This window comes from Meles meles, chromosome 1 (assembly GCF_922984935.1).
Source record: "Meles meles chromosome 1, mMelMel3.1 paternal haplotype, whole genome shotgun sequence".
NCBI classification, from domain to species: Eukaryota; Metazoa; Chordata; class Mammalia; order Carnivora; family Mustelidae; genus Meles; species Meles meles.
This window is the reverse complement of record NC_060066.1, coordinates 22,826,587-22,970,765: the sequence shown is the minus strand read 5'-3', so window position 1 is coordinate 22,970,765 and position 144,179 is coordinate 22,826,587. Positions and strand designations below refer to the sequence as shown.

At 38.7% G+C, this 144,179-nt stretch overlaps 1 protein-coding gene across 2 annotated transcripts; it reads right to left on the bottom strand.

Moving 5' to 3' along the window:
• Nucleotides 1-29,864: 29,864 nt before the first annotated feature.
• On the bottom strand, nucleotides 29,865-136,881 carry EIF3H (eukaryotic translation initiation factor 3 subunit H). Of its 2 annotated transcripts, none has more exons than XM_045978336.1 (8): nucleotides 136,723-136,881; nucleotides 108,448-108,604; nucleotides 45,305-45,472; nucleotides 43,625-43,724; nucleotides 42,218-42,367; nucleotides 33,896-34,016; nucleotides 31,549-31,722; nucleotides 29,865-30,095 (listed from the first exon to the last, which is right to left on the bottom strand). In XM_045978336.1, exons 1-8 carry the CDS (start codon nucleotides 136,852-136,854, stop codon nucleotides 30,042-30,044), a joined length of 1,056 nt encoding a protein of 351 aa, XP_045834292.1. In that variant the 5' UTR covers nucleotides 136,855-136,881; the 3' UTR covers nucleotides 29,865-30,041. The 2 variants fall into 2 exon arrangements, with proteins under 2 accessions (XP_045834292.1, XP_045834282.1); XM_045978326.1 differs by having other exon boundaries at nucleotides 31,549-31,681.
• Between the last annotated feature and the right edge of the window lie 7,298 nt (nucleotides 136,882-144,179).

Here is a 144,179-nt window from a genome sequence, read left to right as displayed (position 1 = left end):
AGTTCATGGCTGATTGGCTCTCCTCCCTAATAGAATGAAACCCCAGGAGGGCAGGAGCCATACCTGTCTTCATTGTTCCATCCCCAGGGTCTAGAACAGTACCTGGGGTATAGTGGAATCTTAATAAATATTGTTAGATAAATGCATAAATTATTCTACAAATGTTCTCAGTAATTGTCACTTTATTATTAAGATACAAGTACAAGATATTAAGTACAAGATAGAAATGTAAACAGCTCTGGGTGGAGTAAAATCTGAGAGTACACAGGGCTCCAAATTGCCTACCTTTGGTTACCACACCGAATACACATTTGCAACACAAAGAGCTCTCGCCTACTAGATTTCACGAAGAGGTAAGTATTCATAAGCAGAGACACGTTAGTAGGCATCCTCTAGAGAAACTGAGCTCAGATCTAAGGCTACTCTAGAGGGCTATTTGAGGCTGTCAGAGTTAGGATATGGGTGTATTAGCTCCCTCTCATGGCTGTAACAAATTACCACACATTTAGTGCCTTGAAACCACACAAATTTGTTACCTTACAGTTCTGGAGGTCAAAAGTTTGAAAATCAAGATGGCAACAGGGCTGCATTCTTTTTGGAGTCTCCAGGGAGAATGAACTTCCTTGCCTTGTGTCTATTCCTCCTTCTTCAAAGAACACCACTCTGATCTGTTTCCATCATCGCATTTCTTCTCTCTGAGTTTGACCCTCTAGCTTCCCTCTAATAAAAACCCTTATGACTGCCTTGGGCCCTCACAGAAAATCCAGGATAATCTCTCCATCTCAGTATCCTTAATCACACAAAGTCCTTTTTGCAATGTAATGCTACCTCTCTATCATCTTTAAAAAAAAAAAAGTTAGGGATTCCAAAAACCTACTATTTATATGAATTATATCTATCTATTGATATCTATGTATTAGAACTTAAAAATTCTTTGAAACATTTTATTAATTTATTTAAACCAACAGAACACATGACATGTTAAACAAAATAACATATTTCATGAAAAATAACTATATTTTTCAAAACAAAAAAAAACAAAAGGAGTGAAAAGAGTAACATTGTTTTTACATGTTCATAAATCTCTTACCTGTCTATCTGCTTCTGCATTTAATGTGTAGTAAGATCACACTTAATATAGCATTTGGAAAACTCTGTGGTAAAACCATGAGAGAATGAGACCTCCCGACCCTCTTGAAAAGATCTTGGGAACCCCCCGTGGCCATAGGACCACGCTTGGAGAGTTATTGTTCAAGCAGCACAAATTGCCCATAATTTACTCCACACACAATGCTGCTGTTCACAAGGCTGGGAGTTCCCTTCCCACCCCATCCTTTACTAGTGAACTTTGGCTTTTCTGGTAAGATTTAGATATTGCTCCTTCCAGGCTGAGTAGCTGCTCTTTCTCTGGTTGCTGGGGCCGCTTGTTTTCCTCTCCCTGGCTCTTGCTCTCATTATGCTCACACTGCCCCATCACACTGGATTTAATTCTGTCTAGGAGACCATCAACCTACCACATTGTGAGCTACCTGAAGATGAAAACCGTGCTCTATTCGTCTCTGTGGTCCCATATAAGTGGTATGCTATAAATGTTTATTGAAGGTAAAGTAAATGAATGTCTCCTTCTGGCAACGTGAGCACCAGCATGAGAGAACAGAAAACAGGGACTTAGGTAGGCAGCACCTGCTGTTACAGACTTTGCTTCTTGCCACCTGGACCAGTCCCAAAGACCCTTACCAATCTGTAGGGCACACACACGCTCAACCTTTAGGATTTCTGGTTCTGGAGAGCGCTGAGTAGTCACTAAGCAGACGAAATGCTTGTTGTCCCTTTGAACTTGAGCCTCCAGGTCTTTCCAGGTGTCTGCAGTGCTCTCTGGATTACATATGAGGGTCAAGAGTTCTCAGTACACAACACATATTTATGTCCCACTCTGTCGGCCTTGCAGCCCTGGCTTAAAGGAGCAAGCAGAGAAACATATGGAAATCCAATGATGAAAAATTAGCCACATGTCTATAGTTGGAACTTGCGTAAGGCCTCAATACAATTTTCTAAAAAATGTCAGTGAGCTTAACCAGCAATCCCGTTGATGTGGTCCCGGACAAACGTGGAAAAGAAAGAAACGTGGAAGAGAAAGTAATTGCTTTGCTCCCATGGTTTACATTTAGGGCTCTGTTTATCAGGTTCAGAGACTGGACCTCTCTCCATCAAAAGGCAGCTCAACCGCTTCAACTGCATGTGAAAATTTCTTAAGTCATAAGAAATGGAAGACTCAGTCACGTCAGTTCCCACACAAAGAATGTACCTATCTGCGCTTGTCCATAAAGACACTTAATTGGCTGCACACAAATGTGTATTATATTACAGGTATAAAAGTGTGGGCAGAGGAGGAGTTGCGGGATAGCAGGCATGAGACTAAGACCACTAATACAGAAACTGTAACTCTGAAACCCATCGCTGCATCTGGGCTAAGGCTACACTTCTCATGGGCTACTCCCATGTCAAGGACATAAAAGTCAACATACTTCTGAAGGCTAACTGTCAAAGACTCACCAACGGCCTTGCTAGAGACTCCTTAGGTCGCTCAGCATCCACGACATTTTGACCCAACCTTTCCTTCCTTTCTCCTTCACTTGGAGTCAGACTTGCATCATGGTCTGCCAACTCTCCCAAGCTTTTCCAGCTCCCTCCCCATTTTCTCTAACAGGCATTTCTCCTAGGAAAATTCTAGCACATTTAATCCTGTCTTAGCATCCACTTCTTAGGGAATCTGGACTAAACTACCAGGCAACATCAGGCACCAGGTTCAAGAAATAACACCAAACTGGCAAGTAGGAGACCCGGATCTTGTTCCAGCCCTTTCTCTTCCTAGCTGTGTCATTTCCGCATCTGCCAAAAGAATTCTCTGGATTAGATAGCTCTAAATTTTCTCCTGACTTCAACATCTTGGATTCCATAGCTCCCGTCCAGCCATTTACGACCACAGTGTTTCTGGCATCCGAGGAGACAGTGTCTCCCAGCATGGTGACATCTCAGATGAGCAGTCACATTTCCACACACTGCCTTGACCAAGAGAAAACCAAAGGTGACCAAGCCCTCAGCAGGTAGTGTTGGGCTGCGCCATCCTAGAGAACCAAGTGCAATACACATTTTGTAGAACTAAGTTATTGTGTGCCTAGGAGTTCATCTTGCAACCGGAGCCTTCCTAGGTACCCAGCTTAAAGAGATGTTTCTGAGCTTGCAGAGATTCTATCCACCTCAGGGAGAGGTGAGATGTGCCCCCTTCTCAGTCCCAGAACCCCACATCAGACTCTCTCCAAATGCTTAGCACATGGACCCCACAAATACCCTAGGGTAGGCCAACTGTAGGTTAAAATCATTGGGGGGCCAGTGAGAGGTGATATCATTTAGGACTAGTTTGGCCACCTATGAGAAGAGAGCCCAATTAACAGCGGCTTCAACACTCTAGATTTTGTTCTCTCGCCAAAAAAAGTAGGACTGATGGGGAGGTCCAGGTCCTAGAGTCCAGGGAATCTAAGCAGCAGGAGGAAAACATGAGGGTACCACGTCCTGAAAGAAGCAGGGAAGAATTTGAGGGGAGAAAAGGTAACAGGAAGATGCAGGGCACTGCGGAGATCCCTTGCCCTCCTTCACTATTGGCTCAAGAGTACTTGAGAAGGCAGAGCCCTTCCATCCACATGGTCGTACCAACACATGAACGCACCGATGAGCGTCTCCCCCAGACTGATGTAGAGGGATGCAGATCTTCTGCCTCTTGCCCGGTCAGCTTAGCTCTATTCCCTTCGAAGTGACACTTGTTAATAAGTTGGCATCCATCTTACTCTTGTGAGTTTATTTTATCACAGACTCAGTGAGGAAAAAAAAAACATCGCAACTTACCACAGTAAAGTAAATATCACAAGATAAATGACAATGTTGGAATGGAAACCACTTAGGGCCTCAGAACGGTCAGTCACAAACAGCTTCTCGACTATTAGCTGTTAAAGGTTATGGCTTATGTCACCCAAAAGGGTTTTCCTCTAGATTTATAGCATGGTCTCAAGGAAGATTTATTGCCAACTTAATTTTTTCCCCCATTTTAGCTTTGTGAACCATCAGCCTGGAATTCCTCCTAAGTTATTTAAGAATGAGGAGTTGCTGGGTTTCAAGAAATGCTTGTGGTACATTTTCTATGATGTGAGTATCCTTCTTATGAACCAGATTATGATGCCCTTGAGTAGGGACCAAACCATCCTCCTTTTCCCCCTCCAGTTTCACTCTATGACATTTTCCATCCTACTCCCTATTCCAAGAAACTGACCTGAAAATACACAGAAGCAGTTGTCTTGACCTTGGCTTCCAGGTGGATACGGACCCTGGGAGAAGTGGCCAGATGCTGAAAGTTGGGAAGATCTGGGATTGAGGCATTTATTCCCCCAAATCCCTCCTCCGTGCTCTATGGCTGGCTGTACCCCAGATGCAAGTTGGTGGGTCCTGCCAGGCAGCCCCTGTCTCACGGCTCTGCCTCTGGGTTCCTGGAACTACTCCCTCTCTTTTGTATCATTTGTTCACAGATTCCCATTTTCTCTCTCCAGGCAGATTATAACCCCCCAACCCACCAATTTCGGACTTGGCCCTTGGACTTGCTTTGGCCGATGGAACACAGGCAGGTGGACTGCTCTCTTCTGAGAGCTCTTCCACACTTGGGTTCTGCCCCTCTTCTTCTGCCCTCCGTCATGAGAACAGCATGTCTCCATAAGAAACAGGAGTGGGCGGCATCAGGGAAATACGAATCAAAACCACAATGAGATATCACTTCACACCAGTCAGAATGGCTAAAATTAACAAGTCAGGAAATGACAGATGCTGGCGAGGATGCGGAGAAAGGGGAACCCTCCTACACTGTTGGTGGGAATGCAAGCTGGTGCAACCACTATGGAAAACAGCATGGAGGTTCCTCAAAATGTTGAAACTAGAACTACCCTATGACCCAGCAATTGCACTCCTGGGTATTTACCCTAAAGATACAAACGTAGTGATCCGAAGGGGCACGCGCACCCAAATGTTTATAGCAGCAATGTCCACAATAGCCAAACTATGGAAAGAACCTAGATGTCCATCAACAGATGAATGGATAAAGAAGAAGTGGTATATATACACAATGGAATACTATGCAGCCATCAAAAGAAATGAAATCTTGCCATTTGCAAAGACGTGGATGGAACTAGAGCGTATCATGCTTAGTGAAATAAGTCAATCGGAGAAAGACAACTCTCATATGATCTCCCTGATATGAGGACGTGGAGATGCAACACGGGGGGTTAGGGGGGTAGGAAAAGAATAAATGAAACAAGATGGGATTGGGAGGGAGACAAACCATAAATGACTCTTAATCTCACAAAACAAACTGAGGGTTGCTGGGGGAGGGGGGTTGGGGGAGGGGGGTTATGGACATTGGGGAGGGTATGTGCTATGGTGAGTGCTGTGAAGTGTGTAAACCTGGCGATTCACAGACCTGTACCCCTGGGGATAAAAATACATTGTATGTTTATTAAAAAATAAAAAATAAATAATTTTTTTAAAAAGGCAAAAAGGCAAAAAAAAAAAAAAAAAGCAACAGGAGTGGGCCTGGGTTCTCCAATGAGAAGGTATGTGCCAGCGTACCTGGCTAAGCCCACTTGAGCCCAACTGAACCAGCTGAGCCCAGCAGAGTCAAGCAGAAACACAGGACGAGTAAGCACAGGAAATGCATGTCCGTTGCCATAAGCCACTGAGATATTGCAATTGTCTATTATCACGGCAAAAATCAACCGATATGCCCTCATCACCCCTTCAGATCTAGGGGCATTACTGGCATCTGCTTCCTCTAGGTTCTTAAGGCTTTATTCATAGCTCCTTTATTAGAGATGCCTCGATAATGCCATCTGTTTCTTGCTGAGACCCCGATTGATAGATGTCCTGTTTAGAGCTGAGAGGAAACCACAAAGAGGCTTGATACAAAGGTAATGTCTACCAAACTCCACGAATAAATAATACTAAGGAGAAAAAGAACAGGAGGAGGGAAAGGAGAAGAGGAGGCAGAGAAATAATGGAGGGGGGGAGGGGAAGGGCAAGGAGGAAGAGGGAGAAGCAGCAGTTCCCTGGGGTCCCCTCTGTGCCAGACACCGGGCTGAGAACTCGGAGATGGTCTCATTTCATCCTCGCGACAACCCTGCTACTATTAATGATGCTCTTTTTGTAAAGAAAGAAGATAAAGAGAGTAAACAGCTTCTTCAAGGTTACCCTCCGCAAGGTCCAGATAAAATGTTCCACAGGCTCGAGAGAGAAAACATCTGGTAACAGGTGGTGGGAAGGCCTCGTGGTGACAGCATCCGAGGGCCTTCAAGGATGGTGGCGTGATGCCGGGTACTCACGGCTCTTGGACAATGCATGCCAGAAAGCTGTGCTGGTGCCGGGAAGTACGTCAACTATGGTTTGCAAAATACCAGCAAAGCAAGTCAGGCTCTTGCTTCTCATGAAGTTTGAGTCTGCGCAGATCCAGAATTCACAGCTTCTGTGAAGGAAACTCCACGGAACTGCCAGATGGATACGTGCCCAGGATGAGGGGCTTGTGACGCCGGGACACCCCGCTGCCATGCAAACTAAAGTGAACCCTGGTGCTCTCCTCTGAGTTAGGAATTCACAGACCAGCTCCCCCTGTCCCTTGCGGCTTTATTTCTGCTTCAAGGTTGTCCTCGCAAAAGTGACAGTTCAAAAGAGGCCTCCACTGTCAACCCCCAGTCCCATGCTGTCCATTCGCCAGTCCTGCATGCATGTCTGTCCCTGCAAGTATGGGCAGGTGCGCCATCGTTCTGTTCTAAGGAGCCTGTTGGAGGAAGCCCTGCACCATCAGCGTGACCACTGACAAACACCTAGGGTGCCGCGGACTCCCCCGCTGGAAGGACGTGAATCCTTGATCTCTTTCCGCTTTGCATCCTTGCCTGTCCAGGCTTCCAGTCGCTGGCACATCTGCCACACGCCCGCAGCTCCCAAGTGCCGCCCCAGCCTCGCCGGAGAAGTCCTTACTGAGCACTGAACGGTGGCTGAGCATAAACATTTTCTTTTTTTTTTTTTTTTTTTTTTTAGCATAAACATTTTCTTGCTCAAGCTCCTGGGTTGAACCCCAGCCCTGCAACTGACCTGCTGTGTGGCCAGGGGCAGGTCACTGCCCTACCCTTTGGCTCGGTTTCTTCATCTGTCTAATTCTTTGTAAATATTGATGACCAAGCCAAAGAGCGTTAAAGCCCGCTGGACCCAGCAGAGCAATAATGCCCACCTCACAGCATCATTGTAAGAAATGAAGGTCCCTCTATGTGCGGAGCTCCGAACAGGGCCGGGCACATGCTGAGTGCCACAGAAATGCGTGCTGGGATCTGCATTTATCTCAGCTCCTAAAAACTGTGCTCCTTTGGTCTGTCTTTCTAGGGAGACTTCAGGGAGGGATTCTGTGTGTCTTACTCATCTCCATATCCCGAGCTCCTTGCCTGGTGTGTGGTAGGTTTGGGGGAGGTAGTTCATGACCGCTGGTTATTTTGAGCCTCGTGCAGCCTCTCCCCCTGCCCCGCACTTGGGCTGGCCCCACCGGCCTCCTGGGGAAACAGACCGCGTCGGGTCCCTTTGAGGTAGGACAGGCCACGCTGATGTGATGACAGCTGACCCACCCGAGCAGTCTTCCCTTTTCGAGACAAATCATCACCCCGCTACCCTAGCTGCTCCTGGATGGACCACGTGTGCTGTGTCTCCAACTCAGAGGCCTGCCGGGGCCTGGAAGGAAACGGGCCGCCGCGCACCAGGACGGGTGAGGACGACGACAGCAAGCAGGCGAGTGCGTGCCCGCCCGGAGAAGGCAGCTCCCGCTCACCTCCCGCTCATCACTGCCAGAAAAGTCTCCCGGTCCGATGGTGGTGTATCCTGCTGCTTCAAGAGAAGCCACGTTTACGGCCCAACTCCTGATGTTTACATATGTGTGACGGGGTCAGAAAGTTTAAACGTATTTTGGGGATCAAATAACACACATCTGGAAAAAAAAATAAATCTGTGAAATGATAGATGGGTTACTTAACTAGAGGGAGGGAATCCTTTTATAATATATATGTATATCAAATCACCACAACGTATGCTTTAAATAGCTTACAACTTTGTCAATTATACCTCAGTAAAGCTGGGGGGAAAATTTAGCATACATCGGTACTGGTTAGCAACTTGTGATTGAGTAGCGGTCCTCTGTCCTGGGGCATACAGCCCTTCCCAGCAAACGCCAGTGATTTTATCTGCCTTTGTTCACAGGCCCATTTTCCTCTCACTCTCAATTTTACTCAGTATTTACTGAGCAACTACTGCATGCTGGATTTTAGAAACTAGGAATGTGGCCGTGTACAGAGATCTCTGCCCTCAGAGAGCTGGGAGTTTCAAATATTAGGCATCTGTGTCTTGTTCCTGATTTTTAAATATTGATAACTAAGTAAAAAAGGATGAAAAGCCTTCTATGAACCAAATGTATTTTTAAAATCTACAATCTCCAAAATATTTCCTGAAATCCTAATACATGAACATGGTAGAAAGATAGATTTTTTTCCATGGAAAATATATTTACAAACATCCTGGAAATTCTCAGTATAGGTTAGCATAAAAAGCCCATGAAAAGGGTGAGAGAAAAGAAATCGGTTTTGCTTTATCTAATCCAGCAATTTACTTGTCCAGGGAACTGTTCTTCCCTTGAATGCCAGTTAACTTTTGATGCATAACAAAGCATCCCTGAAGTGAGATTTTTGAACAATGACTATTGATTTGGTGGGTGAACCCGCGCATTAATAATTTGGGCTGGGCTCGCATGAACGGTTCCTGTCTCAGCTCAGCTTGTTCATGAGTCTGGGTTACCTGCCAGGTGGGCAGGTGGTTGGCTGATCTAGGATGACCTTGGTGGGAACAACTTCCCTTTGTTCCATGGGGTCTCTCACCTCCTGGCAAGCTAGTGCCGGTGGTTGGGCAAGGTTCCGTAGAGCAAGTGGAAGTGTGCAAGACCTACTCTTGAGACCTAATTCAGGAGTGGGACAGTATCCCTTCTCCATTCTTAGGGACCAAAGCAAAGCAGACGACTGGTGCAAGATGTCAAAGGAGGAAAAATGCATCTCATCTCTTGATGGGAGACGCTGCCAAGTCACATTGCAAAGGACATGATATAGGGAGGAGTAAAGAACGACGGCCATGTTTACCCCCCACGGTGTCACGCCATACCTATAAATGGGCCTTGGAATTACCTTATGTGGAACCCATGTAGGGAAACCCTCATCTAATTCATTTTCAAAGGAAGTTTTTTTTTTAAATATTTTATTTATTTGACAGAGAGAAATCACAAGTAGGCAGAGAGGCAGGCAGAGAGAGAGGAGGAAGCAGGCTCTCCGCGGAGCAGAGAGCCCGATGCGGGGCTCGATCCCAGGACCCTGGGACCATGACCCGAGCCGAAGGCAGAGGCTTTAACCCACTGAGCCACCCAGGCGCCCCAAAGCAAGTTTTGATATATAATTTTGCTGCTTGGGACCAGTGGTTTTTCAACCACATCCCAGTAACAGCTTAAACATTCTCCCACCATGTCTGCTCCAAAATACAAATGAAATAACCCTGTGCACAAAGGAACTATAAAATCCTCAATTCTTTTCTGCTGAAAAACACTTGGGCCCAGCTGACAGCATTCCAAATAAGCAGACATATAACTAAGGAAAGATGCAATGGAGAAACATGAGTTTATTTTCACCTTGTGTGTTTTTTTTCTTTAAAGATTTATTTATGTATTTGAGAGACCGTGAGAGAGAGAGAGAGCGGGAGGACGGGTAGAGGGAGAAGAAGAGGGACAGAATGTCCAGCAGATGCCCTGCGGAGCATGGAGCCCGGTGTGGAATGGATCCCACGACCCTAAGACTGTGACCCCAGCTGAAACCAAGAGTTGGACACTGAACTGACGGACGGCACCCAGGCACCCTACCTTGTGGTTATTTTTTTAAAGTTTTGTTTTGTTTTGTTTTTAATGGAACAGAGCTCCAGTTCATAACCAAATCATCTCTCTTAACAGTTTTATCCAAATAGAATATATGTTCTGAAAATTGAGAAAAGTGGAGCTCTGATTCAGGAGGAGGGGAAGCAACACACCATTTATTGACTGTTGTGTGTGTAACATCTCCCTTGATCCTCAACAACCCGGGGAGGAAGATATTATTGATGTGTGACATTTCCAAGCAGAAAAGCCAGCTTAGAGTTCACCGTACAAGCAACACAACTTTCAAGGTCAAGGCTGTTCCATCAGCCTGGGTCATGGAGTGATGTCGTCCACAAGGGACACGAAGCATGACTGTAAGATAAGCCACTGGCTCACGGGTCACTGTGACTGGGTCATTCGTCACTGGAGCATGACCTAGACTATTCAGGGCTCCGAAACCCCAACAGGCAGATCCATGGCCTGACTTTGGTCAGTCATCTTTCTAATTTCTGATAAACACTAGAGGGGCCCAGGGTCTACAGCAGGTTTAGCTGGGTCTGAACCCTGACCTTGCCATCCTTGCCCTGCACCATCTTGGCCAGCTGTGCAGCCCTTCTTAGCCTTCATTTTCTTGTATATAAAAAGGAGAGTAATAATGCTGACCGCATACACATTGGAGGTGAAGTCTAATAGAGTTAACAAAGGGAGAGGCCCTTGCTCTGTCTCTGGAAATATCCCCTCAACCTTTCTCCATCCCTAAGTGCCACCCCAACACACAAACCTATCTGCACACATGCACACATGCATACCTTCTCCCAGTTCTCACAGCCTCTCCCTTTCCCTGTGAGCCCTTTCTTGCCTGTCCTGTCCTGTCCTAATGACCAGGGCTCAGGCCATCCCTGTCTGCCTCTACAGTTGTGCGCCTTCCCTCCTGTTGCCTCTCTCTTCCCCAGCACTCCACTGTCCCCTGCCAGCACATCCAGACACTCATCTTCCTTCTGATGCCTTCCCTTCCTCCCTCCTCCGGCAACAACTGTCTGACTTGAGAGCCTCGACCTCCTTCCCTGCATCTGTAATCATCAGTGAAATGCTGAGCACAGCTGGATTTTCAAAGCCAATGGTTAATTGCAGGGAGCTGAGGGTGACCCAGTGGCAGTTTCAAGTATTTGGAGTGTGAAATAATGAAGACGCTGGTGAGCAGACAGCCTAAAAATCAGCGTATAAGCCCCCTGAACAGCTTCCAAGGGTTCTGATGAAAGCCGCCTCTCCCCAGCTGCTGAGGCTTGTGCTCGAGCTGGGAGGCAGGCAAGAGCCAGAGACCACCCCAGGGAGATGCGCGGCAGGAAAGCGCGTCCTCAGACCTGCAGAAGGCTTCTGGTAACTTCCCAGTTACCATGGCAGCTGGGCTCGGTAAGGACTACACAGGAACTAAGCAACAAATTCTTTAATGAGGTGGTGACCGTGAGGACCTAGGTCTCCCCTAACCACAACAGTGATCTCTTGATCCCATCATCGTTAATGAGTGACCCTCACCAAGACCCTCCACGCAAAGGACAGGCCCTCAGGCGTCACGGATGAAGAGGGAGCCTGATCAATCACGTCATTACCTGGACTCTGTCCTCACAAAACCAGGAGGGCAGTCAGTCTATGCCCACCATCACATCTTTCTTTGCCCAGTCCATAATCCAGATTGGCAGTAGGCAGACAAATACCCCCCAAAAAAACCACTCTATAGGCCATCATGTGGTCCCATGAGTTTATACAGAGAGATGGAATTTCCTGGGGAGTCTTCAACTTCTAAGATACAGCATTTTGTTAAATTATTTATTCTGCACTGGGGACAAAACAATGAAAACCTCTAGGTCCCTGCTATCAAGGAGTTTATAGTCAATGGGGGAGAAACACAAACAATTAAGACATTTGAATAATGAGGTAAGCCCTGGGTGTTGAGTGTGGGGAGAGGCAAAATTGCTGATCATGTACATGCTCAGTAAATGGAGTCAACGTACGAAGCACCTCCTACCACGGAATATTTATACCAGCTATTCCTTTGTCTGGAACGTTCTCCCCCATTACCTGGGTATGGGCTTCCTATTGTCGCTTTACCAGCCCCTAGCGGCCGTCTATACTCCTTGACTCCTGGCTGGTCCTCATATCACTTCAACTTCTTACTTTGGTCATACCTCCTACCTCTGACTCTGACTCTTTTTGTTTTCCTCTCATAAGCACCCTTGTGATGACACAGGGTCCATCAAAGAAAATCCAAAATAATCTGCCCACCTCAAATCTTTCCTTTAATCACATCTGCAAAGTCCCTGTATGATGTAAGGTAATAGTCACAGGTTGTGGAGATTGGGATGTGGACACATTTGGGGGGCCAGTATTCGGTGTATAGCAACCCTCATGACTCCTGTCCTTAAAATCTCTGCCTAGACACTACTTACTTCTGAGGACTTTGGGCCAAACTAGCATAAAATATAGACACACCACCCATTCCCCTGGCACTCCCTGCCTGCCCCACCTTGATTTATTTTTCTGCACTTTTTTACATCCCTACCTACAGTACTATTATTTGCTCATTTATTTATTTTTGACCCTCTCTCCCCAGCTAGAATGTAAATTCCGTGCAAGTATTACTTGGTTGGCTCTATGTCATCAGAGCCTAGAACAGTGCTTGGCAGTTAAAATGAGAGAAACTAACCTACAGATATGATGGCATTGACGAGAACTCTGCCAGGCGAAAGGATAGTAAAGAGGAAAAGGGGGTAGGAGGGGCGCAGGCAAAGAGAAAACATGAACATTCAAGAAACATGGTTAGTTCCAGAGACAGAAAGAGATTTAGCATCACTCTGAGGTGGACACTTTTGGTTGCCCAACCACCGTCCGTTTCCCCACCCCCCTTCTAGCAGAAGGCCAATTGGGAACGTGAACACATTCATGTACACAAGTACCCAACGCAACTCAACCCAACAATGACCCCGTGCTTTATCTTTATCACAGATCCTGACCTCTGGAGGCTCCATTTCCCAGCATCCTGTGTCAACCAGTGGTTTGACCCATGGGAGGTCCTGGTAGGAGACAGGAAGTGTTATGGACTGGAGTGTTCCCCTCAAAATTCAGATGTTGGAGCCCTAACCCCCAGTGTGGTTGTATCTGGAGATAGGGCCCTAAGATAGAGCAGTGAGGCCTTAATCTGAAAGGACTGGCGTTCTTGCAGGAGTTAGAGACACAAGAGCATTCATTCTCTCTCTGTATCTCTCTGTGCCCGCACAGGGGAAAGACCATGTGGTCTTGGACATACAACCTCTAGACTGTGAGAAAATAAACGTGTGTGTGAGCCACCCTGTCTGTGGTATTCTGTTATGGCAACCTGAGTTAATCGACACAGGAAGGAAGAAAGAAAAAGCCAGAATCAATCTCTCTCTCTCTCTTTCTCTCCCCCCTTCCCTGACTTAGGCAGCTCTATCCCATCAGTGACTTCAGCTGGACAGGCTTACGTGGTCCCGACCTCTGCCAGGTGACCAAAGCCCCATCTGTGACCTTTTGTCCCTTTCTGTTTGCGAATCTCTTGAGAGCCATGCCATCCCCTGTTGGCGTCTCAGCCCTCCTTTACCTGACTAATTCCCCGCATTCAATGCCTTGTGTTGGAAGAACTCACGGAGCTCTGATTCCGCTGGGTGGACCCCGCTTGACACCTCATGTGGCACAGGTGTGTGGGGAGGGCTGCGGCACCAGAGGATGGTGAACGGCACTGCAGGGGGGCAGTTCACCGTGTTCCCTGCATCTCAAATTGCGGGGGCAATGTCAGAGCTCAAAGTGGGGCAGCAACGGGGAGACAACACAGAACGTCTTCAGCAGCAGGAGAACCATTTTGAAGGCTCCGTCTCAGAAAGGTCATGTCATAAAAGGCATCTACCTATACCATCTGGAGAATTATTCTGTGGGGCTTAGGTTTTCCATGGCTTCTCTAATGCTGTATAGACACCACCTGAGACTTCTCTCCCAGAAGGAATGGTAGTGGGAGGGAGAAAAGAGACGACAAAGTGAGCAGAGGTGAGAGCTGGTCCTCCCACCCTCTCTGGATCTAGACTGTGTCTAAACCACCGTTTCCATGGCAGGGCATGCCACAGAAACCCAGGGGTCCCCATGCCCGCCCTCTGCCCCCTTTCAAACCCCAGATTCTTGTGCTTCGAAACCAAGCAGGGACTGAGAAAATGCAAGCCAGAAACACCGCAGTCAGCACTTTAAATACAGAATTTCTCTGTTCCAAATACGGGTGTCATATGGGTGATGCAGCGAGTGCCAGCTGGCAGCTTGTAACTCAGAAGGCCGGCATCCTGGTCTGTACGATCCATCACACGCAGCAGGCAGAGGCCGACTTGTTCTCTGTCATTCTTCCGCAAAACTTCTCTCTCCCTCTCTCTTACTTGTTTTGCTTTTCTCCCTTTCTTTCCGCTTCCCTTTCATTCTTTTTTTCTTTTTTAAAATATTCTTGGAAACACTCTCCTGCCAATCACTGTCAGCGGCTCCTCAGGCCTGAGTAAAGCAACAGCAGATGCACCAAGAGGCGCGCAGACTTGGAAACGCGCTCTGGAGGCTGCGTGGGAGGGAGTGGTCCTCTCTCACCAGCGAGAGCGGTAACGCACTAGACGCTAGCACAGCCTGAGACGGGTTCTGATCCAGTAAGGACCATTCTTCAGGTGCACGGGCGGGCAGAAAACCGAACCGAATGCTTCGTCACACAGAGCTTATGTCTTTTAAGTGATATGAAAAATGTTATTCTCCTACAAGAGAAGACTGCTGAGATTTATACATATTGCTAATATATTTAAGACAGGATAGGAAAAGACAACAGTCCCCCACAGGGGCACAGAAACTGAATGGGAACAGTGTGAGAACTCAAGGTAGGACCTCCTGTCCCGAAGGGCCGGGAATCATCTGGGACTCTCTAAGGACGGGAGTCCTTGACATCCAGGTCAGAGGGTCTGGGTGGGGTGTTTAGGTGAAGGGAAACAGGTTTTAAGAGTGCCAGCCTATTTTAGAAATCAATTAAGCTTTCTAGGGCTTAAGAAAAGCCATGGCTTTCAGAGAAGGGCTCACAGGAAAGTCGAGAGATCTCTTGTCTCTCCTGGCCCCTCTCACGAACAGTCGCCTGCCTGAATTGGGTTGGTGCCCACGAGCCACCCTCTGTCATCTCCGTGACCTGTGCAGAGCTGCCCACACGCAGAGGACCCGACAGAGCCTATGGCTGGGAGGCCACGTGGGGTCGGGTGAACAGGCCATCATCAACCTCATGCTTAGACTCTTGCTGTCCGTCGTCAAATGTTAAAATGACATATTGTGTCCTTGAGACACACTCACAGGACTCAGGACTCAGGACTCAGATTTATAACCTATTTCTGCACTTCATCATTTTTCAGTACAGGGGAGAGGACTGGGGCCTCTCCTCAACATCGAGAGCTCCCTGGTATCAGCGGCCTGGTAAATTCTTCATCAGTAAGGCCAGCATGTCCCAGTCCCCCAAGAAGTGGATAAACCCAGACTTCTTAGATATTGTATGTATATAACAACGTCTGCTTGGCGGGGAAGGAGACTGTTCCTTTCCCCAGGAAAAAATGCCACCATTAAATCCCAAAGGAAAGAATATTAGGAAAGCATAGAAATGATCCTTTCTAAGCCCCCAGAATTTCTAGGACAATGTGTCAAGCATCAATTCTATTGTCTTTTCCCAGAATGCCTCTTACTCTCTCTGGAATCTGTCTCCAGCCCCTCTTCATCTGGCCAACTTCTGCTTGTCTTTCTTTCTTTCTTTTTTTTTTTTTTTTTGTTACACTTCCTAACAGAGTTATTGCTTTTATTTTTATTTTTTTTAAATTTTTTATTTCTTTTTTTTTTTTTATAAACATATAATGTATTTTTATCCCCAGGGGTACAGGTCTGTGAATCGCCAGGTTCACACACTTCACAGCACTCACCGTAGCACACACCCTCCCCAATGTCCATAACCCACTCCCCCTCTCCCAACCCCACCTCCTCCCAGCAACCCCGAGTTTGTTTTGTAAGATTAAGAGTCACTTATGGTTTGTCTCCCTCCCAATCCCATCTTGTTTCATTTATTCTTCTCCTACCCCCCTAACCCCCATGTTGCATCTCCATGTCCTCATATCGGGGAGATCATATGAGAGTTGTCTTTCTCCGATTGACTTATTTCACTAAGCATGATACCCTCTAGTTCCATCCACGTCTCTGCTTGTCTTTCTAACCTCAGCCCCAGGACACCCCTTCCTCCAGGAAGTCTTCCCAACCTTTCATAAGACCAGGCTCTCTGTGAAACCATCTCATGGTCTCCTGCACTTCTCTTCCATGGCTCTAATCACAATTGCAAATCATGCATTGTTTCTGCGATTATTTAAGGCTTGTCTCCCCCTCCAAACTGTAAAGTCCATGAAGACAGTGGGGCAGCCCTAAAAATGGGTCCCTTGGGTCTCCCACGGCCCTGCTGCTGTGCTTCAAATTGGGCAAAGTGGTGTCCCGTGGCCTCCCTTCCCGCAGGCTACCCCCAGCCACTGACTTAGCAGGCACGGCAGGCAGGTCGTTCCTGCCCCATGTGGGACTCCACCGCCAGGCCAAAACGGTCTCAGAACCGGGCAGCCGTCTGGGCCTCTTCTACCCATGTTCCTTCTTGCTCTCTCTCCTTCACAGAGCTCTCTGCAGGCTCTCTGCATCCCGCCCGCTCCAGCCCGTTTCTCTCAAAGGCCATCCGCTTCCCTGAGCACCCAGAGGACTCACAGTGATGCAGGCAGTAATTCCCACTTACACCCCAGTTTTTCCTGGGCCCCTCACAAGGCCTGGTGTGGAAGAGGTCCTCAGTTCAGATGGATAAAGTGAATATATGCTTACAGACATGGTGAAGCCTGGTTAAAAGAGTGTGGATTAATGAGAGCAAATCTAACTCGTCCCCTGGGAAATCAATGCCCTATGGAATCGAAACAAAATGCCCCATTCTTTAGAGCTTTCGCAAGTGACCATACCAATGGCTGAGGGAAAAAACTGTTTTTGACACTGTAACACGGATTCAGCACAGTATCAACATGGCTACCTTTTATTGAGCCCCCTGTACACAGAAGGCACTGCCTACACAATTTGTAAACATTAGTTTATTGAAGTCTCACAACAGCCATATGAGGTTCCTCTTACACCCATTTTGCAGATGAGAAAACTGAGGATTAGTAAATCAGAACAGTTTAAGTTTTGCTGTCATGACAACAAACCCCAAGTCTTGGTGGCTTAAAACTGTTGTATGTAAATAGGAGTCTTCCACCTCCTGCTAACCTTTCAAAGAAGTCAAAAAAACTTTTGAACAGCGCTAGGTGCTAAGTGTGACCTCTACATCCCGAGCTGGTAAGGCCCTGCTTCACTTGGACCTCCGTCACCCAGGACCATCTCTAACTTCCTTGCTGGGGTTAAGTTTCGGAGGCCTGAGGTCCTAGCAACGGATCTGCTCTGACACTCCCCGCTCTCACCAGGTCCGGCCAATCCAGAGCAGCGGGCTTTCCACACACAATGCAAAGCCCACTCACTAACCACTCTTGTCACTGCTGAAAGCTGGCACAGCCCTTTCAAAGACATGGCATTTCATCATTTTTAGTCTCCACGTTATTGCTGTGACTGTGTCCATGATCCCCAGTTCTGGACTGTTGGTTCAACCAGGCAACTAGAAAAGAGTCTATTTTTACTTCAGTCTTCTTTTTTTTCCCCCTCTTAATAAACATTAAAATATCCCAATCTCCCAACGATTTTTAGAATGGCTGGTTATCCCAGGTGGCCAAGAAAATCTGAAGGAGCTTCACTTGGGGTAGTTCACTGGTAAATGCCAAGTGGGCAAATCACGAACCAACAGATTCTTTTTATAATGCCCAAAGTACGAAATTAAACTATACAGTTACACAAGCTTGTTTAAACTACACCGTATACTCCCAACTCCCCCGGCCCCCGGGGCCCCTTTGGGACGTTCTGACATGCCCTCCTGGTGGATGACCACCGCCACAAAGTGGGGTCAAAGGGTGGGATATTTTGCTCCACCTCAGGACGGGCTTAGTGAGGCTGAGTGTGACAAATGGTATCACAGCCATCTAGGCAGGAATCTACTTTGGTTTCAGGATGTGTCTCCACCGAGAGGCAACCTCGATATGGGCCACTCAAGGGCCATTAGAAACCAGCTAGGCGAAGGAGGAAGAGAGACCAAGTTTCTGCACGTCCACTCGTCCCTGACAGATGCAGTCCAGGGCTCACGGCGCTGATGGTGCCGGGGCTCTTGCGGCCTGAAGCAACATCTGGTTTCCTGATTCAAGCCTCTCTTTGTCAAAACAGGTTCTCTCCCGGCAGGGTCTCTAGTCCCTCTAATATTTCTTAAGCCTAATTGGAGGCGGGGGTCTGAGAAGCCTCAGCCATTCTTGAGAGTCCGGGAGTCCCAGGGAGGGAGACCTTGGTCCCATTCCTAGGACCTGCCAGTTGTGTTGGCCAGAGTCCTACATCCAGCGAGTTGTGATCTGAGCCAATCCCATAACCAATTTCAGTACCTCAGTTTCCCTACCCATAAAACTTAGCTCTGGGACTTGGGAGCCTTAATGAGCACTGGGCTTTCCTGGATAAATTAACCAGGTGCCGGAAACATCTGTGGCTAGAGGCAGAGTCTGCTGTATAAACAGAATATAGTATTCTCACACACAAGACTGCAGCTAGGGCTCAAATACCAACTAAGCCTGACTTCATCCTAAGTCCCATTCAGTCAGTATCTTGGGAACAGTCAGTCCCTTCTCTAGACTAACGCTAGTATTTGAAGAACTCACCTTCTCATTTACCGTGCTCTGTTCTTCTCAGGACAAAGGATTTTCTGTAAAAAGTGAAGAGTCAATACTTCTTACAGCACCGTTTTCCATTTAAATCATAACTACACTCCAGAAATGAATAGCCCAAGAGAACACATGCTCTGTATGGAGAAGGGCAATATCTTATTTGCAAACATCTCCACAAAGCACTGATCCAGAGAGGGTGCTAAAAAAGAACTAATGGACGAGTGATTAAGTGAATCCATAATAGCCCTAGAAAACTACTATCTGTCTGCACAGGTTTTAGACTGCCTTTCTGGCCTCTCCTCCCATGCTCTCCTTGGTTTATGACTTCATTAGGGAAGAAAATACAAAGTCACTTGACAAACCAGGTAAGGCTCAAAGAAGTCAACCTGACAGGCAGTAGCAGATCTGGAAACAAAACCTCAGTCTCCAAGCACCCAATTCAGTCTTATCTTTACAACTCACTGTTTTCCTTTGCCTAAAGTCAGGGTCAGAAAACTGTAGATTGGGGGCCAAATACAGACCATCGCCTGATTTTTATAAATAAAGTTTTACTGGAACACAGCCACACCCATCTTCTTACATACGGCTGTTTTCCCACTACAACAGCAGGACGGAGCCGTTGCCATAGAGACCTTCTGGCCCACAAAGCCTAAAATATTTACTACGAGGCTCTTTCTAGAAAGCCTGGTGACCCCAGCTCTCTAGAAACCCTCCCTGGAATCCACAGCCATCCTTGGAGCTAGAGACAAGGGCTGCCTGGAAACACTGTTTGGCCCCAGAGTCCTCACAACACCAGTCCACCAACGCTTGCTGCTGTGAGCATGAAGAGCTTTACACCCCTCACCGTGTGTCATTCTCCCAACCCTGTAAGCTGGGCATCACAACACACATACATAGGGGGCTAACAGAACTGGGCTGAATCAGGTGAAACTGCCATTTTTTGTTGGTCGGATCCTAGCAATTTGCATTTTGAAGACAGGAAAACATGGGCACAGTTAAGTGAAAGCACTTAGATGCTAACCGGCTCTGTGCCTCGGGCAGCCACGAGCTATACCGCTGCTTCTTGAAACTTTACACTTCACTTTTTGTATTAAAAGTTGTGCAAATCCTGAAGAACCCAATCTAATGTTACTTAAGCAAGCTTTTCCCAAGTTAACGTAACCGGCAAAGTTCTCAGGATTTCCGCCCCAGGTAGCACCTATAAATATCCCACAAAACTAATCTTCCATGGGACACATTAGGGAAACACCTCCAGTCCCTCCATCCCCATCTAAGAGGCTGCAACATTTCACAAGCACTGTGGTCCCCATCCCCCCGAACGCCAACACCACCGTCTCCTGCCCCCTTCAGAACGTCCACACAACTGCTCTGGGCATGCCCGATTTGAGACACACTGCACCTTGCTCCACGGGAAATGGAACTCTATTTTCACTAAAATAACCTGAACAGTCCATTCTGTTGCTGCAGGCTAATTCCATTTACAGGAATAATGAAACTCCATCCTGGTGTGGCTTTGGATGCTCATTTAATACACTTTACCATCCCATACCTCCCATTTGTAATGCAAATAAACTGCATCTTCCATCAGAACTGCTCACTCTCCCTCTAAGTCCAAGTTCTCAGGATTTATGTGCCGGATCAGTCGCAGGCTTTTTTCCAAAGGTAGTATCCAAAATCCGAGGCTGCCTTTTAGTCCAGGTCAATTAAACAATGTGCTTGGCTGTTTCCCCCCACTTTTTAAAAGAGAGTAATTGCTAGTATATGTGAAGTTTACAGGCAGGGCCTCATTTATTACAAATTTTGTCCAGGAATAATATTTAAGTCCATAACTTATCATAAGCATCCTCCCCTACCCCCCTCCTAAAATATTAACTTGGTAGGGAGGTTGGAAATCTATCATAACCAATGACAGACATCCATGCACAAAAATAGCAAGTCTCAAGTTTAATATTTTATTGCCATATTTTGAAACAACTGGTTAGGCAGCTGCTACCGTTATCTTCCAATTATTTCTCATTTTTCCAGAGTTTTAAATGCAAGCTGTAACAAATTAAATCTAAATTTCTATATGCTCCTTAAGGAAAAAAAAAAAAGACAGTTTCAGAAAACACTACAAAAAAAAAGTTGAAGGGGAGAGGAAGAAAGGAGAAAGGGATATCGGCAGCAAGAGGGAGAACTCTAGTTTTAATGTCTCCAGTGATTGGTTTCCATTGCCTCCAGGTATGTGGCTACGCCTTCCCCGAGGTGGTCCACGGTCTCCATTCCGAATAGGCTCTTGGGCTGAGACTTTGCAGTTTGCTAAAAACGCACTTCCCCGGCCATTTCTGTAAAAGTGTTTAAGAAATCCTTTCACCGAATGCTGAATATTTTGCATGCTCTGGTGTAACACTACCAGTGCTCAAATACCCAAGAAGTTTCTCCCAAGATTAAATGGGTCATGTTTTGGCGATATCAGGTCAAACAGAATTGCATGTGATTTTGACTGAACACAAACGCAGAGAACAGCGTGATTATTTTTTCTTCCAACATCAACATGCTTTCATCATAAATTCTGGGATTTGGGTCTAACAATTACATTTTTTATAAAAAATAATAATAATAGTAATTCATACCTATTTGAATTTTGTTTTGTTTCTTTATGAAAAAATCTGGCTCTTTGATCCTAATTGGGGGACACCGAGGGTGAACATAAGAGGCAGACTGTCACAGTGCCTCTCCCTCCCGCTGCCAAGATTCAACACAGATTTCATGTCACTGCAGCTTTGCTGGGCACAGGGCTGTGGAGGGGCACACACTTGCTGTCCTTCTCGCTGTAGCACATGACACAGCCGCTTGCAGGTGGCCCCTGGGATCACCGTTGGGTAAACGAAGCCCTGCTGTTGTATCAGGATCCTTGTACACGTGGTTTCCAATGCTGGCGACTCTCAGAGAAGGTCCCCAGGCACAGCTCGCAAGTCTCTGGACCTGTGACTCCTTCCAGCCTTTGTCTCCTCCCCCTCAGGCCTGAGTTCTTTCTGCCTGGCATCCCCTTCCTTCTCCATGACCTGGCCTATTACCCTTCAATTCCAATAGAAGAGGCTACTCTCCACTTTATTGCAACATCTTTCCCAATCAGAAAAATAAACAAACAGATTTTCAGGCCTCATTTCAGGACCTGGCTTTTTAAAAAACCCTCCGGGCATTTATGACACGAAGTCAGATTCAGGAACCACTGTTCCAGAGCAAACTCCAGCAAGCACCGGGATGACCCAGGGTGGCTGTGAAAGTGCAGGTTTGAGGCATGAGAAGGTGCATTTCGGACAAGCTCTGGATGATGCTCCTCCAGGGGACACACTTAGAGAACCACTTGCCCTTGGGTAATACCCCCGAGGGTCAGGACGCATAGGACCCTATCATTCCCAGCGCTGTATGAGCCAGAATCTGGCTCATTTGTCTGAATGAATGCCGGAAGCTGCTCTAACGTTAATACAGAACACAGGAAAACCCAGGGAGATCACCATTTTTTAAGTGTCAAGTCGATTCTACTTTCATCCCACAACGATGCTCCACTTGCAGAGCTAAAACCCAGCTGCCAATTTAGACATAAACAGAGACTCCAAAGTGCTAAATGGACAGGGTAAGCAACACTCGATTCTCTTTAAGGAGAAATGCCACTCTTATTGGCTGGCTGGTAGGTTGGTTGACTTTTCTTCTGAGAGGTAATGAGAGGCAAGCATCTAGTACATGAGATCATCAGGAGAAAATTATCGTTCTGTCCAAGTGTGCTTTAAATCGGAAGCAATGATTTACTGCTAACACTGAATTTATTCAGAATCTATGGATTCAGGACGTGCATGGCCAGCCTCTAGTCACTTTCAGCAGAGAGCCCCATGACTGCCACAGTCCGTTGAAACAAGATGAGAGATTGTCATCTGAGATTTGCCAGATCAGGGTCTCCTGGAAATACAAAATCAACACCTTCCCTTTCTCCCTCTCCTACCCCAGATGATTTCTGAATTTCTGTACATTTGTGAATTCACAGAAGCATGAACAGAATGACATGAACATCACAAATGCAAATTTCTTTGTTCCTAACAAATTGCTCTATCTTCCCTCCTTCCCTAAGTTTTGGAATGGGAGGGAATGGACTCCACACAGCATCTCATCTTAAGTTCAGAAGGCAAAGGCAAAGGTGAGTTATACTTTCCCAACTGTTTTGTTAGGAGTAGTAGCTCTTATACACACACAAACACACGCACACACATGCACACACACATCCTCAACTATTTTTAATGCAATGCAGCTTTGTACTTTGGTAAAACTGACATCTGCATCTCTAAAGAAATCCCTTACTGTCAAAAGAATCTAGCTTAGTTTCACTTGCTTGAAATGTTTTCATCTCAGACCAAATTTAGAATACCCTACCACCTGTTTACACCACCAACCTCCAGCAAAGAAGCAAAAATTCACCTCTTCCATCCACTTCCCAGATGAGACAGTCAAGATGACCCAGATATCCAAGAGGTTTTTAATCAGCCCCTAACTCCTTCTGCAGAATATGCAACCTTTGTGCTCCAAACATTGCAGAAACACACATCAACACCTCACTGCATCAGAGAGCATTTCCCTAACGGAAAGATTCAGTGTCTACTGTGCAGCATTTGAGCTCTTTATGAAATGCCGATAGTGGGTGCAGGTGAGCAAAATGGGCACAAGGGGTCAAAAGGTACAAACTTCCAGTTATAAAATAAGTCACGGGGGTATCCCGTACTGCACGGAGGCGATAGTTCATACTATATTGCATATTTCAAAGATGTGGAGAGAATAGATCTTAAAAGTTCTCACCACAAGAGAAGAATTTTCTAACTATGTATGGTGACAAATGTTAACTAGACTTACTCATTTTGATCATCTGGCCATACATACAAACATCAAATCAATAAAAAGAAAAAAAAATACCGAGACACAGAATACTACTAAAAAAGAGCGAACAATCTAGGCTATTTTGGAAACCATATTTAACACTCTTGGTACCTGTTTCCACATCTGTGAATGGGAGGTTTGTAGTGGCCAAGAGAGCCAGCTAGGTCCCCTCCTGCTCTAAAATTCTATTAAAGTATTTGCAACGTAACCTTTCTTCTCCTATTACCTCTTAAGGTTGCACCTTCTCAAATCTGTTAGGCCTCATAGAAAATAAGCCTTGGAATATGCACGAGTTGGGTTAGGTATTTTTAAGGTTGAAAGCAACAGAAACCGACTCAAGGGTGCTGAAGGGGGAAAAAAAAGTGTTATTAAGAAGACTCAAATATGCTTTTATGAGACCCAAAGGCAGCAAGACAAATGGACAGAGAGGGACTAGAAACGGAAACTCCAAGTGTAAAGAACCTGGATACATGCTTTCATTTTCTCTGCTTCTTCCCCTGCTCTCCACTGCACTACTCAGCCCTGTTATCGCAAATGGTTATGAGGTTCGATATTCATTCTCTACTCAAGAAATGAGCCTGAATGGACACAAGTACTCCTGAATCTCACTTCTTGTGCATCATGATAGGGCCCCATGATACAGACCCTGGGAGCTCACCCCTGGAGCCTATGAATTTAGAGGCTGCAGACAATCACTGCAATGAAGAGATTGAAGTGGTTCCCTGAAACTGGTGAGGGACAGGAGAGAGTGGCTCACCACAGAGGAGAAGACAAAAGATGAATGGGAATCAGTGTGGTGCATTTTTTGTTTTTTTGTTTTTTAGGATTTTACTTATTTATTTGACAGAGAGAAAGAAATCACAAGTAGGCAGAGAGGCACGCAGAGCGGGGAGAAAGCAGGCTCCCCACCAAGCAGAGAGCCTGATGCGGGGCCCAATCCATGGACCCTGAGATCATGACCTGAGCCGAAGGCAGAGGCTTAACCCATTGAGCCACCCAGGCCCCCAAATCTATGTTTAAATAAGAACTATTTTCCTCGAGCTGTGTTGTGAAGGGAAGTTGTGCCAAGTCCTGGTAAGAGGACTCAAGACTTGAGCTCCAGTCCACGTCCAGCCACCTAGGAATATGTTTGCTTTAACCAATCACCTTTTGAAGTCTGGTTTCATCATCTTTGAGCAGGAATTACACGTTTCTCACTCCCTTAGTATTCTTAGTACCAAGCACACTGGCTTCATAATGTATTTGTCCTCCTCCTAAATGAGAAAATATACGAGCAAGGATTTGTAAAATAATATATTAATGTAGGAGATCATTCTTAAAAGCGGATTCAAGTGCATTATAAGTAGTCTATTCACTTGTTTCAAGTATCTGGGTCTTTCGCCTCCATAATAAAGATGCCCCTCAGCAGGTATGGAATACCAGACTATAAGCCAAAACAATACCACCCGGCCATTAAGACCAGACTAGATATTTTACGTAGGCAGCACATGCATTTTGTATTTCTTTGGCCCATTGCCTCTTCAGAGTGCATTTCTGTTATAGTACAGTGGGCTAGAAGTGGAAATCATCAGCTGCAATTCCTCTCTGTATCTCATTAGAGGTCTAGTTTCCCCTTAATGCACATGAAGACCTTTCATTAGCAATAATGGGAGCTGCACGCATCAAAGAGAAAACAGACCCTCACCATTGTGATCTAGGAGAAGAGGTTACTGGGACACTTACCTGCCTGATTGGAGAATTATGACATTCAGAGATGCATGATCAGATCAAGGAAAAATTCAAATCTTTGTGACTATTTAAAAAAATAAAATCCAACTTAAAAACCTCAAACTGGAGAAGGGCAACAATCAAAACTAAAAAAAAAATCACAGGCAGATTGAATCTAGGAATGAGTTAAGCAAGTGAAAGCCAAATGACAAGATAAACAAAGGTGGGGAAAGATTACTCGGGGGATCTGACAAAATAAAAGCTGTTTCCAATACACACAAAGTAAAACATTGGCAAGAGAGACTATGGTCCAAGAAGAAAAGGCAAGGACCATTTACCGTCAGGAGCGGTAAACACTGCTGAAAAGTTAAACAAATCCTTTGCCTCCATGTCCACAAAGGAAGATGGAAGATGCCAGAAATGGCTGTGCCCTGGAGAAAGGTCAATGAAAAAGAATATTACTGAAGGAAACAGAAGTGACACCTCAGTTTATGGCCTGAGGTTGACACAAATGCCAGAAGCGCTATTTTCCCACTGCAATCAAATAACCTGAAATAAGGAGAAATGGGCTGCCCTGTACTGTTACAGGTCTGATGGAGAAGCGGTAGAGTCTTTCACTTTTGTCCAAATGCAAAAACAGTAACTTGGGGATTAAAAGAAGAGAAAGTCATTTTTACTTTTCTTTAAAGTATAACAACAGTGGATTAGGAAATTTTTTATAGTTTTTTTTTTTTTCTGAAGGGAAGATACATATAGAAAGACTAAAGATGTATCTGCAACCTATTGAAAAAGGCTTCCAGCAAGTCCTACCGTAAGCATGGATTCAGTCAGTACCCTGTCCCCTATCCCCTCACCTCATGAAGGCTCCAGGGAATACTTGAGTGAATACGACTCTGAGGCGACATCCAATCTTTTCAATTAAAGAACTGAAAATGGGTTGCCTACCTCACAGTTTTAAGAAAATGCAACTGAGGTCAACATCAATCCTATGGCATCAAACTGTGACTCTAATAAACCGATCATATGATGACTGATATGAGGGCCTAGCAACCTCTGAGAACAATACAGGTAATCAAAGAATTGTCTGGGACAGACCAAAGCCCCATGGATTGGCCCAAACTTCCCAAGCGGGGGATGGTGGCTCCTGAAAACCATTTCTGCATCTATGGATTTTATCCCTAAAATCACGATTGAGGCTTCGGTATAGCCATTGTGGATTCTACTCTAGGGCCAACCAGGTTTAAGGTACATTAGAGTCTTTTTTCTACATAAAAAGAAAGCTCAAGGCAATGGGTATTAGGTCACAGCTGTTTGCTCCAGCAAACAATAAATTCCCAGTAGCTCTGGCTCCCCAGCCCCTCCCTCCCTGTCTCAAGTAATCTGGCGCCAGATCAATCCCTGTTCCAAACCATGCAAAGAGGTTCAGACTAGTTTGGGAGTCACCACACGGGAAGCCAGCTCTAAGTCCTCTGCTGCAGTCTTGGCTATGCGATGCAGAAACCACACACTGCTTTTCTCTCATCTTTGTAAACACTTAAGCAACTCAGGATCTTCATCCCTCCCCTCATTATTTATCTACTAACTACTGTCACAACAGAAGGAATCCTCTGTTAGGACAGACCAAAGCACCGTCCAAGGCACGGGGGACTTGATCAGGCTCTCTACAGATGGGCACTTGAATCATTTGCTGAAAGAGAACCCAAAGGCCTTTGATCTGACCCCAGTTTAGTATTACTTCTTTAAATACCCTTGGCCCATTTCTATGACTGGACCATCACAGAAAAAGTTGCCAATGAGATTAAGGGGAAAAATTAATAAATGTCATATACTTAACATGAATGAGAAATGTTTACTATAAAAATGGAGTTTAAAACTCAAATAATTCTTTCCTAACACACCAGAGTTCAATGCCTACAAGGTTTGAAAGTGAAGGATTCACTTGGGGTTTTCAAAGACTGTTACAAAAATACAGTGTGAACAATGTAACAACATTTTAGAAGACACTAAAATTGGAAATTTCAAAGTAAGTATAACCACATCTCAATTTCCAAGCTTCTAAAAATGGAGAAAAAGTTCTTTTAGTTTACCTCAGTATTTAAAAATCAGGTTATCTGGAGCAGCCTACAGATTCTCTCAGGTATTTTCAATTAAGAATAATGCTATGTCTTCCAGAACCTTATAAAGCATTACCAATGATTATAGGGTCAATTTCAAGTATGTTTTACTGTTCCGGTTTGTCACATTTAATTTTCCATTAGATTAACATGCTAGCTTTTTCTGTGTTTTTGTTCTTGGATAAGTGAATGATTTATTAGACCCGGTACTCAGCTTATGAGCTTTTCTCATTTCAACTTGAAGAAACTGCAAATATTTATAGAAGATGAACCATACGTATTTGTTCCTGAAAAATGTCAGAATAAAGCACTCAAATCAAATGCCGAACAGAAGCTATTCCCTAACACTACATACTGTGCATTTAATTTCCACTGACATGTTTCCCTAAACAGTTTTTCCCACTACAGTAATTCCTGACCCAAAAACTCCTGAAATCTTCCATTAAGTGTGCACTCGCATATTACTCTGAATTACGGGTCCCTCAACAGTCATATGGAACTTAATAAGTAACCACAACTTTAAAAAATATAATTGAATCCTGTTATATTCATCTTACACACCATGAAGAAATAGCAATTATGTTTGAACTGATTTTCCTTCTCTTTTGCTTCAATGGTGTTCTGTTTAACTCACAACAGAATTCCAAATCTAGGCAATTAGAATGCAAGGAAATAAACCAACAGAGTATACGATCCACAGGGACAGAGACCAAGACCGGTTCTGTCTATCAATACATCTCATCTATGTAACACAGTCACACTCAAATTTGTGTTGATTCAAATAAGGAAGCACTATGGGTGGGAGTACACATCAGTGTAACCTTCTTGAAGGCAATTGAGCAATAATGGTAAAAAGCCTTAGAATTTTATATACTCTGACTACTCAGTCTATTTCTAGGAATTCATCCTAGAAAAATTAATTCATGTGAGCGAGTATCTGAATTCTAGAATGGTCAAAGGTCACAGCTTTTTAAAAGCAAACCCTGCTAACAACCCAATATCATGAATAAGAACTCAAGAGTGTAGTTCTCACTGTAGTACGTACTGGGCATCTCTTACTTAGCAACCACTGTTCTAGTGCTTTACCCCAATCTTCAATAAACTGCAACACTCATACCCACCCTACAGGATAATACACTTGTCCCCTTTTCTCATCTCATTTGGATGAGGGGAGTGAAGCACAGGGAGGTTAAGAACTAGTTTAAGGATACCCTAGGGGGAAAAGAGTCAGGTTTCAATCCAGCTGCCTGATCCCAGAGCCCCCATACTACTTCCAAAACAAGGTGTGTTGTGGGGGGGGGGGATTTCTCAGCTGCCCTTACCCCTTATCCATTCCTTCTGATCTTCCTATGGGCCATGTCTTTAAGGTAAAAATCACAAAATAAAAGTCTCACAGGCACAATCCACAGCTACAGATCTCATTGATTTTGGTGTCACAAATAGCAGGATTTTTGATTAACTTTTTAAAGATTTTATTTATTTGAGACAGAGACCGAGAGAGAACACAAGGGGCGGGGGAAGAAGCAGACTCCGCACTAAGCAGGCAGACATACACAGGGCTCGATCCCAGAACCCTGGGATCAAGACCTGAGCTAAAGGCAGATGCTCAAACAACTGAGCCACCCAGGAGCTCCTTGACTGCCTTTCAAATACTAAAAATTAAAAAGGTCTTTCTCCCTTCAGTGTAGTACTGTTCTTAAACTGTTCTTTCCCTAGTTACAAACTTGATGTCAGAACTGTATTTCACTGTATGGAAAAGATAAACTAGAAGTTCTAACTTAAAATACACATACACACACACACACACACACACACAGAATTTCATTTTCAAATAAAATAAGGCTTTTTTTGATGAAATTTTCTTTTTTAAAAATTCTAGTGCCTGATTAATGACCTATGAGCTTAGGGACTGGCTGACCTTCACTGTGGAAACGAAAAGGCAGAACGACAAGGAGCACGTTACGCGATTCCAGGCCTGGGATGAGGGTTGCCTGGGCAAGCACATGAAGCCTGGGCTTCCATGGGCACTAATCTGGGAGCAATGAAGTGAAGAATTCCCCGTAGGTGCCAGGGCCACTCGGTCCGGGGTTAGGACAAGCAGGACTGTATGCTGAAAAACGGGCGCCTCACAGGGAGCAGCAAAGGTGATGGAGCCTGGAGGTCTGACGTTGATGTAGCTTCTGGTCAAATCTGTTTAATCTTTTGTAGGTAAACAGTATAAGCAAAACAAAAATAAAAAGCTAGATACAATATATGTAAAATCAAATGAGCAAGCAGTCAAGGTTGTTTTATTTTTATTTCATTATTAGCTAGAAAGACTTTTCAATTGGCAAGTGTAATTTCTTCCAAGAATTGCCCCAATGTGATCTCAAAAGTCCATGTTAACTCCTTTTCTGGAAACTTCCTTTTCTCAGTTGTTGTATTCCTGAAGAGCCTGGGCCATGAAGAGTTTGCCTAAGTTTTGGGCAGTGAACTCCTTGATGTTCTGGCAGTAAGTGTTAATCTGGCCTGTGCATTTGGGAAAGTGAGAAAGAGAGTCACAATGTTCCACAAATTATAAAATGACCTAGAACACTAGGCAAGCAAGAAAATCAGCATAACACACATTCACGAGAATTTTATGTTCTTTTGTTTTGAATCAAGAGTTTACAGGAGTCAATTCTGTTTATCCATACCCTTATAATAAAGAATGCAAATTCGTTGGAAAATAAGCTATCTTCCGCTCTTGGACACATGGAGACAGAAGAAAAAGACAGCAGTTAATGACATACTGGCTATCAATCAAAAGGTACTGGCCGCGGAGCTCGGACGCACGCTGTACTAAGTGAGAAGCAGTGCTGGCTCTCTTCAGCCAGGTACAAAGGAGATACCGAATCACAGAGCTGCAAACAAAATGACCCACTTGACCCTGATGTGCACAGTCCAGTAGTTTTCAGGCTGTGCTCTGGAGATATGAAAGGTTCCTTTGCTGACCCAAGACAGAGCAGAGGCAGAGAGGCCCCATGAAAAATGGCGTCCATCACTGCTTTTTAAGTCTTAAAACTAATGATCTAATCTGATGCAACACTTATGCAAGGTATTTTGTATATAGAATTCCGCTTGAACTGGACCTCAAGTAAGGAATGTGCCTCGGTTACCCAAATATAATTGGTATGTGTTCTAGAATTTGTGTTAAGAATTTGGAATCTGACCCCCTCCCCGCCCATATACACACACACGCATGCACACACACACACACACAATGAAAATGTGTAAATAGAATTGAGAAATGATGGAATATTAGCTTTTCTTTGAGTGGGATTTTCATTCTAAAAAATCTCTCACAGGCAACCGGCTGATTTAATCAAACAGTATTTAACATTTATACAGAAATAAGGTTATCACAGTTAAATAAGAGCAAAATCAAGTCCTAGCATAAGAAACAAGACTCCACCACTGAAGGCAGTGTTAAATGGCAGATCCTTCCAGAAAAAGTATATCCAGAACTGCATCCCTATTGCTACAATATAAGTCAAAGTAAGGGAAATCCTTTTCCTCCAGTCAGAAAACCCAATTCAATTCCAACACCCACATACAGACGTGGGCTCAGTGCTGGGTTGGAACATGAAAAATAAGCAGCTTGAGTTGAATGATCTTCTGCATTATGGAGCGTAAATATTTCTCCCGGGCTTCTCTGAAAGATGACTCGAATAAAACCTTTCCACTTTAGAAAGTTTATGATGCCATCTCAAAAATGTTTAGATAAACACAGAGTAAAGAAGCACTGAAAGGACCTTAGAAATAACAAAGACTGACAAATTCTTAAATTTCAGAAATTATAGGTGCTAGATTCAAATTCATCATTCAACCATTTTAAATACACTAGCTTTTATGATGTATTTTTCTGTTTATAAATCTCTCCTTGTCTTCTGCTTCCTAAGGAATAGAGGAAACTAGCCACATTCGCACTGGCCAACAATACCTGCAATGAGCAGAGAATCCATCCTGGCAGGAGGCTGAGGGGGTTTGAAAAGTTTGGACAGATCCTCCTCAGGCAGCGGGGGTTCCCCTCGACTCTGGCGCTGCATATTCTCCTGCTGGCGACGCTGCTGATACTAAAATTCAGAGAAGAAATGATTTGCTTATTTTTCCCTACCTGAGGAGAAAAAACAAGACCTCCATCAATTCTGCAATCAGCAAAACGCCACTGCCCTGAATTCCAACCTCAGTTTTATAAATGGTAACCCACGTAACTCCTCCTTCTAAGAAGTTAATAAATACGGCCACAAAGACAATTTCTTTGTCGGAAACTCCAGTGTCACTCTGAGCTCTAAGAGTCTACAATGATACGGAAAAAGCAAACTGGTTACGTGGGAAACTGGGGGCTTAAAAGGCAAAGATTAGTGAGTGAAGGGGAGCGATCTTACCATTTATGACAGGGCAGATGGGCAGATGACAGATAGGGCAGATGACAATATTACAAGCACGACTCACCTTAACTGTAGTAATGAAGTAATTAACCACCACACCGGTGAATTTTTTCAACTTCATCCCTACTGACCAAAATGACAATAATGCCGGCGATGTTGATACTGTAACATCATCACCACCATCACTGTCATTATTAAAGTAGTACCCACTTCGAATCAGCACTGCTACTAGCTCTATAGCTAAGAATGAAGATTAGCTTAGATAATGCTTCAAAAACTGTCAAACTGTGGCTTCCTAGGATTCTCCGAAGAGAAGGTGGGGATATATCCATAGGTATGGATCAACTACAAACTTATTGAGCAAATTACAATCAAGAGGTAACACGTACAGGTCGCTTACAATGGCAGAGGGAAAATGCCACACACAGAGCCTTAAAAGGTCAGGTAATGAGATGCCAAAGTAGGCTAGTAAAACATTTAAGTCCTTGGGTTCCTGAAGAAGGGGATTACCTTGCTTTTGCAAAGATGTCTATGCGCATTATCGGGTTTGAGGGTAGAAGCTGGACATAGCTAAAAAGGGTCATCAATGGTGTTGGTACATATAAACATCAAATGCAGAATTTAAGACATGTAACACTAGTTTCCAGAATCAACTGTCTCACAGGTGACAGATTTTCAATTTGCTACTCCAGGCTGCATCCTTTCCCTATGGGAAGAAGCAGTAGGAAAATGGAATCAAGCAAGGTCTTTCTGTCCTTTCCCCTACTACCCTTTGTAAGTTTTTCACTATTGCCATCTTCACCACCCATGCTCTTTTCAGTTAAAAAGTATATACACTTTATAGATCTATATGTGTTTTTTAAATCCTAAGTATGGTAAAAACGAAGTACTCTAAATTTCACTATAGATGAACATTGATATTTTAAAAAATTTTAGATATAAGAGTCTCAGAGCCGGTTAAATTGTAGTTACACTGAGAACTGTAGAGTTAACAACACCTACTTTAAAGTACATTTTCATGAACACACAGTAGTCATATACAAATGCTTTCACAGATAAACATTCTGGAATCAACCTATCTATGAATCAAATGCTGTAAGAACACTTCAGAGCAATACAGTCCAAAAACAATATTCCAGGAACTGTGAAAATCATTTGGCCTTCAAGAAATATGAATAAAGGAAAGGTTAAATGGCCACAGCTGTATATATGTGCCTATGAGAATATTCAGGTAGTTCTAGGGTTTTTATCTGTATTATACTATCTATTTCACAGCAGTTGGTCTATTATTTCCTATCAAAATTGCTTGCTCTTAATCACAATTGCTCAGTTCTTCAAATGAACTGAAGATTGCTAACTACGCTGCAATGAGCCACTACCAAACCAATTATAGTTAGTAAAGAAATGAGCTGTGACACTCCAGAATCTCTTTTGCCCGATTTTCTCAATAAATGTATCTCTTATTTGCATAACACTGCCATCGCAATCTGAGCTTAATATACCGGCTCTCTTTAAAAAAGGTGTTTTTAGGGCGCCTGGGTGGCTCAGTGGGTTAAAGCCTCTGCCTTCGGCTCAGGTCATGATCCCAGGGTCCTGGGATCGAGCCCCGCATCGGGCTCTCTGCTCAGTGGAGAGCCTGCTTCCTCCTCTCTCTCTCTGCCTGCCTCTCTGCCTACTTGTGATCTCTGTCAAATAAAATAAATAAAATCTTTAAAAAAAAAAAAGGTGTTTTTAAGTACAACTTGGAAAGAATATGTGGTAATAAATTAAATATGATAGAGTTACTAGTTAACAGTCAATGCTTTATCAAACAGGACTTTGATCATGTTGAAGAAAACTCTAGAAGCACCATACTTAGAAATGAATTCTCTGTCTTACAGATTTTCCGGTAACACCAACCTGATGTTTCTGCTGCTGCTGTTTACTCGTGTTCCTCATATATGTGTTATATTTAACTATATCTTGGCTCATTTCATCCACTCTGTCCATCAGCAACTGTAGATTCTTCCCCAAATGGTTGCTGAAATGTAAAGTAAACATGCTGACACGTCAGACTTTAAAGCTACAGGTCTGCCACCGCTCTGAACACTTCTGAGATACTAAACTGATTTGCCATTTGCTACAAGAATGAGAGCACACATCCACATAAATGCAAAGGGACAGGAAAGAATGTGAGTCAGCTTGTTATCAAACTTTTCATTCTGAACCCACCCCTGTAGCCACCAGAGTATCCAAAATAGCTGAGCTTCTTATTATCAGAGCACACATATATCAGAGTAGAAGCTGTTAAACATATCTAGCAGGTTTTCTATAATGTGTATTTTCTCAACAACGAAGTTTAACCTAAGCTCAGTACTCCTGCACCCTTTTCCTTAGCACCACACTCTCCCCAGCTGTGCTCCAGAGTATTTAAATCAGGAGCCATGGAAAGACACTAAGACTTCTGGTACCTGATTCCTCTATCCAGCAGTTTCTAAAAGAATAATAATAGCATTTTTTCTGCAAAGTCAAATGAAGAAAAAAAGAAAATAAAAAAACCTCCTTTCCTCTTGCCCTTCCTAGAATCTACAGTATAGTCATTCACACTTCTTTTCCTCTCCAGAAAGTTCTCTTGCAACTCATTTACCAAAATCATTTTATAAAGGGATATTCACGGTAGTGCAATGACCACCGTATTCATTAATTTCTGCCTACAACTATCTCCTACCATGGTCAAACCTGCTACTACAAATCTGTACTCTAAAAAGAACTAGTAAACAAACAGTATTCACTCATTCATTTCAAGTAAGTATTAAGCACCTCTTATGTTCTGACTTTAGTGTTAGCAAACAGAGAAACAATAATGAATGAGACATTCATGGCCTCTATCTTCACTGAGCTTACAAATGATTGGGAGTGGGGTGCCTGGGTGGCTCAGTGGGTTAAGCCCCTGCCTTCGGCTCAGGTCATGATCTCAGGGTCCTGGGATCGAGCCCCACATCGGGCTCTCTGCTCAGCAGGGAGCCTGCTTCCCCCCCCCCCACGCCTGCCTCTCTGCCTACTTGGGATCTCTCTCTCTGTGTCAAATAAATAAGTAAATAAAATCTTAAAACAAAAACAAAAACAAATGATTGGGAGTGGGGAGGAGAAAAAAGGTAGAAAAACTTTAGTAGTACGGCTGCCCTATCTCTTTCCCTTATGGAGAGGACAGGCTGAATGCAAATAATTAGAAGGAATCAGCCAAGCAAAAAAGTATTCTAGGCAGAAGACAGCATCAGCACTGAATGCCTGAGATGGGCAAGAACCAGGCAGATAAAATAACGTCTGGTATGGCTGGAGCACAGCGACAGGTTACAGAAGTCAGACAAACACAGATGGGAAGCCATTAGCTGCACCACAAAACACCCCAATAACAGTGTGAATGAGATCCCTTGACTCCAACATAAATGGTGTCTTTGAGTTGTATGTGTTTATGATATATTTTGTCTTAAATTTTAAAAATGACCACTCTGGCTGCTACGCACAGAACAGACCGGAGAATAGAAACCAGGGGATTAGTTAAGAGTCTATTGTGAAATTAGCAAGACAGGAAACAACATGTGTTGGAGAGGATGTGGAGAAAGGGGAACCCTCTTACACTGTTGGTGGGAATGCAAGTTAGTGCAGCCACTTTGGAGAACAGTGTGGAGATTCCTGAAGAAATTAAAAATAGAGCTTCCCTATGACCCTGCAATTGCACTGCTGGGTATTTACCCCAAAGATACAGATGTAGTGAAAAGAAGGGCCATTTGTACCCCAATGTTTATTGTAGCAATGGCTACGGTCGCCAAACTGTGGAAAGAACCAAGATGCCCTTCAACGGATGAATGGATAAGGAAGATGTGGTCCATATACACAATGGAGTATTATGCCTCCATCAGAAAGGACGAATACCCAACTTGTGTAGCAACATGGACGGGACTGGAAGAAATTATGCTGAGCGAAATAAGTCAAGCAGAGAGAGTCAAGTATCATACGGTCTCACTTATTTGTGGAGCGTAACAAATAACATGGAGGACATGGGGAGATGGAGAGGAGAGGGAGTTGAGGGAAACTGGAAGGGGAGATGAACCATGAGAGACTATGGACTCTGAAAAACAACCAGAGGGTTATGAAGGGGCGGCAGGGGGGTGGGGGGGTGGGAGGTTGAGGAACCAGGTGGTGGGTAATAGGGAGGGCACGTACTGCATGGAGCACTGGGTGTGATGCCAAAACAATGAACACTGTTATGCTGTAAATAAACAAATAAAAATAAATATTAAAAAAAAAAAAAGTCTATTGTGAGTGCTGGCAAGGATGTGGAGAAACCGAACACCCATACGCTGTGGTGGGAATGTAAAATAATGGTTAAGATGGTAGACTTTATGTTATGTAAATTTTAGCTCTACTTTAAAAACTACATGCATACACACACATTCACAAGCACACAGAATCTACTGTGGTATTACAGAGAGAACAGTGGTGGCTTGGATGAGGATGGTGGCAGTAAGCATGGGAAAGCATGAGAAAAATGGGCAGAAAGGAAAGAGAAATCAAGGCTGACTCCCAGGTTCCTGGCTTGAGCATGCCAAATGTTGGTTATGGCATTTACAGAGAAGGGACAGGCTGAGGAAGGAACAGACTGGGACCGCTGGGAATAATGAAAGTAAATCCAGTTACAGTATGATCCTAAACGGACAGTATCTGTAACCTGGAGAAAATTAGCAAGTTTTGGCTCTTTCTTAAATAGCAGAAAGATACAGAAATGGGTGTGTGTGTGTGTGTGTAAATAAATGTACCCCCTAATCTCAGGTCTGGCACTATCTTTATAACCTTGGCCTAATGACTTAATCTTTTCTTCAAATGTTTGACTTCTTTTATTTTTATTTATTTATTTATTTATTTATTTATTTTTTAAAAGATTTTATTTAGTTATTTGACAGAGAGAGAGATCACAAGTAGGCAGAGAGATAGGGGGAAGCAGGCTCCCTGCTGAGCAGAGAGCCAGATGCGGAGCTGGATCCCAGGACCCTGAGATAATGACCTGAGCCGAAGGCAGAGGCTTATTAACCCACTGAGTCACCTAGGTGCCTCAAATGTTTGACTTTTTTAAAAAAGTGTGGTTTGTTTGTTTTTCAAATTCAGTTTTCATATTTTTCTTATTCCATTTTAATTTTGTGAATCATTTTTTAACTTTAAAATATTCCTTTTTCTTTGGAAACAAGATTAAGTATTGTTTCTGTTTTTTTCTAATTTCTTTTTTTTCTCCCCTTCTAATTTCTTAACAGCTTGATTTTAACTCACCTCTAATTAAGTGTCTGGGCCGATGGTAAAGGTAAGCAAATAAAATGATTTTTTTTCTACCAAGTAGCTAGTCAAATGTCCAGATCCACTGATTATATAGTGACACTGTGTTCTAAACACCTTGTGGTCTAAATGCACTCTTTCAATACACTCTATTGAGGACATACGTACTTTGCTAGTCACTCTGTGTCTGACACTAAGGATTAAACTATGTGAGACATTGCTGCACTCCACCCGTCCTAGTGAGAAGACAGGAATGCACACAGATCAACACCACACAATGGTGTCATTGCTCTAATAGAATGGAATCATGAAATATAATCTGGCAGAGCCAGATGAGAGTTTCCAGATTATCTGCTGGATTTAGAGTTTTTGAAGAGAAGCTAGAGACAAGGAAGGTAGGAGGGACATTGCCAGACACTGGGTAAAGGCAGTGTGTTTGGACACTTTGGCATGAAAAGCATAATGCCTTTGAAGAATTGCACAGAAGGGCAGGACTGGGAAAAAAAAAGAGCAGTGAAACTAAGAGGCAGACAACAGTCATAGCACAGAGAATCCTGGAAGCCAGGACTAGAAGTTTGAATTCTATTCTAAGGCCAATGGGGAACCGGCCCAAAAGTTAAGCAAAGGAGTAATATGATCATACAATTTGCATTTAGCAAGATCACTACAACAAAAGAGGAAAAGGTTAAAAGCAGGAAGTTAGGAGACTGTGAAAGTAATCAGGAATAGAAATAACGAGGCCCTTGCCCTATGGTACCAAAAGACACAGATATAAGATGAAATCACCCCAGAAATGTACACACGAGAAGACAGACACTGAGGAACACTGATCTTCAGGGATGAGCAAAGAGGAACCTAACAGAGTTGCAGCTGCACAGACTCCAAAACAAGATATTTCAGAAAAAGAGTCATCAACATATCAAATGTGTAAGTGTCTACAACACCCAGTAACACAGTGATAAAGTCATCCTTTGTGACTTCAGTGAGAGCTCTGACAACACAGAGTAGATGGAACACTAGGAAGCCTGACTATAAAAACAGATGAATGCAAGGTGCCTACATGGCTCAGTCGGTTAACCACCCAACTCTTGATTTCTTCTCAGGTCATGGATCTCAGGGTTGTGAGACCAACTGGGTCCTGCATCATGAGCTCTACCCTCAGTGGAGTCTGCTTAAGACTCTCTCTCCTTCTTCCTCTGCTCCATAACACCACCCCCACACTCACTCGCATGCACTCTCTCTCTCTCTCAAATAAATAAATGAATCTTTAAAAAAAAAAAAGTGAGTATGAACGAAAAAGGTGAGAGGAAATGGATAAAACTGGTATGAGGTCAAAAAGTGCTTTTTTTGGTAACTTTGTTTTTTAAGATGAGGGAGACTTATATTTAAACATCCTTATTCTTGAGAGAAGTGTGTTCAAATATTTAGGGTTTAAAAGTCACATCAGGAATTTACTTTCAAATGCTTCAGAAAAGAAAAAAAAAGTGACGCACTTATGTGCATAGGCAGAGAGCAAGTACAAATGTGGCAAGATAGACCACGGGTGACTCCAGGCAAAAGGTTTATGTGTGTTCATCAGATTGTTCTCTTTCAATCTTTGTGCGAAGTTGAACATTTTCAATTTTTTTTAACAGGAGAAACAAGTCCAAAAACCTCAAAGAAAAGAGCCAGTATAAGGAGAGCAACTGAAGGTATCTTAGGAAGGAGAGTGGAGAAGAAGCCAGCTGTATCCTGAGATGGCCTGATGGACAGGAAAGGGACAGTCTTAAGGAGGGGCACCAACCCTTTCCTTTCTATCAATGGAAGAACTGAGGCCCAGAGAGCTAGCAAGAAATGCTATCATTACTATGCAATTACTTGTTAAATAAGTCACTGACATGCTGAAGTGCAGAAGGAATTCAGAGAAGAGAAAGAGGACCACAAACCCTACAAATGCGTGATTGGGTGGGGGAGCGGGGAAAGTAGTAATGCTGGAGAAAATCACACAGGAGCGTTAATGCAAAGAGAGAGAGATCTATTACTTGTTCCCACACCTTAACTCCTGGAGACTGACTACTCTGATGACAGCAATGAGAAAGGTCTACTAGAATAGAACCTGTCGATCTACACCAAAAATGTCCTTAATATATAGTACTATCCTTATATATTGTTAAATATATGTAATTAGTGAAAGAACACAACAAGCACAAGATACGTGGCCTTTGAACATTTCATAACATTTTTATTACTACGATGTTCTTCAAAAATATACACAATAAGGAATACTCAAAAATTTGTACAACAGATCTTGAAGGGCAAAAGGAATGAATACCTATTTCAGAGATAAGATTCACAGGAAATCAGGTCCATTACCAGGAGCAACTTTATGGGGATCTTTTCAGTGCCAATTCAGCCAGAATTCTGAACCAGGGAGTTACTGTTAGGAGTCTCAATAATACAGCCTTTTCTTTTATTGTCAAGGAAACAAAACTGAAAAGCAGCTCACTTAAACAGATGTGAACCAAGACATGCAGTGAGAAGTCTGCTCTGGCTGTAGTATCAATTTATCCTTAACACAGAATGCCCACCCTCAGTTTACTTGTTTAAAGAGGAAATAAAAACAGAATTGTTTCTTCATGTGCAAAAAGCTGAAGGCTTGGATAACACACTTTAAAAAATTAATAAAGGCTGTTATAAAACAGCCATTGCTTAGAACTTCCATGCAATAAAATTAAAACCAAAAATAAAAAAAATTTTTTAAATGAACGGAAATGTAGTATGTTTTATTCACAGGCTAGAACAAACATATCAGGTAAACCAAAAAAGTGGTATCCAAATACGGGTTGTGAAAAGTAAGACCAAGCAAAACTTGAGGAGCTTCTTGGGCATGATTTCTGATGTGGTTGGTTAGAAAAAATTTTATAGCGACAGGCCTGACTACCATCATGCTATTGATGTAAGAATTTAAAATTTGAAGTGCGCCTGGGTGGCTCAATGGGTTAAGCATCTGCCTTCGGCTTGAGTCATGATTCCACAGTTGTGAGATGGAGCCCTGCATCGGGCTCCACTCAACAGGAAGTATGCCTGAGGTGCTCTACCTCCCCCTCTTCCTTAGCCTCTTCCCCCGCTTGCATGCTCGCTCGCTAACAAATAAATAAATCGTTAAAATTAATTAAAATTTGAGATGTACAAAGGTGATATTTCCATCTTTTAGAGGAGGACTCTCAGTCTGATGAATGTAATAGCCCTTCACTATAGGTACTGCTTCAGGGCTGCTGCATTTTTTTCCTTCCAGCAGGAACACAAATTTACCTTTTAAATTTCACATGAAAAGGAAAGGGCCCCTCTTTCTATTTCATAGAAAATACAGAAGAATATAAAAGTTATAATAAAATAATTGTCTAGATCTTAATTGCTATTGCAAACTGGGAACATCCTCGTGGTTATTATAAATGCTGTTTTGGACAAACAGACACTACAGACCGGCTCATTGGCAACTGAAAGCACAAAAGGGCTATACTTGTTTTGCATGCTCAATACGCTTGGGAAAAGCTGAAGGCATAAATTATATAAGCAAATGCTTTCAGGTAGTAAATTTAAAATAATTGTGTAACTATATATACTTAATATATCAAATTGTAACCTTGCGTGCTAAAGAATGTTCTTGGTGCAATGCTTTAAATACAGGTGTGCTGAGTGTTTGTAAAAGCAATAAAGAAAAGTATGACCTTCTAAGAGACAAATTAAAGGACTATTATGAATATATGTTTGCAGTCAACAGTACACTCTTCAGTGCCAAATTAGCCTCGCAAGCTGGCTGTATCACTTAGCACTCTGCTTACCATGCAGCTTCCATCTCCTTCCTCTGTACAGACTGTCCAGGGGCCCTATGATGGATTCATGCAATACAAAGGGGTACTTCGAGCATGGTCCTACCCATCCCAGAGCACGGAGAACAATACTGGGCTTTCTGGTCCTCCTGGGTTTACCCTACTTGTCTTATAACAAAGAAGTGCAAAGTTTGTATGTTCTTTTGTAAATTAAAGAAAACTGATAAACAACAGCCTCTATTCCAAACTGGTTGCTTAAGAAAATACACCTTTTTTTGGTCAGTTATCCAAAAAACGCATATAGATTGACTACCTACTCTATTTAATTTCATTCTACAGGTCTGCTGCTAGCACTCTCCCACTACAAAGAAATCACTAAGATCAAGCTTAAAGGGCACTTAAGAGGAGCTATATAGACGATTCTGCCTATATTTCTGTTAAGAGCAATAAATGCTAGGAAAGGAAATATTAATTCCATAAAGGAAATGATCTGTTTGGAATACCTCAGTCACTTTACCAATACAGTAAATAATATCCAGCAATGAGATAGCTAAAGCAGTCACAATGGAGGAAATTATGTCAGCCCTGTCTAAGACAGCAAAAGCCAATGTCAGGTTCAGAAAATTCTAATTTCAGTTGAAAATCCACGTTGGAAATTCACTATTAATAGAGTCTGCATCTGAACAAGGCAAGTGCCACCAGTAAAACAAAGAAGCATTTTCGTATTTTTCCTGAGTATTACTAAATATCTGGACATGATACTATAAGCTTCCAGGCACAGAGTACAATAAATAAAGCTAAGCCCCCATGAAACCACCCCCCCCCCCATGGGCATTGGCCTTATCAAAGGGAAAAATAATACAGCAAAGGCATCAGAGGGTTCTTACAACAAGAATTATTAGTATTCAAATACTGTTCCACTTTGTCAGTCTGGTCTTTTTCCTGGGATCTTAGCAGGGCTGGACAAATACTACATGTCATTATATATGTCTCAAGAACCTCAAAATGTACTTGGGCAATTCTTTTCTTGATCCATGGGTTAAATTCTAAGTGAAAGAATCTTTTGTAGAAAGTGATTAAAAAAGGACTTTACATTAGGGCCACTTACCTGCTAGCAAGACTAAGCAATTCATGTTTATCTGCTACAGCTGACTTCTTCTCAAGCTCCCACATTAGGACGTTGATCAGATGTGAATTTTTAATTACAATCGGCACTTCTTCAAACATGTGCTCAAAGGTGATATTTCCCTTTTTCAATCTGTGAAGCATGTTAAAAATACTTTAGTCTGATGGTCAGAAGTAAGTGTTAAATTGACTATTTCATACATTTTCCCTAATTACAGGCCCTCTCCAGGATCTTTGTTTCATTAGCACTCTTTAAAAAAGAGAAAGAAACTAGTTTTACAGAGTCAAGCATAAGTCGAATGATTTGAATAATACTGAAAACAATCCAAGTTTGAGCTATAAAGCCCAGAAAACAAGATTCTTGGCAGAAGAAACTATTCTTCCTTTATAATCAGGTATCTTCAATATTTCCCTGATACTAAAATGTAAATGTCGTGGGAAGTTATGCTATGTAATCTATTTCTAAAACATTTAAAATAAATAGCTAGAACAGAGAAATACTTCAGTTCTTGGAAAATTCATTTTAAAAGCCTACCAAATGAAAATTCATTTTAAAAGCCTACCAGCCTGAAATTAACAACTAGCAGAACACTCACAGGATATCCTATATACAATGGTTCGGAAGACAGCAAGGATACAATTTCTCATTAGTTTAGTTCTAACTATCACACCCAGGAATTGTTCATGAGTTAGCGTTTAAAATCTTTTGCATCTTAATTTCTTTAGAAGCTATTGGACACCAGCAAAAAACTGTCTGCCCTACTGACATCAAAGCCATTAACTTTAATTTAATAAGAAATCAAAATTTCCATAATTAACAGAAAATGAAAGAATTCTGAACTTTTAAAAATTTAACATAAATATTCCAATGCCATCATGTAAGATCATGAAACAGCTTTACCAATTAATTCCCTGCATACCTATCACCCATAAAATTTCCAAAATGCCACGTTCCTTACTGATACCTTAAAATGTTTACCTCCTTCCCATCCCCGCCCCCATGATGAAACAGGCGCTCAGAAAGACAGACATACAGCTCATAATCATCCTGACAACAGAGCTCTCACAGTCTGACAGCCGCCGGTCACTCATCCCACCTCCCTCTATTTGATCATTTTTTTTCTTCAAATTCAGCAGCTAATTAATTCCCACTCCAACTGAATTCACCCCTAGTGAGAACAACAGATGAGACATTCCATAAAGAACAGTTTAAACATGGAAAGGGAGAAATCAAGTGGCACTCAGCCATGCGAAAGACTTCTACCGTCCACATGGCAAAAGCATTACCACACCACCAGCACCAAGGATTCAATAAATGTGGCAAACTAAAATCTTAAAAGGAAAACAGGCAATGCTTTACCATACGCCTCATAGGCCTCCAAACACTTACGCTTCAGGAGAAAAATCTTTCTCTTTACAAACTTCCATCAGTTTAGGAGTCAGTCTGTATGCTTTCAGCGAGAGAGACCCTTGAGCAGTTTTTATGGGATCTCAAATAAAGAAAAGAGAAAGAATTTACTAACAATTTTGTTACTGCCCGTGCTTTGCTTGAATGACACTGGTTCGAGGCATAGTGACACTTATCATACAATTGTTGCAAAATGAAGATCAAAATAAAAGATCAGAACTCAATCTGAAGCAGATTAAAACCAGTATAGCAAATAGTTAAGTGAAAATGTCGGAACCCTATCACCCTACTCGAAATTGATAGAATAACTTCCTCCCTAATGTAAAAAAAGATTCAAAATGCAGTTATTTTCAAATCTATTTGTCAGCCTGAACCAGAAATCTTGATGAAAATTAAACATCTCATATGTTCTAAACACCTTATATTCATCTTGTATAAGGAGAAAAAAAATACTAATGAATATTAAATGTGAAAATACACTGCATGCATTTGTGTAGTTCAGTCGACTAATTTAAATGAATAGCCCTGTGAACGACATTTATCCATCCTAGTAATCACTGTCCAAATTTTTTAGTTAAGTGCAGCGTTGGTGGTATAGTGGTGAGCATAGCTGCCTTCCAAATTTTTTAGTTAAAACAGCTTCTACAAACAAAATGACTAAAAAGTGCTATCACAAAAGTGTCTTTTTCGTTTCAGAGAAATTCATTTTTTCAAAATAGCTGTTTACACACTCCATGAGTAAGGGAGCTCAGCACTCGCGGCATGATAACGGCTCCGGCATGCCAATACTCGCCTAAAACCTGTGTTAACATTCATGTTGTCTGAAACTTAACACAGTGAAACTTTTAGCAATAGGTGATAAAATGAAAACCAAAATAGATTGAAACAAGTGGAAAATTCATCAAGGTCTGATGATGCAATGTTTCCAGCCAATATAAGTACACTTTAACAACTTGTTCTTTACTGTAATCCAATTGTTAACATACTGAAACAATTTTGGGGCAGCTCATAAGATTGATCGTATTCATTAGTATTTTTTCTGACAGATACTCAGGACGTTACATTTACTTCTCAGCTGGAAACTATATGCAAGTCTGCCAGATATGGCAAACTGTGAGTGTTTGGGGAGGGGGAAGGCTATAAAGCTGTTAAATTGCCTACAGTTCTGATACAGCACAGAACATCTGGTCTGGAGAGCTTGAGGAAACACCATTAAACAGGCCGAAAGAAAAAAATCTTTGTGCTAAGAAACAGTCCAGGTTTTGTACGCTGCTGTCAGAGGTATAAAAAAAACTTGGCACACTGTATTATGATTGGTCAGTCACGTACAGAGCCAGACACTCTAGCAATTGGGGTTTGTTAGACATCTGGTCTAGTTCCACCAGCCCCTTCAAATGAGGGAGGGGAGATGGAGGAATAAAAATGAAGCAGCTACTCCAGCATTCCAAAATGTACACATCAGGGCTCTGATAGCAAGAAAAATAAACAGAAAGAAGGAAACCCTGTCTAGACGTAGCTGCTGCGGAGGCTGCTGCAGAAACAGGGTTGGTATTTACTTGAAAAGGCCTGCCAGGCCGCTCTTAGAGGCAGAAAGACAGAAAGCAAAAATAGTAGTAATAACATTAAAGGAAGAAAAGAATAATAAAGGAAACTCCTACTAACCGTAAATGAGAACGACAGATTCTTCAATGGCATGCTGGTAACTGAACTGCGAATCCAGGAGTGCTCGGGTGACGAACGAGCCATAGTACGTGGACTGGTACCAGCCCACGTGGAGGTGGTCGATGTTGACATGGCGAAGGCTGCGCATCATTTCCATCTGATATTGAACTAGATGATAGGGAGGAGGGGGTAAAAGAAAAACCATTTAATGATGCCACAAATAGTAAAAGAGAGCCTTTTGGGAAACAACTTTTTACACAACTATTTATTAGCTAAAGGGAAGAGGTTTCCAGATTTAAAATTCATTCAGTTCACATGTACTGAAAACGAATTTAAGCTTTCAAATCATTTCAAATCACTGAAGCTTTCCTTTATTCATTAATGAAATAACATACTGTAGAAAAGTTACTAAAAACACAGTAATAATCCCTGTTCTAAATAAGAAATTATTTATTAAATGTGGTTTACCCTCCCTTCTTTAAACACTTAAAAATAGTAAATGTTCAAGAAAAAATTTATATAATTGCTAAACTAGTTGCTTTTAAGACATTTCATTTGAATTAGTAAAGTGAGAATACTTATCAATGTCTTCGCCAATACAGTTTTTAGAACTGAGAAGTTAAAATCACCAAGAAAATGAATAGGAAAACAATTAACTGCCACATTAGTTAAACATGAACAGAATACAAAATGTAGCTGATTTAAAACAGAAGAATTCATTTTTGCCTTCATCTGGTGCCCCCTGCTGCATATGCTAAATTTTAAAAAGAATTCTTTTTTCTTGTTTGTGTGTTCTTTTCTGTTAAGTAACAGATATTAGTTTTTCATTGGAGTTATAGGTTAATCACCATGAAAAGGTTGAAAGACTTTTACTTTCATCAAGTTAATGACTATAATGTATATTAACTTAAAGCAATATTACTAGAATAGGTGCAAACTGAGACTATGATAAATAAAAGATTTTAAAAAGCAATATAGCCCAATAATGAGTAGCAAATATGTAACAGAGGAGAAAATCCATAGTCAACAGAATGTCCAAATTATTTCTATTATAATGAATGTACAACTATGTGGAGTAAATATATTTGCTTAACTTGGAATCTAACCTTTAATTTTTAAAACTCTTAATCAGGTTTTAGCAAAAATAAAGTTATAAAGGTCATTTCCTTGGTTATAGCACTATGGTTTTATAAAGCAAACAAGACTCAGGATCATAAAGTACAAAAGAACCTCACTCAGATGGTCACAATCTTATTTTTAAACATTTGTTACTGGGTGAAAATATTATAAATCTGCTTATTCCAAGGAAGGTTATATTTCTAATAATAAATATGGTAGCCAACTTTTCAGCTATTCAAGTGTTTGGTTTTTTTAGTTTTTCTTCTTATATACAATATGATGGCCTCAAGAAGCAGCAGTAGAAAAATAATATGATAATCTTCTATCAATTACCTTTTATCTTGAATTTTTATCTCTCTAGGACATAACAGACCTCCTTCCCATCTAGCTTAACAGATTCATACATATCAAACACATAAACATAGTTTGAAACCATTGCTATGGCCTCTTTCTGCTTTAAAATTCCCTCTGTTAGTAAAATCACCCATTAAATCACAAGTTAAAAAGGAGCTAGTACAATTCATTTTAAAGGAATAGGGAGAAGGAGATGGGGAGAGATTACCAAGCAACTGACAGCACAAACATGATTTTACAGAATGATTTTGTTTTTAAATCAGTATTTCCAAACTATCTGCCAATGTACAATTTAGGTATAATATAAGCAGAAGTTAGATTCAATTTGCAACAGTAGGAAAAAAGAAGACTTGGAATCTTGAGATATAGGTTCTCATACTAGCACTTAAGATTTTCCCCATGAGGAATCTTGCTGTCCAGTTAATGATCCTTTTCTGATGCTCAGCCTTCCCATCTCCAGAAAGACCAGAGAGAACATCACAGTCAAAATGTTATGACTCCACAGTGTTCATCAAATATGCTAATTATAAGTAATAATTTTTCTAGAGGCTAAAGCAGAGGCTCCAGCATGCATTAATACTTAAAAAAATGCATTTCTCTGGGAAAAAGACAGCAATCTTACTATGTCTCTCCCCAGTCTGCCTGAACACAATAGATTTTATAATAGCATTTTCAGGATGCAGGAGGTAAAACAAACTCTATGAAAATGCTATTATAAAATCTATTGTCACAAACAAAATTATTTCTTACAATTATATAATTATGTTATATGATTATAATTTATATAATAATTATTATATAAATAATTATTGTAGCAAACAAATTCCTTCTTTACCCAGAATCTTATCTACTTTACAGCCTCTTAGACAAGAATGAAAATGAAGTTTTCCTCTCAGCTAGAAAGAGGCTAAGGGATAGGAGGCTTGTCACTCTATGGGAAATACTACTGCTCCAATGTATTTACTTCTTAAGAACTGAGAAGTAGATAAGCTTGCAAGCCTTTAATAAAAATTTATTCTTAAGGTTATGAGTTTTCATATGACCTAAATATGGCAAATAAATATTTAAAATGTAAGGGGCAGGAAAAAAACAGCTAAGTAGATAAATTGCTTCTAAAAATCTATAAGGCACTGGAATTTCACTATTACACACACAAAAAAAGGCCAGGGCCTATTCTATGTGAAATGTCCAGATATTCTCTATTTTGGTTTGGACTTACCACCCCAACTTCAAAAAATTAAAAAACACAACTTAGGGGCGCCTGGGTGGCTCAGTGGGTTGAGCCGCTGCCTTCAGCTCAGGTCATGATCTCAGGTCCTGGGATCGAGTCCCGCATCGGGCTCTCTGCTCAGCAAGGAGCCTGCTTCCCTCTCTCTCTCTCTGCCTGCCTCTCTATCTACCTGTGATCTCTCTCTGTCAAATAAATAAATAAAATCTTTAAAAAAAAAAACACACAACTTAAGGAATGTCCTCTCAGAGGTATCACACACAGAAACAAAGGATCTTAAAGGATTGCAAGTGTTAGGGCGCCTGGGTGGTGCAGTCGGTTGACCATCTAACTGTTTGGTTTCACTTCAGGTAGTGACCTCAGGGTCCTGAGATCGAGCTCATGTCAGGCCCCATGTCAGCTTCTATGCGGAGTTCCATATAGGGCTCCACACTTAGGACAGTGGCTGCTTAAGATTCTCTCTTCTCTCCCTCTACCCCTCCCGCTCATACTCTCTCTAAAATAAATCAATTTCTCTTTAAAAAACAAAAAATAAAAGAACTGCAAGTGATCTGTTAAAAGATGAGCTTCAAAGTAAAGACGGGGCGCACTGAGACCCAGTCCTCCCAGGACCATTCATATGAGCCTCCAGTAAGTGCACAGTTTGAAGAGATAAGTTTAATTCAGTAACAACAAAAAACAAACAAAAAAAAACAAAAAAAAATTAAGTGATATGTTTTTCTATTATATATACGCTGAGGAAGAAAAATAAAACCTCACAGCCTACCAAATAAATTGCTTCCTCTGTAGACTTTTTGTTCTGTGTCTTCCCTTTTAATGGTGACAAATATGTGTGACTTTTATCTCCCTTCACCCACACAGTGTTTCCTTTCTTCCTCCTCCAACCTAGGTTTTCAAAAAACACAAAACCAGGGGCACCTGGGTGGCTCAATGGGGTAAGCCTCTGCCTTCGGCTCAGTTCATGGAGCCCCTAATAGGGCTCTCTGCTCAGCAGGGAGCCTGCTTCTCTTCCCCCACCCCCACCCCCGGCCACTTGCCTCTCTGCCTACTTATGATCTCTGTCTGTCAAATAAATAAATAAAATCTTTAAAGGAAAAAAAGAAAAAGAAAAACAAAATCAAACCCTGCAAAGGTATCCTCGCAAATCTAAGTAAGGATAAGAAATGTACCGCAGACTACCCTATTAAAATGGTCTCAAAACCACATTCTGGCAGCTACCACCAATCAAATGATCTGAGCTGCCACACCAACTAACTCCTACTTATTTACCCTCTGGCCTATGGAAGACACAAGGAAAAAATCAAGAAATGATGATGTCCCAGTAAATTTTACCGAGGAAATAAGGAACAACCACTGGAGATTCTAATCTCCCAGGTGAATGCCATTGCTTTTGTGGCTATGCCAGTTTTTTCAGGAGTTATACTGGGGTGGGCACTTCAGGCACATACAAGAGACCCAATTTAGCTACAACATTAAGGTAACAGGGGAGGGGGGGGAAGCTCATGCCTTCTGGAAGTAGCTATGAGGATTGAGGATGCCTTGTCCCAGTCCACAGGTTCTGGGTGAGTGGGAGGTAGAGCCATATTTGCTTCTCCTGCTCAGCTGGACTCACTTGAGTGGGCTGGAGTTTTAACAGGAGGGCACAGAAGATGTCCTAGGCATCACCCTTGTCTAGGGAGTGCCTCACACCTCAAAACTCATGAGAATCACAGCAAAAGAAACAAAAGGAAAAAAAGAGAAGGAAAAGAAAAAATAAGGGTCCTTGATACGAAATACCACAACTCCCTCCTGTTGAGTTAATGCAGGTCAATGAAGTAAGAAGCAAGCATTTCCTGGCATCTTTGTAGAGTTGGTTCAGGGTTAGGCACACTTAACTTTTATTCTAAAGTTCTGATATTTAACAAAAAGAAGCCCAAAAGCAGGAATTTCAACCAACGATATTCATTTCTGAATTAATAACCAAATATTCCTGGGGGAGTTCCCAAAGATGAATAGCAAGAGGAAAAACTGTTTTGGAAGGGACTATTCTTTTTTTTTTTTAAGATTTTATTTATTTATTTGACAGAGAGAGAGATCAGAAGTAGGCAGAGAGGCAGGCAGAGAGAGAGAGGAGGAAGCAGGCTCCCCACGGAGCAGAGAGCCCAATGCGGGGCTCGATCCCAGGACCCTGAGATCATGACCTGAGCCAAAGGCAGCGGCTTAATCCACTGAGCCACCCAGGCGCCCCTGGAGGGGACTATTCTTAAATCATGGTCATATCCAACAGGAGGGCTCAGCTCAGAACTGTGAAAAGTTCAGGAAATAACTTTTTAATTTTCAAGCATTCTTAGTCTAAAAAGCAAACACACTACTGACTGAGGAGAAACAGTGCACAGCCAAGTCAGGATCAGGAACAAACTGGTAGTTACTATTAAGCCAACTCCAATTACTAACACAAAAGCAATACTTAACATGCAGCTGAGGTGGTGCTACAAAATTAGGAAGGATTATAAAAATGAGCTGAAGTTTCATAAATCTCTTCAACCTCGACAATTGTCTTCATCGGTTAAGCCTCTCCCAAGCAAAGGAGAGGCTGGTTTACAACACTGAATAACTGTTCAAAGTTTGGCACCGGTATATTCATATTCACTTTTTCCAGATATCCTCTTTGCAAAACAGTCAATTTTAAATTGCCTAGAGCTAAAACTGTCTTAACTGAGGCAGGCTGCCCAATAACTATTCCTTTCAAAAATCCACCACAATTTGTTAGGTTTTCTCTTGTTTTTATCTCCAAATATGAAAACACTGAAAATAATATGTTGTTTTATATTTAAATATTGTATCTGGAGTTACACTGGCAAACAACAAAAAAAGCTTAAGTTCTGAGTTCTCCTGAAGATCACTGAGAAGGACAAGAAATTAGAAGCTTTTAGTTCAGTAGAATGATTAACCAGCATTATTTCTTCTTCAATTCCTCACCCTCATCTTTAAAATCTTCTTTTTTATTTTATTAAGTGAGCCTTACTGAAACAATTTCTCAGTGAAAAACAAGAACAAAGAATTACCACAGTTGGCTAGGCTGAGATGAGCTGAAGGCAGAAAGTTAAAGCTGTAGCATAGTCCAAAACCCGAGATAATGTCTGTCAGATTAGAGGGGGGTGGGGGGAGTGTTTTATAGATGTATTAGGGAACTTTTAAAAAGACAAAGCAACCTAATTTAAATTTTAGAAATTAAAGACAATTTAACAGACATATGGTTTCATTTAATAACTTAATACTGTATCGACTAAATCCAAATTATTTTAAAATAAATTATGACAAAATTATATAAAAAGTATACATATATATAGCCTAGAGAGAAAGGGTAGAGCTAAACACCAGGAGAGAAACTAGCACTTAATGAGCACTTACTACGTCAGACTTCCTGTGAAGTGGTCTACATATGTTATCTGACTATTTCTCACAATAACTCCAATGAGCTAATCACTGTTACTGAAATCCACTTAGAAAAACTGTTTACCACAGCTTGTAAAGTGGCAGGACTCAATCTGACTTCAGACACTCTGACCTCAAAGCCTAGGCAACTACGCACTTAAAGAATTTCACCTCTTCTTACTGGTAGAGTGTAAATTATTTCTGAGTCAATACTCAGTCAATACAGTGTATTGTGTGTCAATACACACAAACACAACAGAAATATACAATTTCTAGGTTTTGAGATAACACAGCTTGTGCATGTCTGACCACTAAATCAACCAATAATTTAGCAATACCAGTAAGAGTTTAAGTGATAAAGCTACCTTAAAAGATTTGTAAATGCGCCTGCGCCTGGGTGGCTCAGTGGATTAAGCCGCTGCCTTCGGCTCAGGTCATGATCTCAGGGTCCTGAGATCGAGCCCCGCATCGGGCTCTCTGCTCCACAGGGAGCCTGCTTCCTCCTCTCTCTCTGCCTGCCTCTCTGCCTACTTGTGATCTCTCTCTCTGTCAAATAAATAAATAAAATCTTTAAAAAAAAAAAGAACAAGAATTAAAAAAAAAAAAGATTTGTAAATGCTGAAGTGCATAGTTATCACAAATATGTAATCAAACTCCTAAAACACTGCTATGTTACTATTTGAAACTTATGCTAATACTACTTTGTAACTAAGAACTGGTTTAGATCACAGATGACTTGCACAAACACATCAAGGGAACAGAGACCAGATCTAGCAGAGGTTCTTTGCAGCAAAGAAACCTACTAAGTCCAATCAAGAGATACAAATGGTTTTAAAAGCAAACAAACAAGCAAAACCCCACAACTCTGAAACAAATCAATGATTTCTACAAACATGACAGGCAAGTGGAATATATCAAAATCTCCTGTTTTAGCTCGAGGGCTAACCTAAGTAGGACTTTTAAGTAAATAATTACAAGCCTCTTTCCCAGCAGCACCGTGGGACACCAGTGAACACTGACAGGCTATGAACTGTGAAGGCTTTGCCTCATTATTTAACAAGACAACTATTCTGTGCTTTCCTCTTCATATCAGACTTTCTGCCAAGCTGCACATACGTTTCAGGCAGTGTTCAAAGCTAGTAGCAGATGTAGATTTAAGCAAACAGAATGTGCATTTGAAAAAAGACTTAAATAAGAGTCTTCTTTGGGTGGAGAGAACTATGGAGTACACATTTCTTAAAACTTCTATATTTTCTTCACCCGGTCTGTACATATATTCATTCTTTTTTCCAATTAATACATCTGTCATTAAGGCCACCCCGTGAATGCTTAAGGATTTTGGTAACAGTTCATTTTTCACATTAAGTGCCTGATATATATTCTACACTACCTAAAAACTAATTTGTTTTATTTTAAAAGAAATAAGAAAATACTGCCTTCCTTAATCTTACAGAAATATTTGATAGTTCATTTGTCCTGAGTGGTTTAATTTCTTCTTTAAAGTGTTTATGAATTCTGACAAATTTCTTCTGAATGCCAAGCTGAAGATAAGGAAATGGGGGTGGGGGGCAACCACTCTATCTTTTAAAACTATTAAGAGTTTGAAAATTAGGGGAAATCAGGTTTTCTGAGGTTTTAATGTTTCTCAAAAAGTATTTTATGAAATAACTGGACTCTTTACAGAAAATAGTATGTATATCCTATAACAAATTCATATTGCTATCTTCTCAACCAAATCATGAAACATAGCCAAGAGATCTTATGTCTTTGAGGTTATGAGATTTAAAATATATGTAACATTAATGCCCTTGGTCATGAAAACACATGCAGGTAAGTGGATGATAGACAGTAACTAATAAGGTAACTATAGGTCATCTGAGATCTGTTTATACAAAGTGATCTACCTGGACAGGACCAAAGGCTAGAGACCTCTTTAACCATCACCGTAAGAACTCTCTCCTGAAGAGCAGCCTACTGACCACTGCTACCTCTTGCTACAATTAAGAGGATGATATGTTAGAAGATCAAAGGAGAATCTCTGGATTTAGAAAAATCATTATTTCATACTTGGTTACAGGCTCTTTCCTGAGGACAAGTAATACCTCTGTCATATTTACAGCTATATATATCAGGTACTAGATTAATACTGGCCCAAAATTAAGTACTTAAAGTAGTCATGAAAAAAAAAAAAAAAAACCAGAATATTTCAAAAACATGATTGTTAGTAAATGTACTAGAGAGGTCACAATTATTAGTAAATTACATATGTGTGTGTGTGTGTTTAATTTTATAAATATATATATGTATCTCCATGTTACTATGTCCACAAAGGACATGAATTAGCTTGCTTTAAAACACAAAAAAATCGGGTGCCTGGGTGGCTCAGTGGGTTAAGCTGCTGCCTTCGGCTCAGGTCATGATCTCAGGGTCTGGGATCGAGCCCCGCATCGGGCTCTCTGCTCAGCAGGGAGCCTGCTTCCCCCTCTCTCTCTCTGCCTGCCTCTCTGTCTACTTGTGATCTCTCTCTGTCAAATAAATAAATAAAATCTTTAAAAAAACACACACACACAAAAATCATCGGAAATCAAGACTAGGTAAAATATAAATTAGAATACATAAAGCAGAAATTGCAGGTGAGGCAGAGACCTGAACAAAACAAAGTAAACCACAGATATTTTTATTAAAATACACAAATTTGGCTCTAGGCATTCTGGCAATCAGAGCATTAAGGGAAACTTGGTCATTTACATTATTCAAGGGGTTTGAAAAAGATCAGATCTCAAAGTCAGTAAGACTCTCCCCAGTACTTATCCCTAATACAAAATTTTCATGTGGGGTTTCAAAGCAAAACTAGTATGCAATTTTTTGAGAAACAGACGACATTTCTGTTATAGAATGATCACACCTGATTTACCTTTCCTATAAATCTAAGTTTTTAATGTAAAACAAGGAAAGAATGGCCTCATGAGTACTTGTTATAACACACAAAATAGTCTATACAAGTTATGAAACAGGAAGAAGAATTAGAAGAAAAAAAGAAGAAGAGGGGAGGGGGAGGAGGAAGAAGAAGAAAAAAATAATTAATGGCTGCCAAAATGAATTAATAGTTTCATCTCCAGGGGCGCCTGGTGGCACAATTTGTTGGGTGTTCAACTCTTGGTTTCCATTCAGATCATGATCTCAGGGTCCTGGGATCAAGCGCCGCGTGGGCTCTGTGCTCAGCACAGTATGCTTAGAGTTTCCCTCTCTCTCTCCCTCTGCCCCTCCACCTTGCACGGGCACTCTCCCTCTCTCTCTCTAATAAATAAATCTTGGGTGGGGGGGGGGAGTTTCAACCCCTACCAGTTCAAACTCCAGTAGAAAGAGATGCTTTAGCAGTAAGCAGTCAATATTCAATATAGAGAACAAATGATCACTTTGGGGGAGGTACTGCTTGTAAAGTACAAACAAACTGTTTGTACTGAAACCATTTACTGAGCACCACCTGTGCTGGGAGCCTCATAAAATTATAGTGACACCGTTTTCTAAAAAGTACCCTCTTCAGTATGGCTCCCCAACAAGCTGGTGGTAGTTAATGCATTTATCTCTCTGAGCTTTAATTTCTGCAGCTGGAGAATGGTGATTTCCACTTCCAACCATATGATAATAGCAATTTAAAAAATTTATCTCCAGTCCACATGGCTTTGTGCTTACTGAGCATTTTCAGGGAAAAGTCTCAAAGATACTACAGATTACAAGCATACATACTGACTTTAACTGTCCCACCCACAAACCCTACTACTTTTGTGTTTTGCCCCCCACTAAGGGTAATCTAAGTCATCAATCTTGACCACACTCAGCTCATATAGCCACTGACCTTCTGAACTGGTCTCAAATTCATTTTCTCCAAGGCATTTAGAATGTTTCTAAACAATTTACAAATGGCATGGGAATATGTTCATGAGATGACACTAGGAAACAAAGAATTTAAAACTATAAACCATATAGGGGCGCCTGGGTGGCTCAGTGGTTTAAGCTGCTGCCTTCAGCTCAGGTCATGATCTCAGGGTCCTGGGATCGAGTCCCGCATTGGGCTCTCTGCTTGGCAGGGAGCCTGCTTCCTCCTCTCTCTCTCTCTCTGCCTGCCTCTCTCCCTACTTGTGATCTCTATCTGTCAAATAAATAAATAAAATCTTTAAAAAAAATAAATAAAATAAACCATATAAATGCCAGTATGTAACCAACCTAGGTTGCTCCCTCCTTGTAAGGAGAAAGACTAGAAAGAAATGTGCTAAAATGATAATGGCAGTAGTTCTCCAGGGAGTGGTATCATGTATGACTTTTGTTTTTACTTATTCTTGCCCTTATTTTCTATGTTTTTTGACAAAAGTGTGCAATATATATGACATGAAAGCTGTATGTGCATACATTATCAACAGAACTTTCTACTGCTGGCTAACTTGCCTACATTTACCATGGTCATCAAATGACCTGGGCACTACACACTCCTAAACTGTGGGAGCAGGAAACAGAACAGGGTACCAGACTACTCAGAATCTGAAGTAGCCAACCTGGTCTAAATACCATCTGCTACAGACTAAATTATGCAAGTTCTTATGTTAAAGCCCTAACACTCCAAGTTGACGGTATTTAGAGACAGGGTCTTTAGAAAGTAATCGGGTTCAGTTGAGGCCATGAAGGTGGGGCCCTCACAATGGAATCAGTGCCCTTTAGACACCACTAAGAAGAGACACCACAGAGTTTGATTCCTTCCTCCCCTCCCTTCCTCTCTCTCCATATCCATCCACAGGCAGGACTGGGGCCATGCGAAGTCACAGTGAATAGTGTCAACCCTATTGGCTCCCTATCTTGGTCTTTCAGTCTCCAAAACTGTGAGAAATAAATTCTTGTTGTTTAAACCACCCGTCTACTCTGCTTGTTATGGCAGCCCAAGCCAAGATACCATCGTTAACATACATTAGTTGTATAACCTACAACAAAATTATTTTGGTCCAGATCTCCTCTGTTGTAAATTAAGAGGAAAAAACAATACCTACACTTCAGAAAGTAGTTAAAAGAAGATTAGAAGAAATCATTCACAGCAAGGGTGTGATGTACTAAATAACCTCAAGAAGAATTCAATACATCTTCACCATCACCTGTTATTCAGAAGTGCTATGGAGAATGGAGATGTCATGGCATTTGTCTCGAGCAAAGGAAAAGTTTTTGGAAAACTGGCCTTGATTAACTTGGTCTCTAAGTATTGTATAAATCCTCCTTTGCTCATCTCCATATCAGGAGTAGGGGGGAATCAGAAAAACAGAGAAGGGGATTAGAGGTTGTATGTGTGACTAAAAAATAAAATCTATGGGGACGCCTGGGTGGCTCAGTGGGTTAAGCCTCTGCTTTCAGCTCAGGTCATGATCTCAGGGTCCTGGGATCGAGCCCCGCATCAGGCTCTCTGCTCAGCAGGGAGCCTGCTTCCTCCTTTCTCTCTGCCTGCCTCTCTGCCTGCTTGTGATCTCTCTGTCAAATAAATAAATTTAAATAAAATAAAATAAAATAAAATAAAACCTATGAATCTGTAACATCCATTTCATGAAACCAAATTTATATGTATGAATATGAATATAAAAAAACAATCTACCATGAAAAAGGATTACAAAGAAAAAAAATACTTCTTAGATACTAAAACTATAAGCTAATTATATTCTGTACAATAAAGAACAGATTCAATAAAGAAAGAGACAAGCTACAGAAATTAGATTTCAAGAAAAGGTAATCTTGGGTGTTCTATTATTACTGTGCATATAACAATATAATTGCATTGTACTATATAAGTTTCTATCTCCTGATTCCATTTATAACTCTTCCAAAGAAGGAAAATAAGCTCTCCGCCCCTCCCAACAGGTGACTTTAAAAACAACACTGAGACTGAGGTGGGGATGGGATGGAGGAGTGAGCATTAATGCCAGCTTACATGGGGACTAAGTAAAGGCTACTAGAAATACTGCCACCCCAAGTAAAACAGTAAATTCAATCAGATACAGCAAACAGCTGTACAGTATCCCCCTACTGCTAGGGGAAATGATCCACTCCAGCAGCCTCAACTTTCCAAAGATGGTTGCCTTCACCTTCAAACGTCAGGACAATCTGGACTAGAAAATCAGTATTAAATATGCCATAAGGGGACGCCTGGGTGGCTCAGTTGGTTATAAGCGGCTGCCTTCGGCTCAGGTCATGATCCCAGCGTCCTGGGATCGAGTCCCACATCGGGCTCCTTGCTCAGCAGGGAGCCTGCTTTGCCCTCTGACTCTGCCTGCTACTCTGTCTGCCTGTGCTCACTCTCTCTAATAAATAAAATCTAAAAAAAAAAAAAATTTTAAATATGCCATAAGAAGAAGGTCTAAGGGACATGCTCTTTTTTTTTTTTTCTTTTTTACAGAGAGAGAGAGAGAGAGAGAGAGAGATTACAAGTAGGCAGAGCAGCAGCCAGAGAGGGGAGGAAGCAGGCTCCCTGCCAAGCAGAGAGCCCGATACGGGGCTCGATCCCAGGACCCTGAGATCATGACCTGAGCTGAAGGCAGAGGCTTAACCCACTGAGCCACCCAGGCGCCCCGGGACATGCTCTTTTAAGAATATCCTTAACTTGCCAGCTGGCAAGAATGGCAAATGACCAGAGTTAAAGAAAACATTAGGAAAGGCAAATTTCCTATGCATTACTTAAATCAGAGAAAAAGAAGGACTTATAACCACACTCTCCATTCACCCCTTTTTTGTCCCCCATCTATTTCTCTCTACGCTCGACTTCGTCCACATTTATTTTCATAGGATAAGGAATACAGAGTTCTATGCTGAGAAAATGATCAAATTCTTATGGCAGCCACAATAAATCTGAGGTTAGTAAACCTGTGGCTTATTTTTAAAGAGGCCATGTTGCCTTTCCTGTTACACACACGTTCTGCCAAAACTACATGCATATGCACTTTTGTGGAGAGAAGATCTAAAACTTTCATTAAATTCTCAAAGGGACTCAAGATCCAAAAGATGAGTAACAAGTACCGAGGTGTAGTGGAAAACTAGCCAAATATGGTCCCACTTAGGGATTCCCATTCCTCTGTACGTACGTGGTGAGAGGAGAGGCTAGGTGTGAAGCAATAATCAATTCATTTCAGGGGAGAGGCAAACAGTACAGACAGACAGCACTGAGATCACTAAATATAACACTAACCAGAAGAGTTAGAATGACAGGCCAAAGGACCAGAGAAAACCCTAGCTTTCAGCAAGATACCCAACAATGTCACTCTTACCCTTGTCCTACCAAGACCAGGAAGTCCATCATGGAGAAAGCCAGATGGAGGCTTCACCTAAACTACTCTGTGAGCAAGACTAGTAATTCCCAAAATGGACAAGAAAAAACACATGCCCTTACCCACACAGTGACAGTGCCTAGGGCTTATAAGCTAGTAAGACTGTTCTAAAGGCAGGGACGGAGTTGTGATCATAACAGAGATAAGCCTTCCCTATTTGAGAAGAACAAACATTTTGGGGAATGGTTGGTCTCTACCAAACATACTACATTATAAAAACATGTTTAACACAAATCATATTCCGTTATGTTACAAATATACCCCGGAGGTATACAGCTCTCGAGCAATCTCGAGCAACTCAGTACTCCTGTTATCTTTTAGAGTTTTTACACAGAGATCTCTCTATGCCATTACGAAACATGTCTAATCAGCTGTCACTAAGTAATCTGAAGCTCCTAAAGATGTTTTTCTAGGGATGGCCGCTTGGATTAGGGAAGAAGATGAAATACAGTGTGTAGGGAGAAGTAAAAAAATCACTGAAAGGCAAGAAAATTACTACAGAAAGATGCTGGAAGGCTACAAAACAGACCAAATAATTCTCTTCCGCAATTGGCAGGCAAGATCCTGCCAGATGTTTGAAATAGAATTAACCTCTATGGGCTAAACTGATAGAAATAAACTGCCTAACTATAAATAAATAAATATCTAAGGAAGCATAAATAACTACCCAAGAAGGGTTTTCTTTGTTTTACTTTCCCTGAATTTATTTCAGATAGATTATTTCTCCCATCCCACCAAAAAAATTAAAAAAATAAAAAATTTTGTCCCTCACACCAGTGTCCACAGATACTGTGAGCCAACAGCCTAATGCCAAGGCTTTTGAAATTGTGCCAAAAGCAAACCAAACAGTGTCTCCTTAAAATGCTGAGTTTAATCAGAGTATATACAATGTTTCAACGCATTTTCAAACCAGGTAGTATCACCTTAACAACAACTTAATAACAACAACAACTCTCCTTTATCTCCCAAGGATAGATGGATAGATAGATATTTTTTTCCTTGCAGAAAAGATCACAACAGTCAGTTAGATAAAGGCATTACAAATGGCTTACAGATGCATCCTCCTCACATTCTGGGGAAGAAAAATCTTTAACAGCAAATTCATGCATTCATCCCTTCATATATTCATACAAGCACATATTGAGTCATAATGTGCCAGGGGGTTTTAGGTGCTGTCCAGCACTGGGCAAGGAAGACAGAAAAGGTTCCCGCAGCTGACATTCCAGTAAAAAGAGCAGATACAACACACAAAGTGACAGCCAGCGTTCCTGGCTCTACACAAATGCCTAAATATTCCCTAAAGAAAATAAATGGGCAATCCCATATTGTTCTCTACACATTTAAAATGAACAAACTACCTCTGTTAACAACAATCAGGAAACCCAGTTTGGGAGTCAAAGACGTGGCTTCTTACCCTGCCAAATAACGCAGTGCCGGAGAACAGTCGCAGGCTGAGAAGAGACCTGAATTGCTATTTTGGCTTTGCCAGTCAATACAATAAAATAAAGCAGGGGAAAGCCTCCAAATAACCAAACTGCCCTTAAAGATATAGTTTTAAATCCATCTAGACTTTATCTCAAATGAAAAAATGATTTGGTTTAATCTTATCACACGGTAATGATGACAAAGAGTTTTAACGCAAGGATCAGATAAATATCTTCCATAAGTAAAATTTCATTGGTTTCTTTGCTAAAAGCTTTGAAGTTGGAAGCAATTATCTCTATAGTGCTTTTAGATGTTAATATTCCACAGAGATAAATGAAAAACAGTCTGTTTCACTAAAAAACATGGTCTAGAAACCCTACGGACAAGTGAACGGGGCCAGTAACAAGGATCACAGCCTAAGAAGTGACAGGAGTTCTAGACTAACGAGTATATGTGGGTTCCCCACATGGAAAAAAGGGCCTTGGGCTAACCCTGAAGAAGATGGAGGTTCCAAAGAGTCATCAGATTTTCTTCTGAACACGTACTTTATTTCAGACAAATAAGGACTAGAACAGTGTCTCTCAAACTTATAATCATCTGAAGACCACTTAATGGACATATGACCTCATTAAAAACACCAATTTCAATTTTCAAAAATTGTTATCCTAATTAACTTAATTATTTGTGTGTATTTGTGATAGAGAAGCTGTGCATGATGCCCAGAGTTCAAACACACAACCTAGAGATAGAAGATGTGGATTATAGATGATGTGGGTTATAGACAGCAGCCAAGAGGCTGCTTTTCTCATTCCAAGTATACTAAATTAGAAGTTCCTTAAGCAGACTTACAGGTTATAAAAAAATGCGACAAGCATTTTGTTACATCAGATGATCGTACATATATATGTTTATATATATAAATCTCTGTCCAAAAATACATCATACATAAAACTTACTATTTCAATTAGGGAAATTCTGGAAACTAGATTTTAACCCTTGATTTTATAAGCTCTGGAACTATTCATGTCCTACTGACATATATAGATGTAGTTCTGAAAACATGCACAGCAATCTCATCAAATTCTTCCTCAAATAAATTAAAATTATCAAGGCTTAGTAAAGTGGGAACATTTCATTCATCCCAGTATCACAATTTCAATGTTAAAAATTATGATTTTTTTATTCACAAGTAATACTATAAAGCTACTTAGAATATTACATGTTTAGCTAAAACACGCTACTTTTAGCAAATTATTTGGAGGAATGGAAACAGCTTTTATTGGCACTGACTGTGTCCAAAAGAAGGCATAAAAGTGTAATTTCTTCTCTAAAGTCAAAGACTCATTGCAGACATCCTTCTCCTCACAGGCAAAAAAAATAAAATAAAAAAATAAAATAAATAAAGAAAAAAGAAAAAGCAGGGTCAGATTTTTCATTCAGCATATTCTCAAGACAAACACTCAGAGGCTGAAATTTTAATTTTATTATTTTCACTATTTTTCTCCATACCAAATTAAGATTAGAAAGGAATTAACATTATTTCATGAAATCTAAAATTCCAGTAAGTGTAAAAAAAGAAGGAAAGAGGGCTGGCAATTTTAATTGTAAGACACTATGGATTAAAAAGTGCAACCCACGTTCATAAATGTTCAGGTAAAAGAAAGGAGGAAATGAAAGGAAAATTTTAGAGCCAATGAAGCTCTTCCCTGTAAACAAAGATGTGTGGGTAAGCACTGTGGTAGCAACGCCTTTTTCCTGCTAAAAACACAATGGTACTCTATCAGTACTGATCCTAACACATTTTTTCCAGTCTGTATCATAGTTCACAAAATAATTGTTTAATTAAAACTCTCTCCTCTTCAACCATGGATTTTCCATGATGAACAAGAAAATCACATAGCACTTCTCTGTTATGTAAGAATAACATATATGCTAAAGAAGGAATGCTTCTCTGCACATCGATTGCGAAGCTGAAGGAATATCTAGTAACATGCACACATTTAACGGTAAGTGCTTTTACATACTGTATGCAGCTGATATTAGGCAATATTATTTAACAGTCATTTTGTAGAAGAAACAACACAGCTACTCTGAGATCTCCCCAAACACAGTATTTGTCATTAACTCTACAGCTGTTCTACAAGGTTCACTGCAGTAGTGTGACTTCTGCTTGTTTGTGCTTTAAAACAAAGTGCTGCTATAAACGATGCTCTGATAATCTGGACTTGAACATTTTTCACTATACAATTCAGTATTTTTGGAAATAATTCTTTGGAAAGTATTGTTTTACATTTGTCCTGGAAAAAACTTTATTGGTTTACAAAAAAGAAAAAAGTCACTGTAGTTTATTTTTCAATACACAATGTTTTTTTTTTTCCATTTTATTTATTTTTTCAGCGTAACAGTATTCATTCTTTTTGCACAACACCCAGTGCTCCATGCAAAACGTGCCCTCCCCATTACCCACCACCTGTTCCCCCAACCTCCCACCCCTGACCCTTCAAAACCCTTAGGTTGCCCCAACCTCCCACCCCTGACCCTTCAAAACCCTCAGGTTGTTTTTCAGAGTCCATAGTCTCTTATGGTTTGCCTCCCCTCCCCAATGTCCATAGCCCGCTCCCCCTCTCCCAATCCCACCTCCCCCCAGCAACCCCCAGTTTGTTTTGTGAGATTAAGAGTCATTTATGGTTTATCTCCCTCCCAATCCCATCTTGTTTCATTTATTCTTCTCCTATCCCCCTACCCCCCCATGTTGCTTCTCCATGTCCTCATATCAGGGAGATCATATGATAGTTGTCTTTCTCCGATTGACTTATTTCACTAAGCATGATACGCTCTAGTTCCATCCACGTCGTCGCAAATGGCAAGATTTCATTTCTTTTGATGGCTGCATAGTATTCCATTGTGTATATATACCACTTCTTCTTTATCCATTCATCTGTTGATGGACATCTAGGTTCTTTCCATAGTCTGGCTATTGTAGACATTGCTGCTATAAATATTTGGGTACACGTGCCCCTTCGGATCACTATGTTTGTATCTTTAGGGTAAATACCCAGTAGTGCAATTGCTGGGTCATAGGGTAGTTCTATTTTCAACATTTTGAGGAACCTCCATGCTGTTTTCCAGAGTGGTTGCACCAGCTTGCATTCCCACCAACAGTGGAGGAGGGTTCCCCTTTCTCCACATCCTCGCCAGCATCTGTCATTTCCTGACTTGTTAATTTTAGCCATTCTGACTGGTGTGAGGTGATATCTCATCGTGGTTTTGATTTGTATTTCCCTGATGCTGAGTGACGTGGAGCACTTTTTCATGTGGCTGTTGGCCATCTGGATGTCTTCTTTGCAGAAATGTCTGTTCATGTCCTCTGCCCATTTCTTGATTGGATTGTTTGTTCTTTGGGTGTTGAGTTTGCTAAGTTCCTTATAGATTTTGGATACTAGCCCTTTATCTGATATGTCGTTTGCAAATATCTTCTCCCATTCTGTCAGCTGTCTTTTGGTTTTGTGAACTGTTTCCTTTGCTGTGCAAAAGCTTTTGATCTTGATGAAATCCCAATAGTTCATTTTTGCCCTTGCTTCCCTTGCCTTTGCCGTTGTTCCTAGGAAGATGTTGCTACGGCTGAGGTCGAAGAGGTTGCTGCCTGCGTTCTCCTCAAGGATTTGGATGGATTCCTTTCTCACATTGAGGTCCTTCATCCATTTGGAGTCTATTTTCGTGTGTGGTGTAAGGAAGTGGTCCAATTTCATTTTTCTGCATGTGGCTGTCCAATTTTCCCAGCACCATTTATTGAAGAGGCTGTCTTTTTTCCATTGGACATTCTTTCCTGCTTTGTCGAAGATTAGTTGACCATAGAGTTGAGGGTCGATTTCTGGGCTCTCTATTCTGTTCCACTGATCTATGTGTCTGTTTTTGTGCCAGTACCATGCTGTCTTGATGATGACAGCTTTGTAATAGAGCTTGAAGTCCGGAATTGTGATGCCACCAACTTTGGCTTTGTTCTTTAATATTCCTTTGGCTATTCGAGGTCTTTTCTGGTTCCATATAAATTTTAGGATTATTTGTTCCATTTCTTTGAAAAAAATGGATGGTATTTTGATAGGGATTGCATTAAATGTGTAGATTGCTTTAGGTAGCATAGACATTTTCACAATATTTATTCTTCCAATCCAGGAGCATGGAACATTTTTCCATTTTTTTGTGTCTTCCTCAGTTTCTTTCATGAGTACTTTATAATTTTCTGTGTATAGATTCTTAGTCTCTTTGGTTAGGTTTATTCCTAGGTATCTTATAGTTTTGGGTACAATTGTAAATGGGATTGACTCCTTAATTTCTCTTTCTTCAGTCTTGTTGTTGGTGTACAGAAATGCAACTGATTTCTGTGCATTGATTTTATATCCTGACACTTTACTGAATTCCTGTACAAGTTCTAGCAGTTTTGGAGTGGAGTCTTTTGGGTTTTCCACATATAGTATCATATCATCTGCGAAGAGTGATAGTTTGACTTCTTCTTTACCAATTTGGATGCCTTTAATTTCTTTCTGTTGTCTGATTGCTGAGGCTAGGACTTCTAATACTATGTTGAATAGCAGTGGTGATAATGGACATCCCTGCCGTCAATACACAATGTTTTGATGGCATTATGCCATTACTTGAAAAAGTTTCATAAATGACCAAACTTTGGGGGCAAGGGGAAAATGACTCAAGAAGTCAACAGAACCTACTTTGAGGAAGTCATAGTAATAATAATTGTGCCACAGTAATTCCTAATTACTTACTGAGCACCTATTATATTTCAATCAATAAATCAGATACTCCCCATATTTCACATTAAGGTAGGTATTAGTTTTTCTATTTGTCATATGAGTAACTTGCTCATAAAAGAAGTAACCACCAGGACTCAAAGCCAGCCCACCTTCTTTTCAATAGACCATGAAAATGTTTATGCCCTATAACCGATTCTTCTGCTAAAAATCAGCAGCAAGATTATAGTTCAAATTCTGTAAGAAAAAAAGTTACATTAATTAAAAGTGGTCATCAGAAATTAGACACTATCTAGTATGTCTAGCGACAGGAAGATTTAACTATGTTAACGTTCATGCCTTCAAGTGTTTACAAAACAGCTTTAACGTGATGGTGAAGATCATTTAATAACACAATATGAACTATAATGTGAGGAATACAAAAAGTGAAAACAGTAAAATTAAAATTTTTAGGCATTTTAAATTTTAAAAAAGCATTCTAAGTTGAAGGAAATATACCAAATTAGTAACAATCACTGTTAAAGATATAAGATGAATAACTTTTCCTGTTTTCCAAATTCTCTAAAATATTATTCTATTAACTTTTTATAATTCAAAAACATATTTAAAAAAGACATAGCAAGAGCTACAAGTTCAAACAGAGTACATTCTGTTCTTCAATCCATAACAAAATTCACATGCTCACAAAAGTGATAGTTAAGTTTAAAGATACAGATAAGATAGGGAGAGAAAAAGCAAGAGATGCAAGAAATTGAGGAGTTCAGTTACAGAAGCATTTCAAGAGGTAAACCAGATGTTCCTATGGAATTGCAGCAGAGGGTCTAAGAGACAGAAATTCATAATGTCAAAGGCTATATTCAGATCAAAGAGCATAAAGTAGGGTCCATTTACTACAGAACTGTCCATTACACGGAAGGGATCAAGCCACACTAAGCTCTCAGCAAAACGCAAAATTAAAATCAGTTGAAGGTTGTTGAGTAAGAAAGTACCGGAAAGACGAGAAGAGTGCTTCTTCAAGCATTTCATTGGGGAAAGGAAGTTTAGCAATCAGGCTGAAACAGAGAGGTCAAAAGCATAATTTAAGTGAACAGTGTCTCATCTGAGGCAGTAAAAAGTTACTAACAATAATTACCAAATATCTACTTTGATTTCACTGCCACCATATCCTTCTTTCTAAGCATCTCTCTCCTGTTTTACTTTTATATAGATTAGGCAATGTTACAGACACTTTCTCCAAGAACTTCCCAAAACCAGATTTAAAAAATTCTTTAAAAAGATATTCCTGTCTCCAGAGGCAGCACAGTTCAAATGCCCTCACAAGACACTTCACACGTCACATCTGAAGAAAGCAGAAGGTACATCTCTGGCTAAATTATTCACATCAAGTAAATGGTAAAAAGTACTCTAAGTGTTGGTCTGTAACTAATAAATTTACCTTCCCTACAAAATTAAAATGGAATTTTACTAGAGATATGCCAAGTGGAATGAAACCACTCGAGCAGGAAATATTTGATGTCTTGGGAATAAAAGTCTTACCTTCTAATTGTCTGTTACTTCTATTCAACAACCTAATCAAGAGAATCTATAAAAAATGAAATGCTGTGGTATGTTGTTTGCTATAGTTGTGATGCATGAACTTTTCCAAAGAGACCTCTGCTCTGATGATAATCATCTGGCACTGAATTATGACTAGTACATTAAATGCCTGTCCAGAGAAATTAACTAAACTTGCATGAATATTTAAGGTCAAAACATCTCACAGTACCTACCATCTACTAAACAATAACATTTTACAGATGGCATCATGAAACAAATAACTTTGATATCTACTCTCCTATCAGAAATAGAAGCAGGTAAAGTCATACACCACACAATAAACAGAACACCTTTTCATCGTCCCAGTGCCCTATATCTCTCCTTAGTGTGAGAGATTAGCCTACTTCATACCTGACTGTTACCTCCAATTTTGAGCTTCACTTGTTTATATATTACTCTGCTTGGGCAGCCATAACAAAATACCATAGACTGGGTGGCTTAAATAATAGAACTTTATTTTCTCACAGTTCTGGAGGCTGGGAAGTCCAAGATCAAAGTGCTGGCTCCTTCAGTTCCTGGTAAGAGCCCTCTTCCTGGCTTGCCCTACTTCTCCCTGTGTCCTCACATGACATAGAGAATGAATGCACAGGTTCTCCAGTGTTCTTGTAAGGACCAAATCATAACAGATTATGGCCCAAGCTTCAGCATTAAAACTAACTCCAGTAACCTTCCAATGGCCCTATCTCCAAGTACCATCACATTGGAGGTTAGGGCTTCAACATATAAAATTTGAAGGACACAAACAACAAACAAAATTTGTCAGCCCATAACAACTTCTATTTAACTTTCTCAATTTGGCAACGGTGTGTATGCATAGGGATGAATGACATATCTAAAAATGTTTAGGTCATGAAGTTTTTTAATAAAAAATAGTTGATATCAAAATATTCATAGAAAAGACTAAAAAAACAAAAACAAAACTGGGCAAAAACAAGAAACACAATCTCTAGCTATAATGAAGTTGCTGTTTTATAAATGCTAAGGTTGTACCACCACTGAGTGATTTATATAACCATGCAGGTGACATATGTTGAACTGTTTTTAATTATAGCTATCTTTATTTTTTAAAAGCCACAAGATGACTAATAATAGCCTCCACTGATTGGTAGCTCATACACCTCTCATGTATTTGTGATAAGCCTTCCAACAGTTCTATGACATGGGTACTGTTCTTATTCCCATTTTACAGACAAGGAAAGTGTAAGCATTGTCCATTACAGTAGTACAATTTTAAAGAAATAAAATATGACCTGTCTCTAATAATTCCCTATCTGGAGGGGCACCTGGGTGGCTCAGCCAGTTAAACATCTGCCTTTGGCTCAGGTCATGATCCCAGGGTCCTGAGATGGAGGCCTGCATTGGGCTCCCTGCTCAGTGAGGAGTCTGCTTCTCCTTTTCCTTCTGCCCTTGCCCATGCTTGTGCTCACCCACACTTCCTCTCTCTCTCTCTCTCTAATAAATAAATAAAATCCTTAAAAATAAATAAATTGAAAATATTTTTTTAAGTAACTGCCTATCTGGAAAAAGAACTAATCACAAATCTGTAAATTTCATTTGATATTAATAAAAAGAGCCTGTCTTTGTTCTGTTTTAATCTCAAAGAGAAGCTATTATGCTAAAACCACTGGCGAGAGCCAAGATGAAACTGGGCGGAAAGGATCAAGTTCTCACCAGATGGAAGTCTTGCAGACAGGAGGGTTTTTTCCAAAATATTCAATTCAAAGTAGAAAGAACAGAAAGTGTATCTTCTGAAATAATACATCTATTTTAAAACTATTCTTGCTCAATCTCCCCTAAAGTGAAGATATAGAATGTACACAAATAAAGTTTGCAAAAGAAAAGTCAGTGTGATTTTTCCCTTTTCTCAATTAATACACATTTTAAAATTACTTGTGGCTATTCTACTATTCCAAAGAAACAAGACGATGTGCTTCTCCTTAGATATTACTGCTATTTTTATGAAACAATACTCCTTAATGTTACATAAAACTGCTAGACCATTATTGATGGGAAGGAAAAACACAGAAATTTAGAATATCATGAAATCTTCTCCAGACTCAAAATTATGACTAGTGCTAAAATTCAAAGATTGAAGGAAATAGATAAGAAAATAATTCTTTTGAACTGTAAGCATACACTACAGGAAGTATGCATAGCATGAAAACAACACAGCATTTTACAGTGTTTATAAATCAACATCCTGCAGATGTTATGATTAAGAATATCCACAATTTGTTCAATTATAAATTGTTTTAAATTGTCAAATTAGCAAGAACTCATATCTACTTCAAATGCTCTTTTGGGAGGAATACGCAAACCAGAAGTATATGCAGCACAATCAACAAAGAATACTACTTTACTCCTTCTTTCTTAAGAGATACTTCTTGAAATATGTGTTATTTTCCAAACTTTTCATACAGATTGCAAATGCAATATGGACTAGAAAAATATTTATAAAATGTAGCTGCAGCACAACTTATTTGATATTATGCAAATCACCCAGTCTTTCAGGTTATAAAAGGCTGTGCCTTTCGTCTCTCTTATTTATAAACAACTATAGTATGTCTAAAATAAACTTCAAATTCTGATTTCTTTGAGTGTTTGATACAAGAAACTAAGCAGAAGTTTGCCCTACAGAGAAACAGAACATCTGGTGAAATGTATAATGTGCTTCAGGATCACATCTGCTGCTAAGTTTAGTATTCCAATATGATAGCTGTAATCTCCATGCTAAGTGGTACAGGCATAATGAGAATAAAAAGGTATTAAAGAAGCACCTTCTTCAGCCACAGAGTACTTTCTTTTTTTCAGCAACGTTCTAACAACTAGGCCTCCTCACAGAGCACTCGGAGAAATATTTCTGTAATAAGTACACACTTCAGCTCAAAACACATACCTATTTAATAGACTCTATCTACCACGTGACTGCTGATTACATCCCTCCCCAAGTACATTAACCTAGGCATTAATCAAGACAGGATGTATGCTATTTCTTGTCTGTGAGTCATCAATCTATTCTGCTTTTATTTTCAATTCACCAGTAAGAGAATCTGGAGTAGAAGAAACAGGAAAGGAAAACTAACAAGTCCAGATAACCAGAAGAGATGGCATTATTAACTCAAAAAAAGGCTGCTTTCTCAAGCACACCATGCTCAGCAGCTTTCTCCTCCATTTACTTTTAACTTTCAATTTTCTGCCATAAACAGCAACAACAAAATTCTACGCTTACTGCAGCATAAATTGCCTTACATTTGTGACACTTTTAAAAGCCCCTACTGTGCCATCAAAGGTTCCCAAACAAGGAAAGATCTGCACAGCAGGAGAGGAACCCACTTAGATTTTCTAACAGCTGTGAAGGATCAGTCCCGTAGAGTAACAGAAATCAACTGCAAACTGAAAAGTGTTTAGAAATAAAATGTTTCCATCACCTCACACTATCAGCTCCTTCCATTAGTACTCATGAAAGAGACACTGCATTTTCCCCAATATTTTAATACAATAAACTTTACTGACAGTAAAAAAGAGAACACAATTTACAGACTAATCCTACTATTAAACACAGGAAATTATCAATGAAGAGAATGAATACTTAACTTCCCATTCTGCTGCTTAACTACTGGACTAAAGAACTTAATCACAAAAGCCTTAGGGGATAGTTTACAAATGTTATTTACGAAACTTATTTTGGGTTCCATATTCTGGATTAAAACCAAATTACTTAAAATATAAGACATTTAGCATGACATCAGGAATTGATTTTATACCAAGTTCAAAGTCAATGATAAGCCCTGTGGAGTGAATTTTGTTTATGTGTGATGGTTCACTGCGTATCCTGACTATCTACTAACCAGAAAGACTAACACAGTCTACGTATCTTGGAAAATAAAAAATGAGTGACCAAATGGGCTCAAATCACCCATTTTACATTAAAAGCAGGAGAATGTGAAAGGATAATCAAAATCATTACAAAGTGAATTCCAACACCAATTCCAGATGATTTCTACGGCATTTCCTGAGAACCCATCTCTATTTCTAGGCGTCATGGTAATAGCTGACAGCCAGACACAGTCCTTGCCTTCAAGCAGTTCACAGTAGGAAAGAAAGTCATATTAACAATACCCTGGAATAAATTCAATAGATACATAGGGTGCAGAATTAATGCATAGGGGACTACGGGAACAGGAGCAATAGAAAAGACTTTGCAGAGTTTCAAAACCTATGCTAGTTTCTGAAGGATGGGAAGAGCTTGCCAGGCAGAAAAAGTGAGAGCAGTATTCTGGCCTGAGAAAACCACTATGCAAAGGCAGAGAAGTGTGAAAGACAGAATTTTTAGGGAAATCTATAAACAATTTCATACTCCATCATGGGCACAGGAGAAAGAACAAGAAATAGGGCAGAAAGATAGGCCTGAGCCAAATCTCAAAGGGCCACAGACCAGGGAGAATTGGCCTTTTACTGTGTAGGCAAGAGGTGCCAGAGAAGGGTTTTAAGGGAGAGGAGAGGGGAATGACTGTCAGACTTCTGTTTTAAGGCATCATTTTGGAGTGGAAGATGGACTAAAAAGGGAAAGACTCGGGCAAGGAAATCTATTAAGGGGCTACTGCAGTATTCAGGCCAGAGACGATAAGAAAGGCCTGAAGTGAGGTATGTGGACAGCCTGAGCAGTTAACACGAGAAACGGAATATGCTCAACAACTTTACTTGATACCTTTAAAGGGGGCTCATGCATAAGTTTGCCATCAAGAAAATATCAAAATTCCAAAAAGCATTTTAAGTTGTATACATATTAATAGATTATCTCAAAACAATTTTAATTCATAAGAATCAACAAAGTTGACATTCAAGAAGACTAGAAATCCACATCCTGCTTGCCCCATCCTTGGAGCCCCAGCAAGAGACGCAAATCACAAACTGGTATCATAAAATCCACAAATCAACCAGCAAGTTCTCAAATGGCTGCTACAATTTATAATTACATTATTTTGTTACTATATCATCTAAAGACAAATAGGTGTAGGAATTCAAGAAAAATTAATGCAGCCACTTGAAAGGCTTTATGAAGTGCTTTCTACTTGGCTCTAATTTTTTTTAAGTTAGAAGGGCCAAGAGACCTTTGTTTAATCTGGAGCATTTTTATAGGTTTTTAAAACTGCACCATTTCCAAACTTTTTCCCATGGCTGCTTTCATTTCTGGAATAATTTTCAAATCTACTGAAAACCACTTAAGTTTTAAAAACCTCTATTAATGAGGGTTGCTAAATTATGTATATACTTCATGATTCCTTTTAAAGTTACTTATAATAAATAATAATAAACTTGGTCACAAAAGCAATCATTCATTCATGTAAGAAACCTACAATGCCCAAGACACCTACCTTTTATAATACAAGTTAAGGATAGTTACCATATTTCAAAAGGTCAAGAGACACATTCTGACCAAAGTTTAAATGCAACATAACAAAATATATATAAATATATAATAACAAAATATTCAGTCCATAGAAATAAAAAAATAAATACCATATTTAGTCCAATTTAACTCTTTATTTCCCTCACTTTTATCTACGATATTCATATTATTGGGGAAAATTAAAGAAATATTTGCATAACAAGGGAAAAGTTCCAAAAGTTTTGTAACAAACAACTACTGTTAAACTCACTGTAAACATATTAGACAGTAGTGAAATGCCTTCTTCTGAGTATGCTCAAGTACTAGCTCTAAACACAGAATGGTGTCTAATCTCTCTGGTATTCATACTTTAAATAAGGGTTGTAATCGGTCAACTTTAGCATACAAAATGTCTTGATATGTGCAGTGCTTTTAAAAATGTAGAAATTTCATATAAAAACTGTAAACAATTCAAATGCCCAGTGAGGACAGAATAAATGCATAAAATGGGATATATTCACACAATAGAATACAGCAGTGGAAAATGAATCAACTGCAAAGGATGAACCTCACAAATATAATGCTGAATAAAAGAGGCAAGACATAAAGAAAATATATACTGTCATTACATTTATTAAGTTCAAAATCATACAAAACTCAATTCATGATAGATACAGAGCTGGCAAAACTAGAAAAGATTAAGTCCAGATACGTCAGAAAACTAGCTGCTTCTAGGCGGAAACACAACGAAGATGTGATCAGGCCCTAACACTAAGGGAGAGTCAGTGTGCAATCCATGTTCTATTTATTGACCAAAGTAGTGGTTATGTGGATGATGGCTTTATAATTATTCATCAAATCACATTTGTTTTATGTACCTCTCCTATAAATATATTATGCAATAAACATGCTTTTAAATGGGATATGGAAAGTAGTGTTTTTTTAAATGAGGCAAAGAGCTCAAAATTAATGAGTACCTTGATTTTCAAAACAACATGTAAATGGTTCAGTCACTTTAGAAACGTCTGGTACTTCCTTAATTGATTAGTCATAGTTACCATACAACCCAGCAATTCCCTCCAAAGTATATACCTAAGAGAAATTACAACGTAATGTCCACGCAGAAACCTGTATGCAAATGCTTACAGGAGCATTATACCCCAATGGTCAACCACTAATACATAAATAAAATATGGACTATTACTCAGCCACAACAAAGAGGTTCTGATAAATGCTACCGTATGAATGAACATGACAAAATGCTGAAGGAAATAAGACAGACACAAATGGACAAATACTGTGTGAATCTACTTATAGGAGGTAGCTAGAAAAATCAAATTCACACAAACAGAAAGCAGATTAAAAGTTATCAAAGGCTGGCACGCCTGGGTGGCTGGCTCAGTTGGTTAAGCGGCTGCCTTCGGCTCAGGTCATGATCCCAGCGTCCTGGAATCGAGTCCCACATTGGGCTCCTTGCTCGGCAGGGAGCCTGCTTTGCCCTCTGCCTCTGCCTGCAACTCTGTCTGCCTGTGCTTGCTCTCTCTCTCTCTCTAATAAATAAATAAAATCTTTAAAACAAAAAAAAAAGTTATCAAAGGTTATAGGGAAAAGGAATGAGAAATTATTGCTACATAGGCACAGAGTTTGTTTGGAGTGATGATAGTGACCATAATTAATGCCACTTAACTGCACATTTAAAAATTACTTAAATAAAAAAAAAACTATTTAAATGATAAGTTTTGTTATATGTATACTTTACAATTTAAAAATATGTATACCAAAAAAAGAATGAAGTATTAACACATGCTACAACAGAGATGAACCTTAAAAACATGCTAAGTGAAAGAGGTCAATCACAAAGACCACACAATATATGATTCTATTCATATGAAATGTACAGAACAGGGGCACATATAGAAACAGAAAACAGATCAGTGGTTACTTAAGGCTAGAGGTAGAGGGTGGGGGACCAGGGAGATGATGGCTAATGGTACAAGGTTTCCTTGTAAGGTAATGAAAATGTTCTAAAACTGACTGCTGTGATGCTGCACTTATCTGCGGCTATACTAAAAAACAATGAATTGTACACTTAAAATGGAAGAATTGTATGATACAGGAATCATACCCCCAAAAAGTTGTTAAAGGGTCCTGGGTGGCTCCGGTCATGATCTCAGGGTTGTGGGATTGAGACCTGCATGGGCTTCATGCTGGGCGTGGAGTCTGCTTAAGATTCTCTCTCTCTCTCTCTCCCCTCCCCACCCTCTCTCTCTCTCTCTCTCTCTCTCTCTCTAGGGCTCTTAAAAAAAAACAGTAAGGTGTAAAATTCATTAATACAGATGAAAACAATTTTTCTAGCCTCATCTGTTTAGAACTAATAATACAGATGGTGAGTAACTCAAATTATATTTTTAAATGACTATAAATTTCTAAATTAAACAATCAAAAGGAAAAACAGCTCCTCTCTTCCTTTATCCCTCAACCCCAGCAATAACAGCACTTATTGGAAATATACTAGGGGGCAAAAAAAAAAAAAAAAAAGAAAAACAAGAAGTTTGAAAAGAAATCCTGAGCTGAGGCAACTTACTGAAGGTTGCTATAGCAGACATTTAATAAGCCTAGGAAAGGGAGTACTACATTTATTAATTCTTCCAGATTGCTGAAACATTACTCTCATCCTAACTACCATACCTGGACTGATTTACAGTGGGATTTAATTATAACCTCTTTTTCTTCAAATTTTCAGTGTACAGAATAAAAATGTCTAATATAATTAGATAAGCAAATACTCGAAGATTAGTTCTGCTCTCTGCATTCATCTTAAATAAAAGTGAAAACATAGGTAGAAATGTTTTAAGGATATTTGCTACATCAAACAAGTGCATACAAAACCCCTTATTCTCCATATATTAAAGGCTTTGTAAAGCAAATAAAATATGAGAGCAATGTGAATATGTATCATAGTAATTTTGATCAGAATTAGTGATAATGTTGTGTCTCAGAACATATATTCAACCCTAATGCTTATTATTCAGGTAAACTGTTGTTTCCCAGCATTCTTACATCAAGGAGTAATAGTCCTAGATGGCCAGTCACAATGAGATCAAACATTTGGTTAAACTAAGTTAGGAAATGTAAGAACAACTTTCATTTTCCATTTATAAATAACAACCCATTTGCACAGTGTATCTATGAGATACACACACACACACACATACACACACACACACACACACACACACACACACACACACTACATTTAACGAAATGCTGCTTAAAATATGGACTCCAGTTCAACACCAAAATGCCATCTTTTAGTTCTGACTCGCTCCCCATTCTCTACAAACCTGGCTTTCAGTAGAGGGAAGGTGTACTTAAAAAGCTCTGAGGACACTCAAAATATATGTGTTCTCACATGTACTTTTTTGGTGCTCAACATTACTAAATATGTATTTCCTGCCTACCATATTATATTCTTCAACTGTTTAAATGTTGCCTCAAAACACCACTACCAATAAGCTCTACCTACTAAAAACATCAACTTTTTTTTAATGGATTCTACAAAAGAAATGCCAATAATTAAATAATTAAAAATGCCAATAATTAAAAATGGGGGGTGAAGGGGTGTATAAAGTTTCTATTATCAATTTTAAGGTTTGATAGATTAGACACAATAATTTTTTTATTTTGTTTTTATTTTAAATCCAGTATAATTAACATGCAGTGTTATATTATTTCAGGTGTACAATACAGTGATTCAAAAATTCTATACATTACTCAGTGTTCATTAAGTAAGTGTACTCTTAATTCCTTGACCTATTTCACCCATCTCCCCCACCCACTTTTCCTCTGGTAACCATCAGTCTTTATAATTAAGAGTCTGGTTTTTGGTTTATATCTTTTTTTCTTCATTTCTTTTTCTTAAATTCCACATGAATGAAATCACGTGTTGTCTTTCTCTCACTGCCTTATTTCACTTTGCATTACTCTCCACAGAGTCATCCATGTTATTGCAAATGCCAAAAGCTCATTCACTTACATGGCTGAGTAATATTCCATGCGTCTACATACCACCATCTTCTTTAACCATTCATCTATTGATGGGCGCTTGGGTTACTTCCATAATTTGTCTTATGTATAAAAAATGCTGCCATAAACATAGGGGTGCATGTATCCCTTTGAATTAGTTTTTGTATTTTGGGGGTAAATACCCATTAGTGCAATTATTGAAATCATAATTCTATTAACTTTTTGAGGAACCTCCACGCTGTTTTCTCATCAGCTGCACATCTGCATTCCCATCAACAGTGCACAACAGTTCTTTTCTCCACATCGTAGTCAACACTTGTTTTTTGTATTTTTTATTTTAGCCATTCTGACGGATGTAAGGTAATATCTAATTGTGGTTTTGATTTGCCTTTCCCTGATGATTAGTGATGTTGAGCATCTTTTCATGTGTCTGTTGACCATCCACATGTGTTCTTTGGAAAAATGTCTGTTCGTGTCTCCTGCCCATTTTTTCAACTGGATTATGTGCTTTCTGGGTGCTGAGTTGTAGAAGTTCTTTACAAAGACATTAACTCTTTATCAGATATGTCATTTGCAAATATCTCCTCCCATTCAGTAGGCTATCTTTTAGTTTTGTTAATTGTTTCCTTCACTGTGCAGAAGCTTTTTATTTTGATGTAGTCCCAACAGTTTATTTTTGCTTTTGTTTCCCTTGTCTTAGCAGACGTATCTAGAAAAAATGCTGCTACAGCCAATGCCAGAGAAATTACTGCTTGTACTCTCTTCTAGGATTTTTTATGGTTCCAGGTCTCACATTTAGGTCCTTAATCAATTTTCAGTTTATTTTTGTGTATGGTGTAATAAAGTAATCCAGTTTCATCCTTCTGCACAGTGTCCAGATTTCCCAACACGATTTGTTGAAGAGACCGTCTTTTCCCCACTGTATATTCTTTTCTCTTTTGTCAAAGATTAATTGATCACATAACTGTGAGTTTATTTCTAGGCTCTCCATTCTGTGCCATTGATCTACATGTCTATTTTTGCGCCAGTACCATACTGTTTTGATTACTACAGTTTTGTAGTCTAACTTGAAATCTGTGATTTCAAATCCAGTTCTGGGTTTGTTTTTTTTTTCTTTTCAAGATTGCTTTGGATATTCAGGGTCTTTTGTGGGTCCATACAAATTTTACGATTGTTTGCTCTAGTTCTGTGGAAAATGCTGTTGGTATTTTGACAGGGATTGCACTAAATCTGTACATGGCTTTGGGCAGAGATAGTATGGGCATTTTAGCATTTAATTCTTCCAATCCATGAGCATGGAATATCTTCCCATTTGTTTGTGTCATCTTCAACTTCTTTCATCAGTATTTTAAAGTTTTCAGAGTATAGGTCTTTTACCTCTTTGGTGCAATTTACTCCTACATGACTCATTATTTTTGTTGCAATTGTACATGGGACTGCTTTCTTAATTTCTCTTTCTGACGCTTCATTATTAGTGTACAGAAATGCAATGATTTCTATGTATTGATTTTGTATCCTGTGATCTTACTGAATTCACTTATCAGTTCTAGTTGCTTTTTGGTGGAGTCTTTAGCATTTCCCATATACAGTATCAGCCATCTGCAAATAGTGAAAGTTTTTACTTCTTCCTTACCAATTCAGATACCTTTTATTTCTTTTTCTTGACCAACTGCTGTGGCTAGGAATTCCAGTACTATGTTGAGTAAAAGTGGTAAAAGTGGACATCCTCATCTTATTCCTGACCTTAGGGGATAAGCTCTCAGTTTTTCCCCATGGAGTACATCAGCTGTGGGTTTTTTCCTATGCTGAGGTATGTTCCCTCTAAACCTACTTTATTGAGGATTTTTATCATGAATGGATGTTGTACTTTGTCAAATGCTTTTTCTACATCTCTTAAAATGATCATATATGGTTTTTATCCTTTGTCTTGTTGATGCGATGTATAATGTTGACTGATTTGTGAATACTAAACCACCCTTGTGTCCCAGGAATAAATCCCCTTGATGACGGTGAAAAGTTTTTTTTATAAGATTCTTGGGTTTAATTTCCCAATATTTTGTTAAGATTTTTGTGAAGGAGCTATATCAAGATATCGACCTGTAGCTCTTTTTTATTGTGTCCTTACCTGATTTTGGTATCAGAGTTTAATGCTAGCCTCACAGAATGAATCTGGAAGGTTTCTTTCCTCCTCTATTTTTGGGAATAGTTTGATAACAGTTGGTATTAACTCTTCTTTAAATCTTGAGAAGAACTCACTTGTGAAGCTGTCTGGTCCAGAACTACTTATTAGGAGTTCTTCCAATTACTGATTCAATTTCGTTGCTGGTAATCAGTCTATTCAAATTTTCTATTTCTTCCTGCTTCAGTTTTGGCAGGTTATACATTTTGAGGAATTTATACATTTCTTCTAGGTTGTCCAATTTGTTGGCATATAATTTTTCATAACATTCTCTATAATCCTTTGTATTTCTATGGTGTTGGTTGTTATTTGTTATTTCTCTTCTTTCATTTCTGATTTTTGAGTCCCTTTTTTTTTTTATTAAATCTGGCTAAAAGTTTATCAATTTTGTTGATCTTTTCAAAGAACTAGCTCCTGATTTCACTGATCTATTTTTTTTAAGCTCTTATTTTGCTTATTTCTGCTCAAATCTTTCTTTCCTTCTGCTGGTTTGGGGTTTTGTTTATTCTTCTCTTTCTACCTCCTTTAGGTGCAAGATTGGGTTGTTTATTTGACATCTTTCTTGCTTCCTGAGGTACACCTGTATTGCTAAAAACTTTCCTCTTAGGATTATTTTTGCTGCATCCCAATGATTTTGGACCGATGTTTTTTCATTTTCATTTGTATCCATGTATTTTTTTTATTTCCTCTCTGATTTTTTTAGTTGACTCAGTCACTGTTTAGTAACATGTTATTTAACTTCCATGTATTTGTGATTTTTTTCCAGATTTTTTCCTTGTGGTTATTTTCTAGTTTTATAGCATTGCAGTCAGAAAAGATGCTGGTATGATTTCAATCTTTTTCAATTTGTTGAGGCTCATTTTAGGGCCTAATATGTGGTCTATTCTGGAGAATGTTCCACGTGCACTTGAAAAGAAAGTATATTCTGCTCTTTTAGGATGGAATGGTCTGTTAGATCCATCCGTTCCAATGTGTCATTCAAAGCCACTGTTTTCTGACTTTATAACTGGATGGTCTGTCTATCCACTGACTTAAGTGAGGTATTAAATTCCCCTACCATTACTGTATTATTATCAATTACTTCCTTTATGTTTGTTATCAACTGTTTTAGGTACCTGAGTGCTCCCATGTTGGGTGCATAAATATTTACAACTGTTATGTCCTCTTGTTGAAATAAATGTTCCCTTTATTTAGTGTCCTTCTTTGTCTCTTGTTAGAATCTTGGTTTTAAAGTTTATTTTGTCCTATGTACATATAAACACAATAATTTGTATATTATTCCATTTGGATGAAAGGTTTTCTCATAGCTAGTAAAATAATGAATATGAATTCCCTCTACCCAATGCTCACTGTTTTACACTGGTGGGTAAGGTCTTGGTTTCTAGTAACAATCTCCTATGCATCCTCCCATGGATCCTACTCTAGCACCAAGTATTTTACCTACTGGACCAAACTAAATCTAACAGAGGACAAGGATAAGCAAAGAAAAATACACACCTAATTTCGCAAGAACTCTGAAAGACTCCCTAAATCTAATAAAAGTTCAACATGATTTCAACAATATGAAATAAACTAAGAGAAACTGAAGGAAAGCAGCAACCACTTCATAAAGACATACCCAAGATTCCTCTTAATGGCAAATTCTCAGTACATTTTAAAAGACCATGAGATTTACAAAAGTACAAACTATGTTTTTTTATTAGGACCTTGAAAAAAAAATATATATATGCTAAAATACATGACTACATATATGTTATAATAAATGCTTTTACAGAAAATGCTATATATAATATATATAAAATATTACATATGTATGTATGTATGTATACATGTATACATATATATAGAGAGAGGCATCAGTACAGCTATAAAGACCAGCTACATCTATTAGTTCATAGAAAAGACCCCCTAGCTTATTACCTTTGACTAAAAGTAAATATAGTTTTCAAATCTAACCTAACTGGAACTTAGTCAAAACTTTTAGAGAATGTTCTGGTACAACAGTAAGAATTAAACCAGGGTTCCACAAGCACAATTAAGCATTCCAGAAAAAATTATAATCTTGTCCATCAAAAAAGAAACCCTTCCCCTGACACTCTCATTGCATTTTCATTTTATACTATGACATCTGTTTAGAAATACTGTTCACAGTAATATGCTTAATGAGTATATTCTCCAAGGTAGTATTAAAAATAGTTCAATATCAAATTTAAGAGATACTAAGAAAATAGCAAGTCTTCAATTTGGATTCTGTAATCCACTGTGTCTTCTTAATAAATCCCAAGTTTTTCTATCTGGCATAAAGCTTAAATTAATTTTATCTTCATGTCAATTCCTGCTTACCTCTTTCTACTTGGGAATAAGGTGAAATTAATTTATTTGCCAAAGTAACTAACTTTGTAAAAAAGATTTTTTTAAGGCCCATATCTTTAAAAATCCAAATTTCATGTCCAGAAAAGCATGCAATTAAACAAAAACGTTATGTCTCCTGACAAATTTCGTTGTTACATTACCAAATAGAAGTAAAGTATATCCAAAAATATACTGAATGTTCAATTTGTGGAAAAGTACATTTTAAATAATCTTATTAATCTTGTAAGTATATTAGCATCAGTTATATCAGGAAATTTTAGTGATAAGTGATAGCTTAACAGAACAGCCTCCCTACACGTAAGGGGTGGGTATTTTCAGGACCATTTTTCCAGAAATAAAGTTTTAATGCTTTTCAAATGGCATTACCCACGACATGATAATGAACAGAGAAACACAGTGCAGTATTGGTTAGTGGACGTTGAATAGGAAACCGGGCAGCCTGCTAGGCCAATTCACTAAATCACTTTGAACTCAAGATAGAAGAATTACAAATCTGTGAATGTCAAGAGTCCAGCGCAGTGCAGTTTAAATAGAAATCTATATTTTTTTACATAAAATTTGTTTTATCTATTAAATCTCTCCTCCCAAGGCACACACTCAAAAAATACAGTTTCAACCAACAAATGGAAAATCATTTATGCTTAAGATAGACACTAAACAGTAACCAAGGAAACAGCTTGATCCATCAACATCGAGTAGGCCAACGTAAAATTCTTTGCCCACTTAAATTAATTCAATAAGAATTCCCCCAAGAAGGGCACCTTGGTAGCTCAGTGAGTTAAAACCTCTGCCTTCAGCTCAGGTCATGATCCCAGAGTCCTGGGATCAAGCCCCGCATCAGGCTCTCTGCTCAGCAGGGATCCTGCTTCCTCCTCCCTCTCTGCCTGCTTCTCTGCCTACTTGTGATCTCTGTCTGTCAAATAAATAAAATCTTAAAAAAAAAAAAAAGAATTCTCCCAAGTTACACACGTCCATGTTTCAAAATTCAGTAGGTGCAAAATTTAAAGTAGATTCTCCTCACACTCCAATGCCCCTCATTCAGACTTCAGAAGTCTTTCTAGTATATTTATCCTTTAAGAGGTAGTTTATATTTATACAAGTCTACTACCTATAAGGATAGAAAAATTCATGTATTTTCAATACAAATGGTAGCATACAAAAAAAAAGCCCCCTAAAACTATTTCCTTAAAAATATGTCTCAGAGATTTTCCACACCTGTTCATAAAGTTTTTCATATTACTGTACAGATGTGTGGCATCCCACTGAACGGATATAAAATATTTTAATCATTCTCCTACTAGTGGACATTAAAGTCTTTTCAATCTTCTGATATTATACATTCTTATAATAAATATTCTTATATGTACATCACTTCACATATGTGTAAGAAAATATATAAATCAAGTTCCTTTAAGGGAAATTTCAAGATAAAGAACTGTGAGCAAATATTTCCATTTTTGATACTGGTATCCCCCACCTCTCAAAAGTTCATGTTCTCAAAAGATCACCACTTCGCTTTTACAAAAGACCTACTAAAAGAAATTCAAACAAAATTTTCACTTTTACCAAAAAAAAGGGCAAAAAGTAAAAACCGTTCAGTATTTGTTTTGCAACCAGTACCCCAAGCAGTGAGAGTGGCATCTCTAAGCTCCTTCGGCAGGACCTACATTCAGCATCCCAGCATCAAGCCACCACAGCTCTGAACTGAACTGTGTCTGTGAGCATCTGTGCTTTACCTTAATTTTGCGCATCCATTAACAAGATGTGTCCTAAAGTTTCGAAACAGCCTAAGAGACTAGTTTTTGGGTCTGGGAACACTCAGAAAATTTCTCCATATAAATTAATGGTAATTACTTTTTCCACGTCATATCATTTCGGCTTAAAAAGGGTTTCATAGAAACACTCTACTTTTGGAAAGAGGGAAGAACTTTATTGCCAAACTTCATATACTTTGTACCAACTTAAGCCCCCATCAGCAATCTAAGAGTGGCCCTGTTTTCCTACAAAGTATTTGTCAAATTCAGTGCGCTACAAAACTTTCTAATCTTTGCGATTGTAAAGGGTGACAAATTTTGTTCTAATTTTAAATCGCGTCTCTTATATCATGAATAAGGTTGATCTATTTGCAGATCTTTTCCTGTGACCTGTCTGAATCATCTTTGGCCCACTGTTTCCAGTGATCTACTTGTTTCCTTTTCCCCTCATTTGATTTATAAAAGTGATTTATACATAATTAAGAAACTAGCTTTTTGTCAGAGCTGAACTATAAATTTTTCTTTCACTTTGCCATACAGATGTTTTAAATTTTTTTTTTTTGAATTATCAGCTATGTATTTTATGCCTTCTGGGTTCTGTGTCTTACACTGAAAGATCTTATCCTAATCTGAGACTGCATATTATATAACTCACTATTATTTTCTTCAGTTCTTTCATGATTTTCTTTTTTGTTCTGTTCTTATTACGCTGAAATCTTTGGCCTATATATAAATTATTCTTGAGAAGTTACCTCTGTTGCCTCTCCCTATAAGTTTTCCTAAAACTAAATTATGTTCAGATGAGCTAGAGATACTATGTGATGCAGATAGCTTAATCATTCAAAGGAAGCATGAGCTCAAATTAATTCATGGAGATGTATTCCAAAATAGTAACAGGGAATGAGAAAGTAAGTTTCTCTCCATACTTCCTTTATTCATCCCATGATCATGCCCACACCATCTTTAAACAATAAGAAAATCCTATCTAATGCAGACCTTAAAAACTAGGATCAACCTCACAAATTCTTGTGCTTAACTATGCATGAGGCATTTTTCCTAAAGAAAAAGTCCATACCTTGGGGGACAGACACTGTACAATGGCCCAAAGCACAGTGTTACAGTCCAAGCAGGTGAGGTAGATGTCCAAACCTAAAACAGGGTAAGAGGGGCAGCCCCACAAAAGGATGGCTGGCATGGGGAGTCCGAGACTCAGGAAAGTGAGGATGGTAGGAGGTGGAAGACCGATGAAAAAGTCAGCTGAAAAGTCAGCACCTGAGCAGGGTAAGGAAGGTAAGGCAATCCACGGATGGTGTAGAGGCAACTTTAAAGGGAACCAAGTTGAGTGATGGAAATCCGAGTTAAGTCTTTCCACTCACTCTCACAGTGTGTTACTCTCACAGTGACTCCCTATCATCTGGCTGAATACCAGCAGGCTCATAGGCAACCCACCTGAAAACACCCAGAAGCCCTAGCTGACCAATGGGTTACTTTCACCTGGACACAGGTACCAAAAAAGGACAATTCCATATGTTCCCACACCTCCTTGCTTTCTCCCTTTAACTACAGTCCTCCCCAAGTCCCACCACCTTCCCACAGACAGTCTTCTGCCCACTGCTTCCTTGTGTTGTATTCAATAAACTTCTATCTCCTTTGTTCTGCCTTAGATGAATTCTTTCACCACCAGTGCCACCAGCTTCCACCAGGTCGTTGCCCCACGTTTGGGGACCCCCATTCAATCAAGAGACATCCCATTTAGGCACCACCTTAAATACAAACATTCCTTAACTCTGTCAGTTTAAAAGGCCCAGAAGAAGTGATACTCCAACAGCATTGAGCACACTCAGTGCCCAGCTCTCATCTTCTAAATACCATTCTTCTCGAGGACTATAAGGGCTCCTGAGAAGTGACTGAATGCAGAACTGTGACAGAAGTACAAAATGAGTCTGGAATATCATGTTATGTCAGACAGCAAGGAAATGATGCTCAAATAATTGATGAGGACATTGCAAAAGGTCACAGTTAACTTGAATGGGATCCTACTGATCAAACTGGGGATAAAATGAACATCAAAACAAAAAGTAACATATAATAACCCATTAAATAAAAAAGGAAGTCATGGATATATATATATAGCTATAGATACATGATTAAATTGAAGTTTTTAAATAGGATGCTTACAAAGTTTCTAAATACCCCCCTACCGCCGCCCCCCTCCCTGGCCAAATAATCATAAATGGTTCTTGCTGACACTATGCAAAAATTTTCTAGCTCTACTATAATTCATGATTAGGAATAGCGATTAAGTTTGACAGAAGATAAGCAAATTTCATAACTACAACAAGGATCAGATTCCAAGGCACTACAGAAATTGTTTCTGAAATGATCTGTTATTGCCACCTAAAATATAGGGTTCCATAACTAGGGCTTCAGAATATTTACAATTCAGTTTGTTGTTGTTGTTCATGTTGTTGTTAGAATGATACGGAATCTCTATTATATACTCATATATTTAATCCTTGTATCATGCTTGGTCTTCTGGAGAAACAAAAACCAAAGTAATTTGTGAGGGTAAAATTGATGATGTGTAAATCTGACTATAAAACGTATAGGAAGAACAGCCTACCTCTAAGAACAGAATGAAAAGCACAGAGACCAGAAATTTCTTTTCAAGATTTTTATTTATTTATTTGACAGAGAAAGATACAGTGAGAGAGGGAACATAAGCAGGGGGAGTGGGAGAGGGAGAAGCAGGCTCCCAGCCAAGCAAGGAGCCGATGTGGGGCTCAATCCCAGGACCCTGGGGTCATGACCTGAGCCAAAGGCAGATGCCTAATGACTGAGCTGCCCTGACGCCATGAACAGAAATTTTTTAAAAGGAGGGGCACCTGGGTGGCTCAGTTGGTTGAGCGACTGCCTTCAGCTCAGGTTGTGATCCCGGAGTCCTGGGATCGAGTCCTCTGACCTCCCCTCTCATGCTCTCTCACTCTGTCTCTCTCTCAAATAAATAAAAAATTAAAAAAAAAAAAAAAAGGAAAACAAAAATAGTTAAGGCAGTACCTGAGGTCAAACAAAAAAGCCCAGGACACCAAGCCTCCCCATATTATAACACATTCATGCAATAAGGGCACAGAAGTGGTAGCCTCACTGAAGCTTTTCCAACAGGCTACAGAGCCCCCTCAAGGGAAATACTGGGCCTGCATTAAAGTTTTTAAAAATGATAGACTTTTAGGTTTTTAGAAAAGTTTAATTTTCAAAAATGCATGGACACCCCTTTCCAAAAAATAAAAATAAAAATAAAAAATAAAAGGGATACTGAAGACCTGTTGTTGCCTTCACCCATCTTCACCAATGCTGACAGATTTGCTCCCTTTACTCTTCTGTCGGAGTACCAATACCTTCCTACACATTGGGAACAAACTGGAGTTCACTTCACCAGTAAGCTTGCAAATTAAACTGGTGTTATAAGGATGACCACTCCACCAGTGAGCTGGTGAATTAAACTGGCATTATAAGGAGGTTCCTTAAAATCACTACAAAGAGTGAGGTTCCCACTGTATTATATTACAAACTTATTTTTTTGCCCCCTTTACCAGAAACCTCTAGCTAAGCCTGTCCTCCTCACACTGAATTAGTAATGGTTTATGTTTCTTCCCTCAAGGCCTGAATCTTTATTTGTTCCCATTAAATAGCATACTGTTTGAAAATCTAAATTTCAACTTGCCCTGATTACTTTGTATTATACAATGCAAATTAGTCTACTCAATAAGGCTTGATCTTGAAATCTGATAAGCACAATCTCAACTGATTAAATTAAATTATGCTATGGTGGAAGGCAGATCCTGTATATTTCATATGGCTCCAGGCACACAATGAACCCAAAATCGTACCCCAAATGTACCCAAAATTGTGAAAAATAACAACATCTACCGCTCACTGAGTGTTTACCGTGAGTCAGGCACTGCACCTTACTGTTTTACATGCATTTTTACTTAATCCCCAGAACAACCCTGAATGGTAAATGGTGTTATCACACTCACAAATCAGATCAGATTCAAATACAGTGAAGTCTGTTTAACATCAGAGCCACTGCCTTGACCACTACACCAGATGGCCACAATCATGGCCATCGGGTAGCTCTGATTTCACATAACAAATAATTATAACAGCAGCTATTTTTACCATAGCTTTACCAATTTTTTTTGAAAGAGTGAGAGACAATATGGGGAGAAGTGGTAGGGGAGAGATGGAGAGAGAAAATCTCAAGCGGGTTCCACATTCAGCACAGAGCCTGACAGGGGACTCAATCTAAGGACCCTGAGATCATGACCTGAGTGGGAATCAAGAGTCATACACTTAACTGACTGAGCTACCCAGGCGACCCTAATTTTTTTACCATAGCGTTAATAAACTGATCAACCTGATATAAAATAAATGTGACAAAATCTGATTATTCAAAGAAATAAACCATACACATGTCATTTGAAATGAGTTTAAGCCACAATTTCCAGATCCTCATAAGCCTACCCTGTAAGTTAGCTGTCACTCACTTATGCAAACCACCCTTTTACTCAGAAGACATCAAATTTCTCTTATCAACCCCTTCTCTTCATTCTCATTACCAATACTCCATTGGTCTTCCTCTAATTTAACATTTTTTCCTGAAACAAAACTGAACATTATCAAACTACTCACAAAAAGCTTTCATAGTTGCTCACTGTCAATGTTAAAAATGCCAAACTGTTTAACAAAATGGTCACAACTAATAGACACTATATTGTAAGTCAATTGTCTTCATTTCACAAATGAGGAAATTGAAACTAAAAGACTATAGCACACCTGTATCTCTTAGTGCCTTTAGTCACCCAAGAGCCTTTATTTCTAAATGTCTCCCCCACTACCAGTCTATTCCCTGATCCCGATTTTGAGAAATCCTAATCTCTCATGTCAATTCCTACCTCTTCATCAATGCTGCCTACCCCTAAATTTCATTGTTCAATAATTTCCACTGAGAGATGCAAGACATTTTTTGTATCAGTAACAGAAGTGTGGCTGTTAAGAATTTAGATATAAATTTTACATACACACATTTATGTTATATAAATGAGTTATATGTTGTAAATGAGTTATAGGTCCACTATTCCTAAGTCATCCAACTGTGTCAGTTTAGGAATCACAAAAATTAACATTGTTTTGATAAAGTTTATTTACATTTCCACCCATTTCACAGTTCTATTTCCCAATAATTTTTGTCATCAGTAACACTGGACATTTGAAGTCTCTAAACTCCATAAATTTTCTTCCTTAAATTTCACCAAAACTGCTCATTTAAATGAACACACATGTACTCTGATTATTCTCTTTTAAAAGTACATATATATATTTTAGGGGCACCTGGGTGGCTCAGTCAGTTAAGCATCTGCCTTTGGCTCAGGTCATGATCCTAGGGTTCTAGGATCTAGCCCTGCTTTGGGCTCCCTGCTCCTCCTTCTCCATACTTATGCTCGCTCTCTCTCTCACTCTCTCTCTATCTCTCAAATAAAATCTTTAAGGAAGGATGGAAGGAGAGGGAAGGAGGAAGGAAGAGAGAGGGAGAGAGGGAGGGAAGAAGGGAGGGATGGATTTTTATAGATTTTAATGTATTTTTGGGAAGAGGCGTAGAAAGAGAGGGAGAGGCTCAAGCAGACTCCCCACCGAGTGTGGAGCCTCCTAGGGGTAAGATCTTACAACCCTGAGATCAGGACCCAAGACGAAACCAAGAGTTGGATGCTTAACCAATTGTGCCACCCAGGTACCCCTCTGATGATTCTCTTTTAAAGATAAAGGCCCTGAAGATCGATCACAAATGACAATGTAGGATCTTTTAAAATGGAAATAATGAAGTGGAAGACAAAGTATTTTAACAATCTTAAGTAGCCACTGATAATCTGGCCTTGGAGCAAGAATGCTGAGCTGCCTAGAGAAAAAAGCAGGTTGAGAATACCCTTGTGGGGTGGTGGTCATAGCAGCTGAAACAGAAGATTAAAGCCAATTATCAATCTCCTAAAGCCTTCAAGTTCTTCAAGAAGAAATCTCTTCATTTCTTAGCTACTCTTTAGCAAAAACACCAACGGTCAAATGCAAGCATGGCTTACTGTTCCTTTCTAGCGGATCAAACAACATTCTTTTAAAAAAACAGGAAAAAAAGAAAGATCTAAGAGAGTTTGAAAAGAACTCAGAAAGGCATCCATAAGTAAAACCGCCATCCAATATGTAAGCTAAATTTAGCATGCTTGAGGCTCAGAGTCCATTTTTAATGCAAAAGCTAGGTTAAACATAACACTGGTGTTTTTCAACACCTTTTTTGAGAAATGGTAAGGGATTTTTCTATCACTGCTAATTTACTTAGAAATTATACACTTTCCCAAGTTAAGTCCACCCTTCTAAACATAGGGTATGTACAAAACTGGTACCTTTAATCATAAAATAAGACTTCTGGTCTAAATTTATTTTGTTAAATTGCTTTCATCAGTATTTCTTCAAAGCTATGAAGAGAAAATACTTTTTTTCTAAATACGTTAAAATTAGGAAAGAATACATTCCCTAATCACAAACAAAACTAAAACAAAGGAAACTAAAACAAATTTGTCATATCATTCAAACACTCTTAAACTGTTCCACTCACTACTAGAGGGCCAAGCTTAACTAATTCAGCTTTGTAAAAAATTCACAAACTCAGGTTTCAGTTCTAGCCATTCAATAAATATCTTACTATTTACCACATGCCACTGTGCTACATTCAAGGGAAACAAACCAATGAGCATCCAAGCCAGAAAAAGTGAATGATAATAACTGAAAAGATAATTAAGATACAGCCCAATAGTCCTCATAATACTTATTAACTACTGGGGTGTTTTTTACATACTCCAGAAATTCTCTGATACTCCTCCCACCGGGAGCAGGAATGTAGCTCCCCGCCTCTTGAGAATGGGACTTATGACTCACTTCTAGGAAAACAGTCACTATTCAGCGGAGAAACCTGGTAGGTGTCATCTAAACCAAGTAACCAAAGTTACTATCACCATGTTGAGTTAAAGTAGCCCCTAATATAGTGATAAGAAAGGCACTACACTTGTATTCTTCCTCAAAACCCATAACCTTAATCTGAACATGAGAAAATGTCAAACTCAAAATGCCAGACAAGAGGCCTAATAGCTAAGAGTACTTTTCAAAAATGTCAAAGTCAGAAAAAACAAGGAAAAGATACAAACTGGAAGAGACTAACAAGATATGACAACTAAAGGCTCATGGTTATCTTGGGTCAAATCCTAAAACAGAAAACACAAATGGGAAAACTGGAGAAACCTAAATAAAATCTGCCGTTTTATACCAATTTTTAGTTTTGAAAAATGCATCAGTTATATAAGATGTTAATATTAAAGGAAGCTAGAGGAAGTGTTCCTTTGTATAAAAGGCATTGTCAGCCATCAAAAGAAATGAAATCTTGCCATTTGCAACAATGTGGATGGAACTAGAGGGTACTACACTGAGCGAAATAAGCCAATCAGAGAAAGACAATTATCATATGATCTCCCTGATATGAGGAATTTGAGAGACAGGGTGGGGGGTTTGGGGGGTAGGGAAAGAAAAAATGAAACAAGATGGGATCGGGAGGGAGATAAACCATAAAGAGACTCTTAATCTCACAAAACAAACTGAGGGTTGCCCTGGGGTAGGAGGTAGGGATAGGGTGGTTGGGTTATGGACATTGGGGAGGGTATGTGCTATGGTGAGTGCAGTGAAATGTGTAAGCCTGATGATTCACAGACCTGTACCCCTGGAGCAAACAATACATTATATATTAATAAAAATAAAATTTTTTAAAAAAGGCACTGTGTTGTGGAAATAAACTATGCCAATAACACTGTGTAGCATCACACATGGGAAATGTTAATTACTGTCATCAAGTATTTCTGATATTGAAATGCTGATAAGTTACAAGGAATGTGCTCCAACATCTAATTCAGACTCGGTCAGAGGTGGATCCTAACTCACCTATATGAAGTTAGATGCCCAACAGTATGTCCAAGATGGTATACAGTATATAAGCAAAAGTATCATCTCGTCTGTGTGAAAAGTTAAACAGTAAGGCACATAACATATAACATTTACCCACGTTGTTTAAATATTAAACTATTAGGAATATAGTATAAGGAGGAAAATTATTCAAACTTTTCTCCAAGAGATTTTTCAACCAAAATATTTGTGTCCTAATGGTTCCTTAAGTTATGATTTCTAAGATAGTATAATTCAAAAAGGATATCAACCACCACCTTACCAAGAGATCAAAGGTAGCATCCCTAATGGTGTCATAAGGGTACCATTCTACCCTCTGACAGAATGTAAAGAGAAGGATACTTCATCACTGTGAGGTTTTCCCTCAAAAACTCATCTAACCATGAAAAAACATCAACAAACTCAAACTGAGGGACATTCTAGAGAACACTTATCCAAAAGCTACTCAGATCATGAAAAACCAGGAAAGACTTGAGAAATGATCACAGACCAGAGGGTGCTAACAGGACATGACTATACGCAGTGTGCAATTATAAACTGGATCCCAGAAAAATAAAGGACATTTATGGGGAAAATGGTCCAATACAGATAAAGTCCGGAGTTCCATTAACAGTAATGTACCTTATGTACCTTGATTTTTTAATTAGATTAATGCACCATGGTAATGTAAGATAATCACATTAGGGGAAACCTGGTTGAGGGCTACAGAGGAACTTTCTGTATTGTCTTTGTAACTTTTTAGTACACCTAAAATGATTCCAAAATGAAAAATTTTAAGATTTTTTATTTATTCATTTAAGAGAGAGAGAGCATGCACACATGCATATAAGCAAGGGGGAAGACTGACAGGAGAAAGGGAAGCAGGCTGCCCCCACTGAGCAGGGAGCCCAACTTGGGGGCTAGATCCCACAGGATCACGACCTGGCCGAAAGCAGATGCTTAACGGACTGAACCACCCAAGTGCTCCCAAAATAAAATAAAAAATAAAGACTAGAGACAAACTTTATGTTTTATGTGTAAGAAGGTTATCTAGTAATCATGGATAAACTTTCTTGGAGTAAACACCATCAGGAATGAATCCAATTACCAAGCTGAGTTTCCATAAATATTTCAAATGCAACACAAAAAGTCCTGATTAGGTCACACAATTATAAAGAACACAATAATCATCAATTTAATTAGATCACTACATATACTTAAAAATCTTCAATTCAACAGCCTCTTGCTGCTGAATTAATAAAACGCAAACTCCTACAAGGCTCTTAACGCCATAGTTCCTTGCTTCTCATTCAGCAAGACTTATTCAGACACACACTAGCTCTCTGAGAGTTGCTAAACAATCCTAAGGTCATTCCCACCTCAGGGGTGGCCTTTGCACTTGGTTTTCTTCTACTCCTGGCTTCACCCACCTTATCTTCCCTCTTCTTATCCTTCACCTCAGCTGAATATACCTTTCAGTCGAATATACCTCCATGTCAGAGACTCTTTGAAGGTACCTGCTTAAGGTAGGACACCACCCATTAAAGCATCTGCTTATCTCCCCCACGGTTCTTAGCGCAACTTGTGATATTTGGTTAACTGTCTAACGTCTTTCTCCTCCACCTGTTCATTTTGTTATCCCTCAGTATCTGGCAAAGTGCCTGAGATAGCTAGCACACAGTAAATAACTGTTATTTTTTTTAAAGATTTATTTATACACGAGAGTGCGGGGGAAGGGGGTGCAGAGGGAGAGGGAGAGAGAATCTCCAGCAGACTCCGCTGGACATGGAGCCCTACACGAGGTTCAATCCCACAACCCCTGAGATCATGACCTGAGCTAAACCAAGACTTGAGGCTAAACCAACTAAGCCATGCAGGTGCCCCAATATCTGTTAAATTAATGAATCCAGTAAGTTGCAAAAGTTATCATTAAGAAAGGGCATAACTGTCTAAGGAATCCTTCCCACGAATGGACTATTCCATTCAAAGAGTGAAGAAGATTTCCTTTTATTCCTATTTTTAGATCTTAGGATGTTTATAATAAAGATTAATCCTCTCAGTGTCACCAACTAGACTCGACCCCAAGACCTGACCTTTACTGCTCACCTGCTTTACCACACTGACCTCTGTCCCACATTTTCCCTTAAACTCTTCTTTCTGGCTAATCTCTTAAAACAGGCAAATGGAAACCAAAACTACCCTTCAAGTGACAGCCACTGCCCTAACAAGACCTACCACCAGCCCAAACCACTCAGACCACTTTGAGCATAACCCCGAACTCACGCACAGGTGGACCATGAAGTGACCTCCAGAATAACCGACAACTACTTTTACCTCATTATAATACTAAAATTTCTGCCCAAAGAGGAGCACAAGCCTCATCTACATAGCAAGCTATGTATGTAGAGTCACATTTTCTTTTTTTTTTTTAAATTTTATTTGACAGAGAGAAATCACAACTAGGCAGAGAGGCAGGCAGAGAGAGGAGAAAGCAGGCTCCCCGCGGAGCAGAGAGCCCGATGTTGGGGCTCGATCCCAGGACCCTGAGATCATGACCTGAGCTGAAGGCAGAGGCTTTAACCCACTGAGCCACCCAGGCGCCCCTAGAGTCACATTTTCTTAAGGCGTATGTATAGCCTTATGTCCACCTCTACATAGAGGACAAGGCTTCCCTCTCTAAACCTTCATCCTAACCCTAAGTAAAAGAAATCCATTCACCCTTGCTCAAGGAGTCATGGCTTTGGAAGTTATTCCCAGTAATCTCCTTATTTGCTACAAATAGTTTCCTTTGTGCAACAACTCCCCTGGTGTAGTTTCTACCTGTTACTCACCAAGGAGAAAACTCATGTTGGTTCGGTTACATTAAAACACAACTAAGAGGGGCGCCTGGGTTAAAGCCTCTGCCTTCAGCTCGAGTCATGATCCCAGGGTCCTGGGATCAAGACCCACTTTGGGCTCTCTGTTCAGCAGGGAGCCTGCCTCCTCCCCTCTCTCTCTCTGCCTACTTGACTGTCAAATGAATGAATAAAATCTTAAAAAAAAAAAAACACACACACACAACTAAGAATATCATTTCACATCTATATCACATCAACTATTTCAAACAATGTATATATTTTCAAAATGAACTGAATAACTCCATGAATTGAAAAATTTTAAATATTTAGTATTTTAGTAATACTGGTATTGTAAGTACCGAATCCCCCTGCTGGTTATCAACAGCTTACATTTACTATACCCATCTGCTGTGTAATACGTACCATCATCACAGAACAGGTGCTTTTTACAAACTATTCAAGAGGGAAAGGGATGACAAATTTAATTCTTCTAGAGTATTTCAGATATTAAAGTTATTTGATATCTGAAGTCAAACCCTCAAAATGTATGTATACCCTTGATCTCAATCATTTGGCATTTCTTGCATCTCTTTAGTTACTCACATTTTCATTCTTACTGCTATGCCTAATTTCATTCAAACCCTCTTTATCCACCTGGTTTTCCTGCCTCTAGCCACAAAATATTGATTTTATACTATCACACCTCTGCTGGGGAACCCAGAATGATTCACAACTGCTTCATGTCCATGCTTCTTTTTCAAGTGTTCAAAGCCTTCCATAATCTGACCCTATTATTTCAGACCATTCCCCCGAACCAAGCTTTTGCTCTGACCGATCTCATTTTTTCTCTGCCTGTATCACATGCTTGTTCCTGAATCTGTGCTTCTCTGCTTTTTATATGAGTTCATCTTTCCTGAATCAATGAGTCACATATCCCTAAATTTACAAGTACTTCCCTATCTTCCCAAAATAAGAATGTTACAAACTCCCAGTAAGAAAGCTTCCCAAGTTCACATGGTTTCCTATTTTTAATACTTTTCTCCCTTGTCTCAGCAGGAAGGAGAAAAGGCTATTGATTGCCACTTCCCCTCCTTTCACTGCCAAGGGCAAATAAGATATATTAAAAGAAAACCATTACATTTTTAAGTGCCTGTAACCAGGCTTAAAAGTTACGCTAGACATGGAAACTTCAAGCCAAATTACAACAGCTACAGGAGTTCTCAAAAATCGAAACAGTAAAAATTAATGAGCACGTGGATACACATACAAAGCATTTTAAATGTGAGTTTTCAAAATGGTACTTAACAATGATTATTATATATTATGGTAAGGACAACAATATCTTCAATTATTAAATTATCTCTGTTCTCCTTCCTTATTAGTCAAAATGAATACTTATTTTCTCAACCCAAAATATTTGCTTAAATACATAACAATGATGCCCTTAAACACCTGTGAAAGACTATATAGTAAAGAAAATCAGTAGACAGAGAGTCTATTGATTTTGATCACTAAAAATTTCATTTATCTACACCAGACAAAAGTTTAAAATTTCACGTTCAAAGACAAAGACAATTTATCAAACAAATTAAATAAATTCTGTGATTGGTATATAATTCATTCATTTGGGTAAAATAGTTCAAATCTTTCCACGAATCCTCAAAGAATGTTCTTTGCTTTTGCTGCTTAATAACAGCATAAAGAAAACCGATACCAGTACTATATTCTCAAAGCATGAAACCCATATTTTAAATGCATATATTTATATCTAACAATAATTAATTCAGTTATGTCAAATATCCTTACAGTACTCCACTACCATATGATAAACAGAAGTGTAGGGAGGCCTGGGTGGCTCAGTAGGAAGTGTCTGCCTCCACTGCCTTCCATGATCCCAGGATCCTGGGACTGAGTCCGGCCTGATCAAGTTCCTTGCTCAGCCGAGAGCCTGCTTCCTTACCTCTCTTCCTCTGCCTGCCACTCCCCCTGCTTGTGCACTCTCTCTCTAACAAATAAATAAATAAAATCTTTAAAAAAAAAAAAAAGTGTAATTATGATCCACACAAAAAACTAAAGAGAAGCAGGGTCAGACAAACTTGATATTCAACTGCTATACTTTCAAGCTTTTAATTTTGTACTTAACAGGTCTTCTCATTCTATGGTTCATTTAGCTGTTGAACTTGCACCTCCCTAGAATTTTGGCTTGGACAGAGTCTTTCTTTAAAAAAAAAGATCTCTTCACAGTGAAAAAAATTATGGTCTATATCACAAAGATGACAAGAAACCTTAGCAATTTAAATAGACAAGCCTTGAAATAATATTGTGATCAAAGTATCAAGGAGCCTAATAAAACCCAGGTGGCTCAGGCTTATCATATATGGTACTCATTACCACAATTGCACTATTTAATCTACTTCCTGGTGTCAACAAAAACTTTCTGTTATTAATTCCCCCCAGTTATGGATCTGCTTAAGTTACTGCAGTTTTCTGATAAGACAACTCTTCATCCAAAAAAATTTAAAAAGAGAGAGCGGTCTCCTTTTAAATGTTTTAGAACTGGAGCTATGGCGGGAAAAGCCACAGAAACCACGGTGGCTTTGTATTATTAGTCATCTATATAAGTGTATGTTAATTCCAAAGAAGGTACCAGATGACTCATGGTTAACACAGTTTTATAAGGGCTCACATGTTTACATCAAAAAGGTAACCATATGCACATAAAAGGAACTATTAGTTATAAACCTCAGATTCAAATAAAGAGATTTATCCACTGACAAAGGTACACAGGTTAGAAAGACAGTCAGTTGCTCTCACCCATACAAAACTTTTCCATCATTCATATGATTCTCTGTTGGTTACAATTTGTAAGATTTTGAAGCAATTTTCCTATCTATAGGTCTTACTGACTTTTTTCAGAAGTACTTTTGTGTTTCTCAGGAAACTTTTATAGCATAATTTGTTTCCAGAAAGATTCCATTTAGCACAGTAAACATGCTAGGAATATTACATCGACCTCAATACTGGTGCCAAACACGAAGCAGCAAAAAGATTATAACCAAAGATAGAGAAGAATAAGAAAAGGATAGCACAAGCATAGTTACAGCCCCCAGATTTCCTAGTCGGTCTCAAGCATAGGTACACATCATGACATCCAAAAGGTAAACTGTGAGATGTGTACATGTTGCACACCTCCAGTTTACAGGCAGCTAGTTGTACTGGTCACAAAGGAAAACCACTAACTGCTCAGTGTTTCGGTAGTGGCACCCAGCGTTCACATGGATTCCTTACAACTAACTAATGATCCATTTCCTTTCCATGCTCTCTTCTCTTTCATTTGGCTTGTGCAGATGGCGGTCACAGCAGATTGGAAACAGTGCACAACACACTACTTAACAATGCTGTGTACTCAGTAAAGACGGAAATTCACATGACAGTCTTTATCACTACTAAGTCATCGGCAATGCATTCTAGAAAGTTTTCCTGTGTCAGTCAACACTGATTTCCTAAGTTAAATTAAACCATCTATTCAACCTTTTGTAATAGCATTCAGTGGCATTTAATATGAACTACTTTCCTCCCTTAATCTATCTAGATTAATCTGTAATTACTTTCTTCATTCCACTTAGCAAAATATTAGAAGCTATGCTTTCAGTATTTAAATGGGTTTCTTTTGTCTGAGCTGAATATATATATATATATATATATATATTCAACCATCATTAATTTCTGTTGACCTGAAGGTTAGAATTGCCCTTTATTTTTATTTAATAGCTAGTATACACACAGAAACTTGGGAAACTTTCTGAAGTTTAATGTTAAATTCAAACAATCATTTGATTTCAGTAGTGTTGACAGTAACTGGTAACACTAACAAGTAAACTTTTAAGTAAATACATGATGACTGGGGCACCTGGGTGGCTCAGTCAGTTAAGAGTCTGCTTTCAGCTCAGGTCACGATCCCAGGATTCTGGGACTGAGCCCCACATCGGACTCCCTGCTAAACAGGGAGCCTGCTTCTCCCTCTCCCTCTCCCTCTGCCTGCTGCTCCCCTTGTTTGTGCTCTCCCTCTCTCTGTCAAATAAGTAAATAAAATCTTAAAAAAAAAAATCACGCCTGCAAGTTACAATTGCAGGCATCCATATCACTCATAGTGATTTTGACAAAATACTGGGATTATTAACAATCTTCCTAAACTGTAGTGGATTATACTTTTCATGTTGGGGTTTCTAGTTCTGAATTTGCTACTAATTTAAAACTTGGGCCTCTCTAAGCCCCAGTCTCCCATCTGTTAAAAGAATTACAGAAGTTCCTGTTGTGAGCTACTCTGCGAATGTGAAAACTGAGGCTGGAGAGACCCATGATTTCGATTAGTAGTAAGCCAGAACTTTACCTGAACTGTAGCCAGAACTCAGTCTAAATGACCTTCCCTGTATGCCTTTCAAAAAACTCTGCAAGATCTATGAATGATTTTCGGAATTAACTAAGACTATAATAGTATTTATGTGTACACACATCATTTCCATGTATGTGAAATTGGCATTATTTTTTATCATGCTGCCCACAGAATAAAGAGACAATTAGAAATTCAAGCCTGGATTCTGACAAAACATCAGAGTCTCACTGCTAGTTATAGTTATGTCGAATATCTCCTAAAGGAAAATAACCCAGATATGGTTTACAGTGATCTTAATATTTCATATTATGACCATACCAACCCATTCCTCATGCGATCACCAGAAAAAATGGCTAAAACCCATGAAAATATTATGTCAGCACTCTTCATAAAACCTTTCACTCTCTTCTGGTACTAAATCTTCTTAGTGTTTTGTCTTGACTATGTTTTCAGAGCAGGAGTGGTGATGGGAGTTATAGAAGAAATTTTAAATCTAAGGAAAAAAATTCGCATTACCAAAAGAGTCTTGGTAATAGACTTTTTAAACAAAGTACAATTATTTACAGAATAAATTACTGACAGAAAAGCTTTCATCTAAAATTCTGGAGTTGCTACTAAATGAGATCAAAAGTAAAAATAAAATATTTCCACTATGAAAGTAAAGAATACATGATGATGTATAAATTTTTAGGAACAAAACTACTTTTAACAAAACTACAGGAACACTCCGAATTGCAAACCTGGAGATATAGATTTGCCACTATACACTTACAAACCCAAATCATTCTTCAACTACACAAAAATATTTTCTAGACACTTTCACCTGAAGAGCAACTTAATCTTTACTTTATACTCATAATCTAGTTCACTAAAATAAAGTGCTAACAAATCTTCTCATGTTTCAAGTCAAATATATGCTTAGAATCGCTAAATTCTTTAAATAATGAACACTTCAGAAAACATCCTTAGTAATACATGTACACAACAGTCAGTAGAAATGCCTGGCACCTGGTTCCCACTGAAATACTGATTTGATGAAATGAATAACAAAGTAATGAAGAAAAGGAAAGGGGAAGGTAAAGAGAGAGCAGATAAGCCTGGAAATCACAGTTGCTTGAGGATGAGGACTGCTGCTGCTCTGCTGCCTGCTGGGGTTAAGAGCCTGCTGCAAGTCCAAAGAGCCCCACATAGGACTCTGCTGCTGGACTCCTACTGCCAGTTGCTAGTTGTGGGATTAGTAACCTGCCATCAAAAACGATCTCTATTAAGTCAGTACCATCAAATTCTAGAAAACAGTCATTAGATATATTTCTGCAAACACCACTGGAATAATTCTGTGATCTTCTCACCAATCAAGTGGGGAAGAAAGGCTGTCTGTATATTAAAATGTCTACAGGTTCAATGTTAGAGAAAATAAACGGTGAATGTGTATGGGGCTGAGGGTAGTGGGGAGATGTAGGGTTGTGTTATAATGCATTAAGTAACCATTATATTGTTACTTACACCAAAATAAAGGTTCCTTTGTTTTCAAAAATACTAGAAAGCATCTAAAATGCACTGGGTAAAAATTACTACCCAAAGTAAAAGCAGCATATAACCCTCAAGGCGGAAAGAGATAAAGGTATGAAAACACCACTTAGAAAGTGGTAATAGGTAAGCTGTGAAAGTAATTGAAAATGGATAAAAGTTTCAAGCTTTACGAAAAGTTCACCTAGTGAGATAAGCTGTTTAGCATTTCTGGGCAAGATCGGAAGCAAGCTTGAACTGCGTTGCTTAGGACAATTTTTGGAAAAACAAAAATAGCAAGAATCTTTGGTTATACACTGTAACTGTGGGGTTTTTTTTGGACATTTTAATTAATGCCAAACAGTTCATTTTTAATGGTTATTACCTTAAAGTTCAGTAATAAAGTCAAATATCTAAACCTAAAGTTGTTGTGGTTCAAAAGTAAGACAATTTTTATTTAATTAAAATGTAAACCACAGGGAATAGTAATTTAAGGATTACACTTTTAGACTTGGGAAACTTAGGAATTTTAAATACTATTTAAGTAGTGGATCCACCTGTAATTTTCAAATCTTAAAGTATTACTTTAAGTCTGCACAAAATTTGAACACGTTTTACTTGGCTTCTTTCCAAACCATAGCACTTACACTTTAGGGACCAAGGGAGGGTACAGTGTAAAGCGCTTTAATTTCTTTAAGCATAAAAATCTTTTACCTTGACCACATTTTCAATAGTATATATCCTTCCATGCACAGGAATTCCTCAACTCACTTACAAGGGGAAAAAGCCTATATTTTAAAACATTAAATAAATGTAACATATTTCTTCAAACTTTTAAAAGCTAGACTTTATTCCTACTTTTGTATTTAATATCTTAAGACGCCCAAAGTAAGAGAACAAAAAAGGCATAAAAACATTGGGACTGATGCTTCACATTTGGATTGTATGTCTCATTTTCTAAATTCCTTAATAAACCAAAGATTAAACATATAAAGTAAGACTCTTGAGTTAGTTTCAAATCGCAAACCATAGGCTTTCTGAGCAATCAAAATAATTTAAGTAAGCAATAATCTAAAGTTCATTGCCCTGAATATTCAGTGATAAGCCATTAAAAACGAATGGTTTAACATTTTCAAAATACTACTATGAATATCAACAAAGAAATCAGTACCCAGGAGAATTACATAATTCAGTGTACAGATTCTCTCTAGTTACCTACCTACAAACTGTTTCATTTAAAATGAAATATATGTGAAATATTTTATTAAATATTTACAATTCATTAAATATTGTATTTAAATATTTATTAAATATTTTAAATAGAGCTAAGTGCAGCATGCGTCCTAGGTTTCTATAAACATGGCACTAAATTATTGTCAGGAGTCCTTTATGTATCAAAACAGCCTAGAAAGCAAAAGCAGCTTCCCTACCTGGATACAAAATGAACAACAAAATTTGAAAAATATTGTCAAGGAACATAATTATCAGTGAACAATAAAGATGCCAAGTTGAATATATATTAAATAATTTGTTCTTTGTTTCTAGAGATGCTTGTTTATTCATGAGGGCCCAGAAATGTGAATAATTCCAACAAACTTGCAAGATACAATTTCCTTAAAAATCCCTTAGAATACAAACAACACCCACTTACAAAATCAAACTTCACCTCTCCTATGAAGTCATCGCCAAAAAGAGTTAGTAGCTCGTACCTGAGTGTTCCCATCACTTTTTGTCCTCCCTCACTCTAGACTTCTATCAAGTCTGTTTCACAATTCTTTATACATCTCTCCCACTTAAAATCGTTCAAAGCAGTAACCAGGATTTCCTATCTTTGGATCTTTTCCACCACCCATTCATATAATTTGCTGAACAAATGTCAAAATGAATTACTAAGAACTAATTTTTTTCTGAGATATTTGAAACATTTTATCATACCTCTTAATGATCCGAGGTCACAAAGTAAACACCCTCCTACTTCTCCAATAAGGTTCAAAACACACTCCAAAACGGTCTGTATATATTTCTAATATTTGCACCAAGAAAAGCTCTTTGAAAAAAATGCAGAACAGGATTTTTTAAAAAAGTGAATCTGTCGAACAGATCACAATGATCACTGATTATTCACAGATAGAAAATAATACAAAATAATAAGTAAACATCATATCCTGTCAGAAAATGTCCCTATCTATGTTTTAAAAAATATACGAAAGCTTTCTCTATCCTGATTCAACTCTTCCTGGAACCCGAAAGCAATACAAAGCCGAAACCGTAATTATTGGGGAGATTTCAACCAGTTCTGCCCTGGGTGTGGACTACAGGCAAACCAAGAAGAAAGAAGGAAAGTGAGAGTTCAGGAAGCAAGTGATTAAGCAGAGATTTTCCCCAATGCAAACTATGGCTTACTTACATGGAGAGTGTTCCAAATAAGGTAGCTAGATAAAACCTACTCTCTCTGAAGCCAGTGATAGAAAAATATAACACCTATGCAGTGAAAAATTACTCCCACTACATTTTATGGTAAATTACATTTTTGCCAATTCGTATTTAACCTTTGAAAAGTCTGTTTAATACTCTACATGGCTGCCTTTCTTTTGGAAGTTTAATGATAACAAAATAATTATATTTAACAGTCTAAAGTCGTATCTCTTGTCCTAATGCCAAACTTGAATAAAAATAATTTTCAAGTACCTGAAAATGAACAAAAAAGCCAAAAGCTATCTGTGTGTCTATATCACGTCAATGTGCAGAATTACTTCAGAAATTCTACATGCCACACACGTTCATACTATCTGAGTAAGTAAGGCATCATTTCATTCCCTTAACTGCATTTTAGCAGTACAATATAGTCTTCATGCTTCGTTTTTGAAGAAAACTTATTTGAAGTCTAAGGATCATCCTTTGGACTGACTTAAAGAGAGCAGAATAAAAAATCTGTCCATTCCAAATATGAAAATTATGGATTTGGCTCCAATGCAGAATAAAGTAAGCTTCTTATATCACCTGCAATATTAAATTGATTTAGTCTGCTGAAAAATAAGACAGTGAGTTATTGGATCTGTGTTTAATTCAGTGCACTTTATAACATATTTAAGGAATTCAGTTGTATAAAACAGTATCTGAATCTTATCAGATGAAAATATTTCTCCCTTTTAGCAAGCCTCGGGTTGCATGTCTGAGAAAACAAATTAGTCTCCAGTTCTCCTAAGCTTGATAATAGTGCCCCCTAATGGGAATTTTAATATGAGTCTTTCTACACAGTTTTTAAAAAGCATATATTCTCTAATATGAGCAAGTTATCTTGCTTTTAACTACAAAGTAAATCCTGTAATATAAGTACATCACGATTTAAGCCACTTAAGGGAGAGTTATCACATGTGAAAAAACAAAAAGTGAATTCATGGAGAGAAACAAACAAACAAAAAATCCAAGCCACAACAGTTTCCTTGGTTTTCAATCATCCTATTGTAACATAATCCAAGGTGGCACTGATCTCATAAAGAAATTATCCTTCAGCTATGTTTCTAGTACTCAGTAAGTGAGCAATTAACATGTGCTAAATGAAAGGTAGTACAGAGTCAGGAAAAAACTAGTTCAGAACTGAAGTCATTCAATGTCACACAGGTCTAAATATAGAGCTGAGATTCCCACCCAAGTTTTTTGGCCTCATACCATTCATTACCTTTCCATAATACAGGCATACCCTGCTTTTGGAAGTCTGCGGTATACCACTTCATTTTTCTGAAAGACCTACTGAAAGAAATCCAAAGAGAATTTTTCACTTAAAAAAAAAAAAAAAGACAAAAAGCGAAAATAACATTCCGCATTTGTTTTGCACTGAGCTGTTAGAGGCAGCACACATGCCAAGCAGCGAGAGTGGCCCTGACAATCTTCCCCAGCAGCAAGCCGCCATAGCTCTGAACTGTGCCGGTGAGCATCTGTGCTTCATCTTGAATTATCTTGTGCATCCATTAGCAAGATGTGTACTACGGTACAAGAAAAGCCTAACAAGTTATTTTTTGGGTCTGGGAATGCTCAAATGTTTTCCCATATAAATTAACAGTAACTGCTTCTTCACTTTGTGACAAAGGTTTCATAAAAACACTCTACTGTCACAGAAACCTGTACCTGGCTCACAAGTCTGCAACTGAATTAAATGTTTTTCTTCCTTAATATCTATAGACAGTTCCCCAAACATCAACAACTCAGTGGGGGTTGGGGTAAAGTAAAGGAAAAGTTCATCAACAACTCAATGGGGGATGGGGGGGATAAAAGAAAAATTCATTAAAATAAAGGAAAAAGCTACATCTTCTGATACTTTCCAGATGCACCAGTAAAACATATACCCACTAACACAGTGTTTTAATTACAATGACCAAAATACATTCTGGACTCACAGTCCATGTTAAGGACAATAGAAGGAATAACCAACAAACAAAAAGTCATCTATTTATGATAGACAACTAATTACCTTCTTTAACCTTAAGAGAGAGGAAAAATAACATTATATATAAGCACACACACACTAAAACAACTGGTCAAACTTTCTTAATGGGCTGGACAGTTAAAAAAAAATTTCAGATTTGTTGCCCATATGGTCTCTGTCACAACTAGCCAGCTATGCCACTGTAGCAGGAACACAGCCACAGAACATACATAAATGAATGGGCATGGCAGCGTTCCAATAAAACTTTACATGCAGAAGCAGGCCCACAGATTGTAGCTTGTCAGCGCTTTATTTAAAAGATTTTATTTATTTATTTGACAGAGAGAGATCACAAGTAGGCAGAGAGGTAGACAGAGAGAGAGAGAGAGAGAGACGAGGAACAGGCTCCCTGCTGAACAGAGAGCCCAATGCAGGGACTCGGTCCCAGGACCCTAAGATCATGACCTGAGCCGAAGGTAGAGGCTTAACCTACTGAGCCACCCAGGCGCCCAGCCCTTAATTTAAAACATTTCACTCAGGGGCCACAGATTAAAAATCTCCACTTTACATGAGGCACCAAAACAAAAACAAAGAAATAAACAAACACCTAAGCAACTCAAAATATGTAATCATTAAAATTACAAAATATTTAGTGAGAACTTTATTTCCATAAGGTGAAAGGTGAAAAAAGGTTCTTTCCCTAAATAAATATTAGTTTCAGTAGGCATAAAATAATAGAAAAGGAGTGTGAAAAACAATGGGTGTTTACAATGATTTAAAATAATCATCATGAAGGCTCTTCTATTCCAAAATATATCCATATAATGAGAAAATTTAGCTTTTACCTAGGTTTGATAAAAATCTAATGGTGACTACATAGTAAAGCCTATTCAGGTAAATAAATAAATAATGTGAGAGAACCTAAAATTCCAGACTGACTTAATAAGGGTAGGAAGAAATAAAGAATAATATCACAGATTTTTCACATGCATAAGAAAAATGGCAAACCCTACTCGCTTCTAAAGATAAATCAAGAAAAACAAATTTAGTTGTTTTACCCAAAGAGCAGATTTCACTTACAAAATAATGATGCTCCCCATTCTATATCCCTTAATCACTGGCTTCCACTTCACTAACTGTCCAAAAGCAACAACAGGAAAATCATGAGACTTTGAACCAGGCAGAGAAAAATTTCAAGCCCTGTTCTACAAATTCCCAGTTAAATAACTTTTGACAAATTATTTGTCTTACTGAGCATCAGTTTGCTAATACGGAAAATGTGCAGAATAACAACTAATTATAGGCAATGTACATACAGTACACAGCACACAATGTCCAGCAATTTTATTATTTAACACTAAATTGAAATTTCTTATGTCCATATTGTTAAAACTTTTTAATGAGCTTCTTAAAGTACGTGTTCATAAAATAGCATACTAGTCAATTACCTGAAAGCCTGTAAGAGAAGTCAGCATCCAGTGATCAAGATCTAAAGCTAATAATACATTTTGCTTTGTTTACCTGCCATAATTGCACGAACATGATTTCTTACACAAATTCTAAACTGAGATTTTTGTAAGACAAAATTAATTATCTGAGATAACTATGTGGCAATATAAACTGTTCTAGAAAGGATTCCACTCCCAACTATGCCACTAACACACTGAGTAAGCCACTTCAAGTGAACCCCTCAGACTCTTCACTTCCAAACCAAAAAAGCTATGTTAGCAATCCCTTGTCTTCTTTAGTCTTCTAGCTCTAAGAGTTATTACTGCAACATAATTAAGCCTCTCCACATATGCTGGTAAAGAAAGGAACTGAGATATCCTAATACGGCCAGAATGGAGTGCAGGGAAATCCCAATCATAATCTGATAGCATTACTGTAGTTCAGATGAAATATTACAGTTTAGATGAAACAAGGAGAGCTTGGCCAGCTTAAAAACAAAAAGGTACATATTGCACAAAAGTTTTTAAAAATATAAATACTCAAAGAGCACCTGGGTGGCTCATTGGGTTAAAGCCTCTGCCTTCGGCTCAGGTCATGATCTCAGGGTCCTGGGATTGAGCCCCATGTCAGACTCTCTCTCAGCAGGGAGCCTGCTTCCCTTCCTCTCTCTCTGCCTGTCTCTCTGTCTACTTGTGATTTCTGTCTGTCAAATGAATAAATAAAATCTTTTAAAAAAGAAAAATATAAATACTCAAGTGCCTAGAATAAAATAGCCTTGGTTAGTTTCTAAAGATATTAGTTTAAGGAAAAAATTATTTTTGTAGACCGAACTGCAATATCAAGGTACTAACCTTAGCAAGAACATATTCAGTATCTATTATATCTTCAAGGTACTATGAGTATGTGAAATCAAATTACATAAGTAACATTTTACCTAAGTGAAAAGTCATCAATTAAAAGTTACATAGGAAACAAATCACAAAAAGAAATATTTTTTAAAATCTCATTAACAATAGCACCAAAATGAATAAAACACCTGGGAATATAACTTGTATGCTAAAAACTACCAAACAGCTGGAAGAAAGTAAAGACAACACCTGTGTTTATAGACTGAAGATTTAATATTGTTAAAATGTCCGTATTACCCAAAGTGATCTACAAATTCAACGTAGTCCCTATCAAAATCCCAATGGCATTTTTATGGAATAGGAAAAAAAAAAACCTAAAATTCATATGGAATTTCAAGGAACCCTGGAGAGCCAAAATCTTGAGAAAGAAAAACAAAGCCGTGTGCCTCACACTTCTTGATTTCAAAATATACTACAAGGCAACAGTAATCAAAGCAGAATGGTACTAGCATAAAATTCCCAGAGGAAAATGGAAGACGCTTCCTATCATTGGTCATGGCAATAACTCCTTGCACATTACACCAAAAGCACTAACTACAAAAGCAAAAACCGACAATATTGATACAAACTAAAAAGATTTAGCAAAGGAAACACTCAACAGAGTAAAAAAGTAACCTACAGAATGGGAGAAAATATCCGCAAACCACACATATGATAAGATATTAATATCCAGAAGATACAAAGACATTCTTCGACTCATCAACAACAATCCTAAAAACCGGCAAAGGACCTTAATACACATTTCTTCAAATACAGACAGATAACTTGAAAAGATGCTCTACATCATTATCTATCAGAGAAATGGAAATCAAAATCAACAATGAGATGTTACCTCACACCTGTTAGAAGGATCACTATCAAAAAAATAAATAAATAACCAGAAAATAACAAATTTTGGAGAGGATATGAAGAAATCAGAACCCCTGCACACTGCTGGTGGGGAATGTAAATTGGTGTAACCTCTATGAAAAACAGTATCAGGTTCTTCAAAAAATTAAATATATAATTATTATATGATCCAGCAAATCCCATTTCTGTGTGTGTATGTATATGTGTGTGTATGTGTATGTATATGTGTGTGTGTGTGTGTATGTATATGTATATGTGTGTGTATATATATGTACATATATACACACATATGTATATATATATCCAAGAGAACTGAAAATAGGACCTGGGAGAGGTATCTGCAACATTATTCAAAAGAGCCAAGAGATGGAAATAAACTAAATATTTATCAACAGACAAATGGATAAAGCGGTATATATACACCACTGAATATTATTCAGCCTTAAAGAAAGGATACCCTGTCAAATGCTATAATATGGATGAACCTCGAGAACATTAAGCTAAACTAAGTGAAATAAGCCAGTCTCTAAAAAGACAAATATTGCATGATTTCACTTTTGTGAAGTATTTAAAGGAGTCAAACTTTTAGAAACAAAAAGCAGATGGACACCTGGCTGGCTCAGTCAGTGGAGTGTGTGATTCTTGATCTCAGGGTCAGAGATAACTTAAATATAAAATCTTTTAAAAAAACAAAAAAAGGAAGGAAGGAAGCAAGCAAGCAAATAAGCAGAATGGTGGCAGCCAGAGGTGGCAAGGGAGAAAAGAGGAGGAATTGGTCAAAGGATGTAGAGTTTCAGTTTTTTCAAGATGAAAAAGTTCTAGAGATCTGTTCCAGAACAACCCGGGTACATTAACACTCTATACCTTACACTCAAAAATGGTTTAGGATGGTAAATTATATTACTTGTTCTTACTATAATAAAAAAAAAAGTTATACAGAAAATGACTCTTCAGTGTTCAGACAAGTGGGAAATTATTTTTAACAAGATTTTTTTAAAAATCTCTCAAATTATTGACCTTAGCCTTTGGTGTGAACTTTAACTACTAATGGCCTTTGCTAACAAAGCAATTATACCTGTAGCGCCACACACATGCACGCACACACACACAAAGACCTCCTGAAATTCTCAGTGTCTTGTTTCTGAAATAGATAGTTAAGCTCATCTTCTTAAAAGTTAAGTCAAAATACTATAGGAGAAAATGAATGCTGGACACATAATGCTGATCCCTACCCTTCACAGTGTAAATTATTTGCAAGCTGGTTTCATCATGGGAAAATTAAGAACAGCACAGCTCCTATCCAAATTACTAAAATCAGAATCTCAAATTCCAAATAAGTCCAAACTAATGAAGTTTTTTTTATATAAATCTTCATTTCAAAGAATTTGCATAATTTTTTCAAGAAACTCAGTAATCAAGTGAACTAGGCTGGCCTGACTCCCAATAAGAGATAATCAAAGGTTATGGTAAGAACAATATTAAAAACCATTTATGGGGGCACCCAGGTATTTCAGTCCATTAACCGTCCAACTCTTGATTTCGGTTCAGGTCATTCTCAGGGTCGCAGGATCAAACCCAACACTGGGCTCTGCATCTGGCACAGTCTGCTTCAGACTCTCTTACTCCCTCCCCCCTGTGCCTCTGCTCACTCGCATGCATTCTCTCCCTCTCTAAAATAAAAATAAATAAAATATCTCAAAAAAATAAAAATTAAAAATAAATTAAAAATAAAAACCATTTGTATGCATTGCAAAGACACATGAAAGAAGTACCCTTACCTTCATCAAAGTCAGCATCATCTTCTGTGTGCTGTGGGAAAGGAAAGCAGTTGGTAATTTCAAGACGATCTTCTACAACCAAGCCCAAAAGCACTCCTTGAACCACTTCAGTTCCTTGTCCTTCTTCCTGATAATGTTTTATTATTTTTAATACCACCTAAAAGAAAATAACAGAAGTGAGCTTAACAACCATCCTTACAGTCTGTATTTCATTTCAAAGGAAAAAATGAACCATACTATGGGTTTGCAAAAATCACAAAATTATATAATAGAATTAAGTTTCTTATGAATCAATTCCTTTACTCTGATACAAATAATAAAACTCACATAATCTAAATGTGTATCTGTAACTTCTGGAGTTTGAAGACATGTCAAAAATGTCCATGTACAGCACTCATGACCTTTAGGTCAAGGCTTCCAAAAGGTCTGGCATCCAGGAGCTCCTTCAAACAGTATTACCTCAATCCAAAGTTATTACAGAGGAAGTGCTCCTATTAGTGTCTGTTAACAGCATGGTAAGTTCCTGACACAGATGATAAGACCATCAATAACACACAGAGATAAAAAACTCAATTACCTGAAAACCTGAAAGCAGACTGTTCCCTTGACAATTTCTCAATACCTCAACATTGTTCCTGAACAGAGTATCTCATTATTCCAAAGAAGCAACAATGGGAATATTTGGTAACAAAGAAAACAAAACAAAGACTCTAGCACCACCTGATTTTCCTCAACCAAGATACACCACATAACCTCTAATGGAAAACTGGCTCTTACATTAATCTGTCCTTTAACACTTCCATAAAGATAAAGAGGTAACACTGTAAGGTTGGAATACTTTAAAAGTTCATAATACCAATAATCATTAGTTATAATTCCTAGAAAATAAGGTTTTTAATATATTAAGTGCTTTGAATGGCACTTGGCACACAGTATTTAGTAACAGTAGTAGTAACAGTATTTAGTATAAGCACGTGGCCTGCCGACTAAAGGGCTACACAATCTAAAATACAGTAAATCCTCAGAAGGAAAAATAAGTCTAACAAAAAAATGCTGATTAGTATTTATTGATTAGTGTTTTACTTAAAACACATTTTGACAAAAATTAATCATCAATAACTAGTTAACCAAAAGGTTACATACAATCAGTGAACATTATGTGCTAGGCAACATTCTAATTATTTCATGTGTATCATCCAATCATGTAATTCTCAGAACTATGTTAAGAGAAAGGAATATAATCATTCTACAAGTAAGACAATGAAAGCAGTGGGACACCTGGATGGCACAGTAAGCTGAGCATCCGTTCTTGGTTTTAGCTCAGGTTGAGATCTCAGGCTCATGGGATCAAGCCCCATATATGTGGCTCCATGTTCAGCGAGAAGTCAGCTTAAGACTGTATCTCTCCCTCCCCTTTGCCCCTCCCCTCTCTCACTTTTCTAAAATAAATATTTTTTTAACTTCACTTTCTATTTATTTTTTTTATTAACATACAATGTATTATTTGATTCAGGGGTACAAGTCTGTGATTCACCAGTCTTACACAATTCACAGCACATACCCTCCCCAAATCCATCACCTAGCCACCACACCTCACCCAGCCCCCTCCCCTCCAGCAACGCTCAGTTTGTTTCCTGAGATTGAGTCTCTTATGGTTTATCTCCCTCTCTGGTTTCATCTTGTTCATTTTTTCCCTCCCTTCCCCTATGATGCTCTGTCTTGTTTCTCAAATTCCTCACATCAGAGAGACCACAGAGAGACAAAGATAATTGTCTTTCTCTGACTGACTTATTTTGCTTAACATAATATCCTCTAGTTCCATCCACATCGTTGCAAATGGCAAGATTTCGGGTTTTTTGTGGCTGCATAATATTCCTGTGTGTGTGTGTGTGTGTGTGTGTGTGTGTGTGTGTGAGAGAGAGAGAGAGAGAGAGAGAGAGAGATACACACACACATATCTTTATCCATTCATCTGATCCATTCATCTGATGATGGACATCCAGGCTCTTCCTATAGTCTGGCTATTGTGGACACGGCTGCTATAAACACGGGGGTGCATGCGCCCTGGTTCAGATCACTACATTTGCACCTTTAGGGCAAATGCCCAGTAGTGCAATGGCTGGGTTATAGGATAGCTCTATTTTCAATTTTCTGAGGAACCTCCATACTGTTTTCCAGAGTGGCTGCACCACCTTACATTCCCACCAGCAGTGTAGGAGGGTTCCCCTTTCTCCACATCTTCTCCAACACCTGTCGCTTCCTGATTGGCGAATTTCAGTCATTCTGACTGGTGTGAGATGGTATCTCACTATAGTTTTGATTTGTATTTCCGTGATGCTGAGTGATGTTGAGCACTTTTTCATGCATCTGTTGGCCCTTCCAATGTCTTCTTTGCAGAAAGGGCTGTTCATATTTTCTGCCCATTTCTTGATCAGATTATGTGTTCTTTGGATGTTGAGTTTGATAAGTTCTTTACAGATTTTGGATACTAGTCCTTTATCTGATATGTCATTTGCAAATACCTTCTTCCACTCTGTTTTATTTTGGTTTTGCTGTTTCCTATGCTGTGCAAAAGCTTTTGATCTTCATGAAATCCCAATAGTTCATTTATGCCCTTACTTCCCTTGCCTTGGCAATGTTTCTAGGAAGAAGTTGCTGCAACTGAGGTTGAAGAGGTTGCTGCCTGTGTTCTCCTCAAATTTTGATGGACTCCTGTCAAACACTGAAGTCTTTCATCCATTTTGAGTCTATTTTGTGTGTGTGGTGTAAGGAAATGGCCCAGTTTCATTCTTCTGCATGTGGCTGTCCAATTTTCACAACACCATTTGTTGAAGAGAATGTCTTTTTTCCATTGGACATTCTTTCCTGCTTTGTCAAAGATTAGTTGACCATAGAGTTGAGGGTCCATTTCTGGGCTCTCTATTCCATTCCACTGATCTTTGCATCTCTTTTTGTGCCAGTACCATACTGTCTTGATGATTATAGCTCTATAACAGAGCTTGATGTCTAGATTGTGATCCCGCCAACTTTGGTTTTCTTTTTCAGCATTCCTCTGGCTATTTGGGGTCTTTTCTGGTTCCATATAAATTTTAGAATTATTTGTTCCATTTCTTTGAAAGAAGTTGATGGGATTTTGATAGGGATTGCATTAAATGTGTAGATTGCCCTAGGCAGCATAGACATTTTCACAATATTTGTTCTTCCAGTCCATGAGCATGGAATGGTTTTCCATTTCTTTGTGTCTTCCTCAATTTCTTTCATAAGTATTCTATAGTTTTCTGAGTATAGATTCTTTGCCTCTTTGGTTTGGTTTATTCCGAGGTATCTTATGGCTTTGAGTGCAACTGTAAATGAAATCAACTCCTTAATTTCTCTTTCTTCTGTCTTCTTGTTGGTGTATAGAAATGCAACTCATATCTGTGCGTTAATTTTATATCCTGACACTTTACTGAATTCCTGTATGAGTTCTACCAATTTTCGAGTGGAGTCATTTGGGTTCTCCACATAAAGTATCATATCATCTGCAAAGAGTAAGAGTTTGACTTCTTTGCCGATTAGGGTGACTTTTATTGCTTTTTGTTGTCTGATTGCTGAGGCTAGGACTTCCAGTACTATGTTGTATAACAGTGGTGATAGTGGACATCCCTGCCGAGTTCCTGAACTTAGGGGAAAAGCTCTCAGTTTTTCCCCATTGAGCATGGTATTTGCTGTGGATTTTTCATAGACAGTTTTGATGATACTGAGGTATGTACTTTCTATCCCTACACTGTGAAGAGTTTCGATCAAGAAAGGATGCTGTACTTTGTCAAATGCTCTCTCAGCATCTATTGAGAGTACATTATGATTCTTGTCCTTTTTTTTTTTTTTTTTACTAATGTATCACATTGATTGATTTGCCAATGTTGAACCAACCTTGAACCAACTTTGCAGCCCAGGAATAAATCCCACTTGGTCGTGGTGAATAATCCTTTTTATGTACTGTTGGATCCTTTTGGCTAGTGCTTTGGTGAGAATTTTTGCATCCATGTTCACCAGGGATATTGCTCAGTAATCTTCCTTTTGATAGGGTCTTTGTCTGGTTTTGGAATCAAGGTAATGCTGGCCTCATAAAATGATTTTGGAAGTTTTCCTTCCATTTCTATTTTTTGGAAACAATTTCAGGAGAAGAGGTATTAATTCTTCTTTAAGTGTTTAGCAGAATTCCCCTGGGAAGCCGTCTGGCCCTGGGCTCTTGTTTGTTGGGAGATTTTTGATGACTGCTTCCATCTCCTTACTGGTTATGCATCTGTTCAGGTTTTCTATTTCTTCCTAGTTCAGTTTTGGTAGTTTATACATCTCCAGGTTGTATTTCTTCCAGATTGTCAAATTTGTTGGATATAATTGCTCATAATATGTTCTTATAATTGTTTGTATTTCTTTGGTATTGGTTGTGATCTCTCCTCTTTCATTCATAGTTTTACTAATTTGGGTCCTTTCTCTTTTCTTTTTGTTAAGTCTGACCAGGAGTTTATCAATCTTCTTAATTCTTTCAAAGAACGAGCTCCTAGTTTCACTGATCTGTTCACTGTTCTTTTGGTTTCTATTTCACTGATTTCTGCTCTGATCTTTCTTATTTCTCTTCTCCTGCTAGGTTTAAGCTTTATTTGCTGTTCTTTCTCCAGCTCCTTTAAGTGTAGGGTTAGGTTGTGTATTTGAGATCTTTCTTGTTTCTTGAGAAAGGCTCGAATTGCTATATACTTTCCTCTTAGAACTGCCCTTGCTGCGTTGCAAATATTTTGAATAGTTGTGTTTTCATTTTCATTTGTTTCCATGAATTTTTTAATTCTTCTTTAATTTCCTGGTTGACCCATGCATTCTTTAGTAGGATGCTCTTTAGCTTCCATGTATTTTGAGCTCTTTCCAACTTTCCTGTTGGGGTTGAGTTCTCGTTTCAAAGCACTGTTGTCTGAAAATATGCAGGGAATGATCCCAATCTTTTGGTACCAGTTGAGACCTGATTTGTGACCCAGGATGTGATCTATTCTGGAAAATGTTCCATCTGCACTAGAGAAGAATGTGTATTCTGTTGCTTTGGGATGGAATGTTCTGAATTTATCTGCGATGTCCATTTGGTCCAGTGTGTCATTTAAAGCCTTTATTTCCTTGTTGATCTGTGGCTTAGATGATCTGTCCATTTCAGTGGTGGGGGTGTTAAAGTCCCCTACCACTATTGTATATTTGTTGATATGTTACTTTGATTTTGTTACTAATTGGTTTATATAATTGGCTACTCCCATGTTAGGGGATAGATATTTAAGACTGTTATATCTTCTTGCTGGACATGCCCTTTAAGTATGACATAGTGTCCTTCCTCATCTCTTATTAAAGTCTTTGGCTTAAAATCTAATTTATCTCATATAAGGATTGCCACCCCAGCTTTCTTCTGATGTCCATTAGCATGGTAAGTTGTTTTCCACCCCCTCACTTTGAATCTGGAGGTGTGTCTGGGTCAAATGAGTCTCTTGAAGACATTAAGACTTGTGAGTTTTCGGGGTGCCTGGGTGGCTCAGTAGGTTAAAGCCTCTGCCTCTGGTTCAGTTCATGATCCCAGGGTCCTGGGAATGAGCCCTGCATCAGGCTCTCTGCCCACCAGGGAGCCTGCTTCCTTTCCTCTCTCTCTGCCTACTTGTGATCTCTGTCTCTCAAATAAATAAAATATTAAAAAAAAAAAAAAAAAGACTTGTGAGTTTTACTACTAGATGATGGGGTATTGACCTATTTTTATTGACTGGGGGGGGGGGGCGGTTCTCTGTGCCTCCTGGACTTTTATGCCTGTTTCCTTCCCAAATTAGGGAAGTTCTCTGCTGTAATTTGCTCCAATATACCTGCTTGAACTTCTGATATTTCTGGTGATAAACTACATTATGATACTAGGTATCTTCAGGTCAGTAAATACTGTATGATTCCATTCATACACAATTCTAGAAAATAAAAGAAATCAGACTAGTGGTTGCCTAGGGTCAGGATTAGAGGGGAACAAGGAAACTTTTGTGGGTAGTGGAATTTTTCTGTGTCTTAACATGGTGGTAGTTACACCTGCAAAAATATAATGCTTTGTTTTAGTGTCCCGCCTGATCACATTCTCTTTTTTTTTTTAATTTTTTTTCTTTCTTTTTTCAAACAATTCTTATCAAACTTTCTTATCAATTCTTTTTATAAAATCTTTTTTGATTTTCAACTTTGTAAACAAATCTTTAAAAACAAAATAAAAGCAGAGAGAAAGTAAATAGCTAAAGGTCATACAACCAGGAAGTGGAAGAGCCAAGATTTAAACCAAGTCAAGTTCCAAAACTGTGTGAATATTTTAACTTTAATAAGAAGGAAATTGATCACATCAATGATTCACTAAATAATTAAAACAATTAGTTGCAGACTTCGTGATAAACAGACCCTAAAAAGATTTTAAACAAGTAAGATCCAGACCTCTTAAGGACAGCATGCAGTTAGCAGGGAAAAGACCTTAATATGGAAGAAAACCAACCAATTAAGACCTTCAGCACTGTGAAATGTACAAAGTGCACCATCTTATACATCCTTATATAAAAGACCTTTCCACTTTTGAAAAGCACAATATTAACTTTAAGAGTCACGCAGCTATGGGTAAGAGTTCCAGCTCCAACATTTACTAGCTGTGTCCCTAGGGAAGCTATTTGTTCTTCCGAAGTCTTTGATTTCTAATTTGCATCATGGAGTTATTCCAAAGCAATACCAACACTATTAGGTATGAGACAATGTACGTTAAATACTTCACATAGGGTCTGACATGCAATAATGTTCAATAAAATATTATTGATTATAAAAAGCAGAACTATTTAACTCCTATTCAACTTATCTCTCTGCAAAGGGCAATTCCTGCACATTTAAAAAAGAAACATGGGTGACTTAGAAGGGATAAACAGAACTAATTAAAAGTCGTTACAAACACACCTACCAGCTTGTCTAAGTTGCCTAGGTTCCTAGACACTTAACCCTTTAATGAAATCACTGAGCCATGTTGAAATCAAAGTAAATGAGATCCTAAAAGACAGAGGAGCTTAATGTAGACCTTCAGACAGACTCTAGAACTAATTTCTCAACAGCAGGTGCTTATGTGTGCAAAAAGAAGTGCTGATGACTAGAACCCAGCAGTTTCTCAAAGAAGCCAGGCCAAAATAACCTCATTTCCTTTTACAAAGAAAACTGAATTTTAAAAAAATTATTACATTTAAAAATGAGTTATTACGGGGCACCTGGGTGGCTCAGTGGGTTAAGCCTCTGCCTTCAGCTCAGGTCATGATCTCAGGGTCCTGAGATCGAGCCCCGCATCGGGCTCTCTGCTCAGCTTGGAGCCTGCTTTCCCCCTCTCTCTCTGCCTGCCTCTCTGCCTACTTGTGATCTCTCTCTGTCAAATAAATAAATAAAATCTTTTAAAAAAAATGAGTTATTACAGTACAAAAGTAACTTCTAATGAAATGCTGTCTTAACTCAAAAAAAAAAAAAAAAAAAAAAATTGTAAAGGGCTGGGGGGCAGGAGCACAATGTAACCAAACAGCCCGGCAGCTTGACCTGCCTGGCCAAAGAATCAATGCAACTTCATACGCATCAACAGACGCACCGTGCTCCAAGTCAGAGAAATTATCGTCTCACTCTTTTCAGCATCAGTGATCTGTTCTTTTCAGTTCTCTGGGATGAACAGAGAGAAAATTTATAGGAACAGTATCCAACTGAGAGATGGGAGAATCATGGTGATTTAACCATCTGCTGGAAACAATCAACATAAGTAAGTATACAAAGAAAGGGATAATGCTGAGAGAAAGCTTAAAACCCCGTGATGACAACAAGTTCAATGAATTCAAAGCTCTCTCTAGAGTAAAGACCACCAGGAAGCACACTTTCTAAAAAGTGAGGCACTAGAGGATGTGCCTTACTTTGAAAGGCAAACTAAGGACTACAGGTGTAGTCTCAAGAAAGAAGGCTTAAATTGTATGGATAAATTCTCTCTAGCATTTAAGGCTGCCCAAAATAAAGACTTTAGTGATCACTAAAATAATTTTCCAACATTTACAATCTTGCCATTATAATATAGCCTGATAAGGCATCCAAAAATATGAAAAAAAAATTATCAAAACTAAGCTAACTCATTCTTCAGTTTGGTATCTTATGACCTTATTTCCTACATACATACTAAAATCTCAATTCTTTTGCTCAAAAAGTAAAGTAATGGGCTTGCAATTCAAACTTGAAAGATGTCAAAAGAAAATTCCCAATCAGAAGTAACAAATTCACATGCAAGCTTTTGTTATCTTACAGAAATAACTAAGAATTTATAAATAAAAATATTCCACAGATGTTTCATATTTAAAAGACAAAAATCCGTGTTCTACTCAAGGTCTCCTCTCTTAAACATTCTCCTAGAAAGGAAGAGATGTGTTATTCACATCTCCAATACCCAACATAGGTCCTGGCACTTAAAAGATACTCAGTCTATTTGTCGAAGGAGTAAACATTAAACATTTATGGATCACTTACATCAAGCACTCCACAGTGCCTTACACACAATGACTCGTTCAATCCCACAAATACATTAAATGAGAAATAGTATTTCCTCATTTATTTGCCAGATGAGGAAACAATCTGACACAGAATTATTAAATGAGGGAGGTGAGATATGACTTTGGACTTCAAGGTCCTTGTAATTACTTCAAAATAACTGAGTAACTTTGTAATAACATGGCTGAAACAGAAAGAATGCAAGGGCAAGAGCTCTGGAAGAAGCCGCTGTAGCTAGGCTACAGAAGCAAGGTTTCATGCATGAAGTAGAAAAGGTCAGTGTAAGTTTACAGCGTCAGGCAGCAAAAGACGCTAAGGGGATGGTGATAGAGGTCAAAAATTTTGTGCCCTGAATCACCAGAATCAAGTAGCATCAACAGGAAACTGCCACTAGTTGCTACACTGCAATACAGCTTCTAGTCTTGACCAGCACTATTCACACAGGCCACAAGATGGGAATGTTCTGCCACAAAAGTCCTGTTTTAGTCAAGCTCATCCCCTTTCATTTTCTCTCCCTCCAACCATATGCCTCTGTCCCTAAAACAGTGCTGATATATTTTTAATTAATCCTGTTTATTTACATCATGCTTCCTCTAACTTTTAAAAAGACATACATGGGGACGTCTGGGTGGCTCAGCTGGTTAAGCAGCTGCCTTTGGCTCAGGTCATGATCCCAGTGTCCTGGGAAGGCAGAGAGGCTTTAACCCTCTGAGCCACCCAGATGCTAGTTTTTTTGTTTTTTTTTTTAAAGATTTTATTTATTTATTTATTTGACAGAGAGAGATCACAAGTAGATAGAGAGGCAGGCAGAGAGAGAGAGAGAGAGAGACAGAGAGGGAAGCAGGCTCCCCGCTGAGCAGAGAGCCAATGCGGGACTTGATCCCAGGACCCCGAGATCATGACCTGAGCCGAAGGCAGCAGCTTAACCCACTGAGCCACCCAGGTGCCCAGATGCTGGCTTTTTTAAATAAATGAAGACAGGTCTTCAACCTGGCTACATATTAGAGCCATCAGTGTTTAAAAAAACAAAAGGAAAAACAAACAAAAAATACAAAATCTAATCGCCTAAATCCAACCTCTGAAATTCAGAGTTAATTGATCTGGGCTACGAATCCTATATTGGTCTTGGTGGGGATTTATTTCTTTTCATTTTCATTTTAGATTCTCCAGGTGATTCTAACATCCTACTTCATTCTAACTTTTAATAAGTATGGACCAGTCTTACTTTTTTCTGTTTTAACTCCCCAGAGGACTGTAGTGCACATAATTGGGTAAAACAAAGTTCCCTTTCCTCTGTTTTAAGACTCCCTGTGTTGATGAAAAGTGAGTACACTGAGAAACACAGACCCAAAAAGTGAACATTTTATTTAGCATAAATATCACCCCCTAATAAGAGGAACTCAAACCCTACTTGGAAGAATCTCTAGAGCATAGAGATGAGAGGGAAAGTAATGCCAGCAATCCATGTGAGAAGCATCGTGTTCTTTAAGACTTAGGCTTCATAGCTTGACCCCATATTTAAGACTGCTTATAAAAAGACTGCTGACCAGGTTTGTTTATCCTATAAATCCACGGGTAAATCATGATTTTCCTACATATCATGCCTAAAGAAGGGAAACAAACTGGCCGGTAGAATCCTAAATTACCAAATTCTTCCAAACAACACCCCCTAAACCTTGTCATACTCAGGGTCTGAGTGTTTATTAACGTAGTTGATTTGCTCTGCACTGTCAGTATTGGTCTCTGAATACATCAACTATCTCTAGAACAGTCTCCCAGCTTTCTGAGGTTTGCACACTCTCAAGCTGGGTGGATCTTAGTAAAGAATGGTAAACATATGTCTGGTCTGCTGAATTACCCTAGGGGAACCACTTTTTCTACTACTGTTTATTATTCAGTGCAATTTGAAAGAGCAAAGAGACCATTTTATAATCTCTAATGAACACAATGCTATTTTTTAAAAGTGACTTTTTACAAAATGAAAACCTAACCCTGACCAAAAGGCTAAACACAACACAGTACTTTAACTTCGAAGACACAAAGTATTCTCAATACTACAGGACTATTGAACAACAATCTGAAATACCCAAGTGAATTAATTATACCAGAAGTCAACAAACCTAAAATTTCAGTTAATAAGCAGGATGAATAAAATGTTCCACCCCCCTAAAAAAGTTCCATCCCCCCTAAAATGGAACAGTTAGCAGAATCTCTAAGACCTCTCTATCAAAAATATATCAAAAACTTTCAACTCCATAAAAGGGAACAATTTAAATCTAACCAAAACAAAGATTATGCTGTCTGATGAATCAGAAAAATTTTCTATCAAATATGATGCCCGCAAAGACAAGTTACTACAGAAAGATTTTTTTTAAGATTTTATTTATTTATTTGACAGACAGAGATCAAAAATAGGCAGAGAGGCAGGCAGAGAGAGAGGAGGAAGCAGACTCCCTGCTGAGCAGAGAGCCCTATTCGGGGCTCGATCCCAGGACCCCAGGATCATGACCTGAGCCGAAGGCAGAGGCTTTAACCCAATGAGCCACCCAGGTGCCCCCAGTTACTACAGAAAGATTTGAAAGCTGTGCACAGAATCACCAAAAGTCTATTATTTTTGGCTTCTTTCATTCACTCATTAATTCATTCACTTAGGTATGTGTTGAGTGACTTCTACAGGCCAGTTACCTCTGACAGGCCTACTGGGAAAATGAAAACTAAAATCAAACACATAGGTCTTTACTTTCATGAGGTCTATATTTTAAAATAGGAAGTCTCAAAAGTTTTTGATCCTGAGGCCCTTTTAACACTCTTAAAAATTACTAAGGACCCCCCAAAAATTATATATTGATATTTATATATTAGAAACTCAAATTGAAAAATGTTCAAAATATTTATTCACTTAAAAACAATAACAAATATATTACATACTACCATAAATTATTTATGAAAAATTATTTTTCAAAATAAAAATCAGGATACAAAAAATGACACTGTTTCACATTTTTTTTTAAGATTTTATTTATTTAGGGGCGCCTGGGTGGCTCAGTGGGTTAAAGCCTCTGCCTTCAGCTCAGGTCATGATCTCAGGGTCCTAGGATCGAGTCCCGCATCGGGCTCTCTGCTCGGCAGGGAGCCTGCTTCCTCCTCTCTCTCTCTCTCTCTGCCTGCCTCTCTGCCTACTTCTGATTTCTCTCTGTCAAATAAATAAATAAAATATTTTTTTAAAAAAAGATTTTATTTATTTATTTGACAGAAATCACAAGTAGACAGAGAGGCAGGCAGAGAGAGAGGGGGAAGCAGGCTCCCTGCCAAGCAGAGAGCCCGAAGCAGGGCTCAATCCCAGGACTCTGGGATCATGACCCAAGTCGAAGGCAGTAGCTTTAACCCACTGAGCCACCCAGGCTCCCTGTTTCACATTTTTTAAAAATATTTACATTTTAGGGGGCACCTGGGTGTCTCAGCTGGTTAAGCACTCTTCAGCTCAGGTAATGATCCCAGAATCCTGGGATCAAGTCCCGCATTAGGCTCCCAGCTCCATTGGGTGTCTGCTTCTCCTTCTGACCTTCTCCCTTCTCCCCTCTCATGTTTTCTCTCTCCCTCAAATAAATAAATAAAATCTTAAATAAAATAAAATCTTAAAAAAATAAAATAAAATTGGGGCTTAGAGGGTTGAGCCTCTGCCTTCAGCTCAGGTCATGATCTCAGAGTTCTAGGATTGAGCCCCGCATTGGGCTCTCTGCTCAGCAGGGAGCCTGCTTCTCCCTCTCTTCCTGCTTCTCTGCCTACTTGTGACCTCCGTCAAACAAATAAATAAAATCTTAAAAAAATAAAATAAATAAAATTAGGCATAGGGTGACTCAAAAAAAAAATTATATTTTCAGAAAAATTTTAATCCGGATAGAAGAATAACATTGTGGAGCGCCTAGGTGGCTCCAGCTGTTAAGTGTCTGCCTTCAGCTCAGGTCAGGATCCCAGGTTCCTGCTCAGCAGGAAGTCTGCTTCTCCCTCTCCCTCTGTGTTCAAGCACACACACACGCATGGGCTCTCTCTCTAATAAATAAATCTTAAAAAAAAAAAAGGACATTTTCACATTTTTTGTGACTCCTATTAATACCTAGTTTAATAAAAGGCAACTGGATTCTACGATCTGCTTCTACATTCAATCTTTTAATATCACACAGCATGTAGCATCTAGAAACCTCCATTAAACACTCATAAAGAATGAGAGTAAAAATGACAAATAATGTTAAATCTTATTATGAAAATAGTTTTGACCTCAGAGTCCCTCTATGAAAGTGCTGGGCATTCTCCCCCTTTATGAACCACTATTCCAGAATGATCATTAAGAAAGTGAATGAAAATTATAGATCGTGAAGTACACTCTGAAGAAAATAAACAGAGGAATGAAAGGGAGGTAAACTTAACTGGACTGACCCAAGAAAGGTCCCTCTCTGAGATGACACTTGAACAGATAAGGGAAGATCAAGCAGTCAGCTTGGGTGAAGAGAATACCTGCCAGCTATGGATTTCCAATAAAAATGCTAATATTTACTTTTCATGAAGTACACAGGTCATATATGAGCAGAACAAAAAGGCCTAGAGATGTATGAACACTAGGATGGGAGGAGCACTTGGCTTTCACGCTTTTACCAAAAAGCGCTGGCATATAAATAATAAATCCAATCTATTCACAGAAATAGTTATGTCTTAAGATGCCATTACATTAACTGAAGGTGAGCAATTTCATATAATTTTTGTTGGTGATTTATGAAATACAATATATCAACCAAATCCTCTCAGGAAATAACACAATGACTTCTAATCAGAAATATTTTTAATACCAGTGTCAGAGCCAGTCTTTATTTGGTAAAATAAGGGCTATGAAGCTACCAGATATAATTCCTCTATTAAAGCAACTCTAATAAGGATCAGGGCTAAAAAGTAAACTATTTAAGAAATATATCTGGAATTTTGGGGCCAGCCTTGAAATATGTCAATTTGAAGTACCCGAATCCCCTCTACTCCTGCAGACATACAGAAATGCTGAATACACTGCATTTCTAAAAAGGTTAAATAACTGATCAAGCAAGACAAGGAAACCAACAACCAGAGTATTAACCCTGAGAGTTAACACAGCAGTACCCAAAAGTACAACAGACCTAGATATAATACCCAAGAGCTAAGAGCTGGATTGCAATCCATTCCCTGTCCTGAATCAAAAGATGGTGTCCTGGACTTCTGAGTCAGGAAAGGGAAACTGACACCTTTCCAAAAACTTAGAACCTCATGAAAAGTGTTGGTGGAAAGGTAGAAAACAGTAATTGCAGCAACTTTTAGTTAAATACAAACTTACTACAAGACCCAAATTCCTATTCCTAGGAATTCAGCAGGAGAAATGAAAATATACCCACACAAATATATGTCCACAATTGCTCATAACAGCATTACTCATAGCAGCTAAAAACTGAAAGCAACCCAAAGGCCACCAAACATAGATAAACAAATTGTAGTATGTCCCTTCTATCTACTATTTATTACTCAGCAATAAAAAGGAACAAAATACCAGTACAACAGAAGGGAATTTCAAAAACATTAATACTAACGAAAAGAAATCAAGCAAAATGCTATATACTATATGATTTCACTTACATGGAATTTTAGAAAAGGCAAAACAAAACTCCTAAGTCGCTGCCTGGGGCCAAGGTAAGGGAGATGATTCTGACTGCAGATCAGCATACTCTATAGGGTGAAGCAACTATTGTACACTTTGATGTGGTGGCATCTGTACAGTTGTTTACAACTATAAAGGATCATCATATGATGCATTTAAAATAGGTGGATTTTCTTCTGTATAAATAATACCTTAATTTTAAAAACCTATACACATTTTTGAAAATCAGCAGAAACAATTCATATATATAGACCCACAACCAATTTTTCTCAATTCAGAGTTCAAAGATCTCCTAAAATGCTTATAAGGAACTAGGTAAAAAACTACTGCTATATCCCTGCATTATGTATAACATATGTTTTATATAACTATATATAAACTCAAATTTATAATAACTCACATTTATAATAAGTCTAGGATATCAAGAATAAATTAAACTGTACTGTTTTAGGAGCCAAAAGAGAATAACATTTAGAATTTTGCCATTATTTTAAAATATTTTGGAATTTAATGGGATTAACTAGGTATTTTACTGATAATTTCTATATAATTAAAAGCATTTTCCTGGAAGAAAGGTCTGTGGCATTTGTCAGAGTCCCAAAGAGCCACAACACACAAAGGGTTACAGTTTTAAAACTTAATAGTAATAAACATTTATTATATACATGCAGTTATGCTTTTATGTTTACACAAACAAGAATGGTATGGAAGGACATATCTTTTATGAATCTTTGTTATTATTTAGTTATAATAAGCATGTATTTGTTTTCAATTCAAAAACTATCAAACGTTAAGAAAAAGTCAAAAGATTTTAAAATCCAGCAATTACAACAATTTACCACATCAAGTTTCACCCAAAAACCCCCATTAATTTCTTTTTGACAACGTTAGTGAGTTGACAAAATGATGGGGATGTATCTTGATTTTAGCATGTTCTTTTAGGTATGTTAAAAAGGAGGGCGGTGAATAAGTGGCTTTGAAAGGAGGAGAAAATGAAAAAAATACAACTATAAGCCTGAGCACCCACCGACTTTAAATTCTAATCTCTTGTTGATATGGTTACTCTTCACCTCTATTCACAGATGTCACTGCACTCACACACACAAATGACTGGACAACATTCACATGTACACGCCACCAAGGTCAAAGAGGTAACTTCTGGATATACAGACTGGTTTTCAACAAGCAGAGAGATCTGTTTAAGAGAAGCCTAACATAAGCCAATTATAAATCAGCAAAAACATCAATTCAAACTTGGAGCAAACTAACAGCAATAAATCTTCACCAAGAAAAGCAGCAGATTTCCCACTGTCGTCCCTGTAGTAGCCATAAAAAGGATCTGTTGAAAGAAAGCCCAATTAAAATTACGGACATAAGTAGTTTTAAACTGCTGGAAATACACCATCATTTTTAACCTTCCTATATAAAGCCAAATTTACAGGGAATGTTCAGAGGCTGCAACCAGTACTGTGTACTAAATCCACTTGTTCATCTTTTTTAAACAGCTCCTAGATAAAAAGAAATATTGAAAGTATTTAAATGTTTTACCACTAAAGCCAATAATGAAAAGGTAAATCTAGTGGTACTTAATAATCACAGTAGTATTTTATATACGGTTCTATTAAATATTATTAGACTCTGGTTACAAGAAGATGCCATTAGCTAAAACAGGTATGCAAATAGTTTGTAACAGGGCTTCTCAGACTATCCGCGATGAAGAACTCATTTTCTTCCAGTCCCTCACAGACCAATATTATAGTAAAAAAATAACTTACAAGAAAAGTGACTTTTTTAAAGAAGAGAAAATACAAGCCCAGGGATCACGCTCTTGGCTATCACAGCAGTAACATACTGCTATAAAAGTTTCTAAACACTCAGTCACAATCCTGTGCTTATCTCATACAGACAGTGAACAGCTCACAAACCATACCCATACTGAGTTAGGTAGCACTGGTTTACAGAAGCTGTAACATTAAGCAGGTAGACCATTCTTTCCTATGTCCAAAAGTTGAACATTCATACTTTATAATCAAACACTTCTTAATTTACATTACTGATATGAATTCTTTCAAAATACGACAGTATTTCAATAGATGTGAACTCCAAACTGTGTGGCTACAGTTCCTCTACCACCCTATGCTGCTTCTACAGGAGAGGACAGGCATACTCCACAGATGGGGTCAAACCCCTATTCTCTAAGCTCTGATTCCAATCTGAACATTTTATTTTTAAGAGAGGTAAAAAACTTATTTCAGCAACAGGACCCCACTTTATTTTGTTTTTTTTTAAAGATTTTATTTATTTATTTGACAGACGGAGATCACAAGTAGGCAGAGAAGCAGGCAGAGAGCCCGATGTGGGGCTCGATCCCAGGACTCTGGGATCATGACTTGAGCCGAAGGCAGAGGCTTTAACCCACTGAGCCACCCAGGTGCCCCAAAAGGACCCCACTTTAAATCACAAGCTCTGTAAGACAGAGGCAAGAAAGTGAATTATTTATCCAGTGAGGGAGCCCAGCACCAACATTCAAATGTTGATTTGCTGTCTTCCATTTGTTGTACATAGTAACTCTAGAACTAACCTTTATTTCTTTGTGGAAAAAATAATGTTCAAGTGAGAAAGAAAGCTTTAGTATAAAAGCTTAAAAATTAATTCTGACTGTACACACAAATGTGAACCTCTGGTCTGTACAAACAGGAAAATTATATGGCATAGTCGAGAGGCTGGAGCACTGGAATCCAAAATAAAGTTTGCCAGTTCTGTGGCCTTACATGAGGTGTCTTAACAATCCTAGCCTCACCTATCTCCTCGGAGATTAAGTCAGTCAGTGCCTATCTCACAACACTGTCACAAGGATTAAAAAATAATCCACCCGAAGTATCTAGAACACAGTGCCTAGTAAATTCTCAGTAACACATTAGGCTATTATAATAAACATTTCACCTAATCCATTTGCTCATCCATCCACCTATCCAACAAATAAGTGAGTGACTAGAATATGCCACGTCTCTTCATGGCATTGACACTTGCCTTCCCAGAATGTTCAGTTTATTCCTCAGAGATTTTTTTTTTCAGTCTAAGATGTAAGTATAACTTATGAAAAATCAACCACCTGACACCAAACTTCCAGTTTTGTTAATAAGACTTATCAGTCATGTTGATCTAGAGCTATCTCTTATGACAACCAATACCACAGGATTTCAAAACAAGATTTTTAAAATCTGCATCAAAAAGTCAAAGTTGAGAGTAAATGGTCTTTACTCAAAACAATGGTGTATACGTGTGTTTATGCATGCAGGTTCTCTTAAAAACATCATTATCCTGCTAAAAATAAAGACTAGATCCACTTCAACAGTGTCTTAAAAGTCTGCTGGCCATTTGGAGAAGAGGTCAGGCAGGATGCCTGACTCCTAGGCTGGCTTCATTCCAGTTTTGTAGATTCTGGGAGGTAAGGTCCACAGCCTGAATTTCTCACATCAATCACTGTCAAAGAACAGCTATTACCATAGAAGAATTTTAGTCTCAAAGAAACTGTAACGCCACAGAATCTCCCCTTAGCATATTCTGTAAAGTCAATAACTAGACTTTCATTTAATTCTGGCTTCTTTCACTGACTGATCTGTAAACTTGGCAGTTTTCTTATTTGGTTAAGCCTAGATGATTTTTTTCTAACACTGAACAAAGAAGGTACTTACTGCCAAAATGTAAATTCAAAAAGCAGAAAGCAGCATTAGTCTTAAATTTAACACATTTTATGGCTCAAGTGGGATAGGGGTTCCATTTCATAACTGGCTGAGTCAAATAATAAATAGGATTTAAATCACTGCTGTTCAGTTTTGATGTGAAAGAAATTTAAGTAACTTCAATAGCAAAAAAAAAAAAATCTGCTCCTGACACATACAGGATTAGTTGCAATGCTCCAAAAACACTTAATCAATATCACTTCTATAATATTTCAGTTGAAAGAGCATACTTTATTATTATTCTCTTGGATCTAATGCTCATCAATGGTCCAAAATTTTAAAAGTTAAATCAACTAATAATTGTTGGGAAATGGAGGAAAAGGGCAAAGTCTCAAGAAATTCAAGAAATTCTCCTCATAAAAATTAGTCATGAGATAGTTCAATGATGGTTCAATGATGTAATCAAATACACAAATGTATAATCTGAATTAAATGTTACGTGATGAGGATATTTTATTCTTAACATTTAGTTTTTACTTTACCAACTCAATATACATAACCGATCTACAAATTTTCCCACATACAGCTGGAAAGTAATTTTTCCAAAGTAAAATAAGTGATAAAAAAAAACTCTGCTGAGACAAAATTAATTTCCTCTCTCTTACAAAACAAACCAAAAAATTTCAAAACTGTTATGAGCTATCTACTCCTAACATGTTTGAAGTCTATTATATTGAGAAGCATGGACTACTGCTTAATTAGAAAACCTTTAGGTGATTTGGGGGCACTTCAATTATAGTCTGTTTCTGCTTCCTTCACAGGAGAATGTGCTTGCTAAAACAAGTCCAGAAGGAAACATTAAAAAGAGTAACTGTGACTGCCTCTGGAAAGATGGTGGTTAAAGACAGGAATGAAAAGTGAGAGCTTTTCACTACATACTCTTTTTTTGCTTTTTGATTTATGTACCTTAGGTACCCAAATGGCTGTTTAATTAAATAGGGTTATTATACTAAAAAGACTTCAGTTTTTAAAAAGCACACCACAGTAATACCAGAGGAAGGTGATTATTCACCTTCTTTCTCAAGAGGTCTATCAGAATCGAACTGAAGATTATACATTTCTGCATAATGTAAATGTAAAACAGGGGTTTTCTTCTATTCAAAGGAAAATATTTTGGTTTTAATTGTTTTAAAGGCTATCCTTAAACCAAACTTGAAAATGGTTACCTGCGAGCCTTCATTTGGAGGCTAAAAACAGAAGGTAAAGATCTTCAGTCAGGTTATCAAGTTTGATTTTTTATAATGGGGATTTTCCAGAGTTTCTATATTCTAGGACTACAGCTGTCCTTTAAAATAACTATTTACTCAGCAGCATTGTGTGTGACGGCCAAATACAAAAGAGAATCTGTAAGTCCAGCCACATGAGACTTCTGCAATAATTCAGAAAGGAGAGTGAGAAATGAATAGTGCAGACAACACAATTATAGACTCACAAAATATGTAAGTGATCCTAAGAGAATCCAAGGGAAACCCTACAGAACAATCAAAGATGATACCAGAAGCCTGGGTGACTTGGGCAGATATGGTATCACTAACAAAGGACAAGAAATATTGTACTGACTTGAATCATCGCAACAAGTATGTTAGCATACTAACAGACACCTTTAATTTTAAAAATAAAGACTAAGATTTTTAAAGATCATTACTGTTTTGGCAATGGTGCCAAGAAGCAGCACTCTAATATTCTATACCCGGGAAAATAAACTATTATACAACTATTCTGGAGAGCAATTTGGCAACATGCTTACAAGCATGCGTAACCTTTAAGCCATTAACTCCAATTATAGGTATTTATTAAAGCACAGGAAAAACACTAGAAAAGTAAACACCCAAATTTTAATGGTGCTATCCTACCCACCCTCATGTTATGAGTTTTTAAACCAAGTTATTTTCTTTCTGGTTGGTGTGTATGTGTGAGAGAGAGAGAGAGAGTGAATGAGAGAGAGAGAGAGAGAGAGAGAGAGAGAGCGCGAGCACGCGTGCATGCATGCTCAATTTCTCCAAACTTCCCTTACAATGAAGACATATGGTTTTTGTTTTTAAAAAATTGTACTTTAGCACATTACTATTGTCCCATATGCAACTAGTTGCAGACAGGGATAAAGGTATAGAAGATACTAAGAAAACAACATTCATTTAATCATCAGGATACAATGAATATTTGTGGTGTTTAAAGTACTATTTGGAGTAAAACAAAAGTCTTAAAATATTGTGCCAAAATACAGCTGACAAATTCGAACTCAAAGAGTAAAAAAGTTCTATATTTTGACTAAGTTAATACTGAGTTACCACTCTTGCTGAATCAATTTTTTCTCCTCTATTTTTGGGCTTGGTGCCAACATTAGCAAAAATAGAGTACTGCTCTTGCATACACTGGTGTCCCTTTCAGCTCTTTCAGTTTTAACAAAACAAGAACAGTCTGTCACCATATAGATGGAGACGTACATTACACTGTAGTTTTTGCTCTTAAATCTAATCTTTACCAGATATAACCATTTTACAGAATGATCTTCTACAAACAGTTTATGGGGAAAAATAAAGTTATTTTCTCCTTAGGTGTATTTTCTCATTCACTGCCAAAGGAAATAATATCCAAGTACCATAATTTCAGTATTTTACAAAAGAAAAATTATGAACTAATCTCCAAGAGAAAAGCAAATGCAACCAAGCTTTCGTGTAAGTGCTGAAATCGGAAGTTTTCATCTAAGGAACTAGGGTAGACGTGGTAAAGTACAAGTGAGAGCATCTGACCACAAAATAAGACCTGGCAAAGACCCCAAACAAAGGCTAATGCTTTGTAGAAGCTTGTTTCCCCACTATCAAAGCTAGGACTGACCTCAAAGTCCAGGAAAATGCGAGGAAGACTTAAGATCCCTGGTGTTGCTCAGCAAAACTCTAGAAATCTCGGATATTAAGCTGAAGATCCGAATTTATAATACATAGGAGCTAGTGGAACCCCAAAGGTGACAAGAAAAGAAACCAGTAAATACTGTGCACGCGTACCCTTTAATATCAAAATAGGCATGTGAAGAGTACATGTGCAATTTCTTCTGAACCAGATAAGCTAAGTTAAAATTTTTCATTATCTTCCATTTACTTGGTAAAGCATTGAGTTTGGAATCCCACTCTAACTATTAAAATCAATACCAACTACTAAATCTGTTACTACAATAATTAAACATCAATAAAAATAATTTATATTAAACTTCAATTCATTACAGCAGGAAGGGCATGCATTATCCTCATACTAAAGAAGAAACTAAGGCCCAGAGATGCTAACTGACTTATTAAATCATCTCCCCCATGAGAAATACTACATATGCTATGCTCCTTAAGTTATCCCAAGATAGCTACAAGAAACAACATTAATACAGTTCATCATCACTGATGTATATGCCATAAACACAGGAAGCACAATCAGAAAGCTTTCTCAAAAAGGCAATAGATTTCAACAAGACCTCTGACCTTAAGGAAAAGGTACAAATTCCAGGATGTCTCCAGGATTATATGAATATTAAAAGCATCCTGAGAAGTCAGACAGACAGATTTGCCTACACTAAGGCAAGTAAACTGACTTACTTAAGATTACCTACCAGTACTCCTCAATTCTCTTTAGCTTACCTTCTATTTTCTTCAATGTTGATTCCCCAATACCTTGTATCTGTAAAACCCACTGGCTAAAAGTTGTCCTTTTCCAAATGAAAATATTTGCTAAATTGATTGCTATTAGCTACAAATCTTCTTCTCAAAATATGACAGACTGCTAAAGATAAAGATTCTGACATATTTGCTTACTTGTACATTTTAAAGTTTTAAGTGTGTAAAAGACCTAAGTTTTGGAAAATACACTTTCTGATGCTTGAGCAAGAAACACTGGATTAATGCTTTTGTGAACACTACTTCTATTTCCCTTACCCTGACATTCATCAAATCACATAATCTATATGTATATGAGCTTCCTCCTTTGTAAAATGGGGATAATAATGGTTCCCTAATCAGAGTTGTTATATAGCTTCAGTTCTATAATACAGATAAAGTATTTTGAATAGTACCTGGCACATCGTAAGAGCTAACATCTACTGAGTCCTTACAATGTATGAAGCAGTTATAATAACAGAAAGCAAAATGAATCAAAGACAGCAATTTGTGATTTGAGTCTGAACTCTAGAATTAATTCACCTTATGCCCCAGAAAAGCCACTCAGCTTCTAGGAGTGACTGAATCATATATGTAATCCAGCTAATAACTGGTTCTATCAGCTCCTGGAGATCCTAGGATATAATAACATTTGTCAGATGTTTTTATCTACTATAAAAAAATACTACTTACAATTAGTAACAACTTACTTGTCAAAACAAAAATATAACTAAGTGGTCAAAATTGAGACTGCATATTCAATTTAATCCTCATTCAGAGTGTATTTAGTCTCATGTTAAAAATAATGCTAACAGTTGGGTGCCTGGGTGGCTCAGTGGGTTAAAGCCTCTGACTTTGGCTCAGGTCATGATCCCAGGGTCCTGGGATCGAGCCCTGCATCTGGCTCCCTGCTGAGCAGAAAGCCTGCTTCCTCCTTCCTCTCTGCCTGCCTCTCTGTCTACTTGTGATCTCTATCTGTCAAATAAATAAATAAAATCTTTAAAAAAAATAAATAATGCTAACAAGATTGCTTATCTGGGTTACCATTCATAGCAAATGAGAGGCTAGAAATAAAAGGAGTAAAAGACATATAAGTTTAACAACAAAAACAGCAAGAAAAAAAAGACAGCCAACTTGAAAGACAAATTCCTCAAGGTACCTCAGAGACAGGTGACATTACAAATAAACAGATGTAAACACTCAAAGAGATTCTCCAGGACTACTGTCCAATATGGGCAACAAATTGTGTTCTTTTTTTTTTTTTTAAGATTTTTTTTTTTTTTTGACAGAGAGAGACCACAAATAGACAGAGAGGCAGGCAGAGAGAGAGAGAGGGAAGCAGGCTCTCCGCCAAGCAGAGAACCCGATGCGGGGCTCGATCCCAGGACCCTGAGATCATGACCTGAGCCGAAGGCAGCGGCTTAACCCACTGATCCACCCAGGCGCCCCAACAAATTGTGTTCTTAAAGATAATATTAAGTCTTCAAAACATGGCTAAATCTGTGTTCAATATTCTCTGACTAAACAGGCAGTAATTTACATAACACATTTAACACATTTCAGAAAGATTTACAATTAGAATGGCTAAAATGTAAAAATTTTGGTGCTTGAAAGAATTTCAAGTTAGCTGACTGAAACACCCACACATGTGAAGCAACTTACTCTCTACTGAAGGCTGAAAGGAGGAGCCAAGAGCCACATAATTTTTTTGTTGTTTAAACAATAAAAGGCCAAACTGTATTCTACTTGAGACTTGGATTTTAGATGAGAGCTTCCATTCCATAAGCTACTATACAGTCTCTAGAACTTCGTGTACTATCTCTCTCTCTCTCTCTCTCTCTCTCACACACACACACACACAAAATACACAATGATGTATGTCATAGTGTAGTATAAGCCCTTCACAAATTTGAATTATTCCTTTCAGTTCACGAAGCACTTCCACCAGTATTTTCTCATCAGCTCTGAATAATCACGAGGTAAGGCAGGTAACATCTACCCTTAGAGCTGTTGTGAGAATCAGACATAATCTAACCAAACTTTCCTTCACAAGGTCTTGTAAACAGCAGGTGCTCAATTAACGTTAGCAATTTTTCTTATAGATAAGACATAGATGCTTAAAAAAAAAAAAAAAGGAAAAAATATGAGCAAATTTATAAAGCTCACTGGTCTCCCAGCCTCACTTCTTGTGTTTCTCACCAACACACCATTTCTACAAAGCATTTACTGACCCAGTTTCCTCATGATTCATTTTCAAGAAAATTTCTTGTACTCAGAATTGTATTAATTCATTCATAGTATCTGAAGGCTTTCTATGTGTCAGTCACTGTTAGTATTGCAGTGAACAAACCTGACACACTGGTCCTGCTCTCAGGAAGTTGATATTTTAGTGTGAGAAGACAAGCAACAAATAAGTAAGAGAATTTCAACAGTAACAAGGGCCCAACTGGGTGATAAAAGGGTCAATGAGCAGTTGGAAAGCACTTGTGAGATAACATGTGAATCACACCTAAATGACAAAGTATATGGAACTCTGACTTTTTCACTTATTAATAACATACTTTACCTTAAATCCAATAAAGGAGGAATGAGGTAGCTAACAATTGTAAACTGTAAGATAACTTTTTACATAAGGAGAAAAACAAAATTTAAAAGGAAATAAATTCAATGGTAATTAGTTTTAAGCACTATGAAAGATACAAGTATTTTACAATTTGGGGCACTTGGGTAGCACAGTGGGTTAAGTGTCCAACTCTTGGTTTTGGTTCAGGTCATGGTCTCTGGGTAGAGATCAAGCCTTAAGTCTGGCTCGAGTCTCAGCGCTCCCCCCAGTCTGTCCTTCTTCCTCCCCTTGGGCCCCTTCCCCACATTTGCTTGTGCACATGCACGCACACTTTCTCTAAAATAAATAAATAAAATCTTGTTAAAAAATTTTACAATTTTGTCTTCAAATTATCTCAGAAAAGAAAAATAAACAGTAAACCATTAATGAACAGTCTATGATCATGAGCCAAGATGAGCGATACATGCTGTCATCATTAAAAGTTCAGACAAAGGGGGGCGCCTGGGTGGCTCAGTAGGTTAAGCCGCTGCCTTCGGCTCAGGTCATGATCTCAGGGTCCTGGGATCGAGTCCCGCATCGGGCTCTCTGCTCAGCAGGGAGCCTGCTTCCCTCTCTCTCTGCCTGCCCTCTGTCTACTTGTGATCTCTCTCTGTCAAATAAATAAATAAAAATCTTTAAAAAAAAAAAAGTTCAGACAAAGGAAGAAATCAATGTGGACCAGAACAATACTTCTCAAATATTAATAGGCTATAAATCACCTGATACAGGAGATCAAGACAGGGACCTAAGATTCTGAGATACTGAATTTCTAACAAGGTACCAGATGAGGCTAATTCCACTTGTCTCGCTGATCCATGGTAAGATTCAAACTGATTTGGGGGAATGACATGGGTTTTACATGAAAAGTTTAACAGGAAAGATTAGTTTGCTCTTTTCTAGGAACAATGAGATCACCTGAGTGCAATGAAGAACTACTCCTCCATTCCGACAGATACACTGAGCACTGAGTCCACACAGGAGTAAAAATCTCATTGGCAAGTCTAATGGAAGAGACAATTAAAAGATTCTGGGGAGATACTATTTCACACAGGAAAAACAAGCCAACTAATTGTCCATTAATGGTCAGATGAGGAGTATTACGTCATATTCATACAACGAGGTGCTCTATAGTAATGAAAAGGAATGAATTATAGCTACAGTCTAGAATGGACTAATCTCAAAAACAATGTGAGATATGCATATATGACTCAAGACACAGGAGAACATGTACTAATTCATATTTCATTCATACTATTAATATAAACAGGCAAAACAAAACAAATTATTTAGAAATACTCTGTACGGTAAAACCATAAAGAAAACCCAATCCCTGAACTAAAAGCTCACAATGGTGATTACAGGGTGGGGATTAGGGATAGGAGGAAAGGATGAAATAGGGGAAGAGGTTTCAAAGATACTCACAATGTTCTATTTCTCACGCTGAATGGCAGGTAACTCGTTTATTTTGTGATTACTTAAATTATGTATCATAGATACTATTTTGCATGTGTGATATATTTTGATATTCTGTATAGTTCTTTGCGAATGCTATCAATGATTTTTCTAAAACCTAAATCAGAGAATTATTGGTGATGGAGATTCTAACAACAGTGAATTGAATAAAGAATGGAAAACCACAAATACAGATAATTCTTTAACCGTTAACTTCAAGAGGAAAAAAAGTGGAAACTAAGAATGGAACATAGAGCTGTTAAGTGAAAAAGAGAACTAAACATCATAATAAGAGAACTAAACAAAGTCCTGACAATGTTCACATGTTAAGCGGAAGGTGATATTAAAGATACAAGAGATTTGGTGAAGCAGAACCAAAGGCAAGAAAGGAAAGGTTCAATACAAGAAGAAAAACAGGTCTTGACCACTAACAAGATGCCAGGAACAAATGTGATTAAACATCAGACTAACCAAATAGTCCTGTGTTGCTGGAACGTATACTTCCTATGAGGTTTGGAAGTAGCAGGATATTAAAATCTTGGTAGGCCTTGAATTCATTGCAACATCACTGTAAACATTTCAGGAAGGAAGTTAACAAGATCTAAACTTTCACAGTAAGTGAAATATTTTAATTGAAGAATGAATAATAGACTGAACAGGGCTAAGAGAACAAGTCAAGATACCATTAGAACAATCTATAAAAGATATCAGGACATGAACTAGGAGCAGTACAAAAATGAGGGGCACCTGGGTGGATCAGTCATTAAGGGTCCAACTCTTGATTTCGGCTCAGGTCATTATCTTGGGGTCGTGGGATCAAGCCCCATGGCTGGCTTACACTCACTGGGGAGTCTCCTTCTCTCCCTCTCCTCCGGCCCTGCCCCACACCCTGCTCACATCCCCCAAAGTAAATAAATAAGTTTTTTAAAAAATAAAACAAAATGTTTTATTCATTCATTTATTGTATATTTATTGTATATATTCTATATTTATTCTATGTATCAGTTAAAAGGTTCTGCATTGGAAACAACACGTGAAAAAGCACAGTCCCTTGCCTGCCATCAGTAGCTTACATTCTGGTGTGGAGTCAAACAAGAAAACAAATAAGACAGTTACAGTCAGTGGAAAATGCTATGAAACAGAGTGGTATGATGGAGGATGATGGGGAGGGAGCTACATTAAACAGGGCTGGTAGGCAAAGCCTTTCTTAACATGGAGCATTTAAGCCAAGGACCTAAAGAATCAAAAGAAGCCACCAAGGAGGAAGAATACTTGAGTATTTCAAGAAGAGAAAACAACTAAAATACCTGTGAATGAAGCCTAGAATGAAGTAGGAGGTGAGTCTGGAGAAAGAGACAAGAGTCCAAGGACCTTAAGAAGATAATAAAAAGTCTGTATTTTATTCCAAGTGGATATGGTTGATCGCACACAGATAGATGAGAAGCAGATGAATCTGATATATTTCGGAGGTGGAACCAACAGGATTTGCTGAGGGGGAAAATGTAGATTACTGCCTAGGTTTTCTAACTTGTTCAAATAAATGGTTAGATGGTAGTTCCATTTACTAAGACAGGAGAGCCTAAGATAAGACCAAGGATGGGGAGAGAGGAAGAAAGGGGAGATGGCAATAATCTTATTTTGGTCAAGTTAAATTTGAGATGCCTATAAGATACCCAAACAACGATGTCAAGAAGGCAGGGGTATTTAAGAGTGGCATGCAAAAACCAAGTCTGGCAAGAAATAAAAATCTAAAGGTTATCAGAATATAAATAATATTTAAAGCCATAAGAAAGGAACTTGAGGATCTACTACTGTAACTTCTTGAAACACAAATAATAACACTGAAGGAATTAGGTAACTTACTATGTCTCAAACACTGTTCTAGTTATTGACACACATGCAGTCAATTTCAATCCTCAAAACAACTAAGTATAAAGAGATTAACTTAACTAATGTCATTCAGCTAATTTTAGAGATAGGACTCAAACCCCGGCAGTCTGGCTCCAGGAGTGTGCTTTTACCTACTCTTGTTACACCATGTAAAGCAGAGACCTGATAGAAGGATGCCTAAACCCAAATCTCGAGGCACTACAACATTCACAGAGGGAAAGGAGAAGCCAATATAAGAGATGTTTATTCTCACTACGTAGTTCAGATAAACGCTGAACCAGCAGGCTCCGAAGTGGCTGCAAAGTAAATCTCCACTTGGGAAGTTACGGATGTCAGGTCCCAGCTGAGAAGTAATGAAGTTTACCTACCTTCCAAAAGCCCTAGGTTCGCAGATCCTTCTCGACATCTCCTTCACCTATTTGTCCTCCTAAAGAGTCTTTTTCCAAATCCAGACATCTCAAAACAAGACCCCAAGAATCTGTCACACACCTCTAGCCTCTGTTCCCTGTCTCAGCCCTCAACTCCCCCAACAGGTGGCAGAGACAGCTGCTGCGCCTCCCAGCAAAAAGCGAAGATGAAAGAGAAAGATTTTAGGGGAAAACCTTGTCTTACTCTCAGCCGGCCCAGGGGGAGACTGCCAAGCAGCGTGTTTGGCGGGACTGAACTAAGGACTGAGCTCTCCACGTGGGCCTGGGGAAACGGAACCCCACTCACCAAGCCATCTATCTGCACTTGCTTCACAGCCGAATCTCCGGACCCGCCTTTGCCTTTGCCTTTCCCCGCCGGGCCGGTGGTGGAGCTGGAAGAAGTGGCAGCAGAGCCGGTGCCTTCCTTGCGGGACGCCATCTTTTCAGCCAGACAGGAAAAAAGAGAAACGTGAGTGACCGGAAGCGGAAGTACGGGGTTTACGTGACGTCATGCAGAGTCCAAGGGGCGGAGCTGGGAGGAAAAGCCGGAGTGGAGGTCCGCCCCGCATCTCTTTTCCAGCCTCGCCTTTTTCGCGGATGTAATCCTTTGCGCATGTGCGTTTTGCCTTTGCGGCTTCTTTCTTACCGAAAGGTTTGAGAGAAAACTAGACTTTTTAAAATATTTTCCACCATTTGTTTAGTCAGTCGCCATTAGTCAGTTGACCATAGCAACATCATAACTCTTGTTTATTGTAGCTTCTCACCTAAAAACGAGATCACTTTTTCTTTAAATCAATCCCCATTCCCAATCTTATAAACTATGAAGAGCTGTACAACTCCCTTCACACATACTTGGAAACTGAGACGAGATTTGTCCAGCGTCATCCTGTTAATTAGCGGTGAGCTGGTATTGCAGTTTGCTTTAGGTAATTTTAGGTAGCAGTCTCTAACCACTTAGATTATACAGAAATTAATTAGAATATAGGAACTTTAATCAGAATAACGAAAATTAATAGTCCTTTGCTGCTATTGGTTTCATGCAGGATTTACATGAGGAAAGTACTAAAGAAGCTATTTTATGTATAGTGTCAAAGGATAATGCAGAGCATACTCTTTAAAAATTACGCTAACTGGGGCGCCAGGGTGGCTCAATGGGTTGAGGCCTCTGCCTTCGACTCAGGTCATGACCTCAGGGTCCTGGGATCCAGCCCTCGCATCTGGCTCTCCGCTGGGCGGTGAGCCTGCTTCCTCCTCTCTCCCTCTCTGCCTGCCTCTCTGCCTACTTGTGACCTCTGTCTGACAGATAAATAAATAAAATCTTTAAAAAATAATAAAAATAAAAAAAAACAAAAATTACACTGACTTACAGTTCTCTGAAATACAGAACTGAAGTCTTTAAAACAATACATGACAGCTTTAGCAAATCACTTTAGCTAAGGAGTTTAAGACATTCTTTCCATGTTTCCAAATTTTGCCAATTGCAAAATTTAATTTAATTTAATTCATTCAATAGATGTCTATGCAGAACTGATAATTCCCAAATTTATTTCTCCCTAAACCTCTGCACTGAAGTCCACACCAGCATGTCCATCTGCCTATGCAACTTTTCTACATAAATGTTCAATATGCACCACCATTTTAACCTTTCCAAAACTGAGTTCCAAATACCACTTCCCCCCACATAGTCTTCCTCATCTCATTTGTTGACAGCTCAATTATTCCAGTCGATTAGACCAAAAACCTTGGAGTTATCTTTGACTTCTCTGTTTCCCTCACACCATTGTGGGAAATCCTAGCTCCAATGTACAGAAAAGGGAATTCAAGGAATTATGATTCCAGCTTAGAGAAAGTTGACATGGTACAAATCCACCCCAACTGTAGGACTATATATTCAAATCATTTCAAATATAATGATATAGGCATATTGAAAGTAAAATGATGGGAAAAATATATCATGTAAATGTTCAGCAAAAGAATGCAGGAGTGGATATTTTAATACCAGATAAAGGAGAATTTGGAGCAAAGGAAATCACCAGAGACAGAGGAAGACATTATATAATGATAAAATGGCCAATCACCAAAACACATAGTAATTCTAAATGCGTATGTCCTGTAATAAAGCTGAGTTTCTGTAAAGAAAAACTCCTAGAACTCAAAGAATAAATAGACAAACACATAGTCATAGTTAGAGATGTCTCCCCTTTCTCAACTATTGACAGAATAGAGAGAAAATCAGCTAGGATTTAAAGGAACTTAGCAAATACCATCAACAGGATCTAATCAACATTATAGAACATTCTACCCAAGAACAGAATACACATTCATTTTGTTATTTTTAAATGTCCATGGGACATATAAACCATATCCTGAGTCATAAACAAAACTCAACAAATTTAAAAGAACTGAAATCGCACAGAATATGTTCTCCAACCACAATCGGTTCAAACTAGAAATCAAAACATAAAGGTAACAGAAAATTTTCCAAATACTTGGAAACTAAACAACATGCTTCCAATAACCCATGGATCAAAAGGGAAATCTTAAGGGAAATTTAAATACACACACACACATGGAACTGAATGAATATGAAAATATAAAACGTCAAAAATTGTGAGACACAGCTACATCAATGCTAAGAGAAAAGTTTATAGCTAAATGCATACAATATGAAAGAGGAACTACATCCAATCAATAACCAAAGCTCCCTTCTCAAGACCTTAGAAAAATAAGAACCAAATATCTCTAAACCATACAGAAAAATTTAAATAACATTGTAGCAGAACACGGAATTTTCTATACTGATCACCCAAAGAAGGCTAGTCACAGACATTAAATTGTATTTCTGCCTCCAAAAAAAGCAGTTTGATGTTGCAGGTACTAATGCCATTGTAGCTATTCGTTTATAGGCCAAAATAAATTTACCCTGTGTTTGTAATAATATGTTCTTCATTTTTTTCTGTCACAGGAACTAAACTTTTTAGCATACTTCTACATTTGTTGAAAATATTTCAAATTTAGTCAGAGGCAAAATGAGAGAGGATGGTGAAGTCCTTCCAAAGCAAGCTGTGGGCTGTGCCCATGGGTGACTACCACCTAAGGACAGGAAGCAAAGAATAGCTTGTCATACCTGAATGAAAAAATGAAAAAATAAACATTCTGACCAGTTCTGCCTTTGTGGCATGTAACTCTACCCACTAGGAAAACACAGCCCAGTGAATGTCAGACTGTGACCAGTCCAGCCATGCCTTAGAACCAGCCAGTGTTAGAACCGCCTTCCCTCACTTGGCTAAAGCTTACTTAAACCCCTTTCAATGTAGTAAACTAAGAGTCAAGACTCCAACGGTGAGCCAAAAGGATTTTTTTTTAATGTCACTTTATTCTTATTTGGTACACAGATTAGCCAAAGGATTTTTTAAATATCAGTTTATTTCTATTTGGTTGTTGCCTGCTTCCAGATCTATATGGAAGGCAAGGTTCCTTTGGACATCTGATAAGTCTTGGGACCTGAGCTGAGCAGCGCTCTTGGTCATGGAGTAGATAGATATAGGACGGTCTCTGTGTCTATGTCTGCTCATGGCTCACAGCTAACCTCTATAGGATCAACTTGGCATTTGTTCCTGCTTTTGAGGAAGGAAATGGGTATAAAGCAATCTGATCTTACTATTTACTGTTCCTTTGGGAAGTAACTGTGTATTCATGACATAGAGCTAAGGGGTCCTCCTTCTCTAGTACCCATTGGAAACAAAAGAAGCAAGGAAACTTTCAAAGCTTCCAACCAGCATAAGATTCTGTAAGGGAAATATGTTCTTACCTCTTCTATATAGATTCTTTTCTAACAAAGGAGCACAAAGATCTTTTCTTCTCTTGGGAAAGAGATGTGATTATGTGATGGTTATGAGATCTCCAAAATATCAGATTATACTTTCCTTCTTTTAGGAGTCACAAGTATCAGGGAATAGAGAGAAACAGGAAGCCTATCCTCCAACGACACTCATTCATGAGGAGGGGATCAGAAACTCCTTATTCTATGGAAATGGGAGGGAAGGGCAATTTCTCCCCCTCCCTAAGAGACCACACAGTGTCATCATAATTAACAAGCCAGGTCTACACACAAAAATTAAAAGTTAGCAAAGCCAGAAGAAAAAACATATAAATAGGGAAAAACTAAAGTTCTGGATTAAGTTAGTATACTTTTTAGAAGTTCACAAACATTCAGTTGGCCAAAGAAAATCATCTGGCTTAAAACCCTAAACACTTTACTTAATATTTAACTAGAGTGGAAAAGACACCTTTGAGAGATGCTGAAAGCAGATAATAACAACAGGTTTCTGCATCCTAGCTTCTTCACAATGTTGTCCGGGATAAAACAAGAACATATGCAGAACATCTTAAATTTCCTTAAAGCAAGGTGTTACACAAGCAATACCATCATTTTTCCTTTTACTTATTTTTTTAAGTAACCTCTATGCCCAAACTGGGGCCTAAACCCACAACTCCTAGACCAAGAGTTGCACGTTCCACTAACCGAGCCAGCTAGCCACCCCTATAATTTTTCCTTTTAAAAGGTATTTTTTGGGGGGTGCTGGATTTAGCAAATATTCCATCAGTTAGGTCACACTGGGCTGCAAGTAACAAAAAACAAGTACACAAAAACCCAATTTTAATTATTTTAAACAAGAAGGAGATGTACTCTATCACATAACTAAATGTCTAGAGGAGGGCATATTGCAAATAAGTAACATAAATTCTCCAGTTCCATATCATTATGATACCCTGACTCTCGTTTCTAACATGTTTTAGTTCTGTCCATAGACTGGCTACCCCCATAATTTCAAAGCAGCTGCCAGTAGCAATGGACAAAATGCACTTCTTTTTTTAATGTTTATTGCAAGAAAAGGAAAACCGCTCCTCCAGCCATGGGGAAAAAAGATCTTTCTCTTTAGTCTGATTGGGATCAATTTAAATCATATGCTTCCTTCTGTGTACATGTGGAGTGAGACTTTGTGAGGCCATTGTTTGAAGAGCTAAGTAATTTGCTCAGTATCATGAAAGGAACAATAGAGGGGGTAAAGACAGAGCCAATAAAAAGAAAATAATATTGATTTATACATATGACCCAGATGTGGGCATTTCCTATATGTTTGTTAAAATAATAATAATTTTATAAACATTTGGCCTTCTCATCCCAGTATTTTGATTTGAATTACCAACTAATATTAAAACAAGGTGATATAGCATTGAAAACATTTGCACAGATTCTAAGAGTGATTTTTATTTTGTATAATATAACATAATTAATACTTTGTACTGGTGTAATTTAATTATAAATATGAGACTTTGAAATAATATTCTACTGGATTATTGAAAATCTGTTTAATTTCTTGCCACCAGGAGTTCAGTTTCTGCCCTGAAGTCCTCCTGCTGCTTAAAAATATATACGAAACCATGAGTGAAATGGTTGTCTTCAACATTTTGTTCAATATAAATAAATAGTGTTTGTAGAAAATCCTTTTAATGCCATAATCTGACATTATTTTTGGTCTTTAAACTCCTTTAAGTAACAGAAATAATATTTGCTTACCCAGAGTAATTTTACAAGGATTCATTAATCTCCTAAAATGCTTTGGTAAGTTAAAATGAAAGCCCCCATACAGTCGGTACGAATTTCCCTACCAGTTTCAGTTATGATTTAATTAAATTTGAAAGGGAAGTTTGTTATGCATCAAAATGAAACAGTTTGCACATTGCTGCCACTTTTTAACTTTTCCTCTTCTCTACCAGTTTTCAATTTTACCACTTTAATTAATACCATTAAATAAATACCATAAAAAATACCATTTTGTAGTAACATTCCAATGTAGAACCTTGTTTAGATCTGTTATAGTGAAATGCTGAATGCCTTTCAACTTAATTCCCATGGCAGTATTCGTTCTCTGTACGATTTCATTGAAATAGACTATTACAGCGAGCAAATTTGCTAGTCCAATTTTACAGCCATCTGATAACCAGTGGTGGACTTCCTGACTACTGTCTGGTTTAAAAAAAACCTGGACAAACAGAAATCCCTTGAAACTTTTTTCTAAGAGACATTTTCTTTATTGTCATATACCCTGAAGGAAGAGCTCACTGATACTAGCTGTGCCAACAGACAGAAATCCTACTTGCTTTCTTTAATTGACAACTGGGTAGCATTAACATGTCTTTGATGTTTTTTGCCCAAGCACTTGGCTGGAGAGGGGATCTTCATATTTAACTAACTTTACTCAACAGAAGATTCATCCCACTGACATACCCAGTTCAAATTAAATTGTTTATACTTGCAAAAGAAAAAAATGTCAAGATAGCTTTTATTGTATGCAAAAACGATTTAATTTATTTTACTTTGAAAAAACATTGCACCCTTTACAGAAAACATATACACTGGGATTTTGAACCTGTTCAAAGAAAGGGCACTTGTATTGACAAACACTAACCGGCATCAAAGTTTCATCAAAGACATCTGCCAATGTAAAAGTCTAGCTAGTTTTAACTTTATCAATTAGGACTGGGTTTGGATGCATACAAAAGAAACGGAGTGTGCCATTGTAGGTTCATCGTGAGCTGAAAAAAATCAAGTACCATGCTGGTGAGTGATGTGGATAATAGGGAAGCTGTATATGTGTTGAGGCTGAGTGAATATGGGCAATCTCTGTATCTTCCTTTTAATTTTGTTGTAAATATCTTGCTGCTCTAAAATAAATAAAGTCTCAAAAAGTGAAAAAAAACTTAAAATAATATTTTTAAACCAAGGTAAAAGTTTATTTTTCTCTTATGTAAAACAAGTCCAGACATAGAAAGCCTAGATTTGGAAAGATGGTTTCACAAATGACACAGACTCCTTCCTTTAGTTGCTTTGCCTGCTTAGCACATGGCCTCCATGCTCAAGGTTACCTCATGGACTAAAATAGGTTCTGGTGTTCCATTCATCACATCCAAATTCCAGTAGGAAGGAAGGAAGAAAGTGGAAAAAAACCCAAGTGCCAGTTGCTGAGCTAAGTTGGCATCTTTTAAGCAGCTTTCCCAGAAGTCCTTTGTAACATTTATACTTACGTATCCTTGGCTAGAATTTAACCATATGACTATACTTAACTGCACAGAAGTCTAGGAAATGGATTCTTTTCTCTGACCATGTATTAATGTCCAGAATAAAATCAAAATTCTATTGCTAAAAAAAGAGAGATTTGGTGACAATTTACGGTCTGTGTCATATCCACTCTGTTATATGTGATGATTTTGTGGGAAATGTAATGCAGCCATTAAAAATAATGAAGGAGGGGTGCCTGGGTGGCTCAGTGGGTTAAGCCTCTGCCTTCAGCTCAGGTCATGATCCCAGGGTCCTGGGATCGAGCCCCGCATGGGGCTCTCTGCTCGGCAGGGAGCCTGCTTCTACCTCTCTCTCTCTCTGCCTGCCTCTCTGCCTACTTGTGATCTCTGCCTATCGAATAAATAAATAAAATATTTAAAAAAATAATAATGAATGAGAACTATGCCAATTGACTTGGGGTGTGTGGTGGGGGGGGAGGATTTCCACAAGGATTGCTAGGTGAGAAAAGAAAAATGTATAAAAGTGATAAAATATGATTCCATTTTTGAATAACCTAAAGGGGGAAAAATTCCTATGTATAGGTATACAAGTGAGATGTAAGTTTATGAAAATGGGAAATTGCTAAAGGATACACAGTAGGTTGTTAATGTTTTCTCTGGGCAAGTGGAGAAGGGATGAAT

What these genes read in the sequence shown, in the direction of transcription:
- EIF3H (XM_045978326.1), bottom strand. Translation starts at nt 136,854, where the DNA reads ATGGCGTCCCGCAAGGAAGGCACCGGCTCTGCTGCCACTTCTTCCAGC. An exon ending in AAGTGCAGATAGATGGCTTG is followed by an intron (nt 108,605 to 136,722) that starts GTGAGTGGGGTT and finishes ATTTTCTTTTAG; the next exon opens with GTGGTATTAAAAATAATAAA. An exon ending in ATCTGTCGTTCTCATTTACG is followed by an intron (nt 43,725 to 45,304) that starts GTTAGTAGGAGT and finishes TCTTTATTTGAG; the next exon opens with ATCCCATAAAAACTGCTCAA.